Source organism: Esox lucius, chromosome 7 (assembly GCF_011004845.1).
Source record: "Esox lucius isolate fEsoLuc1 chromosome 7, fEsoLuc1.pri, whole genome shotgun sequence".
In the NCBI taxonomy this organism is placed as follows: Eukaryota; Metazoa; Chordata; class Actinopteri; order Esociformes; family Esocidae; genus Esox; species Esox lucius.
The window spans coordinates 26813388-26936275 of record NC_047575.1 but is presented as its reverse complement, the minus strand read 5'-3'; the positions used below and the strand labels follow the sequence as shown (position 1 = coordinate 26936275).

At 42.7% G+C, this 122888-nt stretch overlaps 7 protein-coding genes across 17 annotated transcripts in view; 6 read left to right on the top strand and 1 right to left on the bottom strand.

Annotated features, from left to right (window-relative positions):
• Window positions 1-1771: 1771 nt before the first annotated feature.
• Window positions 1772-28596, top strand: dact3a (dishevelled-binding antagonist of beta-catenin 3a). Of its 2 annotated transcripts, none has more exons than XM_029120814.2 (4): window positions 1772-2259; window positions 21318-21447; window positions 23406-23534; window positions 26155-28596. In XM_029120814.2, the coding sequence occupies exons 1-4, from the start codon at window positions 2011-2013 to the stop codon at window positions 27837-27839; spliced, it is 2193 nt and encodes a 730-aa protein (XP_028976647.2). In that variant the 5' UTR covers window positions 1772-2010; the 3' UTR covers window positions 27840-28596. The 2 variants fall into 2 exon arrangements, with proteins under 2 accessions (XP_028976647.2, XP_034148939.1); XM_034293048.1 differs by lacking the exon at window positions 1772-2259 and adding an exon at window positions 18415-18491.
• A 3126-nt stretch (window positions 28597-31722) lies between these two features.
• On the top strand, window positions 31723-33661 carry LOC117594764 (mucin-2-like). Its single transcript, XM_034293515.1, has 2 exons — window positions 31723-31756; window positions 32151-33661. Exons 1-2 carry the CDS (start codon window positions 31723-31725, stop codon window positions 33659-33661), a joined length of 1545 nt encoding a protein of 514 aa, XP_034149406.1.
• Window positions 33662-49748: 16087 nt separating this feature from the next.
• Window positions 49749-69913, top strand: LOC105011017 (DM1 protein kinase). Of its 5 annotated transcripts, none has more exons than XR_828053.4 (15): window positions 49749-50301; window positions 59127-59218; window positions 59307-59390; window positions 59700-59795; window positions 60025-60173; window positions 60419-60512; window positions 60610-60807; window positions 61024-61272; window positions 61466-61545; window positions 62843-62939; window positions 64374-64543; window positions 64880-64977; window positions 66130-66182; window positions 66716-66902; window positions 67247-67270. XR_828053.4 is itself a non-coding variant. In XM_010870746.5 (15 exons), the coding sequence occupies exons 1-15, from the start codon at window positions 50124-50126 to the stop codon at window positions 67346-67348; spliced, it is 1815 nt and encodes a 604-aa protein (XP_010869048.1). In that variant the 5' UTR covers window positions 49749-50123; the 3' UTR covers window positions 67349-69913. The 5 variants fall into 5 exon arrangements, 2 of the variants coding, with proteins under 2 accessions (XP_010869048.1, XP_010869049.1); XM_010870746.5 differs by having other exon boundaries at window positions 66828-66902; window positions 67247-69913; XR_002196898.3 differs by lacking the exon at window positions 66130-66182 and having other exon boundaries at window positions 66716-66812; window positions 67247-67321.
• A 1990-nt stretch (window positions 69914-71903) lies between these two features.
• On the top strand, window positions 71904-78196 carry LOC105011018 (sphingolipid delta(4)-desaturase/C4-monooxygenase DES2-like). 5 transcript variants are annotated; one of them, XM_010870751.4, is made up of 4 exons: window positions 71904-71920; window positions 72511-72621; window positions 73481-74223; window positions 77575-78196. In XM_010870751.4, the coding sequence occupies exons 2-4, from the start codon at window positions 72540-72542 to the stop codon at window positions 77716-77718; spliced, it is 969 nt and encodes a 322-aa protein (XP_010869053.1). In that variant the 5' UTR covers window positions 71904-71920; window positions 72511-72539; the 3' UTR covers window positions 77719-78196. The 5 variants fall into 5 exon arrangements, with proteins under 5 accessions (XP_010869053.1, XP_010869052.1, XP_010869051.1 ...); XM_010870750.4 differs by lacking the exon at window positions 71904-71920 and adding an exon at window positions 72170-72352; XM_010870749.4 differs by lacking the exon at window positions 71904-71920 and adding an exon at window positions 72170-72352 and having other exon boundaries at window positions 72508-72621.
• A 966-nt stretch (window positions 78197-79162) lies between these two features.
• zgc:171929 (uncharacterized protein LOC100124596 homolog) lies at window positions 79163-80856 on the bottom strand. The gene is made up of 4 exons (XM_013134420.3): window positions 80697-80856; window positions 80158-80417; window positions 79689-79878; window positions 79163-79611 (listed from the first exon to the last, which is right to left on the bottom strand). The coding sequence occupies exons 1-4, from the start codon at window positions 80806-80808 to the stop codon at window positions 79286-79288; spliced, it is 888 nt and encodes a 295-aa protein (XP_012989874.3). The 5' UTR covers window positions 80809-80856; the 3' UTR covers window positions 79163-79285.
• Window positions 80857-90654: 9798 nt separating this feature from the next.
• Window positions 90655-91962, top strand: snrpd2 (small nuclear ribonucleoprotein D2 polypeptide; the record flags this gene model as incomplete). The annotated part of the gene is given in 2 exon segments (NM_001303817.1): window positions 90655-90834; window positions 90975-91962. Coding segments are annotated over 2 exon segments (364 nt in total), but the record flags the coding sequence as incomplete, so codon positions are not given.
• A 1631-nt stretch (window positions 91963-93593) lies between these two features.
• LOC105011030 (vasodilator-stimulated phosphoprotein) overlaps window positions 93594-122888 on the top strand; it is a 30078-nt gene continuing 783 nt past the window's right edge. Inside the window, exons 1-13 of one of the 2 annotated variants that reach the window (XM_013134490.4) lie at window positions 93596-94038; window positions 107575-107746; window positions 109041-109221; window positions 109332-109398; window positions 113018-113321; window positions 113827-113939; window positions 115441-115489; window positions 115824-115854; window positions 116913-116955; window positions 117656-117757; window positions 119234-119306; window positions 119493-119550; window positions 119743-122888. The exon at window positions 119743-122888 is cut by the window's right edge and continues 783 nt beyond it. In XM_013134490.4, coding sequence (XP_012989944.3) covers window positions 94034-94038; window positions 107575-107746; window positions 109041-109221; window positions 109332-109398; window positions 113018-113321; window positions 113827-113939; window positions 115441-115489; window positions 115824-115854; window positions 116913-116955; window positions 117656-117757; window positions 119234-119306; window positions 119493-119550; window positions 119743-119780 — 1236 coding nt within the window. In that variant the 5' untranslated portion in view covers window positions 93596-94033 and the 3' untranslated portion in view covers window positions 119781-122888. Of the gene's footprint in view, window positions 94039-107574; window positions 107747-109040; window positions 109222-109331; window positions 109399-113017; window positions 113322-113826; window positions 113940-115440; window positions 115490-115823; window positions 115855-116912; window positions 116956-117655; window positions 117758-119233; window positions 119307-119492; window positions 119551-119742 lie in introns of both variants that reach the window. The other variant, XM_013134491.4, reaches the window with a different exon arrangement.

Sequence of the window (122888 nt, the reverse complement as noted above, 5' to 3'; positions counted from 1 at the left end):
AAACACAGTTGTGGTCAAATTCTGGTTGAGCAGCTAGTGTGATAAGAAGTAGAAGGGCTTGGCATAACGTGTTTAGGATGTCACATATCCTGATCTTGGACTCACCTTATCCAGATTTGGAGCTCCTGCAATAGGATAAGGCCATAACCATGTATTTGGCACCTAAATATTGAGGGGAGTACATTTAAATAGTACTCTATTTGAATATAATATAGGGATTAATTCACACTAAAGCAAAGCTATAATGGAATGACTTAGGAGTAACCCAAAAATACTACGAAGTAATTCAATTTAATTCTCTGCATCTCAGATTTTTGCAACAGAGGTCAAAACATACGGGTTTCAGCATAAAAAAAAAATGTGTGTGGGAAGTCTCCACAAATATCTTAAATCTGTCCCTCTAGTGTTTTTTTTGTCAGTTACCCACAAGAAAACATTTTATTTCGGGCTAAGAGGTTAGCTTAAGGGCAAAACAATTGGACAGCGTTAGAATTGAAGTTACTTTTAGATTTAGGCATTAACTTTTAGGTTTAGAGTTTTTGCCACCAGATGGCGCCTTCCCCTTGTTAGGCAATGAAATAGTTCCCAGTCAACAGGGTCTCCAGCAGCATTCTTCAGCGAGTTTACTAATTGCAATTCAACTTTTTAAAATTTTGTTTCAAGTATAAATTGCGTAAATAGTAAAACAAGGGAGACATGCGGTACTATACTACGCGATAGGTGAGCTACGCCGTTAATTTAGACCTAGAACGTCTTTTGGCATCTTTCATTGGAGCGAATTGCTTCCCAGGCACAGTGTGCCAACCCCTAATTACTGGTGTAAACTGTATTGTGCTGTGATGTACTGTAATGTACAATAAGAAAAACAAATTATACTGACTAAGCATCTGTGCTTCACCCTACTGAATTGTGCAGCTCTGTACTGCGTTATTGAAACTTGTTGAGCCTGGATGTCTATGATTCTGTCTGGTTGGGACTGGGCAAATGAGTAATTGTTTTGGGGTGGTCATCAGAATAATCCCCATCATTCCTTGCAGGTGTTTGTTTTTGCATACACATTTTGGTCATTCAGCAGTAACTATCCAACGCAACAGGCAGTGTATTCATCAACTAAGGTGGATAAATAACAACACATCATAGTAATTCCAAGAAAGAAAAAAAAAGAACTCTCAGTTACTCTAAAATGTTATTTAAGTGGTCTGGTTTATTCAGCGGGATTAGTAGCCGAATGCATGTGGCAAATGGGAACAAATGAATTATTCTAAATGGGAATTGTTCAGTTGGCTTTTCAATTCTATGTGTAATGGGATGTAGAATAAGCATTGTTATATCATGCTTCATTGAGCAAGTGCAGTTAAACTTTTTTCCACAATATATGGCTTTCAAATTAATGTGAATAGTCAGAAAATACTTCTGTTCATCTTTCATTCAGAACCAAAGATTGACCTAATTGTATTGCTAGGAAAACATTTTTAGACAGTTTAACATCTATATTTTACTCACTAGGTATCCATAGAAGGTGCATGGATTTTCCTTAAAGGCTGGTACAACTTGATCAAAATGGTTTTCTACCTTGGCGTTAACTTTTACGCAAATAATTCATGTTTGATTCATTGGAATGGCTGGTGAATGTGACAGTGTGCATTTGAATACAAAGGAGAACTCGTTGTCCAATCACATCTTGAAGACCAGAATTACTTATGAATATTAAACAATTTGGGTTCTTTGTAACCAATAGAACCTTAAAGACTGTGCATGCTAATGTACAATTGACAGCTGCGGAATTGGAATGCTGCTACAGAGTGTGCGAGTCGGGCGGCTTGGTTCGGTTATGCCTATGATGTCGCACAGCTGTATAGATTGCTGTCGCTGCTTTGCATTTAACATGGCTATCAAAATCAAATATTTCACTTACTTTAAAATGAACTGTATTTAGCCTTACTTTTGTACTAGTAGAAAGGAGCGGACAAAGGCTGAGAAAAGATCTAAGAGCAAAGAGCAAGAAGAAAAATGTATCGAACGTTTTCTTTCCCAATGACAGCGGAACGCAGTTGGAATAAGGAGCGCCTTGAAGCTAGTTTGGCCGGACTATGTGAGTTGGAGCTACTGAAACAAAGGCAGGAATGCCTGGTGCTCAGTGCCCTGTCCCTCGGAGACCTTGCCCCAGGTCGCCCGATTTGGAGCGACCTCCAGCCGTCCCGGCCCTCCCCTGACACGGCTAACTGTGCGCCTGACGACTTGTGTTACAGGCGCAAGCCGGTAAGAAGAGTTTGTAATATATTAGCCTACTTAAATATAATTCGTTGCATATAATTTATATTTTAAATTCAGGTTTGGACCTTTTCATTATTTTTTATGCACGTTAATGCATTGTTTCAGACTGGGATATAATATGCTTTTCATGATCTTAGAATTACGGTCGTAAATTATAGTGCCGAATAACGGTAGGCTACCATACAAAATTGTACCAAACAGACTAGTGTGCACAGAGCACGCGTGACCATGTAAGGCAAACTGGTTGAATTCGGTCCTTGTGGTTTTAATTCCACTGTCATGACGCTGTTTCGAAGTACCTTAAACATTCTGGAAATCCGAAATATATTAAAATTTTTTGGCTAAATGATGGCCCTGGAGTTAAAATATTTGTGCAGTCATTGCACATGGCCGTTCAGTGATCAAGCACAGCGCTTAAGCAAGTGTTGCCACAGTCTGTCGTCGTGGTTTAGGTATGTATTCCAACAACGTTGGCAACCAAACAAGTAAAGAAAACATGTGATTAAGCTTCAAGTATTTTTCTATAGGGATGAAATTGGCAGAGAACCTCCAAATGGCCTTTCAAATTTGCAACTGGCTCCTAAAATAAGAACCATATAATTTATGGTTGGTATGCCTATACTGAAAGCCCATATACTTGCCTCAGCAATGATCTTGCAGCATATAGGCAGAATAGCATATTTTCAAATGGGCTGTTTGAATTAAGCTGTTTCAGTGTAACATGTCAATATATTGTGATGTTGAATCTGTCTTTGAAACACATGGAGCTACAAAAAGTAATCAACCATGTTGTTTTCATTTCATTTAAACCTGCGTTCCACATTGAATTTGGGGTAAAACATATACCACATGATTATGCCATAGTTGCAACCAAAATCGACAAACCTGGATTTGAAAGAACTTCAGAAACAGGTCTATGCTGGGTCTGAATGCAGCTCACTGCTCTTCTAGCACAACTCTCCCTTCTGTCACCCCAATCCTGTCCAATAAAGCATAAAAATTACAGAACAATAAAAGTAAGATTAAGCCAGTGGTTCAGATGAAAACATCCAAGCATTAGAGTAATCTCCTTTTATTTATGGATATTACAATTTAATATTGCATTTCTAATGCATTACATATGACATTTTGAGGTTTTTATATTTCAAATAATTTTTTCATATGTAAACTGAAAAAGCATGCATGTTAAATATTGCATGACAAAGTCACAGACCTGTGGAGATCTTTACAGTTACTATGATAATCTTAATTGAATCTCAAACCGCATCATTTTCACATTTACTTTAGATGTAACTGCAATCTTTCATTGGGTTTTGCTACAGTACAGGTGAACCACACAGATATGGCGTTCCTGCCTCGATCACACTTACATTGAGTTCTTGGTTTTCTACTCACATTGAGTTCTTCTAAACCAGAAGTACGTTAATGTCTAATGGAAAGCTGTGTTTTCGGCATTGGCATTGCAGAGCTTTCTGTGTAATAAGAGTTGGATTTGTTGTTTATTCATTGATGGAAATGGTAACAACGTGTGACTGTTGACATTTTGCCGCACACATACCCAGATAATGCATGCACACAATTGTGTGCAGTGACGCTGTAGGTGTGATCAATGTGTTATTGGACTGTTTGTCAGATAACTCAGTGACAGACAGTCAAATAACACAATATTTGACTGGTTTGTTCCATTTAAATGTATTTTACATAGTGCTTGAAAGCATAGCAGTAAACATTTCCAATTCTACTTCTGACTGGGTGAGTAAAGGCTTAAATGTAATTGATCAATGTAACGATCAAATATTTGAATGCAGGCTTTAATGTTGCTTAATCTAAAGAGTATCCTTGTCATATTTCTAACCACCATCAGATGTAGTCTGAAAAACACCACGCATAAACTGCACCGAACCTCTAAAAAGAGGTCCCTTTAAATCATTAAAATTTGAGACTTCTCTTGCTCTTGCTCTTTCTTTTCCTCTGTCTCTGTTTCTCTGTCTCCCTCTCCTCTGTCACACTCTCCCTCTGTCTTTCTCTCTCTAGGCTTCTCGCTTTATTTCTTTGAATAACGTTTTCAATGTTAAGGGCTTTATTGGCATGGAAGACATTTGTTTGCCAATGTTAGTGGACAATAAGGAAAGTTTATGATAAAATTCAAACCAGAAATAAAATGTTATCTGTAAAATATTTTCAACTATGTAGTGTTGTAAAAATGTGCTCATTGTTACGAGTATGAATGACAAGGCATTAATATTGGTTATCTCCACAATGTGGATTGTGCTGTATTGCCCTTTTCTCATTGCAACATGTCACAAATCCTGCTGCTGTGATTGCACATTGTGGCATTTTCTTTAACAGATACGGGAGATTGCTTTCAAATGCTTCGTTGTTCTATATGATCTGAGTGAAGTATGTATCTCTAATGTAGTCATACATTTTAGCTGGAGGTTATGAAGTCACTCAACATTTCTATCTCATTTTCTGGTCAGTGTGCACACTGTTCTCTAGAGAGTGGGAAGTGTCTAGGGTGGCCTCTCGTTCTGTGGACAGTGTCCAGATTGTCTCCTCTAGAGAGTGAGGATTTTCTGTGGTGGCCTCTCGTTCTGTGGACAGTGTCCAGATTGTCTCCTCTAGAGAGTGAGGATTTTCTGTGGTGGCCTCTCGCGATCAGCTCACTGAATCTGTCTCTGACTCTTTTTTTTTTTACTGTGCGAAAACTCATTCATAGTTAAGTGCAATATTGATAGGCCTACTGTAGGGACGTGTCTCTTGGGTTGAGACAAAATGATCACCTTGCTTAATTGTTCTAATTATTTTTGGAATTGTGTTGTTATAATGTCATAATGGTGAATCGAAACCTCAAAGCATGTGATCTTTGAAAAACAATACCGTTTATGAACCAAGCTACACATTTTTTTCTTCCTAGTGTTTCTGTTTTCAAATGTTTTCCTACTTCGTTATAAATTCGTCAGTAGAAGCAGTTCACTGGAGGAGGGGGATGTATGGTTTTCATCAGGACTAACAGATCAATAGGGAATAAGGTTTTAATCATTTGACCTCCTCAGCACACAAGAGCTGTGTCACAAATTTGACTCTATTGCATGATTAGTACATTACTTGGTCTTAGACCAGAACCAAGTAACCACAGCACGGTGCGATCTGTGAAGCACAGGAATTACCCTTTGCAGAAAGTTTGCTAATGACCAAACCCCCCTTGCTTCATTCTTAACTAAACAGGGTTTGATTCTCCCTCAGTAGTAGGGTCAAGATACGACTGTGCCCAGGGCCAGGTGATTGGCGTATGCGTGTGAGAACCATGGATCCCAGCAAGGATAGTAAAACAAGCAAAGTCAGACCCCCCCCCACCTGACAGCGGTCAACAGCTGGGATATCATCAGCCATGCTCTGTTCCAAAGGTGTGTGTTTTCAAATGAGAGATTGGATTGGTGGACGACAGGTTGTGTGTGTAGTGTATTTGTGATCTAATCAGGGCTGGTAAATGTGATGTCACTGTAGCTATGTGGAGGAATGTGGAATTCAAGTTCCATTAGCCGGCTGTACTGTAAGCCCGACCCATTGTGGAGCCTTCTGCCGCTGTGTGGCCATGTGTCATTTGATCACCTCATATTGTTATCCTTGCACTCCCTATTTAATTGAGTGAGTGAGTGTGTGTGTGTGTGTGTGTGTGCATGCGTTTACTTAGCCTGTGTGTGTGTGCTTGTGTGTTTCACGCCTAGCTGTGTTGGGTAAACTCTGTGGAGTGTCAGGCGAGTGTGCACAGAGTCAGAGCGGGTGGTAAGTGACAGAAAGAAGGGGGTTGCCGTGCCTTCTCTCTTGTTGTGGGGTCTCACCGCAATGACACCCACCCACCCACCACCTCACGCCACTCCCTGGACACACAGTTCCTGTTTTAGGGACACCAGGTAACCTAGCAATTAGACGGTTACTAGACTGAATCCATGAGATGTCAAAGAGAAAAGTCTGTCGTTCTGTTCCTGAGCGAGGCACTAATTGCTCCCACGGCTGTAAATGAGAATTTTCTCTCAGTCAACTTACCAGTGATGTGCAGTTAGATGTTTTGTCCATCTCCCTAATGGTTTATTTAAGGTCGTAAGGTGATCTGATCCTGGATCTGGGGCTAATGACAACCATGACCTTATATCCAACCACAATCTCCAATGCTTTTGGCTTCTCTTCGACCACCCCCAGCTCGCCGCAGGCCGGGAACCAAACTCAGCTTCGGTGCTCCCGGCTGGGCTTCGCTGAGCAGAAGGCTGGCCAATCTCCCCTGCTGAGAGTTGGAGGATCCAGCAGGGGCATAATTAGCAGTGCTCAGTGCTGAGGGAAGCTGTTGGTGGTTGTTAGCGGCTAGCCGCGGCACAGGCTGTTAATAACTTATGGGAACAAAAGGTTTAATTGCACAGGAATCCTGCCTGAGGAGAAACATGGGAAGCCAGGGATGAAGAGTGTGTTGTTATATTGTAGCTATGTAGAATGTGATAGGGCTTGTATTAGATTGCACTGGATAGGAAGAGGACAGGTTTAGGAGCGCGAGAGGAGGAACAGGAGAGGGAGGGAGAGATGAGGGAGAGAGATGAGGAGCGGGAGGGACAGGAAAGGGAGAGAGGTGAGAGGGAGAGATAAGAAGAGGAATATGAGTGGGAGAGTATAAGGCTAGTAGAGGTCTTTTGGAGAATGATTGAGTGTTGCTCTAAGCACACACAGGAGACAGTGTACTGGGTTCCTTTTTTTTGCTTTCAATCTCTCTGTTTCTGAAAGGTGCCTATTGGACCTAGGCTTTCTGTAGGAGAAAATATACTCTAAAACACTGAATCAAAATGAATCATCAGGAAAAATCCATCATTTATTTAATGTGACCAACACTGCACAATCTAGCTCTAATACAAGAGAATCAAGGCTTTTTGATGACCTCCTAAATGAATCAAACAGGCTGAAGAAGAGTTACGAGCCCAGTGGATCTGGAGTGGAGTGTGCTCCCAGTCACTCTTTATCTTTCTTGTTTGCTCTCCGTCTCTATCAGCCTCTCGTTTTCTCTTTCAGTGTCTCTCTGTCTGTTTCAGTCTCTCTCCATCTCTATCGGTCTGTCTCTGTGTTCAAATGTTCTTTCCCCTCACCTTCCCTCTCTCTTTATTTCTCTCAATTATTTCTATCCCTCTCCATCCCACTTCTGAAGAACGCACCTCACTTTGTTGCCATGGCAACATCATCAGGTTCAGTTAACAATCTTTACGCTGCATTCTACATGGCACCCACTTGTCCAGGGTCCATTGGGTTCTTTTCAAAGTGGTCCAATGTATGAGGAATAGGGTACCATTTGGGATCCAGTTGATTTCATTTTGGGAGCTTTCAGTGGGCCCTCTAGGCCCCCCCTTGTCAGCAAACACAAACACACCACTGTGAGTTGACCTGTCAAAGAGAGGACCATGCACAAAGGCACCACGGCCTCCTGCTACTAACAGACAGTCCACTACTCAAACAGCACAAGACACTGCACTGCAGGGAGGTTCCATTTTGACTGGCTAGTTTTGTCTGTGTGTCTGTCTGTCTGTCTGTGTGTGTGTGTGTGTGTGTGTGTGTGTGTGTGTGTGTGTGTGTGTGTGTGTGTGTGTGTGTGTGTGAAAGAGTGTGGCTGTGCACACATACTACTTCACAATTCACGCATGAAACAGGGTATACAGTTAAGCACAATGTGACAGTGTCCCAAATGGCAGTCCTCGTCCTGTATGTGTAGTGCCTAACTGTTTAACTATTCTCTATGGTTATAGTACTGATTTGGCCCAATCTTCTCGAGAAATGTGGAAGGAATTCAAACATCACAAGCCTGATATATGATACTTGACATCCAGTTATGTACCACAAAACTCCATTTTTACTCTTTTGTGATTTCACAATTACATCTTTTGATCTGTATTTGAAAAGGAATTGTTGCAAAAGTAGCAAATTGACAGTTCTGTTCACATAACAGAGGTTGCCTTACGAGTGTGATATCTAAGTTAAGACTTCTAGCACCTACAAAGAGGAATATCAGGGACAATGTATTAACGACTATAGAAAACCATGGCAGTTTGCTAGAAAACTAGCTAGCTTTGGAAATCAAGCTTACATTCTCCAACATGTGGTTTGGAATATCAATTTGTATAGCCTATCCTGCCCATGGTAACTGTAACTGAGCAACCAAAGGCTATTTGTATACATGTCCTAGGCTTATGGTGCAGGACAGACAGATAGCGTCATAGGTTTAACCTAGTGGCTGTCAACGCTACACAACCAGACCAAAATAAACAATAGAACAAGAAAAGGAACCATGCAAGCCTAGTTCTGCCCACCCGTGATTAGAAGGGATGAATGTTGTCCTGACTGGATTTGATCTGGGGTTTCCTATGTGGCAGACAGTGTCTTTAACCATTATACAGCAGGTGTTGTTGCATGTGATTTGTGTGTAGAGATGTGGTGTCTTTTTAATTCTGCTTTGTTAAACCAATTAGTCGAAACTCCACGGTTCTCAAAACTAGTTCTTTACATTAGCTAACATCCAAACCAATAACAGGATAACTACACTACATTCAACATATTAAATTACAAAGAGATTACTGTAGATGGGTAGCTAATAGCTATAAGGTGCCTATAATGAAAACAATGACTCCAAAAACTCCATGTTTCATTTCTTTAGAAAACAATGACAGTTGAACAGCCAACCAATAATTTTTGTCGGTCCTGAACAAATCTTAATGCCTAATTTGTTTTGTCCGTGGCCAGGAAAGAACACCAGTCGCCTACATGGCAGTCCGTGACTCTAACCACTACGCTATAACAACACTCAGTCACTCACTCAGAGACATTCGCTCTTCTTGGCCAGCTTCACTTACACGGTCTCAGGAAGCACTCTATTTCATATAATATCTTTCCCAATACGCTTCATAATATATACAGCTCCGGGAAAATTAAGACCATTGCACATTTTTCTTTCCTTTCCAAAAAAGTCGAAAAGGAAGGTTTTGAGTGAGGAACAGGAGGGTTACAATTAAGAGACCACTGCAAATTGAACGCTTCTGTTCCTCACTCAAAACGTTCCTTTTGACATTTTTTGGAAAGGAAAGAAAAAGTTGCAGTGGTCTCTTAATTGTTACCAGGGCTGTATAGCATTGTTCTGTTTTTGTATGGTGGAAATCTTAAAGTTATCGCATTTAAAATAAGGAGCAGTTGCAAATTAATCAATAATAACATGAGATAAATATTCCTCAATCCTCAGCAACAAAGTTACATTTGACATTACATTTTAGTAATTATCTGACACTTATCCAGAGGAACTTATAGACATAATTTATTTTACACATTTTTGTACCTATAATACTATTTCCAGGCCATCCTACTATTTCCGTACTGTTATTTCATTGTAATTCCAGGAGATGTACACCTGACATATTACTTAAATGTAAATAAATACCAAATGCTGTAAGAATGGGTGCCTGTATATTCCGCTAATACTCTACTGAAACCCCAGTACCTTATCTACATGTAAATGGCCTGTGTGAAATAACAGGGTTGGGTAAACCTGGTCGGCGCCCCTAGGTTATGTGTCTTTATGATTCCCCCAAGTAGCCTAAACTGTGATGAAACCCATGTTCACCGCTACTGCACAAGCTTTTAAAAGATTGGATATTTTTTTTAACCAAATCTAGGCCTAAATCCACCATAATCCCAGTGACAGCCCCATGAGTGATTGACTCATATTTTATTTTGTCCTACAAAATTACACTCCTCAACATAGCTCACAGAACGATGTAGCCATTGCAGGTACAACTAAACACACACTAATTAGCCTGTACGGCTCTCACCATCAGATCCATATGACATCAGATAGATGTCAAGGGTAATCAAGGTGTCTGACCTCATTGCCTCTTTCAGGGGACCGGAGTTGTAGACATATTCAAAAGTTTTATTTCAGTCAGTCATTTCAGTATAACACATATGGGGTTATCCAATCATACTACAAGCCTGCCAGATATGCCCTGAACGAGGTGGCCCATGGCAGCCTACCCAAGGGAAACCGTCCTGGTGGTTGCCCTGAAGGTATCTCATCCAATTAGTCAGATTCACTGTTTTCTAGCGGCAACAGCTCCATGAAATAGGACCATTTACTTCCTGCCCCGTCTGTAACCACTGACAAATCCAGAAGTTAATGCCAAGACATTCATGTCGGTTTTCATTTTTCATGGGAACACAATCTGTCCCTTGAGTGTAACTGGGCCCAATTGGTGACAGAAGTCTCACAAATTAAGATGGACAAGGGCAGCTGAAGCATTACCAAAGCCAAGACACACCATATCCTTCTTCGGTGGGAGCAACTGTCAAAGATGTATGACAAAGGACATGGTCTAGAATGCTGTGCTTGAAAGCCTTCCCTTGTTCAAGCAGGAGCTCTTAAAAATTGGGGATGTAAAAACTGGTAAACAAGCACCAACATCATTCTTAGTAGGACAACTTGCTGGCTGTCATTATCAACACCTGGCAGGGTAAGTGCACTATGTTGATGGTCAAGTAGTGGTAGGGATCACTATGGTGGTGGTTTATGTGGTACTGTAGTGGTAGTAGTCTCTTTGGTAGAAGTCTCTATGGTAGTGGTTGTAGTCCTTGTGGTAGATGTCTATGGTTGTAGTCTCAGGGGTAGTGATCTATTTTTGTAGTCCTTGCGGTAGTGGTCTATGGTTATAGTCTCTGTGGTAATTGTCTATGGTTGTAGTCTCTGTAGTAGTGGTCTATGGGTGTAGTCTCTGTGGTAGTGGTCTATGGGTGTAGTCTCTGTGGTAGTGGTCTATGGTTGTAGTCTCTGTGGTGGTGGTCTATGGTTGTATCCTCTGTGGTAGTGATCTGTGGTTATAGTCTCTGTGGTAGTGGTCTTTGGTTGTAGTCTCTGTGGTAGTGGTCTTTGGTTGTGGTCTCTGTCTTAGTGGTCTATGGCAGTCATAGTAGTTTCTATGGTAGAGGTAGTGATCTATATGTGTTTGGTGGCCAGCGTTGGAGTTTCACAATGGCCACGACGGCCATAGTCGTCATTGCCCGTCACTTTGGCCATGTTGCCCCGAAAATCATTGTATGCCCTACGGCCACCTTGGCCTTTGTGCCCATGCTAACGTCAAAATCTTGCGGTCAGCAGTCGGTTTGTTTGTTAGTAGTTTACAACTGAGAACAGCCACAAGAACGGACCACATGCAGATAAGCAAGCCAGCTAGTTATCAATCAAGTTATAGCTGACTTAGTGCTTAACTGAATGAAACCTCTGTTTTGGAAGGTGCGTTCATGAGCAACTGGGAAGTGGAAAATTTCGACCTCCGAGTGGGAGTATACCGGAGCATAGACCTGAATGCTTTTTGAGAGCTCCAAGAAGTAACGTTAGGTTTGACATCACTAGACATTGCAGTGTTTGTGGTAAAAAGCAAAAATGACTTTCTTTATGCCCAAATAAGTCACTAAATTTGTTTATTGAGGTCATACATTAACACAGGTGATTGTGAAACTTTGCGGTTTACTTTTGTGTAACTGGGGTAATATTAGTCTTCTGGCTAGCTAGCCTTAACGTTACATAACTGTTTGTCATCATGTGCGTGCTCTCAACTAAAACCTCTGGAATGATACACAACGAAAAATTCCAGAATCTATAAAACATTTGAGGGAGGAGTAGAATTCAAGGATAACAACATTATAATTGAACTTTCTATGTGGAAAAAACATATCAGTTATAAGTTATTATTCAAAGTATGATATTAAAATATGTGCATAAAGTATGTTTTTATGTCATGCATGCTTTTTTCTTATCAGCAATTCAAGTTGTTTATTTGTAGTCTCTAAATCCCCCTATTTCACTCAATGGTCTTTGTGCCCTGGCATGTGGCCTTTGTGCCCTAAAACTTTTTGTGACACTGAAGGCCAAATGGCCTTGCCCCTAAAAGGACGAAATTCCAAGCCTGGTGACGGCACAATGGTCCTGAAGTAATGTAGGGGCTATGTGCCAGGCTGTTTCTGATCCTTTGCCCACCACATCTGCACTGTTATCGTATTTTGGATAAGGGTGTCAAAGTAATGTTTCCCTGGAGACTACATTCAATCCTAAATTAGGTCTGGAGCCCCTATTTGTCTGCCATATTTGCTGTCCAACCCTGATTTACACCCAGAGTCATTGGCTGAGCTATAGCAAAAGATCTTTGTCTAGCATATTTATTTCTTCTAACTCCCTCAACCACTTTGAGAGATAGGATTAGAGATAAAGAAAGAATGCAAGAGAGCGAAATAATTCCTTATATTTTGGGTGCAGCTAACGATTGCGAGATTTGTCTGATTTATGAGCAGAATGACAGATCAAATGGATCAGACAGCTATCACAAGACATCAAAACACACAGGAAGTTGACAGTTTCCAGGTCAATAATGTGAGCAGGAGCGTTTAGATGCTTGGAGTAGGGGTAGAATTGTCAAGGACAGTGTGAGACAGAGAGCTGTGTCTTTCCCTGCTATACGTTTATTAAATAACTCCCTGTGAATGTCTGGGTGAGAGAAATGGGAGAAAGTGGGATGTTGTTCATGTCTGCATTCTTGTCTGAGTGCATCTGTCCCATCCTTGTCAAGTTATCTGCCTCTCAGATCACTCCACAGTGTGTCACGCGAAGTAACTCCAGAGTAGCTCATAAATGAGTTAGTAATAGGGTAGAGACTAGGACGTCTAGATGACCAGGGGATAGTTTCACTCTAGTAGAGGTCCTAGTTAGATTTGCGTATTAAAAAATTTAGGGAGATGATGTGTTTAATGGCTTTTAAAGTTGGTTTAAATCATTCACAGTAAAGGAGTTGAAAATGTGGGGGAGGAACCCAAGGTGTAACTCCAAGCCATTGCTGTTTAACACGTTTTAGTGGTTCACATAATTAGTATCCATATGGTTTCCCCCGTACATGCTCTAGATGAAACAAATATACATATTGTATACACCCAAGATTTACTGAGTTACTGGCAAATCTTACTCCCAAACAGAATGTAAATGCAAACAGTTTGAGCTGTTGGCTGGGCTGCCTTCTAGTCCTGTCTTTGTTTTTTTTGTAAAATGAGCTCTTACTGCATCTCGAGACTAGCAATAGGCCAGGAAAACATTGGCCTTGAACCTTACCAGACTTCCTTAATGATATGAAAGACGTCATCCTATCAGTCTACATGCTATAAACATACAAACATGTAGGCATGCTTGGGCATGCATGCATGCGTGCGTGTGTGTGTGTGGAAATGAACTGGGCTAATGTCATGCATGCGTTGGATGAAAGGACCTGTGTCTGGGTTTAGGAGCCACTCATGTGAGACCACACCAGCTCAATGGCCACTTGTTTCCTTTACACACACACACATGTGTACACGTCCATTCATACGCACACACACACACCTCACATGCATACACATCCATTCATACGCACACGCACACACACACACACACACACACACACACACACCTCACAGCCACAGTGTGTAATCCCTGGGGTCAAATCGCTGCAACATGCGATTAACTATTCAAATGCAGGATTTGCACCAGCCAAATCCACTTCCATTCCAATTAATTTAGTTAGTATGGAGTGGTTGTCATAGGGACGTGTTGCTCAACGTTGGCCCAAACCAGGCAGGGTTGGCTGATAGCCTGGCGGTAGGTGCATCTGTCCAGTATCCCAAAGTTGTGTGACCCTGAATCCCGAAATGACCCTGATAACCATCTCGTTTTTGACTGACCCTCTTCACCCTTTCCCTCACCTTCTCCCCCATCCGCCACGTCCCCCTCCTCAACCCCCTCATCCTCCCCCTCCACTGACGGTTAAAGTTCCTGAAAGGACAAAGCCTGACTCAGTTGTTGGGGGGGGGGGGGGACAGCCGAGGGTGGTATGTTTACATTCCTTGTCACCCCAGCGCCCCCCACTTTCCCCCAGGGTTTGAGACTGGCCCTGACCTGAGTGACGGCCTGCTCCCTGTCACAATGGAGGGGGCCATTAGGGCCATTGGGAGGGGGTTTTAGTACCAAGGCAACGTTTTGTCAAGGTGATTGACAAACACAGACTGATGGGAAGATTACTACCTTGTGATGGTAAAACAAAATGCATTGTGTTTAGGGACTAGCATTGCTTGATTTTCTCCCTCTTTCATGCTGTTTTGATCTTTGTCCCTCTCTGTCTTGATAACGGTCAAATACAGTACATTGTCAAGGCAAACATAAAACAAGGATGGCTGAGTAAGCCCGAGTCATTTTGCCTTAACTGTCCAGTGAAGTACATTGTGCTGTAGTCAACAGGTCAGCATGTGTGTGCTTTCACTGCTCGGCACCTCTGCCTTTATATGGTTATTCTTTACAGGGTGACAAGCCATGATTCACACGGGTGGAGGGGGGGCAATTCATTATCAGCTGCACCGTGGATACCTTCCCCCTACCTTTCATTCGATATTTCAGTTCCATTTTTATTTTTATATCACAATTTAATACCCTGTATGTGGTCGGCAGATCATTTAAATGGGGTTGCAAGAAACACGCAGGGACAAACCAGGTTCATTTTATGGGGTTAAATGGTAGCCACTAAATGTGTGGAGGGCTGTAGTAAACAGTGCAGCTTCTGTTTTCCTAAAAACTCTTCTCTTTACATCAGAACTCTTTGGTTCACCTCAGAACCCTTGTTTCCCTTAGATCAGAGTAGGCAAGAACAGGCAAAAAAGAAACATTTCATCATGATCTTCCACAAACCATAATATTTCTACATGTTTAGGTTTCATCTGAATAGATGCCGGAATCCTATTGTATTTGTTATCGTTTGTTATTATTATTCTTCAGGTTTCACCATTTTATAATTTATGTGTATATTACAGTGAGATGGTATAGAATAGTAAATAACTCTTGTTTACACCATCCCATGTGATGCTATGTCAGTTAAGTGACATTTGGCACATGGAGGTATGCCTCCATAAAAGGAACACATTTCCCTCTCGGACCAATTATGTGCTTATAGCAACAAGGTTTTAACAATGGTATATTTTCCAGACGACAGCAAAAAAAAAACTGTCCACTACCAAACAATTAATTTACATTGTCTGGCACATAAATGCCCATAAATCAGGCATATATATTCGGATCTAAAAAATCTTGGAAGACAGAAACATAAATATTACATTTGTGTAAATATTCAGACCCCTCTAATACGTATTGTCAAGGGCTCTGAATTCTTTCTGAATGCATTGTATTTCCCTGAGCATTCATGCAAAATGTTTCCACTCTATCTCCTACGCCATTTGACAGGTAACAGCATGCACGGTCAGGAATATGTCAAGTTAAACTGTAAAGTGAACCACAGTTTGGCCCAGTGGAGGCCCATGTTGTTCGGCCTTCAGTCAAGCACATTGGATCATAGCAGCCCGATTGTTTTAATTATTGCTGAGTACAACTTCTAATATCCAAAACATGGGTACCTTCCTGCAACATATAAACTGGTGTGCAGTTCAGTTCAATGGTTCCAAGAGGAGTAGCAAGTTCAGAACATCATTATCATTTCGTTGTTTGATTGTGATGTTCTGGCAAGCAGGCTGAGAGAAGAAGCTAATTATGAGAGAGTGTCTAATTTCTCTCAATGTTGCCACAGTGGGCACAGTGCTGAAAACACGGGAATGCGGCTTGCTGCTTTTATTTACATTTTTAGTTGGTTTTTATCTTTCTTTTCTATTTTCTATTACATTTTTCTCCCCAATTCAGTGATATCCAATTTATAGTTAAGGCCCTGCTTTATCACAGCAACTCAGAGTGGACTCGGGACAGTAATTGTGGAGAAATGTCTTCAAAATGCGATCTGGTTCCAATCAGCACGATGGTTCTGGTTCTTATCACACTGCTCGCTCAACCAAAAAGTCTAGACCTGTATGAACACACTCCCTGGACGTCTACCTTGATTGAACTCACAGGCCTAAAAAAACACCCTTGTCTCCTCAGTCTTGCCAACACAGCAACATAGCAAATCATGTCACCAAGCGTGCTTTGAGAAACAAGTCATATCATACCATTTTACGTCTCCATAAGCTATTTTGTGAAATAAGGGGCTGTATTTCTGGAGTTTGAAAATTTATGAAATTTCCCAACATTAGCTAGCTTGTTTTTGTCAGCCCAGCCAGCCAGTCAGAACACCAAAGAGGGTTGCTGCAAAGCAGTGCAGCACATAAAAGTGGTGAAGAGGGTTAGAGATCCTGCTAACCAGTACAGCGCTGAAAATGTTCCTCCAAAAACTAGCTAGCTGCTTACAATGCACAGCTGATCAAAGAAGCTATTGCAGAGAAATAATGATTACTGGCTGTAGTACAGTATTTTGGGTCATTATGTGTACAATTGCATGAAACAAGCTAAGCAAGTTTTTGTCAGAACCGGTAAAGTTAGCTAGCTAAGCTATCTACATAGGTAAGTTATGTAAGTAACTGGCACATTTTAATAGTGGAGTTGGCATTGTCAGCATGACATTATGTATTCTTAGGATCACTGATTGAAAAACAATTATTGATGCGTTATTTTTTTAATTTGACTGAGTTGGCTGGTGGTCTTTGGCAAACTGTCAGCTTGTGGAACCGCCACCCGTAAACAAAGACATCTCAGTGATACTCCCAGATTCCTCCACTCTCCCCTCAGAATTAAATATGGAACATTATCCCTGCAACAATTCAATATTTGCCTTCTCAGCTAGAGGAACCACACCCAAAGTTAGAAGTCAGCTGTGGGTGTGTGTGTGTCTGTGTGTGTGCGTGTGTGTAATATTTGGCAGTGATTCAAATCTTGCTCCCACTACCCTCTTTAGACCAGTCCTTGAAATAGTGAGTAATTTCCAGAACTCTGAATTACTCTAGTTTACAGTACACCCCACTCCTAAACCAACAGGATGTTTGTAGATGTTATATTTGATACCAATACAACTGTTTACTGTTTAAATATAGGCATTCAAGTCAAATGAAATTGGCAGTTTACTGAGTATAGTATGGCAGCTTTAGATCTTGTCTGTGATCATAGTAAACATGAGGTAATCACATGAGGTATCAGCTGATTGTTGAGAGAAAAGTCTGTAATTTTCCCTTATTATATTCGTCCCCCTTTTATCTTGCTTCTCTCCATCTCTCTATATCTCTCTTACTCTGTCTCTATATGTGAAGTATTTACATATATGCATACGTATGTTTGCCAATATCTCTGTATCTCTCACTTTATAGTTCTCTATCTCTTTTTATCCCCTATCTCTCTTCATACATCTCTCTGCAGTTACAGGCATTTAAAAAAGGTAAATGGACACGTTGTAGATTGATCGATTTATTCTTCATGGGATGCTCTTTTTTCCCCTTTGTTTTTCACTATTCTACCTCTCTATCTCTGTCCTCCTTTCTGTTCTGCGCTTTAAATTAACTTTCTCTCGTTCTTTCTGTCTGAAATATATTCAGTCCTCCGGTTCTTCTGATGGGGCAATGCTGAGGTCTGTTGTTTTGACAGCTTGAACCTCTTCCAATGCTGATGCTGTTCGTGTGCTTGCATGCGGTATGTGTGTATGTGTGTGCAGTGTGTATGTGTGAATGTGTGTGTGGGTGTGTATGTGTGTATGTGTGTGTGTGTGTATGTGTGTATGTGTGTGCAGTGTGTATGTGTGTGCAGTGTGTATGTGTGTATGTGTGTATGTGTGTGCAGTGTGCGTGTATCTGTGTATCTCAGTGTGTATCTGCATAATGCGTTGGTGGAATGGAGTGTTATCATTCTACTGTTTTGTTAATAAGTGCTTGTGGTAATAGCTGTCTGCGAATGTGCACATTGTTTGTGATTCATCATTGACTCTGGCCCTGAGGTATGTGTGTGTCTGTTCATTTGGAAGGGGGCTAGTCATTTGACCGATACATAGGCCAGGCCTTGGCTAACACGTTCTTGAAATACCAGCCCTTTGTGTGTCCTAGTTGCCTCAGTTATCAGTGAAGGTTTGCAGCGCTTATATTCTGAGTTGTTTCAACCTCAATTATCAGTGAAGGCTAGCAGCACTGATATTGCGGATACTTTCAGCCTCAGTTATCAGTGAAGTCTTCAAGTGGTGATCTTCTGAGAGGTTTCATCTTTGGTTATTAGTGAAGGCTTGCAGTGGTCATATGCTCAGGTAGTCTCAGCTAACGGACATAGAGAGAGAGAGGCTAGTGAGGTATGGCTCCATGTCAGCGTTGCTGTCTGTATTCGTACAGGTCCATGCTAACACATACTTATAAAGTGGTTGAATCCTTAATGGCATAATGTTTTTGTATTTACAGTGATTTTGTGTGATGCTGTCGATGTGCAGAGTACCCGACCTTCTTGGAGTCTCTGGGAGGGGTGCTGGAAAGTGCTCCAACTGGGGACTCTATCGTTCTACTGGGGGACTTCAACGCCCACGTGGGCAACGACAGTGACACCTGGAGGGGTGTGATTGGGAGGAACGGCCCCCCTGATCTGAACCCGAGTGGTGTTCAGTTATTGGACTTCTGTGCTAGTCACAGTTTGTCCATAACGAACACCATGTTCAAGCATAAGGGTGTCCATCAGTGCACATGGCACCAGGACACCCTAGGCCGCAGGTCGATGATCGACTTTGTTGTCGTTTCATCTGACCTGCGGCCGTATGTCTTGGACACTCGGGTGAAGAGAGGGGCGGAGCTGTCAACTGATCACCACCTGGTGGTGAGCTGGATCCGATGGCGGGGGAGGAAGCTGGACAGACTCGGCAGGCCCAAGCGTACTGTAAGGGTCTGCTGGGAACGTCTGGCCGAGTCTCCTGTCAGAGAGATCTTTAACTCCCACCTCCGACAGAGCTTCGACTGGATCCCGAGGGAGGCTGGAGATATTGAGTCCGAGTGGACCATGTTCTCCACCGCCATTGTCGAAGCGGCCGTTCGGAGCTGTGGACGTAAGGTCTCCGGTGCCTGTCGAGGCGGCAATCCCCGAACCCGGTGGTGGACACCGGAAGTAAGGGATGCCGTCAAGCTGAAGAAGGAGTCCTATCAGGCCTGGTTGGCTTGTGGGACTCCTGAGGCAGCTGACGGGTACCGACAGGCCAAGCGGACTGCAGCCCGGGTGGTTGTGGAGGCAAAAACTCGGGCCTGGGAGGAGTTCGGTGAGGCCATGGAGAAGGACTATCGGCTGGCCTCGAAGAGATTCTGGCAAACCGTCCGGCGCTTCAGGAGAGGGAAACAGTGCCCTACCAACGCTGTTTACAGTAGAGGTGGCCAGCTGTTGACCTCAACTGGGGATGTCGTCGGGCGGTGGAAGGAGTACTTCGAGGATCTCCTCAATCCCGCCGTCACATCTTCCATTGAGGAAGCAGAGGATGAGGGCTCAGAGGTGGACTCGTCCATCACCCGGGCTGAAGTCACTGAGGTGGTCAAGAAACTCCTCGGTGGCAAGGCACCGGGGGTGGATGAGATCCGCCCTGAGTACCTCAAGTCTCTGGATGTTGTGGGGCTGTCTTGGTTGACACGCCTGTGCAACATCGCGTGGCGGTCGGGGACAGTGCCTTTGGGATGGCAGACCGGGGTGGTGGTCCCTCTTTTTAAGAAGGGGGACCGGAGGGTGTGTTCCAACTACAGGGGGATCACACTTCTCAGCCTCCCCGGGAAAGTCTATGCCAGGGTTCTGGAGAGGAGAATACGGCCGATAGTAGAACCTCGGATTCAGGAGGAACAGTGTGGTTTTCGTCCGGGCCGTGGAACACTGGACCAGCTCTATACCCTCTACGGGGTGTTGGAGGGTTCATGGGAGTTTGCCCAACCAATCCACATGTGTTTTGTGGATTTGGAGAAGGCATTCGACTGTGTCCCTCGCGGCATCCTGTGGAGAGTGCTTCGGGAATATGGGGTCCTGGGTCCTTTGCTAAGGGCTGTCAGGTCCCTGTACGACCGAAGCAGGAGCTTGGTCCGCATTGCCGGCAGTAAGTCAGACTTGTTCCCAGTGCATGTTGGACTCCGGCAGGGCTGCCCTTTGTCACCGGTTCTGTTCATAATTTTTATGGACAGAATTTCTAGACGCAGCCAGGGGCCGGAGGGTGTCAGGTTTGGGGACCACACGATTTCGTCTCTGCTCTTTGCGGATGATGTTGTCGTGTTGGCCTCTTCAAACCAGGACCTTCAGCATGCGCTGGGACGGTTTGCAGCCGAGTGTGAAGCGGTGGGGATGAGAATCAGTACCTCCAAATCTGAGGCCATGGTCCTCAGTCGGAAAAGGGTGGCTTGCTCACTTCAGGTTGGTGGAGAGTGCCTGCCTCAAGTGGAGGAGTTTAAGTATCTAGGGGTCTTGTTCACGAGTGAGGGAAGGATGGAACGGGAGATTGACAGACGGATCGGTGCAGCTTCTGCAGTAATGCGGTCGATGTATCGGTCTGTCGTGGTGAAGAAAGAGCTGAGCCGCAAGGCGAAGCTCTCGATTTACCGGTCAATCTACGTTACTACTCTCACCTATGGTCATGAGCTTTGGGTCATGACCGAAAGGACAAGATCCCGGATACAGGCGGCCGAAATGAGCTTTCTCCGCAGGGTGGCTGGGCGTTCCCTTAGAGATAGGGTGAGAAGCTCGGTCACCCGGGAGGAGCTCGGAGTAGAGCCGCTGCTCCTCCACATCGAGAGGGGTCAGCTGAGGTGGCTTGGGCATCTGTTTCGGATGCCTCCGGAACGCCTTCCAGGGAAGGTGTTCCGGTCCCGTCCCACCGGGAGGAGACCCCGGGGAAGACCTAGGACACGCTGGAGGGACTATGTCTCCCGGCTGGCCTGGGAACGCCTCGGTGTCCCCCCGGAAGAGCTGGAGGAAGTGTCTGGGGAGAGGGAAGTCTGGGCATCCCTGCTTAGACTGCTGCCCCCGCGACCCGGCCCCGGATGAAGCGGAAGAAGATGATGATGATGTCGATGTGTCCATCCACTTGCACAAGTCGTGTGTGTGTGTGTCTGTGCAAAATGATCAAATGAGAGTCTCTCACCTGGATTCTCTCACTCACTTTGTGTTCCAGAGTGGTCTACAGTGTACTCCGTGGGGTCTGATGGTATCTCTGGAGCAGCAGGTTGGGGAGCTGAAGGTGGATAAACAGACTAACGGAGTGGAGCCTCCTGGTGATGTGGTGGACAGTCGCCCCAGCTCAGGTAAAACACAACAAAAACTTGATCAAAATCATTCGTCATAATTCTGATGGACAAAACGTATACATTGGTGGTAGTATGACTGTTTGGAGTAAAAGAAAGCAGCGTTGTATTTCTCAAGCCCAGGACTCTTGACACACAGCACCTCGAAAACCGGTCACGATTTTCTTGGCTGAAACATCGACTCACTCAGTTATGTCATTATGCCGCATAATGACCAAATATAGTTTCTGATACTTTTCTATGAATCCTATGGAAACATGACTTGAGCTAGGACTTGAGTGGAGGACTTGATACTGGTAATTGTTCCATGCTCTATTTCCATCTAAGAACTTGACCATCTGAGGCTGAGAGTCATTAACCAGGCCCATTTAGTTTCCTCTCCTCTGAGGCTGACCTCATTATACGAGGTGGTTTTGTAGCTTGGCAGGAACAAAAGCAGGCGGACTTGTCAGCTTCATTTTAGAATGATTAACTTAAATTACCTGCTGGCGGACATATACTGTATAAGTGTTCTATATACTGTAGCTCTCTCACCCTAATTTCACCTCACTCAAACTTTATTGTACTACAGTATATTTCACACTAGCCTTCTTGAAGAGTTGGCCAAGTTTGTATGTCATATACAGTAGAGGGATTTGTTTGAGGCCTGTGTAGCTTGTGCACTTTGTGAATACGGTTCCAAAGCCCTCATTAAATTGATAAATACATTCAGTTTTCTGAGGAGCATTTTTGCAGAGAGCTGGTAATACTTGGCTTAAAGAGCCGTGAGCCGTCCAAAGAAAATGTAGTTTGGGCTCCCTAAAGATGACAGGGGTTTTGAATCCATAGCTTATGTCTGGCCAACAACCTTTAGTTTGAATTCATCCCCAAGGAAAGAGACGCCTGGTGGACGGGATTACCTAAAAGTATGCACAGAAGTCTTGCTTTGAAAAACCTTGACAGTTTCAAAAAAGAAATCTATAAAGGCATCAAATGCTTTGAGGAATGACTGAATGGCTAATTTGTTGTTGGCTTTCAACACATTCTATTCAAAAAAAGGCAAAATGAAAGACCACCAGACCCCTGCATTCCAGGCTAGGCTAGTAATGCTCTGATAGCAGTCTTCTCATAAATAAATGTTCTTCAGCTGTAGTCACATGAAGGAAATGCTGTGTAAGTCTTTTCAGAATGGTTTGCTTTTTGAGCACAAAGCTCTTTTGTCATTATTTTTGGGACCCACATTTTAATTTGAGGCAACAACAAAGGCTAGTTTTGCAGTGTTTAACCCAAAGTAGTCAAACAAACATTCTTTCTTACCTTTTATGTATTTGTATGACTTTTAAATATAGTAAAATAACCTTTTTAAAGGTATATATACTGGGTTTTTATATTTAGCAGATCCTTTTATGAAAGTAAAAGAGAAACAACAAAAAAAATTCTTTACTTGCTGGCAGAGAAAGACATCAATGAATGAATATTGAACACAAAAGCTAAAAACTCTCTACTAGACTAAAGACTTTACAATCCTATCTAGACCGAGAGAGGCCAATAAAATGCCAGATGGACTGACATATACGGCTGATAAAATTGAAGGTGGCAGTTTCTTTCTGTAAAAATCAGTTAGTGTTCCGGATCGTAGGAAAAGCAAGCAACACACACGACAACCACCCACAGGAAATACAGACTGTTTCCTTTCATACAAGCAGTCCCATGGGTCATTTGGCTGAAATCTCAGGGATATTTGCTCCTGTGTGGCTCACTTAGTAAATGCATGGAAGTAGCGAATTTGCGGATGTGTTGCCTCATTTCCCACAGAGATCAAAAATACAATTAAACAAAAAGTTAGCATTCACTGAACTGTGAGTAGCTTTTGATCAAATCGATTCATGCTGGGGCCGCTGATTGAAAGTAAGTGTACAATTTTACTGTATGTTTCCTTGAATAAAAGCATCTGCTAAATTGTAGACATGTTTTCGCAGGATTCTGTGAGCCGGGTGAAGTCCTGTCTCCTGTTGGCCTCTCGGATTTCTCTGGGTTTGGACAGCTCTCCCCAAGTGTTTCCCAAGACATCCGCATGGCCTTCCCTAATGACAGGCTCAAATCAGCCGGTGAGTGATCAAACGCACACGGCAGTGTGACATGCAAGTGCGCCTAGATACACATACAGTTGTGCTCATAAGTTTGCATACCCTGGCAGACATTGTGAAATTTTGGCATTGATTTTGAAAATATGACTATCCTTTTATTTAAGGATAGTGATCATATGAAGCCGTTTATTATCACATAGTTGTTTGGCTCCTTTTAAAATCATAATGATAACAGAAATCACCCAAATGGCCCTGATCAATGTTCAAATCGCCAGAATTTTTAACAGGGGTCAGTAAAATAATTTCTGTGTATGTGTTTTGCCTGCTCACTCATGTTTTCTTTAGAAATGGTACATATATTACCAATTCTCCAAGTGTATGTACACTTTTGAGCCCAATGCTAAACCCACATATGAGAATGCAGTGTAGTCAACGTAACTTGCACACATGTGGCCCACACACATATTCAAGGCTTTATTCAGTTCTTGCAGTCTATTTCAGTTATGTCATGCTTGTATCCAGTACATAGCAGTACCACTACTGTTGAGTACCTGATTTACCAGGTCATACTACGTGCCTATTAAATGCATCACATATTAGCCCACGTCGGTAGTGCAAGATGTCAACAAATATTGAAAGAACAATGCCAAGCTGGCACTGACTCAATAAGTGGGAACAAATAGCCCTGTCTCTATAGACTTCTAGACAGTGTAGTCAAAACAAAGACAAATCCATTCCTTTCTATCTAAAGCAAACTGAGGGACCAATAATGATAGAATACATTCTACTTGAGTTCCACCTCATGAAGGGCTAAGTCTTTAAAATGAAACACTTTTTTCATTTACCGTGCTTAATTCTGGCAGGAGCAGAGCTGGGGTTTCACTGTCACGGGGTGAAACACATTCAATATTTCGAATTTCAAAAAGGTCTAACATTTTTGTAGTAGCTAGTATCATACATGCATTCATGTTTGAGTGGTTGAATGGTCATGCATTCATGTTTGAATGAAGCATCGTTTGGTAGGCTATACCTGTAACTGATAATAGCATGCACAGGCTGACACAAAACCACTTGCAACTAGAAAATACAACCAAAAAAAAGAAATCATGTGGCCTAGACCTTGCTATTTAGAATAGCTGGATAATAAACAAAATATGATAAATCATGAAAGTTTAGGTAGAGGACAGTGAAAAAAATAGGAAGGAAAAACCTGTTAATTAGTTAGGCCTGCTTTCTATACTCTAGCACAAGGAATTATTGTTCGGCCAGCTATGTCAACAAATATCTAAATTAATGGAAAAGATAACAAACATGTCATTTTCCAAACAAGATGGTGTTCTACGCTAAAACATTGTTGTTGGTCACAAAGCCAGACATAAGACGTGGACATCATGGCACCACGAGGTTTGAAATATTGAACAAATGTCCATCTTGTTCCATGTCCATCTAAATCAGTGTCTGAAGCCCACCCGGCATCCTATTTCCTGCATAGCACACACAGCAATGAACAGGCGGCCGTTTTGGACAGGGCGTCGTGTGAGACATGGATACATGCCGGGTGTGCTGGTGGAGAGCTGTTGTGGTGGTGATGACAGTGGACTGACCTGTGGTGATTATGCAGGGGACCTGAGTATAGTCATGGGATTAGGACAAGCCTGCTCTGTGCAGACTCAGTTGGAGAGAGAAAAAAGAACCACTGTACCATGACACACACACACACACATACACACACACACACACACACATTCACTCTCTCTTAAAGATACACAGAACTAAAGTACTGTGTATAATATACATTTGTTGCTAATGCTAATACACCCCAAAAACCCTTTGACCAGCCCTGAACCAGGGTACGGTATACATTGGGGCTTGGCCTTGGCTGTGGCTAGCTGACGTTCCTTAAAGGAATGCCTCCTTTGGGATGCAGCAGTCTGAAGCAACACAGCCGACGTCTCCCCCACAGCATCGCACACCGTTTTTCCCGCACTACATTTCACCAGAGCCTTGTGAGTTTCCCCCGAGGGCCCCAGTCCAAAGGAGTGCTCCCCAAAGGGAATTCGGAGGCTTTTGGGACCCGGCAAGACTTCCGTTTGACTTACAGTACAGTGGAGACCTGATGGGCCACCTCTTGTTGTTTCAGCTGCTCATGTTATCTGGCTTGGAGGGATTCAGTATGTAATCGTGGCAGCACCTCAGAAAGCACCCGTTGTCTAAGTAGTGCGCTCATTTTCATCAGAGCCCTAGAGTCGCTGCTCAAGAGTAGGGAATAGGGTGGCTTTTGGAGCGCGGCCTGTGTTGTGTCTTTTACCACCGGACCACTAATTCACATGATTGGGTTGTTTATCCACTTCCCACAACATACTTATTCTCAAGGATGGGTTGTCAGCACTGTGGCACGGTGTTGTGAGTGCAGGTTTGGGTACATGACCGGTGGTTAGATTTTCTTCTATTTTCCATGTGACCTGGTCTCAAGTATTCCTCTGTGCTTTGGATACGCAAAGGTTGAATGGAATTGGCTTGTTTTTGAGATTACATGATCTCTCTGCAGCATTAGCTCTGGGGTCTCTATGCTGGCTTGTCTCTATGTGAAAGTCTGCCGCTGTCCACTGAACTGATATATACCTCAACGGTTGTTTTCCAGGGGAAGTCATTGGGCCAAGTCGGGATGGTCCACCAGACTCCGGGTCTCACACTACGGTCCCCCGCTCCGTCTTGGCTCCCTACCCCTCCCTGGAGGGCATTGCTGAGGGGGCAAGCGGGGACGAGGCCTGGCCCTGGGACCCCACAGAGGGGCCTAGAGGAGGTCTGGAGGTGAGGACTGAGGCGCCGGAAGGGGAGCCCACTGAGGACGACTACCGGCAGGCCCAGCGGGTGGAGACCTATATCCTGGGTCTGATCCAGCGGCGCGCCCTGCCACCTCGGCCCTGCAAGCCCCGCACCAGCCTGGGCCTACACGAGGCCCGCACCGCCATCACTGTGGTCCGCCAGAGCAGCCTCTGCCGCAAGGAGCCCCAGCCTCCACCAGCCTCCATCCCTGAGCACCAGCCCCACTACTACCACGCCCCGTCTCCCCCTGAGGGTCACACTCCCTCCTGGGCCTGCCACAGCCCGGACCAGGAACCTTACGCAGGCATGGCCCTGCTTCCAGAGGACCCCTCCCTCCACCACCACCAGCACGACCACCCCCACTACCCCCAGCACAGGGTCAGGCAGCCCCCCCTGGCTAACACCCGCTCCGCCTCCCTGGACTACCCCTGCAGTGGAGCTCCACCCCAGGACCCCAGCAGCAGCGAACCCGACTCTCCCCAGCACTTCCACCGCGGCTACCCCGCCCTTCCACCGCCCCGTTCGCCACCGTCTCCAGATGAGCAACTGGTCAACGCCCAATACATTCCGGCCCAACCCGTCCGGACTCCCACTGCCAGGCCCTCTGGGCACTCCCATTCCCACAGGACGTCCCCCGGGGGGCCCAAACCCAACAGGGACGCCTATTCCCCAGAGAGGGGCTCCCGGGAGCATTCAGCCTCACAGCAGCTGCAACACGCCAAGTCTAGGGCCGCCCCCAAGAAGTGTCGCTTCAGCGAGGAGAGGGAGAGAGAAAAGGAGCGGGAGAGAGAAAAGGAGCGGGAGAGAGAAAAGGAGAGGGAGAGGGAACGGGAACGGCCTGGAGGTTCCAAGAAGCCTGGAAGACGGGCCTGCAGGTCTCAGTCCGAGAACAGCCTCAATGGGCAGCGGGGCGTCCCTGAACGCAGGTACAACACAGTGGACCGGGACGGGGGTGGTTCCGGTTCAGGGAGCGGCCGCGGCGGCCAGTCCAAGGGGAAGAAACCCCCGCCGGGCGGGGCCGGCTACCGGCGCTGGCGTTCCACGCTGGAGCTCAGCCAGGACGAAGCTGAGCAGCCTCCGCCGGCTCCCGCCGCCGACCAGGGCCCCAGACGCAGCCGCAAACCTCGGCCGCCTCCCCAGTCCTACGCCTACGTCAACCCCCATCACCACTTCCACCACCCTCATCTAGAGTACCTGGACCGAGAGCGCTCGCCCCCGTGTCGTCCTGAAGAGGGCTACCCCCATCCAGGTCAGGGCGAGTCTGAGTCCAGTCTGAGCGAAGCCGACTCCCCGGCCTCCAGTTCGTTGTCCAGTGACTCAGACGAGAGTGGGGGCCTGGTGTGGCCCCAGCAGCTCCCCCCTCAGCTCGCGTCCCCCCCTGCTCCAGCAGGAGCTCCCCTGCAGCCCAAAGCCTTCATCAAGATCAAGGCCTCGCATGCGCTGAAGAAGAAGATCCTGCGCTTCCGCACAGGCTCCCTCAAAGTGATGACCACTGTGTAGACGTCAGAGCAGTGATGGATAGGACACTTCAGAGACGACACCATCTAACAGTCCATACGTATAAACGTGCATAGACTCTTGTGATTTCAGTGTAGCCTTTGCGGGCATCAGGTCAGCCAGCACCCCTCCTGAACAAGCACACTGAGCTAAACTTGAGCTCTGAACTCTGGTCCCAGATTGATGATCACTTCTGCTGATGACTTATCCCAGCCAAGAGGGGTGTGATACTAGACATCCTATGCTTGAGTGGGGGGCCTTGGGGTTGCTAAAGTGGAAATAGGATTGGCACTCACAAACGAAGCAACCCCACCCCCCTCCCCGAAAATATATTTCCTCCCCCTCCAAGAACGGTCCTCCCCCTCCCGACTGACGAGGACTGAGAGCGTGACCTGTAACCCCATGTCTGGTGAACGGTGACTCAGCATCAATGTTGTCTGTATCCTGGGTTCCATTCCCACTGCATTGCAGAAATGTCATGGTGTCGACTGATGAATACATGCCACTGCTTTAACTGCGTAGTGCAGTGGGGCTGCAGAAGCCGGCATCAGGGTCGGTCGTGTTAACTCTTATTACGTTGTTAGCTGATATCCAGGCACTGGGAGATCTGACAGCAGTCTGCAATGTGATATGGTACATGGCCCTTCTTCTGCACATGCCCACCTGTGAGTTGGAGTGGACACGCGTGTATTTATGAATGTAGTCTGTAAATAAATAAAAAAAAGTGCTGGGACCATGGAACATTTAGGGACCAAAATGGCTTTGTCTCTTGGTCAACAATTTTATTGAGGTGGAGAGAGAGAGAGAGAGAGTGAGTTGAGAGTGAGCGTGTGTGTGCGTGCACCTGTGCATGCATGTGTGTGTGTGTGTGTGTGTGTGTGTGTGTGTGTGTATATATTTGTCTCTCTAGGTCGTTAACCCTTTCAAACTATGGTTGTCTAATCAGTGTTATTTGTGTTGCATCTTGACACGCCTTTTCTACACATGAGACAGGTTCTGTCCAAAAACATTACCAGCCATCCAATCCTTGTTTCCTCTGTCTAAGTAAATGTAATATTCTGCTCCAGTTTGAAACTCATCTCCATCTCTTTCTCAAAGCAGAGCACTGTGGTGGGAAATGCAGGGTAATTTTGAACTCAGCCCCTGCGGTTTCATTTTATCTCCATGTGATAACTTGCAACTAAATTGAATACAGTTTCAAATGGGCCACATGTGGTTTCACTTGTCTGATGTAAAATAATCAGGTTATCAGTCGTCATTTTAGAGAGGCTGTCTTTCATCACATCATAGCTTCATCCTTGCTCTAAAATTATGATCTTTGACAGTGGCGTCGTTAGGCCTGGGCGTCCGTGGCTATAGCCCCGGATCTTTTATGAATAGCCCCGGATCTCAAATGGACCCTAAAAAGAAAATAGCCCCTGATCTATGAATCTGTAATTCCGATCACGCTTTATGGCAGTGTAGACGTTGCTGGCATTTTCCACATGTACATTCAAAACCCTGTACTTTCTGCCGCGGGAGGGGGGAGCTAACCCCCAATGTATTATGATCCTAGCGACGCCTCTGATCTTTGATCTCTTTTCTTCCCCTTGCTTAGCTCTTCTTTAAAAAATATTTTATTCCTTGCATCCACAGTCCTCAACTCCCTCTTAAAATACATTGAAAGAAAAGGTCCAAGGTTTGAAGACATACTTTTTAATGAGCTCTCTGGGTCAAAATGTGGTGTAGAAATGGGTAACGAGGTAATACTGGAGGTTGCTATTTCAGTACCAGCTAATAACTTTCACTGATTATGTGGGAGAACCAACTCCGGTAGGTTAGTGAAAGAAATAGATGAGGTGATGTGGAGGGCGGAGCTAGGGAGGAGCAGCAGAGAGAGTTGGGGAGGAGCAGCAGAGAGAGCAGGGGAGGAGCAGCAGAGAGAGCAGAGGAGGAGCAGAACAGAGAGCAGGGGAGGAGCAGCAGAGAGAGCAGAGGAGGAGCAGAACAGAGAGCAGGGGAGGAGCAGCGGAGAGAACAGAGGAGGAGCAGCGGAGAGAGCAGAGGAGGAGCAGCAGAGAGAGCATGGGAGGAGCAGCAGAGCAGGGCAGAAGAGCAGGGGAAGATCAGCAGAGAGAGCAGAGGAGGAGCAGCAGAGAGAGCCGAGGAGGAGCAGCAGAGAGCAGAGGAGGAGCAGCAGAACGAGCAGGGGAGAAGCAACATAAAGAGCAGAGGAGCATGTTTTCGGGCAGAGTTGGTATCTTGTCGTTGTCGTCATGCAGGTCCGGTCTGTCTGACCCACAGGCCCGAAGGCTGAGAGCACCAGGAGAGGAATTCTCTCTCACATAAACACTTAATCAGTTTCTCCCCCTGGAGAACTAACAGAATAATCAGCCCCAGATGGAGCTGAGCAACTTCCTAGGAACACCGGCATACACACACACAGTGCTGGTCACAAGCCCTGGCACATGTTCACACGCATAGACACACACACACACACTGCCAGAGGCACACACAGGTGTAGCCGCATATGTCGAGAGTGGGAAAGAAGAACAGGAAAGCTTAATCTGCTAATAATCTGAGGAGTCAGTTTATAGACACCCATTCTAAAACAGGCTCTCACAATCAACCTTGTTTCCATTGCCACATTCTGGTACACACACACACACACACACACACACACACACAACATGTCTTGGTGTCACTGCAGAACAGAGCACTATTGAGTTTAGGAACTAGGAGTGTGTGAGCCTGGGAGAAGAGTGAGAGCATGGGGTTTCTGGGATATTGGTCTGGTTCTGACATAATGACACTATTCCAGTGTGGGTCACCCTCCTGCTGGAAGACAAACACTGCCGGAGAGTTGAGAGGGAAGGGGAGGATGGATGGATGAGGAAAACAATATGGGTGATTGAGAGAAACTAGCTGAAACCACTGAGCCCCTCAGTGTAGGATCCTGCTGGAAAGAGAGAGATGGATGCGGGAGAGACAGAGTGAGAAAGAAAGAAACCTCTGTCGCCACTCCTTCCATTTAAACCATCTCACACTCGTTCACTCCCTCATCCTCTACCACTCCCTCTCTAGTCCTCCATCTGGATATAGTTAGAGAAGCATGCTCCCTCCAGGCCAGGAACCTGGGGTATTTCCTGAGAGCAGGCAGGGAGAGACAGGAGTTGGGGGGGGGGGGGGGGTACAGCCTGCACCGGGCCAGGGGAAGAAACCAAAACCCAGAAAGAGAAACAGACCGGGCCGGGGGGAGCCCGACTGAATAGAAGCCCAGGCAGCACCACATCTGGCTTTCATTTATTAGTGAGGGAGGGACAAAAGGATAGAGGAGAGATAAAAAAAGAGGGGGTGGTGAAAGAGAGAAAAAGGAAAGCGGGGGAAAGAAGTGAATGAGATATCTGGAGGAAAGGTGTGTTATTTTTGGCACTTGGTGTGATTTAGAGTGATTATCTCTGTTTTCTCTTTTTCCCTGTAGTTCTAGTCATTGTTTTCTTTATCTCCTCACTTGTTGATCTGGTTCTCAGAAGACTCTGGAGCAGCAGTCTGAACAGTCATTTTCACTCTATATTTCTCTCTGTTCTCCCTTTCCCAGCCCCACACCCCCCGACTCTGCACTGTGTAGACCTGTTGTACATACTGGACATGCACAGACACACACACACACACACACACACATATCTTCCTTTTCACATACTTAGACACATGCACACAAACATGTGCAATCACACCCACACATTCACACACATACTAACACACAAAAACACACCCTTTAATCCTCTATACATCATATCTGCCCTTTCCATATCATTCCCTACATAGCATAAAGGGGGCTCAGAGACCAGAGCTATGTGTGCTGTCAGACCAGGGTTCTGCATACCACAGTCTGGGAGCCAGGCCAGAAATGTTACAGGGAGAGGAGGGGGAGAGGGGTGCGGGTAGTGTGGGTGTCTGTCCTACCAAGAAACCCTACAGCCAGCCCATAAACCCAGACAGACAGGAGACAGACAGAGGGACAGACATGGGCAAATAGACAGACAGGGCTGATGAAGGACAGAGCCCCTCAGAGCAGCAGACACAGGGCACAGCATTATACATGGACCTGAGCTGAAACAAAACATCACACCACCCACCCCAACATCACACCATCCACCCCAACATCACACCACCCACCCCAAAACCACACCAACCACCCCAACACCACGCCACCCCCCCCAACACGACACCACCCTCCCCAACATCACACCACCCACCCCAACACCACCCTGCCCATCTCAACATCACGCCACCCAACACAACATCACACCACCCACCCCAAACCACACCATCCAGCCCAACACCACACTACCCAGCCCAACATCACACCACCCACCCCAAACCACACCATCCAGCCCAACACCACACTACCCAGCCCAACACCACACCAACCACCCCAACACCACACCATCCAGCCCAACACCACACCACCCACCCCAACACCACACCACCCACCCCAACACCACGCCACCCACCCCAACACCACACCAACCACCCCAACACCACCCTACCCACACCAACACCACACCAACCACCCCAACACCACGCCACCCACCCCAACACCACACCAACCCCCCCAACACCACCCTACCCACACCAACACCACATCAACCACCCCAACATCACCCTACCCACACCAACACCACGCCACCCCAACCCCACGCCACCCACCCCAACACCAGGCCACCCACCCCAACATCACACTAACCACCCCAACACCACCCAAACATCACGCCACCCACCCAAAACACCACCCTACTCCCCCCAACACCACCCTACCCTCCCCAACACCACACCACGCCACCTACCCCAAACCCACACCAGCCACCCCAACATCCTGCCACCCACACCAACACCACACCCACCCACCCCAACACCATGCCAACTACCCCAATACAACGACACCCACCCCAACACCACTCCACCCACCCCAACACCACAAAACCACATTACCCACCCCAACATCACGCCAACCACCCCAACACCACACCCACCCACCCCAACACCATGCCAACCACCCCAACACAACAACACCCACCCCAAAACCACCCTACCCACCCCAACACCCTGCCACCCATACAAAACACCAACCTTCCCACCACAACATCACCACACCTACCCACCCCAACACCATGCCAACCACCCCAACACAACGACACCAAACCCAACACCACCCTACCCACCCCAACACCCTGCCACCCACCCCAACACAACGACACCCAACCCAACACCATCCTACCCACCCCAACACCACCCTACCCACCCCAACACCCTGCCACCCACCCCAACACAACAACACCCAACGACACCCAACCCAACACCATCCTACCCACCCCAACACCACCCTACCCGCCCCAACACTACACCACCCACCCCAACACTACGCCACCCACCCCAACATCACACCAACCACCCCAAAACCACCCTACCCAACCCAACACCCTGCCACCCACCCAAAACACCAACTTTCCCACCCCAATATCACCACACCTACCCACCGCAACACCATGCCAACCACCCCAACACAACAACACCCAACCCAACACCATCCTACCCACCCTAACACCACCCTACCCACCCCAACACTACGCCACCCACCCCAACATCACACCAATCACCCCAAAACCACCCTACCCACCCCAACACCACCCTACCCACCCCAACACCATGCCACCCACCCCAACACCACACTACCCACCCCAACACCATGCCACCCACCCCAACACCACTCCACCCACCCCAACACCATGCCAGCCACCCCAACACCTCAAATCCAGTGTCTGGGCCTATCTGTCTCTTCACTCTGAGTCTTAATCCAGCCTGGACTACTGTCCTCACTCTCTCCTGCTCCTTAGGTTGCCTAATTTTTCAGTCTCCGTTGCCATGGTGTGCTTTTATATTTAGCCTACTTCTTGTGGAGTGGCCTGTGATTTCTACGAGGACTTAATGTTCAGACACGCTGTGGTCTGCAGCTGTTGCTCTCTCCACAGCCTTGGACGGCAGCTCTCACCCACTGTTTAGACTCCAGTGACAGCCCAGTTGATCAGTGTGGTCCACAGAGTAAACAGTGTTATTACAACGTCACGCCGGACTGACTGTGAATGTAGCGCTGTGAAAACCACATTCCCTGCCCACATTTTACAAGTTTCAAGTTAAAGAGAGACATTGTTGCATTATCAACATGCAATTATTCCATTTCTTACAGAACCACTCAGGCTTAATACATGAGATGACACTTGATTGCTGCTGCTCTTTTGATGTCAGATCCACCAAGTAAACATTAATTAAATTAAAACTGTTGTATTGCTACTCGCTCCCTTTTGAAATTACAGCAAATAACAGTCAGAGTTGTTTAGTTGGAGACAGACATCCGAGAGGTCTGTACTGTATTATATCTAGGACATGCTTGAACCTTTGGGACATAGCTTTTGTTGTTTCAACTACAAATCCTCCTGTCTTCTAAGTCAGTTGTTCCCAACCAGGGGTACTAGGACCCCTGGGGGTACTTGGCCTCTCCACAGGGGGTACTTGAAAACACTCATAACACCATAGACTTACTAGTGAAATTAACATGAGGGGGTACTTCAGGGGTACTGAAAGCAGTGCAAAAACATTTTGGGGGTACAGTAACTAAAAAAGGTTGGGAGACACTGTTCTAAGTAATACTGTAGATCAATCAATCAAATTTATTTATAAAGCCCTTTTTACAACAGCAGTTGTCACAAAGTGCTTTACAGAGACACCCGGCCTTAAACCCCAAGTAGCAAACAACAGTAGTGTTGGATTTCAGTGGCTAGGAAAAACTCCCTTAGAAGGCCGAATTTTAGGAAGAAACCTAGAGAGGACCCAGGCTCAGAGGGGTGACCAGTCCTCTTCTGGCTGTGCCGGGTGAGATATTAAGAGTCCAATTAGAATAATAAATACATTTCTCTGGTCTAAATCCAGAGTCTATTTGATTCTAGACTAGGTCAAAAGTATGACCAGGTGGACAAGGAAAGGGACAGCAACGGGCCCCCCAAACCAGGTACTCCGCAGGTGTGGACCAGGACCTCATCTCCTCCTAAAATTTAAAACTGGAGGAGACTGAGAAAAGTTAGAAAGTGCATTCCTCATATCCCCCAGCACAATAATATAGCAGCGTAACACCTTGGAACTGAGACGGGGGGGTCCGGCGACACTGTGGCCCTACCCGGGGGAGGCCCCGGACAGGGCCTGACAGGCAGGAAATCAATCCACCCACATTGCCAGGCATCAACCAAAGGGTCACCAACCAACCGCAACCCCCCTGAAAGAGGGCAGAGTATTGCCAGCAGCGTACAGCCCAATTGCACAAGTGCGCAACAGAGAGACAACAACAAGCCAGTGACTCTTCCCCCAAAAGGCATTGGAGGGAGGGCATCCCAGTGGTGACGAGAACCCACCTGGCAAGACAGCAAGGGTGGACAGTATCAAGCCTACTGGTTTAGAGCTTGCATTTCTAACCTTAATTGGCAGATCATTCCACAGTAGTGGAGCTCTATGAGAAAAAGCCCTGCCGCCAGCTGTTTGTTTAGAAATTCTAGGTACAATTAAAAGGCCTGCATCTTGCGATCGTAGGTTACGTGTAGGTATGTATGGCTGGATCATTTCAGCAAGGTAAGTAGGAGCAAGTCCATGTATTGATTTATAGGTTAAGAGTAAAACTTTAAAATCAGCCCTAACCCAAACAGGCAGCCAGTGTAAGGACACTAGGACAGGAGTAATGTGTTCAAATTTGTTCTAGTTAGGATTCTTGCAGCCGTGTGCAGCACTAATTGAAGTTTATTTATTAGTTTGTCTGGATAACCAGAGAGAAGAGCATTGCAGTAATCTAGTCTAGAAGTAACGAAAGCATGGATTAATTTTTCTGCATCTGTTTTTGATAGAAAGTTTCTAATTTTTGCAATGTTTCGAAGATGAAAATAAGCAACTCTTGAGACATATTTTATATGTTCTTCAAAGGAGAGGTCAGGGTCAAGGGTAACGCCATGGTTTTTTACAGTTTTTTGGGATACGACCATGCAGCCTTCGAGGTTCATAGTGACATCTGCTGACAACACTATTTGTTTCTTGGGTCCTAAAACGAGCATTTCTGTTTTCCTTGAGTTTAAGAGCAAGAAATTCTCTGTCATCCACTTCCTAATATCTGAAATGCATGCTTCCAAAGTAGCTAATTTAGGGGTTTCTCCATGCTTCATTGAAATATATAACTGTGTGTCATCAGCGTAACAGTGAAAGTTTACATTATGATTTCGGATAACATCGCCCAGAGGGAGCATATATAGTAGAAGAGCCCAAGGAAAAACAAAATACCATTTAATACACAATTGTATAGTATTATGCAGTAAATTGTGTTAGAATATTACCCAGGATGATATACATAACATACTTCAGTCAGACTGTACTAAGACTACAGAATTGAATACTATACTGTAGAAAAGTATAATACACACTGTATTGACACAAAAAAGTAATTTGCATAAGCCCCACCCATTTCCCTTCCACTCCCAACCTTGTGCCAGCCCACTGAAAAATTAATCCGGAACAATTTAATCAAGTTGCAAAAAAAAATAAAAAAAAATAAAAAAGGAATGGCTATTGTTCCCAGCCAAGGATAACCCTCTACTGGAGAAATCCACAATGAAGAGGGGTTAAAAAGATTATTGAAGCTTAAGACCAAAGTGCTGTCTAGATACTGTATAGTTCTTTGACAATATGTTAATCACCTTGGTCAAGTAGGTTTTCTTTAAGACGAAAGGCATTGTCAAAAACTATATACCAAGAACATTATAGTAAAGGAGTGGAGAGGGAGGAGGTGAAACTGTGTTGGAGGTGTTGGGTGAAGGTTGAGGAGTGGAGAGGGAGGGAGGAAACTGTGTTGGAGGTGTTGGGTGAAGGTTGGGGAGTGGAGAGGGAGGAGGGGAAACTGTGTTGGAGATGTTGGGGAAAGGTTCGGGAGTGGAGAGGGAGGAGGGGAAACTGTGTTGGAGGTATTGGGTGAAGGTTGGGGAGTGGAGAGGGAGGAGGGGAAACTGTTGGAGGTGTTGGGTGAAGGTTGGGGAGTGGAGAGGGAGGAGTGGAAACTGTGTTGGAGATATTGGGTGAAGGTTGGGGAGTGGAGAGGGAGGAGGGGAAACTGTGTTGGAGGTATTGGGTGAAGGTTGGGGAGGGGAGAGGGAGGAGGGGAAACTGTGTTGGAGGTATTGGGTGAAGGTTGGGGAGTGGAGAGGGAGGAGGGGAAACTGTGTTGGAGGTATTGGGTGAAGGTTGGGGAGTGGAGAGGGAGGAGTAGCATGTTGCGGTGCTGCCCCTTTGAGGTCTAGTAATATTAATGCACCCTGGAAACGATTTTAATTGACCCACTTTATAAACTGCTTTACTTTCCCTGACTGAGTGCTTCAACAGGGAATTGACCTTGACCCTGCAGGAGGTGCCGGAAAGCATGTCCCAGGAACCTATGGAGGAAGGCCTTGACCCAAACATTAAACAGGGCTTCCCGAAACTTGCCTGCTGCTGCCAGGAAACATGTTTTTAATTCAGAAACTGGAGTTGACTTTGTGTGTGACTTTCTTAAGTACATGCCCTACATGTCATTCTCCATATGACAAGAACACAAAATCATGCTGTGAAACAATGAGAGGGTGCATCTATTATCAGAGAAGCTGAGTTTCTTTTGGTTTTGTTTCACTGATCACTGATCGTTTCAGACAAACAAGATGCCAGACCTGTGTTTGATTATTAAGTAAGTTCTACTAATTTCATCTCTCTCTCTTTCTCTCAATATATATATATATGTATATGTGTGTGTGTGTGTGTGTGTGTGTATGTGTGTGCATGTGTGTGTGTATACAACCCCCTCTCCAAAAAAGTTGGGATGCTGCGTAAAATGTAAATGAACACAGAATGCAATGATGTGCAAATTATTTAAACCCTATATTCAGTATTGTTCTCAGTTTCAAACATTTAATATGTTGTCTTTGAAATGTTTTCATTTAAATACAGGAAAAAAAGAATTGCACATAATTGCATTCTGTTTTTATATGCATTGTACGCAGCCTCCCAACTCTTTTGGAAATGGGGTTGTATATATATTTGTTGTTGATGGAAGATTACAAATCAATGCAGAGTTTTACTCAATTTAGGTCATTTGGGATTGTGCCAAATCTTTCCATTTGATGGTGTTTGCCCTGCAAAAGAATCTGAAGGAAATGTACAAGCACAGTTGCAGAATATTCATGAGTTATGTTAATTTATTTATTTGTTGACTTTTTTGCGCAAGAGAGACATCTTTATTTGAACATCCCAAACAATAATATGCACACAAACACTTCCATATAATATGGCAACCAAAAGCTATCATTATAGTAATATTGCAATGTAGCCCTACACTTACTGTATGTAACATAATGTAATAACTGTTAAGTGTTTCTAAATTTATAGCCCAGTCAAATCAGACAAAAAAGGTTCCTGTTTTTGTGATGATATTTCCACTAAGTACAGTGATTAATTATCAGACACAGCTCAGATGTAAAAAAAATAAATAATACATTTTACAATTACAAAGACTGCATGAGGGCAGATTATCATCGAGGAACAATGACGGTGAAAAGCATTAAACTCTTTTGCCCAGCAGCAAATAAACTCACTGTCTGGCCTTGGCTGGCTACTGTACAAAAACATTTAACGTCTAGCATGCCATCACAGGTAGGGTTTCGTGTTTCAGAATTAGAAGAATTGTGTCTGGGAACAGAATGAATATTGGAAATAAAAACACTCCATTAACATTGTTATGGCTGGTTTGAGGAGATGTGTTGTAAATAGGTACTGTAGCTAATACACCTCCAGGTAGCTAATACCATTGTATTTCTGGTCTATGTACACACTTTCACAGGTTTTACAAGAGTCAAAGGCCATACCTAAGTTTGCAAAATACTAGGAACGTTTTATAAAACAATGGATATGTAGACATTCCGGTTGCCGGATTCCCATTATCATGAGGGAATATGCAGGAAATCCAGAATTTCCCAACCAGGATAAATAGACAACCAAGGAATTTTTTGATAGTTCCCAGAATATTGCACCCCTACCATTTCAATAATATTGTATGGCATTTCAAATATTTTAAAGTGAAACAATCATAAAACCCCATTAAATAATACAAAACAACATTTTAAAACATGCTATTTTAGACATCAATAGCTGTACAGCCCATAAAAAATGGCCCAACAATATAGCGTATCATAGCATTTTACTTTGACCAAACCATTTATGGGGACGATAACACTATAGATGAGGTGCAAGTCAATAGGCGAGTTGTCCGGGGGTAGTCAGAGAGAGGCTTGTGGGTGATGTCAGAGAGAGGTTTGTGGGTGATGTCAGAGTGAGGTTTGTGGGTGATGTCAGAGAGAGGTTTGTGGGTGATGTCAGAGAGAGGTTTGTGGGTGATGTCAGAGTGAGGTTTGTGGGTGATGTCAGAGAGAGGTTTGTGGGTGATGTCAGAGAGAGGTTTGAGGGTGATGTCAGAGAGAGCCAAGACAGTACTGAAAGGAGACTTCCACTTGAATGCCACACCCACATTACTCTTTGATCCAGACCACTCTGGTCTCCCCCATTCCAAAGAGGGTTGCCCCAGAGATGTGTCATCGCCTCATTCATTTTGTTTGGTGAGTGCGGGTCTAGCCGGAGTGTAACTCAGGCCTGCTCCAGTACCCTGACCCTGAGCAGACATTGTTTTGTCCCTCTGGGGCATCCCCTCTGTGGACAATAAGCAGGCCAGAACAATCCATCCAGGATCAAAAAATAATGAGGAGCCAGATGTTTCACTTTGTGTAGCATTTCTGGAAAGAGTTCTATAGGTTTATCACTGTTTGTGCTCTGCTCCTATTGGCTTGTTTCCTCAGGCTTGGGCGGGGCACATTCGCGTTGGGGTGAAGGGGGAGGAGTCAGACGGGCAACGTTGAGGGATTGAGCTGTAATGGAACTCTTTCTTCTTCTGCAACAGTGAGAGAGAGAGAGAGAGAGAGAGAGAGAGAGAGAGAGAGAGGGCGCGTGAGAGCGTGAGAGGCTTATAATGCTGTCTGGAAATGTAGAGTGAATGGAATGGTATGAAACAGTAAAACCACGTGTTTGAATTGTTTGACAGCCATACTTTGATTCTGTTCCATCCATTACTATCATCCCATTGTTTTTAAGATCCACCAGTAACCTTATGAAAATGTTGTGCTTTTGGGCAAATGATGCAGCTGGACAACATAAACGCACACCAACTGTATTGTAGTTGACAGGCAACTACACTGACATGACTATAACTACGTATCCACTGCTCTCAGGTCCACACGGACCTATACCTTTTTTAGTTCTAGTTCTAGCTTCGGTTCTTACCCCTGCGGCATCACCATGTCCTCCTGGTTGTCCCCTTCCTCCGCCTGGGGGAGGCTCCGCTCGTCGAAGGAGTCCTGCTCCTCATGCTGGGAGCAGTGCAGCTCGCCCATCTCCTCATCAGGCTGCACCACGATGGAGGGCAGCCGCCCCCTTGGATTCTCAGGGCCCTCTGCAAACGACTCAGACTCGGAATCTACAGCCGTTGGAGACAGAGGGCACGGGAAGATCTGGCAGAGAGAGACCAAGATGGAAAGGCAGGCAGGGAGACAGAGAGAGAGGTTGGTGGTTAAATAGGTTGGAGGAGAGAGAGGTTGGTGGTTAAATAGGTTGGAGGAGAGAGAGGTTGGTGGTTAAATAGGTTGGAGGAGAGAGAGGTTGGTGAAGACAAAGGTTGGTGAAGACAGAGGTTGGTGAAGACAGAGGTTGGAGGAGAGAGAGGTTGGTGAAGACAGAGGTTGGTGGTTAAATAGGTTGGAGGAGAGAGAGGTTGGTGAAGACAAAGGTTGGTGAAGACAGAGGTTGGTGGTTAAAGAGGTTGGAGGAGAGAGAGGTTGGTGAAGACAGAGGTTGGTGAAGACAGAGGTTGGAGGAGAGAGAGGTTGGTGAAGACAGAGGTTGGTGAAGACAGAGGTTGGAGGAGAGAGAGGTTGGTGAAGACAGAGGTTGGTGAAGACAGAGGTTGGTGGTTTAATAGGTTGGTGGAGAGAGAGGTTGGTAAAGACAGAGGTTGGTGGTTTAATAGGTTGGTGGAGAGAGAGGTTGGTGAAGACAGAGGTTGGTGGTTTAATAGGTTGGTGGAGAGAGAGGTTGGTGAAGACAGAGGTTGGTGGTTTAATAGGTTGGTGGAGAGAGAGGTTGGTGAAGACAGAGGTTGGTGAAGACAGAGGTTGGTGGTTTAATAGGTTGGTGGAGAGAGAGGTTGGTGAAGACAGAGGTTGGTGAAGACAGAGGTTGGTGGTTTAATAGGTTGGTGGAGAGAGAGGTTGGTGGTTTAATAGGTTGGTGGAGAGAGAGGTTGGTGAAGACAGAGGTTGGTGGTTTAATAGGTTGGTGGAGAGAGAGGTTGGTGGTTTAATAGGTTGGTGGAGAGAGAGGTTGGTGGTTTAATAGGTTGGTGAAGACAGAGGTTGGTGGTTTAATAGGTTGGTGGAGAGAGAGGTTGGTGAAGACAGAGGTTGGTGGTTTAATAGGTTGGTGGAGAGAGAGGTTGGTGGTTAAAGAGGTTGGTGGTTAAAGAGAGAGTGTTGTTTGTTTGTGTGTACCTGGTAGACTCTGCTCCCTCTTCTCTCACTTGGATCTGGGGAATCCACTTGTGCTGTCATTACATTCACACTGCAGACACACAACCCAGAGGCTGTTAAAGTGTAACTCTTTAATCCAGACTCAGTAAGTGAAATTCCTGACGATCCATCATATCAAAATGATAGTTTGAAGCCATACAGAGTTTGTTTGCATTTATATTGTTGAAAATAATGTCTGGGGTTTTGATAGGGTATAATAGTATAACTAAAGTCTTGAGGCATTTATATGTTATACTTCCTAGAGGAACAATCTTTTAGCTCTATGTTTGTATTTCAAATCAAACAATCACGTTAAAGTATTGCAATGCTGCAGGTATGAGGCAGGACACACCCAGGGAGAACAGAGGACTTTAAATAACCAAACTAAGAAGTAACATAAACAGAAACTACACACAAAAACAGAAACAAGGCTAAAATGGAATGAGAACCAAATAATGACTGACAAGATCTAGAAGGGAAGAAGGAACTTGAGGAACACAGCTGATGGCAATAATAACCAGGGAAATGAGGGAGGGAGGCCATTCGATTCCACTGCCTGGGCATGACAACAATAGATCCTAAGCTTTCAATCTAGGGTATTCCAAGGGCTTTCATATTGGTTTAACCAATATGTTTTAGTCAGATGTGTTATGTCGCTTCATTTATGCAAGAATAGGAAGGCTGGCGAGACGTACTGAGCCAAAATAAAAACTAAATGTCTCAGTGTTAAACTCCATGACAGCAGGAAATCTTCTGAGTAGGAAAATGAAACTCAGCCAAAGCCCCAAGGAGTCCATAACCCTTCACCTTGAGTCCACCATGTCCTAAAGCCAAAACTGGGCTATCTGTCACTTTAGAAAAGGACAAAGTTTAAAAAGACATCCATGGACTCATGCTACTCGACCACTCAGCTGCACAGTTCTCAAAGATCACCAGCCTCATAGAGCAGATTAAGATGGGCAGGTAAAGGTGAGCTGGCCAACCTCTCTGAGAAATGTCTACTCCTTGAGGCCCATTCGAGGTTACTGAGTTGACATTGACTAAATAATAAGTTATTTAATAAGGGTTGGGTATTTGTTGTATCTGACTGTATCTGAAATGATATGGGAGAGGAAGTCTCTCTTCTTCCTTGTTAGCTAATCCCTCACAGTAAGACCATAATGAGGTAATAGGCTTGCATGCTCAGTGACTCCTCAACCCTCAGGGAGATGGGGGTGATGATGCATAGATGGACAGAAAACAAGGGCATGAGGTCCAACAACATAATGTTTGTTCCCTTCGTAGTGCTAATCTCAGGATGTGCTTAACACCGGGCAGACCCCAAAAATGGGCAACAGAAGATCTGCCTGCAGAGGGCCAATTCTGTTTTGGAGTAAAGGAAGGAAGTCAAGTGAACTGAATTGACAGAATGAACTGGTCTTCATTGAAGATTATTAGTGCTTTTGACACAGTGAATTATATTTACATTTTTATTTTGGAAGAACTGAATTGAAAAGGAATTAAACCCCAGGTAAAACTTCAGGCTCCTGAGATAAAAAAACTACCTACAAACTTTCTGCTCTCAATTATTTAGCATATTCTTTAGTACTTTAATACCCAATCTCATTTCATTACTACATTTTGTCACACTCCAACAATCCTTAGCATTCATATAGTAGAATGACAGTTAACACTGGGCTGCCAATGCCAAGTTGCATGTTCCTTCTCATTGGTGTGCTATGCAGTATCTATGGATTTGGTGTCGAGCAGTGACTGTAAATTCTGGTGTGTTTCCCCTAGGCACAGATTTATGATCAGCCTCTTCATAATCCTACCTCAATAACATGTGAGGAAAATGGATAACCGACAGCGAACCGGGAGCACCTGGATGACATAATATCACCCTACTCTGGGTCTTACCTGTAGGGAGGGGGTAACCGGGTGACCATTTCAATGGAAAGTCCTGGCGGCGGCTGAGTTCAAAAGAAAGCCTGAATCTTCAATTGATGTTACTCGAAAGCAGAACCCGATTCCGCTGCTGGTTTTTGTCTTTTGTTTCTATTTCTATCTCCTGTCCGGTTCTCTCACTTCTCCCTCTGCTCTCGGTCTCTCTCACACTGACGCACGCACACAGTGCATTCGTACAATCTCATATGATCCCAAGCAGCTTTACTGACTCCCCCGGCTTAGCATCACTTTCAATTAAAAAAGAGCCAGTGACATCATGGGGACTGTATCACTGCACGGGGCTGGCTGCAGATCAGCCACGGGGGGGGAGTGACCACACGCTGCCAGACAGAGAGTGCAGGGAATTATTCATTAGTTCAACACTGCGTTCTCAAAAGATTTAAAGAAAACAGGCTTCCAAATTGTCTGGTTTGCTTCTGCTTGAGTCCTAGTGTATACGACCCTGCTAATAAGGCAGCCTCTCTTCATATTTCCCATCATGCAATTCCCAGAGGGCCTCCTCTAAATAGCTCTTTCTAAAATATCACTCAATTCCTTATGGTCCAGAGTAGCGCACTATAAAGGGCCTATGGGGTCATTGCAGCGCTAGCTTATGACTCCACTGTTGTTCACCGAAACCCTGTTGTTAAAACCCACAACAATGCTAGTCATGAGTGACTGTGGACATCGGCAGTGACAGCTTACTAGGTTTAATGCCTCAGGTCATCATACTGAGGCAACTGCCTGGAACTGGAAGGAGCCCCTTGTTTTGAATGGCAGTGAGCTGTGAGGAGCAGACAAGGGTCCAAATCATATTCAAAATGTTTTTAATGCTTTTGCTTTGGCTGGAGCTTGTCTGATGCCAGGTGGACAAGGTTAGCGTTGGAGGGACTGTCCCATTGGTTACATACAGGACAGCTGACCTCAATCATGTGCAGATAAAGCATTTGATAGATTTTAAGTAATGTTCTTGTTGCAGAACGTAATGATGAGTTGCAGGTATGGAATGGACACATGTCTGGAGGGTGAACACAGATGTACTCTTGTATATCCCCGGATCAGTGCAGAGAATAAGCTGCTGTAAGACCGAACACGGTCTCAGACACATTCTGAGCCAGTTTAAGACACACCTACTGATATGTTGTTGGTTGAGGGAAATTTACTCCAAATACTGGCCTAGGGTCAGATTAGCATTTCCCCATTAAAGTTAGGATGACAGGATGCTAATCTTAGATCTCTCTGCACCAACGGAAACTTCACCTCAGCTAAAATAATTATTTCCATGGAATAACGCCTACAAACTGGGTTCTTTATATTGATCATTGGTTTTGTTATTGTTAGGGCATTTCACTTCTGGTCAACAGGCTGCCATTGCTCTGCCCGATTCAAATCATAAAGTATTCTTGCTTTAGACCACTTGGGGTCACTATTACATGACTGAATTGTTTAACATGTCAGAGTATACAGTATGTAACACGGTTAGAAGTGTTAGAGGCACACCAGTGTACAGTATGTAACACGGTTAGAAATGTTAGAGGCACACCAGTGTACAGTATGTAACACGGTTAGAAGTGTTAGAGGCACACCAGTGTACAGTATGTAACACGGTTAGAAGTGTTAGAGGCACACCAATGTACAGTATGTAACACGGTTAGAAATTTTAGAGGCACACCAGTGTACAGTATGTAACACGGTTAGAAATGTTAGAGGCATACCAGTGTACAGTATGTTACATGGTTAGAAATGTTAGAGGCACACCAGTGTACAGTATGTAACACGGTTAGAAGTGTTAGAGGCACACCAGTGTACAGTATGTAACACGGTTAGAAATGTTAGAGGCACACCAATGTACAGTATGTAACACGGTTAGAAATGTTAGAGGCACACCAGTGTACAGTATGTAACACGGTTAGAAATGTTAGAGGCACACCAGTGTACAGTATGTAACACGGTTAGAAATGTTAGAGGCACACCAGTGTACAGTATGTAACACGGTTAGAAATGTTAGAGGCACACCAGTTTACAGTATGTAACACGGTTAGAAATGTTAGAGGCACACCAGTGTACAGTATGTAACACAGTTAGAAATGTTAGAGGCACACCAGTGTACAGTATGTAACACGGTTAGAAGTGTTAGAGGCACACCAGTGTACAGTATGTAACACGGTTAGAAATGTTAGAGGCACACCAGTGTACAGTATGTAACACGGTTAGAAATGTTAGAGGCACACCAGTGTACAGTATGTAACACGGTTAGAAATGTTAGAGGCACACCAGTGTACAGTATGTAACACGGTTAGAAATGTTAGAGGCACACCAGTGTACAGTATGTAACACGGTTAGAAATGTTAGAGGCACACCAGTGTACAGTATGTAACACGGTTAGAAATGTTAGAGGCACACCAGTGTACAGTATGTAACACGGTTAGAAATGTTAGAGGCACACCAGTGTACAGTATGTAACACGGTTAGAAATGTTAGAGGCACACCAGTGCCGCCCCCCGACAGGGCTACATCTGACAGAACAGCAGACACCAGTTATCGTAGCTTGACATGATGTTTGTGTTTGGCGCTGTGACATCAAAGGGATACATTTCTGCAGTTAAGTACATCAGATCAAGATGTACCCTATTTCTTCAATTGTATTCTGTGTCTAAACAGCAGTGCTTTCTGCTGTTAAAATATAGGCTCCAGTAGTTGCTCTGTTACTGTGAAGGATGCGTCTGAAATAGCATCCTATGTCCCTTCATGGTAAACCGGCCCTGGTTAAAAGTAGTGCCCTATATATGTGGGCCACATCTGATAATGACTCAGGATCTCCACTGTCCCAGCCATATACTGGACTGGGACTTTGTGGGTCGTGTGTTCGTGTATTAAGGCTTATCTGTGAGATCTCAGAGACAACTAACTCCTCATTGGCCCAAGGGGCAGTCTGTCTGTCTGTCTGTCTGTGATCTGTATGCCAACCATTTAGGGATAAATGCTAAAACTGATCTTACATCAGCAATCAAAGTCAGCTTCTTTTGACTCTTGCTTTTTTATTCAGTAGGACAGATTTAGACAATGTAGGTTAATAATTACATTGACATAATACTTAAGCTTATAAAGGTTGTATAAGGTCATAACAATGCTATCATAACAATGACATACATGAGTTTTGAGGCATCTATAAATGGATGTTATGCGTTAAGAAAGTTAATTAATGTGTCATAACTGTGACATCACCTGAACAACGTCAAATGGGATATAATTGTCTTTATTGGATATAACATAAACCTGTACTTTATATAGGTGGACATAGTGCCTCAGGATGGGATACACTATAAAGGGAATTTTCACCAAAAACACTATCCTTTATAACAGCCCACAACATGATGGACTCAAAAATTGCATTGTTTCAGTACACAAACATGCAAACATTGAGATGACTCAGTGTGGTCTTTGAAACATTCAGCCACTCCCTGCTAAATTACATTGTACTTCCTTTAAAGTCACACCCCTTTGGTCATTTATAACACATATGAATTCCATATACCATGACACTGTATTTACTTTATAATCAAACAGCTTTGGTCATGAGCCATTAAAGTGCTATATATCATGACGCAATACTTCCTGTGGCAGATCTTTGGCCATTTATACATTATAATGTGGATCTCCAAAGAATTCACCCCTCTTGGACTTTTCCACGTATGAATGTGTTACAATGATATTACAATGGTGTTACAACGTTGTTACAACAGTGTTACAACAGTGTTACAACATTGTTACAAATGAACATGGATTTAAATAGGAGTTTGTACCACTGTTCAGCACAAATAAGTCCTTAATGTAAATTCCCCTAAATGAATTATAAATATAAAACAGAATATAACTGATTAGGTAAGTATTCACCTCCTTTGAAATAACACATCTGAATGAGTTGTGGTGCAACTGTCTGTCTGTAGATGTCACATAATGAGTTAAATGTTGTTAGTTCAAGTTAAATGTGGAACATCATTTGGTTAGTGCTATTAACTAGAAGAAACTACATCTTGAATATGAAGAAACATTTCAAGCAAATAAAGAACAACGTTCTTCAAAAGCACCAATCGGGTTGAATTTAAAAGCAATAAAAAAAATGTCATGCAATAAATGTTTTAAATGTTTTGTTTTTAAATGTAGCCAGAAACTTGATCAGAAGTAGTAGTAATCAGAGTATTAACCCAACTCCAACCACTGAATCTTTTGAGAATATAGGTATAGAGCAGTGTTTCTCAACCCTGCTCCTGGAGGCACCCTGCCCGGCATGTTTTAGGTCAAATAGTTAGCTAGAATATTACATAAATTGGTAAACAATTTAGACTAGGCAAATAAAACCAAAACTTAACATGAACTGTTAATAAGTTTAGCAATTTTTGCTAAAAATCTATGGAAAGCTGGCAACCTACACATTTCTCACCTTGACCTTCTTCTTCGGGTATGCATCAATTTTATTTTTTCTGATCTACACAGATCTGGTCAAACTACTGAGTAGGCAACAATCAGAGGCAGCTTTTTTATGACGTCATCATGTAGACCTCTCACAAAGTATTTTACATTATATTTAAACTTCAAAATACAAAACACTAAAGTATTTTGATACAAAATATGAATATATTTTCATCAACCCTATCAAATACATATTACAAAATACAATTTTGGATCTAGTGTATCCCCTTGTAAAATACTAGTGATAACTATTAAAGAAGGGAATGCAGAAAGGGGACATTAGACAGGGATTGGGCCGGACCGGGGATAAGCTGACCCAGTGTTCTGTGTCCTGGCATGTCCTGGAGCGCCACTCCTTTAGGAAAACATTCCAGGGACACTGCCCGCTCCACACTGCAACGCTGTTCTGATGTAGGCTGCCATATGTAAAAACACAGACAAGAAGAGGAAGCAATATGCTACTCACATGTCACACACACACACACACACATACACAGGAATACACACATGCTCAGGTGCTGACATGAATCACTGACACAGACACGAAACACACTGTCTGTGATATGCATTCTACACTCCTGGCTTACCTCCGTGTACAGCACACAATCACGTGCACAGTTTGAAAAGGCATTGCAGTCGTAAACAGAAGCGTGCATCAGTTATCATTCAGTAAGATGTGCAATGAAATGAAGACAAATAGATATCAGAATCAAAGGAAGACACAGGAAGAGGGAGGGAGAAATAGTGGTGTATTTATAAACAGAGGAAAAGAGGAAGGGGCAGTTCACTGGAGAAGTCCAAACCGAGAAGCTGGGACGAGAGAGGGAGAGAGAGAGTGGACGGAGGAAGCCGAGCTTACAGACCCACAATGTTCAACTGAAACCAGGGGAGAACAGAAGGACAGACAGAGAATTAATGGACAAACACAGTCAGTGGAGGATTTTCAAAGCCAGTGAGCTGGACAGGAGACATGGACAACCACTGTTCCCCTGAAAAGAGTGAGTGAAGGAGGGAGAGAAAAGGAGAGGGAGGAGGGCTGTAAAGACAGATTGAGAAAGACAGAGGTGAGATGGAGGGGTCTGCAAAAGGTTGAGGGAGTCAAATAGCTTGTGGACTGTGGACAAAGTCTTGACTGTCACAAGATTTGAGGAAACTATAAAGTATCTTCCTTCAGTTAAGAGTAATGCGGGCTATGCTTTTGGACACAGAACTCTAGAAAAGGGAGATAGAATTTGCATTGGTTAAAAAACCCTTTGTTCTCACAGTAACAGTCCTCCATGTATTGTGATATTGCCGACACTGAGGAGAGAGTGAACGAAAAAGAGAGGGAGAGAAAGAGTGAGAGAGACGCACCAAAAATGGTCTGGAGTCAGACTCTGAGTAACTGGAAGATACCATAGAACTACTAAGAGAAGAATAAGACTGGTCGAAAGACAGAGACAGACAGGTCAAAAGATAGAGACAGTCAGACAGACAAAACGACAGGTCGAAAGACAGAGACAGACAGATCAAAAGAGAGAGACAGTCAGACAGACAAAACGACAGGTCGAAAGACAGAGATAGACAGAGACAGTCAGAGACAGACAGACATGTTGAAAGACAGACAGACAGGCAGACAGACAGGTTGAAAGACAGAGACAAACATAGACCGACAGAGACAGTCAGAGACAGATAGACATGTAGAAAGACACAGGCAGACAGGCAGACAGACAGGTTGAAAGACAGAGACAAACATAGACTGACAGAGACAGTCAGAGACAGACAGACATGTAGAAAGACCCAGACTTTCAGAGACAGACAGACCAGGCAGACACAAACAGAAACGTAGACAGACACCAACAGGTAGAGAGATTCAGACAGACAAGTAGACAGACAGAAAGAAAGTGACACAGAAAATGAGAACGAGAGAGGAGCAAACAGTAAGAGACAGTCATAAAAACACATTTCACCTGTTATAGGCACACCATTATTCACAGATGACAGGGTAGTAACAAGAGGTACAGGAGTGGTGAGGAGTGACAAAAACAGGGAGGAAGAGAGAGAGAGGGGGGCACTGTAAACTACAGGAAGCCCAGTGTATCAAACACAGGGGAGTGGATAGAAGAGCTCCAGTCCAGAAGCAGCTTCCAGACTGTAGTCTTCATGGACTTGAGGGAGTTACAGCATCACTGAACCCACGCCAGGCCCTCCACTGATGGACAACATGTCAGCGGACCCTGGGCCTCATGATACAGACCTAATGCTGTTGGAACTGCAGGCCCCAGGGCCGGTGGGACTGCAGACACTGTTGGACCTGCTAGTGGGGGTGTACCAAGAGTTCTGCTCCTCACCCCTGGCCAGGGAGAAGTACGTCTCAGGCTTCCTCCAATGGGGTTAGTGCTTTTCTCACTTTGCTTTTCTCACTTTGCGTTACTCTCTCTCTCTCTCTCTCTCTATCTGTGTGTGTGTGATTTTGTGTGTGACTCAATTACAGTATAACCTGAAAAATTGCCAGATTGTTTTTTCCCACTAGGGAAAATATGATTTCCAGCGTAGATATTCAGTTTAGGGAAAGAAGTCCAACTGGGCAGTGTGAGAACTGGGGTTGCTTTTAGAGTTATGCATTACCGGTGAAGTACATGGTTAAGTGTTGGGACTTCAAGGTTAAGTTTAGGTGTAAGAGTTAGGTTATTGTGGTTAGGGATTGGGTAAGAGTTAGGGTAATGGTTAAGATTACATTTAGGGCTAGGGAATAGGGACCATGGATTTCCTTATCTCAAATACCCATAAGGATAGACATTTTATTATTATTTTCCATGAACATATTAAATAGTGATGGATGGGGTGGGTGTAACCCAACAACTGTATGGTGTGGGCGTGTACCGGTTAGTAAAAATATTAATTGCTGATTGGCAAGCTCATCTTTTTTCTGAGACCACTCATTGGATATCTAGTACTCCTCAGGAGCTTGACATTCAGTAATACTCAATGGCATTTTTAAACAGTCTGTGAAGTTTGAGTTTGGATTTTGTCTTTTTTCAATAATATTTGCTTTAACCACAAATAGTCTGATAACATTAACTTTTAAAGGGTACATTTCCACTAGTAGTTACTTTAAGTACACCTAAAGAATTTGGAAGAAACTACTGAAACTTGCATTGATGGAAATAAAAGATAGAGAACCACTTTTCGTCCCTTTCTTTTGACCCCATGCTTTCACAACATCCTTACAATTTCAACTCCTATTTGTAAATACAGTTATTTTAGGGCCATTTTAAAAGTGCCCTTTAAAGAACCCCCATTTAAAGGTTCCGCAAAGAAAGTTTGAAGTACCTCTTAAAATTCTCCCAGGGTTTAAATTTGAAGTACCACTGCAGATCCTCCAGGAAGCGTTTCTCTTCACAGTGTACGATTCAGTCCGGTCTTCCTTGCGATGTATATGGACATGTTCGTATGAGACATAGCAACCCAGTGACACACACCACCCAGTACAGTACGACAAGCTGCTCCTGTCCCTTTATGGGTAAAACTTCTCCATGTAGCACCTGACACAATGGGTGTACATGGGGAAAAAAGATCTCTGGACTGTGCTTTACAGGTCAATGACACACACAGACACACAGACACACACACACACACATACACATACACACACACACACACACCCTCAGTGCATGCTATGATGACCCCATTACTGCTTCATAGCTCATAAGGCTCTCAGTGCAGGGAGGATGTGTGTGGATGGAATACAGATAAAGGGCTCCCAGGAAGCTTTATGGGTTGGCTAAATGACTTCATACATATTCATTATATTTATAGATGATATATTTGGTTGTCTTATCAAATACAATTTGACATACATGCTATTTTCAATTCATTTGGAGTGGGGGAGGTGTAGCTGGATTTTCATCTTGACGTTAAACTTCTTTACAGTGAACAAACTTGGATTACGAAGGGTGATGTCCCTTTAATGTACTCCACTACGACTGGCTCTAAGGTTATAGAGGGCATTCAGGCCTGGCTTGTGGTGAGTGCATGTGTCGTGTTCCCCAGAGGAACAGACTGAGTCCTGCTGTCTCCTGAGGGAAGGAGACTAGCAGGCCCTTACAGTAGAAAGATAGCAGGACCAACACAAGTTTGTGTAATCCAACCCTCCTCTATTAACCATCTGCCCTTGTGTGTCCATGGGATATTTTAGCTGGTGTCAGGCTGTTAAGCCTACCAGCAGTCACTCACACACACACACACACACACACACACACAGTTCATAATACCCTACACAACACACTGCAATAGAAAATCACAGGGCTATTGGCTGACTGACTGACAACTACTAACACAGAACGGTTTTACTGGGAACATTGGCTTCTCTGGACAGAATCTTCATATCCTCCAGTTCTGTCTCCATCTTACTCTATATCAAACAGTCTACAAAGACAACTAATATTTAGTCAACAAGGTCACACATACAGTTGATAAGTACTCACATTTTGCTGCCATGACATCTTATCCACATTAAATTAAACTGAAAAACTAAATATATTGATTTTGCATGATGTATTGACAATTCATGATTTCACACGCAGGAGCTAGCACTTCATTTGGAACAATCAATTGGAATATTAACTCTTAGGGTCACCTACTATACAGTGGGGAGAACAAGTATTTGATACACTGCCAATTTTGCAGGTTTTCCCACTTACAACGCATATAGAAGTCTTTCATATTTATCATAGGTACTCTTCAACTGTGAGTGACGGAATCTAAAACAAAAATCCAGAAAATCACATTGTATGATTTTTAAGTAATTAATAAGTATTTGATACATCAGAAAAGCAGAACTTAATATTTGTTACAGAAACCTTTGTTTGCAGTTACAGAGATCATACGTTTCCTGTAGTTCTTGACCAGGTTTGCACACACTGCTGCAGGGATTTTGGCCCACTCCTCCATACAGACCATCTCCAGATCCTTCAGGTTTTGGGGCTGTCGCTGGGCAATACGAACTTTCAGCTCCCTCCAAAGATTTTCTATTGGGTTCATGTCTAGAGACTGGCTAGGCCACTCCAGGACCTTGAGATGCTTCTTACGGAGCCACTCCTTAGTTGCCCTGGCTGTGTGTTTCAAGTCGTTGTCATGCTGGAAGACCCAGCCACGACCCATCTTCAATGCTCTTACTGAGGGAAGGAGGTTGTTGGCCAAGATCTCACAATACATGGCCCAATCCATCCTCCCCTCAATATGGTGAAGTCGTCCTGTCCCCTTTGCAGAAAAGCATCCCCAAAGAATGATGTTTCCACCTCCATGCTTTACAGTTGGGATGGTGTTCTTGGGGTTGTACTCATCCTTCTTCTTCCTCCAAACACGGCGAGTGGAGTTTAGACCAAAAAGCTCATTTTGACTCATCAGACCACATGACCTTCCATTTTAATAATTGTGCCAACAGTTTTCACTATTTAATATGTTCATGCCTTCTCACCAAGCTGCTTGCCTATTGTTCTGTTGCCCCTCCCTGCCTTGTGAAGGTCTACAAATTTATCTCTGATGTCTTTACACAGCTCTCTGGTCTTGGCCATTGTGGAGAAGTTGGAGTCTGTTTGATTGAGTGTGTGGACAGGTGTCTTTTATACAGGTAACAAGTTCAAACAGGTGCAGTTAATACAGGTAATGAGTGGAGAACAGGAGGGCTTCTTAAAGAAAAACTAACAGGTCTGTGAGAGCCGGAATTCTTGCTGGTTGGTAGGTGATCAAATACTTTTGTCATGCAATAAAATGCAAATAAAATGTGATTTTCTGTATTTTTGTTTTAGATTCCGTCTCTCACAGTTGAAGTGTACCTATCATAAAACAGACCTCTATATGCTTTGTAAGTAGGAAAACCTGCAAAATTGGCAGTGTATCTAAGACTTGTTCTCCCCACTGTATCTAATGTTGGTGTAATTTCTCAAAATATTGTTTTGTCACAAAATTATATCTATATATAAAATAAGAAATGTGTGTGGGGTAGCAACATTCCTGGAACTTACAATACAATACCTGCTCTTTCTAGAAATGATGGTCAGATTCCTGACTTCTCTCCTATGTGTCTCCAGATTCTGCAAATTCTCCAACAGGGTAACCAGGAAATAGACTGAAAGTTCCCAGAAATGTAATCAGTTAATCACAATAGTAATTTCAGATGTGAACAGTTTAGTCCTTTAGTAAAGGCTCTTATCCAGAGCAAGTTACAGTCATTGCTTCATTAGATAGCTACTCTAGGTGACCAAATAACTTAAATGTTAAACAATGGATATGTAACATTTCACAATAGAACTCTGTGAATATCTTATCTGACAGATTTGAATTGAATTGGTTATTCGTATTTCAAAAGTTTTTCAAAATATACAATTAGGGACTCTTTGGGTCCACACGCTTCAACTTGTGTTCAGTGTTAGCTTGCCTTGGGGCAACAACTGCCACGGTAACAGAAGTTCCTATTTTGGTCACAGCATGTGTCCGGTCTTGATCGGGGACGAGTGGAAAGTATCAGATGTGGAACTTTGACCAGTGATGCAGCATGTTAGTGGGCTTAGAGTAGGCTCAGAGGCTAAGACACAGTCAGCAATTATTAAACAGTCATCACAAAGTCAATAAGACCCCATTCAATGGCTGACAATGTGAAATTCCATTTGGAACTTGCTATGACGTCATCCTTGAATGGGCTAAAAACAAATAACCAAATACTTTCTATACACAAGGGAATAGACAAATTACAAATACAGTGAGAAACATATAGATTTGTTTAGTGAAAGAGTGAGCTGTTACCAGACTGATTTGTGAAGCTTAAGGGGCTTATGCAATTCATTCTCATCCATGAGAGCAGCGAACTGAAATTAAGTGCAGGTTTTAAGAGTGACCAGAGCGAGATATCCACCAGAGCAAATGTTAATATTGGAATAGCAGATGCTAAGGAGAGAGCTAAGCTAATGCAGAGGAGTGATCTGCCTGAAAGTGAATACGTTATTAAGTCTGCATATGTCACAGTGATGTGTGATAAAGTGTTGCAGGTAACAAAGAATGGCAGTGTGGTCAGTTGAATGTCATTTGCTGAGGGGCTTGTTAGCTGTAAGTCTTCTAGCAGGAAGCCTACAGGTTACATCGCCATAGCCAAGGATTATCAAGAGGATCATTCTAACAAGCATGCGTGAATTATGCGTTGTTACAGAACAAGTAGACAATTCTGGAATTAACTTTAGACTGAAGATGGGTGATATATGGATGTTGAATGACAGTAAGATGTCCAGCCATATATTAATGTGTAGGTGTCGAAAAACTCAGTCTTATTCAGTTGAGGATGTTTTGGGGGGGCTGGCAGATTGGGCCTGGAAGAGCATGGATTTTAAATTCATATTGTAGATGTGCAAATGTCTTAGGTCAAGCCTCTCTGCCGGCTGCCTGGAGGAGCGCTGCATTTTTAAGAGCAGTTAAATTAGAACATTGCTGTAGTTTCAATAAATTGGAATTACATGGAAGTCTGATTGGGTTGTTCAAATAGCGTCTTCATGTATAGCTTTATAGTCAGATCATTAGTAGAACAATGTGTTGTGAAGTTGAGCTCTCCTCTGTTTGACAGAAATGGATAAGACTTAGAAAAGTGAGGTAAATTTGTCTCAGTTAGTGCATGGCGCTTGCAAAGCTAGAGTTGTGGGTTCCTTTCCCACAGGGGACCAGTACAAAAAATGTTGCATTACTGAATGTCAGTCTGGATGAGAGCATCTGCTAAATGACTAAAATATAATTATTGTGATAATAGTGATGTAAATGTGCACAATATCCATTTCCAAGAGTCAATCACAAATATGAAACATTATTTAGAGACATTTGAAGAAACCCGTTCCATATACTACAGTAAGCCAACGTGTTCTAGATCTAGCCTACATAGTTTGTGAGAATTATTCAGTATGAGGTTGGACAGGTTTTGCATGCAAATCCAAAGGAAGTGCATAAGCATTTCAGTTTACAGTGCCCAACATTAGCATACAAAAGGTTAATGTCCTAAAGCCATCTTCTGAGAAACAGGCAATGATGGTCATAGTACACAGATCTCCACACAGGGATGAACTTTCTAAATGCACTGCGAGTGCTATGAAACACATTTTTCTTTGTTTCATCACCCAGCACTATGGAAAGCACTTTCCGAATAGAACCTAGCCATTGCAAATTATGCACCATAACCATTCAGTTGTAAATGGGCAACATCCTCATTTTAGGAGGAGCTCCAAATCTGCCCAGCTTCAAGTAAAACATTTAGATACCAATGCCTCCGCATCATGTGACTGCTTCATTTACAAGAGTTACAAAACTTAAGGAAATACTTGGTTTTACTCTGGGAAAAGACAAATGCCTAAACTGTGGAGGAGGGTAAAGTCTGCCCAGATTCCAGCAGCATTCTACTGAATGCCCATGCCTTTTGTAAATCACAACAATGCTTTTGGGGCTACATGGAATATGCCTCTGCCATTGCAGTTGATGCTACATGGGCTGTTTGCAAGCATAGCACGCCAGTAGGCGGGACAGACATGTCGTTTTGATGCAAATTTCTGTTCCGTTCTAACAAACCACAATACACATGTAAAAATGACTTTTTTCGCATTCTTGGATTTCTGCTTCCATATGCTCTATTTTATGCCCTGAGGTTAGTTGAGACCAACCAACAGTCAGTTGAGACCAAAGGCCAGTTCACACCAAGTAACAGTCAGTTGAGACTAAATGTCAGTTCAAACCATCCAACAGCCAGTTGAGACTAAATGTCAGTTCAAACCATCTAACAGTCAGTTGAGACTAAATGTCAGTTCAAACCATCTAACAGTCAGTTGAGACTAAATGTCAGTTAAAACCAACTAACAGTCAATTAAGGCCAACAGTCATTTGATACCAAGAGTCAACTGAGTCAAACGTAAGACCATTTTTGCCTTTGTTGTTCAACTAAAGATATGCATACTGTAGATTGCCATAATTTGTAAAGTCAGGTTGCTGGCATCATCTCCATCATGTATGGGTTCATTATGAATCAGTGATTATAAGTAACATGAATCAGACCACCTTCACAATTGATTCTTCATTGTTTAATTAATGAAAAGTCTGAACATTGCTTTGTGTGTTTATAATATTATGTAAAATGCATATCTGCATGAATATAGCTTTTATGTCTTATTCTAGTCGAATTCTGTGTTTTGCCTTATTTGACCTTTCAGAGCAGAGACTGCATCTAACAACAGGGAAAACAAATTAATTGTGGCACCAGGTTTGCGGATGCAGCAGCCTGGTTTCTCATGGATGAATCACGTAACATGTCTTATGGAATGACCACATGTCAGCAAACACAGAGATAGTCTCAAATATTCAAGCTGAGAGAGTCCTTCGTCCTTTGGATGACATTGGTATTTTACATGATTATTACTCCACAAATCAGTGTTATATGCTATGTTGTTCCTAATGGAAGAGTTTACACATGCCCTAAAAGTAATGGACATGTTATGGAAGCTGGAAAAGGTCATCTAACCCATCTATCCCCCTGATGTAGACCATGTCATGTCATCCTCTAGTTGTATCTTCAACTCCTTCTGAATCATTAAACACCCCCCCCCCCCCCCCCCCCCCCCGTGTGTCTCTGTCTCTGGAGGAAAGACATTTCCATTTATGAGGTGGTCTGGTTGGCAGGGTTAGACCAGTAAAGGTCCGGGGTAAACAACACGGGCAGGCAGGCAGAGAAGCGAACCCCCCCCCACGCCATACCTTCCACCGGGCCCTGTTCTCTGTCAACCAGTCGGGCGTGTGTGTGTGACCGTGTGTGGGTGTGTGTGACCGTGTGTGGGTGTGTGTGACCGTGTGTGGGTTTGTGTGTGTGTGACCGTGTGTGGGTTTGTGTGTGTGTGACCGTGTGTGGGTGTGTGTGACCGTGTGTGGGTTTGTGTGTGTGTGACCGTGTGTGGGGTTGTGTGTGTGACCGTGTGTGTCTGTGTGTGTTTTACTGTGTGTGGGTGTGTGTGTGGGTGTGTGCAGGGGGATACATCTGGGCAGGATGGGTGGAAGTGTGGAAAAATTATTTATGTCCCAGCATCCTCTTCTGTAGAGATGGTGTTAATCCTGACCTCTCATCCAATATGAACACAGTCTCTGACCCTCGTCGAGTTTCCCCCTAGGTACAATCCTAACCCATGAACTATTAGTGAGAAAGATGCTAAACTGATTGAGTTTGTCTTGCACAATTTAACCTAAGCAATATCCTCACATTTGCAAGCCACACCTGTCACTGCTTGCAAGCTAACTAGGATTTGAACCCAGGTCTGGTGTGTTCATGATGTTAGGCCATTCGTAAGGAAAGGATGTTTACCCTCATGCAGTTACTAACCTATGAATGAATGTAGTGAATGTAGTATGTCCCAGAATGAGGCATTATAGAGCCCTGAGACCACTGCGACCTTTTGCTGTTAATTACTGGTGGGTTTCAGATACCCAGAGGGTTGCGAAAAATAAATAGGTCACAATCACAGAATGCACATTATTGGGATCCACCTGCTTTTGTGTATTCTAAAGCTTTGATGTCCAGAGATTCTACGTCCTCAAAATGATTGTTCACATTGTTGATATTGGTCATGATGAAAATCCTGGGCAGATTCCTTAGATTTATAATAGGGCCCATTTAGGACCCAGGGAAGGAAGTCATTGGACTGCAGAATTCTGTTTCTAAAAGATGCCTTAAAGACCGAGTGGCTCTAGAAGCTTCTCTCCCTCTCTTTCTTCCTCAATCTCTCATTCTCTCTCTTTCCTGCTCTCTCTTCCTCTGTCTCTCATACACTCCCTTTTTCCCTCTCTCTCCCCACTAAAACAGTTTACAGTGTTGCCTTGGTCTCACTCACATTCCTCCCCACACAAGAAGGGGTTGGAGGAGAAAAAAATGAAAATGAAAGGGCTGGAAAACTTGCCTTAAAAAAGTATTAAGTTGTGGTGGCTATTCTTAGACGGGCTCTTACACTATGTCAGACAACCAGGTTCTTAAAGGAGAACTTGCTGGTAACAATGTCTTTTTTTTAACAATGTGTGTGTTGTTAAAAACACTGTGGCCCTAGATAAATATATTGTGTAAACGTCTGTGTATACAATACATTTTCCATCCAAAACTTGAGCCTTGTTGTGGTAACATGGATTCAGCCCTCTATGCTCTCTCCTCCAATCACAGCGGAGCCCCTGGTGAGGCAGGTGAAGAAGACGCGAATCAAGAGGGATGACTTCCACATCTTGAAGGTGATTGGTCGAGGGACCTTCAGTGAGGTGAGAGAACACAGCTGAAAGTCTAGGTTCACGCTGCACAATAGTTTCTTGTTTCTGTGGTGACAGGCATGTGTTGCTGCAATTATAGGTGGCCGTGGCGAGGATGCGTAGCACACAGCAGGTGTACGCCATGAAGATAATGAATAAGTGGGACATGCTGAAGAGAGGAGAGGTAACCACAAACAGACACGCTGGGCACAAATCGGTTGAACCAAAGTCTTTTCCACGTCACGTTTAACAAAAAACTATTAATGGGATTTTGTTGAATCTTTACAGAAAGCTAATTGGATTGACAGCATATAACCTTAATAAAATAGTTTGTTCTTGATTTCATATCTGTTGACAAATTGATCAAATTTAAAGCAAAAACAGATGCTCTATTAACATTAATTCTTCTGTTGCCTCTCACTTAAATATGATTTAGTAGTTGAGCAACATCCGTGTGTGTGTTGTGTATTTCCTCTGTGTCTGTCTCCTGCAGACAGCTTGTTACCAGGAGGAGAGGGAGGTTCTGCTGAAGGGCGACCGACGATGGATCACAGAGCTGCACTACGCTTTCCAAGACGACAATTACCTGGTGGGGATTAGTGAAAAACTGTCAATACCATGGTCAATACTAGACGTAGTGACAATTTGTCAACACCATTGTCACACTGGCCTTCCCATTAAACACTGAAGTCGTTTCAATCATTTCCTTAGTTTCCCTCCCTCTGAATATACATGGGCAAATGAAATAATCAATTTCTCTCTGTATTCTTTTTTTTCACTGCCAACTTTCATGATCTGTTTGTCTCTCTGTCTGTCAGTACCTGGTGATGGATTATTATGTTGGTGGTGACCTTTTGACCCTGCTCAGTAAATTCGGCGACCGTTTCCCTGAGGACATGGCCCAGTTCTACTTGGCTGAGATGGTCATGGCCATTGACTCTATCCATAGGATGGGCTATGTGCACAGGTTAGTGAGGCAGCTACCTGACAATACCCAGCAAAACGTGCATGCAATGCTCCTACAATGTCCCCTTAACAAAAATTACTCTCTTTTTGAGAGTGGACCATACTGCATCTGACTGTAAAATAGTGGGCCCTGCATCAGAGGTTCTGAGTGCAGGGTTTGGAGGAACACTAGCTATGAAATCCCGATAGACAGACTTTGGAACAGGGAGAATAATGTTAAGATTATCTTCACTGTACACTCTGCAGAGACATCAAACCTGACAACATCCTGCTGACATCAGAGGGCCACGTCAGACTGGGGGATTTTGGTTCCTGTCTAAGGGTCCAAGAGGATGGCATGGTGAGGGTCCCCAAATGGTCAAAAAAACACTTTCAATCCACTGATTGAACATTAATGCTGTGGAATGTATGTCTCACATTTGACTGTGTATTGGCAGGTCCATTCCTCCCTCGCAGTGGGCACTCCTGACTACTTGTCCCCAGAGATCCTACGTGCGGTGGAGGGAGGGGGGGGTTATGGCCCCGAGTGTGACTGGTGGGCCCTGGGGATCTGTGCCTATGAGATGCTACAGGGAACCACACCTTTCTATGCAGAGACCATCTCTGAGACCTATGCCAAGATCCTGAACTTCCAGGTATGGTGACTAACGCAGACACAAGTCTGGTGAAACGTACACCTAGTATTCTATCAAAGGGCAAAAAAAGAGCTATTGCGATATTTTTTACAGTTGTTAAATCTCCACAACTATGTAGAGTTTAGTGGTCATTTTGTTATGGAGAAATGTATGGCTGATTAAACTGATCAGTGCTGGTCAATCAGAGTAGCAGTAGCAACCATTATGTCCTTTCAGGAGCACTTTGAGTTCCCGTCATCTGGCCCTGAGGTTTCAGACGAAGCGCGTTCCCTCATCATGGGTTTGATCTGTGAGAGGGAGGATCGAATGGGGGCAGGGGGCTCTGGAGACTTCAGGGGCCACCCCTTCTTCTGTGGACTAGACTGGGGCTCTCTGAATGAACTTCCAGCACCTTTCCAACCTGAAGTCTCCAACGCCACTGATACGTCAAACTTTGACGTGTTAGACGACTGCCTCAGTGAAATGGTATTATTCTGAAATGGCCATAAACAACACACAATCTACAGTATATTCAATCTGAGTGTAATGGTGTCTAATGTAGAACCTTGAGTGGCTCCCACAAAATATGACATGGATCCTGAAACGCAAGTAAAGTTGGTGATGCTGATATACAGCATACCTGAAATGAATATAAACCACAAAGTATTTTGTCCTGCAGGAAACACTGAGTGATGTTTTGGACAGGGCGCCTATTGGAGTTCACCTGGCTTTTGTTGGCTACTCCTACACAGCGACAAGGTCACATTGTATTATATATACACTCACCTAAAAGATTATTAGGAACACCTGTTAAATTTCTCATTAATGCAATTATCTAATCAACCAATCACATGGCAGTTGCTTCAATGCATTTAGGGGTGTGGTCCTGGTCAAGACAATCTCCTGAACTCCAAACTGAATGTCAGAATGGGAAAGAAAGGTGATTTAAGCAATTTTGAGCGTGGCATGGTTGTTGGTGCCAGACGGGCCGGTCTGAGTATTTCACAATTTGCTCAGTTACTGGGATTTTCACGCACAAACATTTCTAGGGTTTACAAAGAATGGTGTGAAAAGGGAAAAACATCCAGTATGCGGCAGCCCTGTGGGGGCGAAAATGCCTTGTTGATGCTAAAGGTCAGAGGAGAATGGGCCGACTGATTCAAGCTGATAGAAGAGCAACTTTGACTGAAATAAGCACTCGTTACAAGCAAGGTATGTAGCAAAGCATTTGTGAAGCTACAACACGCACAACCTTGAGGTGGATGGGCTACAACAGCAGAAAACCCCACCAGGTACCGCTCATCTCCACTACAAATAGGAAAAAGAGGCTACAATTTGCACAAGCTCACCAAAATTGGACAGTTGAAGACTGAAAGAATGTTGCCTGGTCTGATGACTCTCGATTTCTGTTGAGACATTCAGATGGCAGAGTCAGAATTTGGCGTAAACAGAATGAGAACATGGATCCATCATGCCTTGTTACCACTGTGCAGGCTGGTGGTGGTGGTGTAATGGTGTGGGGGATGTTTTCTTGGCACACTTTAGGCCCCTTAGTGCCAATTGGGCATCGTTTAAATGCCACGGCCTACCTGAGCATTGTTTCTGACCATGTCCATCCCTTTATGACCACCATGTACCCATCCTCTGATGGCTACTTCCAGCAGGATAATGCACCATGTCACAAAGCTCGAATCACAATGAGTTCACTGTACTGACATGGCCCCCACAGTCACCAGATCTCAACCCAATAGAGCATCTTTGGGATGTGGTGGAATGGGAGCTTCGTGCCCTGGATGTGCATTCCACAAATCTCCATCAACTGCAAGATGCTATCCTATCAATGTGGGCCAACATTTCTAAAGAATGCTTTCAGCACCTTGTTGGATCAATGCCACGTAGAATTAAGGCAGTTCTGAAGGCGAAAGGGGGTCAAACACAGTATTAGTATGGTATTCCTAATAATCCTTTAGGTGAGTGTAGTCTTAGTATGAAAATAACCAAATTTAATGAGATGTCATTTGAAAACAATTTAAATGTATTTATTTCTCTCTCACAGACAGACGGGTGCCTTGGATCGCAGTCGTGACATCATGATGGAAATTGACCACCAGAGACACCAAGGGTTGCCAAACCTAAACTTCCAGGACAAGCTGGTTGGTATAAATATGTACACGAAAAACTAGCATTGGGATTTAAGACTAATTTTAGAATTCTGATCGATTGGCTAGCATTGATAATTTGAGTGGTAGCCAATGTTAAATTCATAATTGTAAATTGTAACTCCTATTCTTTAAACATAGGGCTGCAAAGATAATGGTATTGTTAAGTTATTTTAACTTCCTTCAATAATAAATTTTTTAGGTATTTATAAATACATTTTGTATTTCGTTTTCCATATTGCCCATGGGTTTGTAATCGTTACACTAAATGGTTGCCAAGAAAATTACCTAATTAATGAAAAATTCTGCTAAACAGAAAACATAATTCTCTTCAAGCAAGACTTTTTCCCAAAAATGCATTGAGTTTGGCACCTAAACATTTATAAGACATTGAAATTAGTATAAAATAATATAAGCCTTCGAATTTGAACACCATAATATTAAACACAAAAGATAGTCAATGTGTTTTGTAACACTGTTTTATTTGATAAGAATATTTTAAAAGGTAAACTGGTTAGACTAGTAGAGTATAATTTGGCACAGCCTTTCTTTTCAGCAATTCAGTTAGCTTTACTCCAATGGAGGTGATTAACCTCCCTTCTGGGGCATTAGCAGAGCAGCTGGGGTGCAGTGGCCATGGGACGCTAATATGGGAGTCCTAGTCTAGCTAGCTTGCTGGCTAGTTGTTTACATGTATTTGTCCTGTTTCCACTGGCACTTTGAATTAGGGCTTAACTAAGGAATGCTAGTCTGTTCATACTGTCAGTTACAACATATACAAGCAGTACTGCCGTAATCATACATTAAACAAATTATCACTATAGATGAATCCTTTGTTTAATTTTTGCTCTACATAATTACATTTTATGAGAACCCTCTGCCCTGGAATTCTAGCAGCTAGCTCTGTTAGGTAGCGATGATTCTAACAGTTTTGCTAGTTGGTTAATGAGCTCTTATTTCCCATCTTATTACTCATAACCTTTGCTAAATGGTGACTTGTTCTGTATTAGCTTTACAATCTGTTATTAACTGTTAACTGCAGCTGTTTATTGTGAAATAATCTGTTACCACACATGCATTGTTTTAAGAAAATAAACTTTCCTGCACAAACTTGAAAATGATACATTTCTGTTCTATACAACACTACACATATATTTATCATTGTTAATGTAGAAATCGATATCTAACCTTATCTCACAGATTTTAGTCAGCTGCGATCGATCATTTAGTACTTTCTTAGCAAACATATTGATTTTGCGTGCCTGCTGAGGTAGAGGCATCTTGAATACGTTTCGTGGAAGTCATCTGAGAATCAGACATGCAAGAGATGCTAACGGCTGCTGGATTATGTTATTATGTCACGGCCATGCTATGTTTACCGTTACCATATCAATGTAGCTGACACTGAGGGGGGATGTGGCCTTTCAGAGTCAGATGTGGCAGCTTAGAGATGCCCTTACAACACCTGAAAACCAGCCTACCCTGCTTGAGCTGCCCCCCATAGCCTTGGAGCAGGGTACCGCAGCATCAACGAACACCGAGACAGAGGAAGAAGAGGAGGCCGATAAGAGTTCAGGACATGATGAGGACCTGCACAGGTTAGATTCACCCCTGAGTATGCTCAGACAAACAGACACAGGTTAGATTCACCCATGAGTATGCTCAGACAAACAGACACAGGCAGATATGGGGTATATGCTTTTATCTTAGTTAGTTATTATTGGTCTCTTCCTAAAAGTTGATTTCCCTCGTCTTTCTTCTTCTTACTTAACAGACTCTGCAGACAAATGGCTAGATATGGTATCTAGTAGCTTATAAATTATATATACAGGTAGCTTAAACATTGGTGTTATTGTCAATTTAGAGTCAGTGTTCAGAGTCAGAATATCAGATTCCTTGGATTCAAAGCTGACCCTCGTCAATCATCTATGTAGACGGTTACAGGAGGCAGAGATGAGGAACGGAGAGCTGGAGAAAGAGATGGAGAAACTGAGGAAGGAGATCCAGGGACTGAAGTCCCCCAAAGAGACAGGCAAGAGACCCTGCATTCATCCCTCCACAGCTGCTTCTCCAGAAATCCTCACACCTGAACCATTGCATGTTATGTCATCCTTCCTCGGGTATCTTATCCATCCATTTGATAGATCATTTAGAGGCCAGTTCAGTAAGTGAAGGTCTTGATCGTGCACATAATGGAAAATGATTCAAACCACTGTGCAACAGAACCCCCCCCCCCCCCCCGCCCCAATGATTTGTTTATTGGACAACTTCAGCTTTTCATTCCTTGTTTTTGTCCATACTATTACATTCAATGCCTAAAAACCCCTGTGTAGCAACATTACATCCACCTACAGGCATCTAAACACACTATAGCACCTCTTCACAGGCAAGTGTCTAACAACAACACAAATGTAAGATGTTAGGAATTCCAGACCATATTGTGAAAAGGAGTGTTGCATAGCAGGAGCACCGACCAGCATCTGCTTATATTGGCGCCCCTGGCCAGAAGAGAACGATAAATATCCCCTCTAAGAATAGGCCTGGTATGTAGCCGTTGGCCCTCTTTGGCTATAAATCAATATAGCGTAATGAGCCTTTTAAAGATGTACTGTTGCAGGTTCTCCCTCCTATTTGGGAGAGTTCTTAATGGATGGATATTGTTGCTTCTTTAGGACTCCAAATCCCATAATGCACCAAAGAACAGGCTTGGTTGACAAGCCGATGAACAGGCCTAGCTAGCTAGTTTACAGAGAAAACAACATTGTTAATGATAAACATCTATGCAATAAATGTGTCCTGTATCTTTAAGGTTTTCCAGAAAACAGGCAATGCAACTCACCCTTTCCAATCACAAATGTTTTATACTTTTCTTTTGCTCACTTCCACACACCCATTAATGCAATCACTCCTGCTGAAATGTATGTTGTTCCTGTTTAGTTCTTGACATGAATTGAACTGACAGATGGCTCGCCAGCTGTCCACTTACCCAAAACACCTACACAGTTCTCAGTCTTGTTTAGTAGGTAAACGTTGCAGAACATGAAAAGTCATGAATCGAGCTCAACCCCAATTCTGGGAGATAGCCAACAATAACTGTTCTACACAATTTATTTATATCTGAAAATTCCTGTAACGTTCCCTGCTCTCTGGGCTGGTCTAACGTATCTCTCTTCTCCAATCACAGAACTGTGTGTTTGCCCAACGTCTCTTTCTCTGCCTGCCCACTGTCTGGACAATGTAAGCTTCACTTTCTGTCTTTCTCTCTTTTTCTGAGATGATCAAAGGCTTTCTGTAGGGCATACAAACAACCTGTTTGGCTGTCTGCTCGTCAGTTTGAAAACTCACTTCAGCAACTAACATAAGCCTTATTTGGAGTACAAACACAGAATGTGTGTATGTTTTCTAAGGGATATAGAGGTTGGGGGTCTCATTCAAACTCACCACCAACCCTAAATGCTCCTGCAGTGTGTTCACTTTATCTGGAGGTTCCTCTGTAGTTGGTTTACTTCCTGGTCTACACCTGTGCTGGACTGCAACTATAGTTGGTTGTAGGCATGTGAATGTTGTAGAGGATAACGTTACTATCCAAATAAAGTGAAACATATTGAGTACTTTTTTTTGCACACGTCACAGCAAGGTACAGCATGCCACACTTGCCTGGTGAAAACCATATGACTGTGTCGACATGAAATAACAACTGTCTTCATTATCCCAAGGGGAAATTACATTACTTTGTGTCTGCCTTTCTCTCGTCACGGATGTTGATCCAGGCAAGTGCGGCATGACGTGCTGTGCTGTGCTGTGACTCAAACAAAAAAAGACTGCATCTGTACCCTGGCCTCCAACAACCCTGTTCAGTTCCTGACTGTGAGTGTGTTTCAGGGGAAGAGAGCTCCCCCTGCCTGTCACTATCCGCTGGTGATCCCCCTCCACCGCCATCTGCTGCTGTTCCACAGGGTAGGATGGGAAATTAGGATTTGGTCCCAAATAACACTAGATATCCTATTTAGTGCACTTTTGAACACTGAGGCCCATAGGGAATGTATGAATAGGATGCCATTTGGGAGACAGGCAGTGGTTGAAACATTATTAGAGATAATGAACTTGCTCTCTCTGTCTCTCTCCCCATGTTGCCTCCTACAATGTGTCCACCTCATTTTCTCCACCTCTCTCTAACCCCTTGTCCCTCCATGTACTCTCTCTCTCCTCACTTTCTCTTCTCACTTTCTCTCCTCTCATCCTTTCACCGTTGTCTTCTGTCCTCTCTCTCTATCCCTCTTTTCTCTCTGTTCATCCCACAGGTGCGCTGGCCACAGGAGAGGACTGAGTCCTACCTATTGGTGTGTGCAGAGGGGGGGGAGCTCCAAGCCTGGAACAGACATGGCTGTGCTGAGATCTCCTGAACCCCGATACACAGCACCCCGCTCTCCTTGGGTTAGCTATCTCCCCACGTTAGGCTGAAGGGGGGGTATCAAGCTATGTAACCCTGATGCACTACAGCTGCTCCAATCCCCCCAAACACCCCTAGGCTAAAAGGACAGGAGCACCACAGGGTGAAGAAGGCTGCGGGTGACGTTTTTAAGTCTCTCTGAATGTGAGAATTTATGAGCCAGTATGGTGGACTGGTGTGCTAAAGCCCATGCTATACTTGGTCTACTTTTCCCCGTACGTAGAATTAAGAGCAGAGTGGGTGTGACCGGGGTAACTGGGGCCTTGGAGCTGTGAGGAAGCCAAGGACAGTCCATGATGGGAAGGTACAGAACCTTTAAATGGACAACTGTCCTTGAACTAACAATGCCTGTTGCCATGTGTGGGTCGAAATGCAGTACTTCCATCTCTGAGGAGAGAGCTCATGTGTCTCTGAAAAACAGATACCACAGGAGAAAGACATTGCCGGTTTGAGTGACAGACAGAAGGGCCAATCAGTCCCCTTCATCAGCGTGCACACTCCAGCCCATCTGGACATGTTTGGTGCATATTGCCCAATGTTAACGGCGTACAGATGTCCTGTCTTCACTATTTAACAGCACCATGTAGTGGTTATACACAGTGTGACTTGTAATTTGTGTCTATGCATCTAAGAGTGAGCAGTGTTGAGTGTAAAAGGTATCCATTGTACTAGAAGGCTCTGATTTAAAGGCATGCTTTAGATGGGCCTGTTTGGAATACACAGATCACAGCTAGAGTACAACTATTGGACAGGCAAGGTAGCGCATGTGTGTCTGTTCAATAATGTTTTCTGTGACTGTAAGGTTATACTTAACTCTGGTCCAGCGCTTTACTTGTGGTTTGCTGACACGGATCCTTTCTCGGACTAGATAGTAGGAAGGCACTGTCAGCAAGTCGCACATAATGCCTTGGACCAGAGCTAATATAAAGAATGTAGACAAAAAAATGCATGTTCAGGGTGCTATGGGACACAGGGAAGGCAACAAAATGAATTAAAGTTTGCTATTATGATTAAAATCATACAGCCAAGTATTATTTGTAAACCGTGTGCTGTGGTGGCTCTACTGTAGATCATCCTTTCAAAATGCATTGTAGCCTCTTGTTTCGGAAGCCATGTTAAATTATGCAGGCCTATTGGGAGTTTGTCAGAGAATGGTACAGTCTTTCAGTGAGAGAATTCCTGTATATTACAAAATATGCAATGTATTGCCTGGAATACTTTGAATGTGCATGTTGAGAGACCATGACTGTCACTCCCTGGGTACTAAAAAAAGTTAAACAGAAATATTTTACTTAATTTGCTTTAAACCTTATAATACACACTGATGTTTTCTATTATAGGCTGAAGATGTTAACCAATTCTACATTTTCTTAATGATGTTGTCAAGTATTTTGTTATTAATAAATCAAAATCACTGAACACATTTCCATCTAAAGTTTTAAAGGAAGTAAAGTAATTGCAGTGGAAAGCAATTGTAGAAAGTTTTGATCCTTGCGAACATGGCAATTTGTTTGATGCTACATGATACAATTTCTGTGTCAGTAGAATTCATTTTGTGAAAAATGGTAGTTGATATGCCTTCATGCACACAAAAGAAAATATTAAACCATCATATACAAATAACCCATATGGAGAAAGAAACATTTGAAATAAATATTTTTGAATACAATAAGATTCCTGCAAGATATAAAATTAAACTGAGGAATAAAAACAACTCTGAATAAATCTTGATATGTATTTTAATGTGTGACATACCCCACAATGACAAAGTAAAAACCCATTTAGAAATGTGTGCCAATTTTGGGGGGGGATTTGTCTAATGTATATACCTATTCAGAACCTTTATTCAGTACTTTGTAAAACAGAATCAAGTCTTCTTTGGTATGTCTTTACAATTAGTGAGTTAGAGAATTTACTTTGCAGGTTAGGAAAACTAAGTTGGCAGCTTACGAGAACTTGAGAATGAGGTTAAGGTTTAGGCTCGGCTAAAATTATACATGTAATTACAAAGTACCCACCAAGTGTGTTATTTTTTTAATCTAACATACATGTGTTCTATTTATATTTACAAATATTTTAATGCTGTGAAACAGGGCACGCCTGTTTCACCTAAGCCTCATTTGATTGCTCTGTTTAAATAAAGGTTTAGCAAATAATAAAGAAAATTTGCCCGATTTATCTTTCTCTATAAAAAAATAAGCTCATAGTGCCCCTATGTGGTCAAAAAAATATTAAACATGGTAAAAGATGCATCCTAATTTCAAACTGAATTAATACACCTACACTAGGTGTATTAATACACCTCCTAGTTTTAAATATTAATCGTGCCATCCTGTTTTTGAGTGCATTGTGAAAGTATTTAGACCCCTTCACTTTTTCCACATTTTGTTACATCACAGCCTTATTTGAAAATGGATTTAGCTGGTTATTTCTCATCAATCTAAACACAATACCACATAATGAAAAAGCCTGATGTTTGCGAATTATATATATATACAGCTCCGGAAAAAATGAAGAGTCCACTGCACCTTTTTCTTTCCTTTCCAAAAAAGTCGAAAAGGAAGGTTTTGAGTGAGGAACAGGTTAAAATTAAGAGACCGTTGAAAATTGAACGCTTCTGTTCCTCACTCAAAACTTTCCTTTTCAACTTTTTTGGAAAGGAAAGAAAAAGGCGCAGTGGTCTCTTAATTCTTTCCGGAGTTGTATATGGTTGTGCAGTGACCTTCCCCATCCAACCTGGTTGTTCTTGAGAGGATCTGCAAAAAATAATTGGATCTGCAAAAAATAACTCTACAGTTGTAGAGTCATACCCAAGAATACTTTTTTGAGTACATTCTAAAAAACCTGCATTTGTTGGTCATTATGGGGTATAGTTTGTAGATTGATGTGGTTGTAACATAAAATGTGGAAAAAGTGAGTAAGTCCAAATGCACTGAGGAGGAAGACATTATGTAGTTTACATCTTAACAATCCATTTAGTGTGCATTAAGTCATATTTGACACATTTGTGAAAATGTATATAATGTTCTAATTTGCAGAAACCTGCATGTAATTAATTTGTAAAAGCATTTATGTATTAATTCCTAATGGTTATATTAACTAATGTTGACCCCAGGCTTTTGCACACAGCACTAGTGATGGGCATTCCAAATCACTTAAGTGAACTGAATTATTCTGTACAATTCTTCGAAAAGATTTGGATCATTTGAATCACTGATTAATTGAAATAATCTTTTTGTCCAAGCTCTTAATTCCTTATCTTTATCATTGTGGGACTGTTGTTTTCTATAATAGCACTCTTTTTAATGACTCACAAAAATAGTAATGTTACCAAATTTATCTTGTTTATTTTTGCAGTAGTCCACCATGAACAACAGCAATAAAAAAAGTTAGAGTTCACTGTGCATGTTTGGTTTCTGTAGTTAAGGAGCATGCACATCTTCGGCTGCAGTGAAAAAAACTGTGCTATTATATCCTAACATTCATGTTTTCTGGAGCAACTCTGGTTCTTACTTCAGGAAAACCACTTGTCTCAGAATTGTAAAGTTGTAGTTGTGGATGCTTAAATGCAAGACATGTAAAAATGTTCAATAACTTAAAATGTTAGCTTGGCCTATGTATCATACATGTTAAACCTGAAGAGGACATAGAGGTCTTCATGGATACATCCGAAATCCGATTATTTCAGAAGCTGCACGGCTCTGGAGTGCAGTTCATACAATCATTCTAAACTACTATAAGACATCCCACATGCACGGTTATAGACCTACATTTGTGCACAGACCATATAATGGATGAGCTTAAACACCCTACTGCATTTAACAAATAAATTAGCCTGAAGCACAACATTTTGCGGAAGACAAGATAGCACATTTTGCAGAATGATGCGTGGTGCGTTCTTACAACAGTCTACTTGTCTATGCTTTAAATTATTGATATATATACATATATATATTTTTTTTTTTAAAGCAACATAGGCTAAACTATGTATTTGACCATACAAACTATAATAAAAGCATGTAAAAATTAAACGTTAACTGTCAGATCCCGAGGGTGATTTGGATAGGAAGTTCAGGGATACAGGTCGGCTCGGGTAGGCTACATTTCTAATCCGATACAGACCTCTAAGATGAGGCTAATATATTGGCTTCCACAATTATTTATGAAATTATAGTTATTCAGTGGATTGTGACATCTGAAAAGTGTTAAGCATTGGTGATGAAAGAGTTTCCATTCCAACTTCACAGCGGCCTAAAGCTTTGTGATTCTCTTGTGCAAAAGTGATTCACTTTTAGGACAAATCTCCCAGAGAAGATTGAGTACACCCAGTTCACTTTCACAAAAAGAATGAATCGTTCATGATTCTCACATCACCACACCGCACATATTAGCCTGGAACAACAACCAATTGAAGTTAGAATACAGTCTACGGCTTTATCTCACCCCTCCCAGCCTAGATCACAACGCCCTATAAACTGCTAGTTATTTAAAATGTGAACATACTTACCACAGCCCCTATTAGCATGTGTGTTTCTCAAATGTAGGCTACCTATACTATACTACGTTGTGTCTATGAGACCAGTTTGAATTGTGTTATTTAAGTCTTCTCAATATGAGCTCTGATTATCAAATGTGCGCTGGTCTATACTAAGCTAGCAAGTCAACACTTTCTGGACTTTAGGCATTAGTTCCAACTGGCACCACACCTAACTACTAATTGATCAAATTTTTAATAAAAATGAGAGGATTCCACGAAGACCTCCCGAAGGTTGGACCTACCGTGATTGCGAACACTTACTTTTTCAGTTTCCCAATGGAATTAATGCCTTAACAGCTTTTGAAGTGGAAAACCTTTCCGAAATTACCAGTGAAAATAGCGTTCCCCCGTGTTTCCCTGTAAACCGTAAAAGTTATATTGATGAAGAGGGTGATGGCAAAAGAAGTGTGTTCGAAAAAGGTGTTGATACATAATCAGAAACGGTTGTGAAAGGTCGCCCACTTAATTGGGTGTGCCGCAGGTTTAGTCTACCTAACCTGTTTCTATAGTGTGCTTTTCATTAACAAGCAACTTGTCTTTCCTTTTCTGCCGCCCTCTTGTACCTGGCGGACCAGTAGTTAGTAGTTAGTCCTACCGCGAGGAAAAGATGGGGAACACGGTTACAAGGGATGACTTCGAGTGGGTCTATACGGAGCAACCTCATTGTAGTCGGAGAAAGCAAATTCTAGGTAAGCAGCCTATTCTCTGACTTCTGTATAAACCCTGCACGTACTAAATCTTGTTGAATGGGATAAACCATTGCTCTACTTCTGGAACGTCTTGCAGGTGTTTCCCTAAAAGCGTAATACAGTTGACAGTATGTAACAATATAGATGACCCAGTACAGTTCTGTGCTCAAGTCATGGGCACCTGAAAGTCGAACTAAAGCCATGTTAAGTGGTTAGTTAGTGTTTTAAAGGCGCCATTCTCGTGCAGTAATTATGTTGATCCTTCCTTTTGATCGCAGTAACAAATGAGAGCTTTTTTATTTGCATAATTTGTCTTTATGGCACATGCCAGTTGTACTCATGCTATTAGCACACATTTATTTCCTATATTGAGTTTCCATAGTTATGCAAGTTTGTCTTCTGGCAAATGTGAAATCTGGGCCTCGAGGGCTCTGTTTTCCAGTGTGTCTTGAGGTTACTGGAAATAGGGTCTATATAAATATTCAAGATGATATGAAACTATTAAAAAGTAATTACTCTTTCAATCTGCCACTCCAGTATTAATACTTTCCCTCAGATAGTTACAAAAACCTACTGCATTATATTAAGACAAGATAGAGTAAGATCATACTCAATTGGTCAAATTTGTTTTATTTTAGTCATTCTACCAGACACTCTAACCCTAACCCATCACAGCTTACATTTGCAATTAGTGGTAAGTGCTTTACTCAAGGTTATAATGATTGATTTGAATCTTTGTTGTGTTTGGGGTATTAGACAGTGGGTGACTGATCCTACATTAAGGACTAGTCCATCAGCCACTGTGAATGTCTTTCCCATTCTCACTGTCATCCCCTTCTCCTTTCCTCCCTCTCCACAGCCAAGCACCCGGAGATCAAGTCCCTGATGGGGCCTGACCCCCAACTCAAGTGGGTGGTGACTGCCATGGTCTTGACCCAGGTGCTCTGCTGCTACCTGGTTCGCGACCTTAGCTGGAAATGGATTGTCTTCTGGGCCTACATGTTCGGTGGCTGCATCAACCACTCCCTCACACTCGCCATCCATGACATTTCTCACAATGTGGCCTTTGGCAACAAGCTCGCTAAGCAGAACCGCTACTTTGGCATCTTTGCCAACCTGCCTATTGGCGTGCCCTACTCTGTCAGTTTCAAGAAGTACCACGTGGATCACCACCGGTATCTGGGTGGCCACGGACTTGATGTCGATGTGCCGACCTGTCTGGAAGCACGTCTGTTCAGCTCCCCTGCCCGCAAAGTCCTGTGGCTCATCCTTCAGCCCCTATTCTACGCACTGCGCCCCCTGATGGTTAACCCCAAGCCAGTCGGAAAGCTTGAGATATTGAATTTAACCGTGCAGCTTGCCTTCAACTCTGCCATAGTTTACCTCTGGGGTCTGAAGCCTCTGGTCTACCTGATTGCTGGATCACTGTTGTGTATGGGACTGCATCCGATCTCAGGCCACTTTATTGCCGAACACTACATGTACCTGAGTGGGATTGAGACATACTCATACTATGGGCCACTTAATTACATCACGTTTAACGTGGGCTACCACATGGAGCACCACGACTTCCCCAGCATCCCCGGCAGCCGACTCCCTCAGGTACTTTTTAACACAGAGTAAACCAGACTGACTGTGGGGTGTAGGGGAGGTAATGGGAACCAGACTGACTGTGGGGTGTAGGGGAGGTAATGGGAACCAGACTGACTGTGGGGTGTAGGGGAGGTAATGGGAACCAGACTGACTGTGGGGTGTAGGGGAGGTAATGGGAACCAGACTGACTGTGGGGTGTAGGGGAGGTAATGGGAACCAGACTGACTGTGGGGTGTAGGGGAGGTAATGGGAACCAGACTGACTGTGGGGTGTAGGGGAGGTAATGGGAACCAGACTGACTGTGGGGTGTAGGGGAGGTAATGGGAACCAGACTGACTGTGGGGTGTAGGGGAGGTAATGGGAACCAGACTGACTGTGGGGTGTAGGGGAGGTAATGGGAACCCGACTGACTATATTTTGTTTAAATACTAGAAAGAATATGAAGGTAATTTGTATTTTATTCAAAATACCAGCAAAAAAGTTTGGTGGGGTCAGTAATGGCTTCTTTATCTCTGTAATATAAACGGCCATGTAAATGTCCGATATAACCACACAGTCGTGGTAAAACAGCATTTATAAAGAGCGCACAATAGGCTAGATGGCTTTGGTGCTTTATGGGAGAAATCACAATACAGTGAAAGGAACTAGCTTCATTGTTATATTAGCTGTTGAGAGAGGGAGTGTCCAGCAGCCAGCGACACACTGTTTATGGTTGCTTCGAGCAACCGTGTTGTCACTTGTCATGAAAGCTTCTTACCAGGAAACGTCCAAGGGCTAGTTCAGCCAAATAAAAAAAAAGTTCATGTTTTATTATTACCTAGTAGATTATGGAGGACAGGGTGGGCAGTCCCACCATAATCGCTAACAGTACTAATAAGTTAAACCAAGCCATGGAGCCCCACAATCTATCAGAGACTTAGAGATTGTGTCTGAAATGAAATGTAATGTAGGCTAGGTTGTGGTACTCCTTGATTATAAAATCCTTCTGAAACAAATTATTATTTTAGAGTGAATCTTTAAGCATAATAAACAAATGAAACATTATTTATTTAGTAGTTTGGGTGAGCTGTTTAAGGTGAATTTGCACAGAAAAACACTACTATACCATAGCAGTTATGGAACAAGGACAATCCCATGAACCCTCTAGATAAGAGTTTCAGTCCTCATTCAGAAAGAGTTTACAGGAATGCCGCAGGTCCAGCCCTATGGCAGTTTCACCCGCTGTCCAAACCTTTCTTTGTCTTCACCTTGTTTGTGGTTCATATGGATATTCCTACTGTGTACCTGTCAGACAGGCTGTCCCGCTATTTGACAGAACAGAGAAAGGCAAAGGCAAACGTAGAAACACTAGAAAGATGGTGTGACTGTGACGTAAGCCGCTTATGAAAGAGACTGAAGGAAAGAAGGAGATCTGGTTGGTCAAGTTCTATCTTGGCTCCATGACAGTAATTTGACTTCCTATCTGACGTTTCAGTTTGAGAGTCATACATTCCAGTCGTTTACGTGATGTCAAAATAAGGGGAGTTTTACAAACGTGTGACCAGCGACTAGATAACCAATTAAATGATCAAAGCCTATGAAGAACTTTCCAACCGTCAGTTAGCCTATGTTTTTTCTGTCTCTGGCCCTCTGCTTTCGATTCTGTAACCAATCAGATGGTTCTTTTCACATTCCCTGACCAACAACCACAGTTTAGTTGATATTTTCCCAGACCATAAGGAGTTACTAGAGCACGAAGAGGCAAGTCAAACTGACATTCAATGCCTTGGAAATTTACTTTTATCCCTAATCGGTGCTGTTGAAGAAACACATTCTGGATTTACTTTGAATGTTTCTACATCTTCATGGTGTAGTTTTTGTTGTGGAATTGTACCAACCAACTGAGGAACCTCCCAAAAACAGGGAAAATCATGTGGAGCACCTTAATTGGACACAGGGGGATTTAACTTAGTGACTTATAAAGACAATCGGTTGCACTACAGCTTATTTAGCTTATAAGTATTCAACGGGGTTGAATACTTATGCATTACAGTATTTTCTAAAGAAAAAACTATATCCCCAGGCTGAGACCTTTGTCTCTCTTAAAGTTGAGCCCTGTAATACAGCAAGAATTAAAAAACAGACAAATTCTTTAAGAAAAGCAGTTACAGTGAACAATAAAAAGGTAATTTCAATTGCATTAAGGGCACCGGAATATATAGCCTGAGGTTACTCTGCAAGACATTCCATGTGGCAGGTGAAGTAAAAAGCAGATTTATTTAACCCTGATTAAGCCTCCGGTACCTCTGAGAATAGCCAGTCTTGAGTGTGTTTGTTGACTGCAGGTTTTCCAGTTTATTTTGAAGTACAATAATATGAAAGTATCTGCCTTACAGCCTTACATACAAACATTAACCAATGTCTGGCACTTCTGAAATTCAGGGAGTCCCAGCCAACTGAAGTGACATGATGCGTGAGAAACTTTGCACCAGCTGTTTTAAACCAACACCACTCGATAGACTGCATGATGAGGTTTCAGAGCTGACACTGATGCATGCATATAGCACATCAACCTAGTCAAGCACTGACACGTGGCCTGTACTATTTAATTTGCTATACCGAGATAATAGACGTTACATTTTTGTGCGAAAAATCCACTTTTGAGCTTCTTTATCGAATAAACAAAAGGAAACCAAGGAATGTGTAGGTAAGAACATGTAAAGGGTAGTAATTATGAGATCAACATATAGGATAGCACATTTAGATTTACTTGCATTTAGCACCAGCCTAAGGTCTATTACGGATCTCTGTAGTAGTTGTAAATCACACTGCAGGTGAGCAAATGCTTTTGCAAGAGAGCGCGAGCAGCAGCCTACAGAAAATTCATTTGTGACAGAGTCACAGATATTGAAATACGCTGTTAATAAAACATTGTATCATTCGGAGGTCATTCGGAAATCATGTGCGATTTTTCCAGCAAACTGAATAATCAAAATATGTTTTCCATTGGAGTGCCTATGGCAATGCTGTGCAGTAGTGGCCACTGCTCGTTCTCTAGTATTTGTAAATAATTGCTTTTTGAGCAATTATCATGGATCAATTCTCTGGAAGGGTCTTGAGCGCCTGTTTTAGCACCACTGGTTCGAAATACAGGAGTTCAAGAATGCATCTTTCATTAGAGAGGAGAGGATTGTTCATCTGTTTTTACATTCTTGTTTTGGCTGCTACGAGACAAAGAAAACTGTTATTAGCTGAAAGTAAAATATGTATTTGTGAATGATATGCTACTAATAAGATGTGTTGATTATCATCCTCAGTGTTATGCTATTTACTCTCACCTCTTAACTTTACTCTCATTCCCCTTATCTGTCTTCTGTCCAGGTAAAGAAGATGGCTCCTGAGTTCTATGATGATCTACCCCAGCATGACTCATGGACACGGGTGCTCTGGGACTTTGTGTTTTGTGATTCATTGGGACCTTACTCCAGAGTTAAACGCACATTCCCATTGGCTAAACAGGATTAGAGTAAAAGCTCAGTTACAACAATTACCTTCCACAGGTGTCTCTGAATAACCAGCTGCCTTAGTTTATCTAGCTAGTATTTGCAGTGTGTGTGTGCGTGTGTGTGTGTGTGTGTGTTTGGGAAGGGTTGGGGGTGGGTGGGTGAAGATACCACCACAGTTTCTGGACAAGGGCACTTCTTTGGGAAGCTACTATGAGTCAAACTATGACTGAATGAGTTCCAGAATTCTTAATCTGTGACTCGGAAACTATTCGCTAGTGTAATAGCTGCCAGAGATGTAGTATTCCAGTTCAAGCGCACACCTAAGACTTTCTTGAAATATGCTGCATGGAGGAGCGGTCCAAGATCCAAATTTCAAGGCTCATCGTTGTTATCCACTCCAGTGGAGGCTTCGCAAATATTGTACTACTCAGTAATACGTTTTATGTTTGAGAAATGATTGTGTTGAAATGAAAATATATTTGAGCCCAAAATATGACTCATTGTTTGTGTTGTTTATTTTTAGAGGCATTCTGAAGGCGTGCCGTTGTAGTTGAAGAACATTTTGTGACACGTCTCTGTAGTCCATTACAGCAGTGTCACTGACATTACTTTTGACCAGAATATACCTTTCTAGTTGGCTCTGTTTTAGGGCTGTGTTCAGAGTGGTGACAGTTGAAAGTAGCAGATACACACTGTAACGTTGCAACCTTCTGAACAGAGCACAGGGAACAGTGCTCATCATCTAATCAAATGGAATTAGAGTCAGAATGCCTTCACAATACAAATCTTGAGAGATTTGTTGGCATTTTAGGGTAAAACATATCTTAAAAAACATTATTATGAAATGTAAAACATGTCATGGAAATAGACAACATGCAAAGAAAGAAATCCATGTTAATAGAACAAGGGGGATATTATTTTGAAGTTGAAGGATGGATGATAAAGACAAGAGGGATTTGTGTGGTTGCCAGAAGAACAGCTCATGTCCCAGTGGCAGCGTTTAATTAAACAGACAGCCCAATTCTAATATTGTTTTTATTAATAGGCCTGATCAGATCTAAAAAATGTCTAATCTGACAGGCTAAAAGACCAATTCATGAAAAAGTATTATGTTTAAACATATCCCTCTTGTCGTTTTCATCCTTGAGTCATCACACCACCGAACATTGGCCAAGGCTGACAAAATATAGCCCAGTTGTCCGCGTACTGTGAGGCGTGGAACAACAAAAGAATTTAAGACAGAAACAGAGTAGTTCTAACATTTTCTGAGCATGTTCAAAAAGAATGTCTTATCATCCAGCACATTCAGTTGAAATGAAGTGACAAATATTATTCCTCACATACCTATCATGCCAACCCTTTGCAATTTGCACCCTTCTGGGTCTGAAGGGACAACAAAAGCATGATCTTTCCAGTAAGGTTCCATTGATTATGGTGGGCACCAAACCAGGTCAGTGCAATACAACTTAGGTCATCAAGGAGATAGAAATTGCTCCTAGATCAGGGTTAGGCAAGTGTTTCGGCTCGAGGGCCACGTGCACATTTTCTTAAGGGCCAGTAGAATCGCAGTTATTTGAACACATAAATCAACCCACATAGAACCCAGCCGCGGGACGCATCAGAAACGCACCCAGTTTGTGCTCAGAAGACACGCCGTTCGCGGCCTCGTGTGCCTGGCGTCGGTAGTAACGGCGCAGGGCGGGGCTCGCCGGGTGGCACTGGCGCACGTGGAGGAAGTACTCGTCCGGCCGGTTGGACGTGAAGCCGCAGTCCTCGCACACGAAGATCTTGGAGCGGCGCTGGCGGTAGGCATACTGCTGGGTGACCCCGTGGATCTTCCTCAGGTGGGACTCCAGGGAGCAGCGCTGGGTGAAGGCTTTGTCACACAGCTCACAGCGATATGGCCGGATACCTAGGAGGGTGGAGGGCGGTTAAGGAGGGCATGCGTGACGATGGCGGGGGGGCGCTGCGTGTTTTCCCAGGGCTCACCTGTGTGCGTGCGCATGTGCCTCTTGAGGTCAAAGGTGTCGTTGAAGCCCTTGCCGCAGTATCGGCAGGGGTGGCGCTTCACCATGCTGTGGCACTTGAGGTGGCGCGTCAACATGCGCTGCAGGGGGAACACCTTATGACACACCGAGCATAGGAAGTCGACTGTGCTGCTGGGGACACGGGGGCGGGGCTGAGGGAGAGAAGGGACGAGGAGGTTGTGACGCAGACAAAGTTTAAATGTACAGTGAACGCCTTTGCAAGGGACTCCTGGGCACATCCAAACGCGGTTAACCATGATAACCCTGAAACACTTTCAAAGCATATCACAGACATTTCCCTGGCTTCTGGTTAGTGACAAACCAGACTGGAAGGAGAGCACCTTTCGATAGTTTATGTGATGTGTGTTTCACACCAAACAGTAGACACTTCACACAGACATGTAGTTCATGGAAATTTACCAGACATTTACCTTGGCTCGCGAGACCAGTTCCAATGTAGCATGGTTGTAGAAGTGACTCTGGCCCATGGTCCTGGACAGGAGGTTGGACCAGCCATAGCCCCCATCTGGCCCTATCCCTGGTCTTTCCCCTATAACTGGTACTGGAACGTTAATGCATCCAGATCCAAGTCCTGCTCCTGAAGAGGGGTTAACTGGTTCAAACACAGCCACAGGTTGAGGGGTATCTGGGCAGGTGACTGTTGTAGACTGCACCTCTGCGTTCTCGCCAACTAAAAAGGTAAGAAAAGAACATGCATAGGTATACATTAGAAATAGCAATTCAGATAAAATGCTAACATGTCTGTCCATTATTATTAATTGCTCTGAAGGAATCTTGAGAGAAAATAATAGATAATCTAATAAACATGGTAAGAACCACAAGGCTCTAAGAATATATTTGTAATTTATACATCTACTTTCTCCATTTTGGTTGCATCAAAACAAAGATCTGGTAACAATAAATATGCTAGTCTACTAGAACAATTGTAATAAACAGGTCCAGGACTGACCTGTTGGGTTGTCCTCCTTCCAGTCCATCTGCTCTGGCTCTCTCCACCTCCATCCTCCACATGCCCCCTGTTTCTTCTTCTTCTTCTTGTTCAGGAGGAACGACCGTGGCATTCTCTGTCTCAATGTCTCTGGATGAATGCTCTGTTATCTGACTGCTATCCGAATGCTGCTGCGTCCCGTCACTTGGATTCTGTGTTCAACTACAAGACCAGGTATCACCTTACTAACCCCCCCACCCCCCTTCTCCCTCCCCTGCTCACCTGTGGCCCTCCAATCACAACTCTTACGACACCAACCTCAAATGCAGGTTAGCTCTAAAAAAAAAAATCACTGCACTCCTTTCCATAACACTCTGATGATTGGGTGGACTGGGTGGGACCCGTTTTTTTCCACTGGTGTGCACCTGCAATGGCTGTGCACATGCAGCTCTTTTAACTGGTCCCCCAGTGGTTTTGCATGTCAGGCAGTGAGAATCAGGCCTCCACATTCAAGTGGACCCCGCCATGCAAATGTGGGCCGGGTTGTGACTGGACAGAGGACACGGTTGGACTAACAGGAGCATACACAGAAGACCTGTGGTCTGAACTGATAGTAAAATCTGTCTTTTCTTCCCTGCTTCAGTTTTCTGGCGGATTTTGGTCTCTCAGAAAACACAAACAATGGCCATTCAAATGCAATAGAAAGGACTAATTCCGCTAATGTTTGCCCTCCTTTGACTGCTCGGTTTGGTGGCTGCTCTTGTGAGTGTTCCTTCCCCAGTCATGGTTGTTTAGTTCTAGAGTGATTCTGCTCCTGGAAACAGACAACTGAAAGTGGCAGTTGGATGCACAGAAATTAATGCATTCAAACCTCCATTCAAGCTGCCGTTCAAAGCACTGGATAAAAGCTGTCATTGGAATGACACAATTTAAGTTAGTTGTACTTATAACAGATATGCCAAAATCTCCCACTATTCTACCGCATGTCTCCCTCAATCAATACTTGCGAACACTTCAGGAGAATAGAGATGAGGATTTGTGGCACAAATAGTTGGTCCTCCCATTTGTTTTTCACCTATTTCACTGATAAAGAATGTCTTCATACAAAAAGGACAATACACAACTGATAGATATTGAGCATGAAAGTAATTAAATTAAGCTTGACACAATGTATGAGAGTACTAACTATCTCTGTATGGAAGACACTAGGTAGGAAATGTGATGTACCATTACTGATGGGTACCAAACACCCTGTCCATACCAGCTGTTAGGAACTGTGTATGTGACTGTCATAGGAGTCTCTGAATAGACACTTGGGTCATAGGTTGGAATAAGCCATACAAGGGTATTTTGTAGGATAAACAATTTCTTATATTAGTCTGTGTAATGGTTGGCTATGAACACTGATCACCTCCTATGTGTCCTGGTATAAATGACTGTGTTTAAGTTGTAAGCATTTGGGGAGAACAAGGAAAGAACTATGGAAGGTTATCATCATAAACCTCATGCTGAATAAAGGCTCTCCCCTGACTTCCGGTTGCATTTATTTTGTTTATGGATCACAAATGGACAGAATCTAACAGTTATGGTGCTGTGACCCGGATAGATGGATTTGCACTCTGAATGGTGAGTCAAACCACTCTAAAAGAACAAGTCAGTTAAATCAGCATGAGTATCCAGATTAACACATCTGGAACAAGAAACATGTGGTAAGGACATGCAAGACTTGCGTTGAGACTGAAAGATGTGTACTTAGTTTTAGTCCAGAGACTCCACAGAAGAAGATAAATCTTCGTTAAGTCATCTATACTTGAACACAGACATAACCTGTTTGTCAACAGGCTTTGGGTTTATTTGCAGTCTTGGTTGGACAAACCAGATCCATATGTTCCTAGAAATATGTATTATTTTTCTGAAGTCCTACTAAATCTTCTGAAATAATATTATGTAATGGAACATGAAGCTTTAGGCTGTGTTGCAAAGTTATTATTGCGTAAAGAGACAGGCAGGAATAGTCAGAGAGACTGACAGTACATTACAGGACGCTACAGAACACAAACGCAGTTTGGCTAATTTCACTGAATTCTGAATGGCAAATACATTTGCAGCAGACGGCCACAAAAAGCAAACATGCAAATGCCATAGAGGTCAACAGAAAAACATTACAACACAACAGCAAGGCAATCTTCACAAACCTTTTCAATCCTATAGTCACTGACTGAGCTAATAAAAACATTGTAAGCCCTGCAATCCTAACTGTAAGGTAAAGTTAATAGGACAAATATATTGCAGGTACATTGGTATACAAGCATTCACAGATCACAGGTCTGAGGCGTTCCCAAAACATGACATCATACAGGAATAATACAGTGGATATAAAAAGTCTACACACCCCTGTTAAAATGCCAGGTTCTTGTGATGTAAAAGAATGAGACAAAAATCAACCTGTCAGAACTTTTTCCACTTTTAATGTGACCTATAACGTGAACAATTCAATTGTAAAACAAACTGAAATCTTTTAGGGGGAAAAATAAAAAAAAGTGTGCACACCCTTAAACTAATACTTTGTTGAAGCACCTTTTGATTTTATTACAGCACTCTTTTTGGGTAGGAGTCTATTACCATGGCACATCTTGATGTGGCAGTATTTGCCCACTCTTCTTTGCAAAAGCACTCCAAATCTGTCAGATTGCGAGGACATCTCCTGTGCACAGCACTCTTCAGATCACCACACAGATGTTCAATCGGATTCAGGTCTGGGCTCTGGCTGGGCCATTCCAAAACGTCAATATTCTTCTGGTGAAGCCATGCTTTTGTGGATTTGGATGTGTGCTTTGGGTCGTTATCGTGCTGAAAGGTGAACTTCATCTTCAGCTTTCTAACGGACGCCTGAAGGTTTTGTGACAAAATTGGCTGGTGTTTGGGACTGTTCATAATTCCCTCCTCCCTGACTAAGGCCCCAGATCCAGCTGAAGAAAAACAGCCCCAAAGCATGATGCTGCCAACACCATGCTTCACTGTGGGTATGGTGTTCTTTGGGTGATGTGCAGTGTTGTTTATGCGCCAAACATACCTTTTGGAATTATGGCCAAAAAGTTCAACCTTGGTTTCATCAGACCATAACACACAGGTGTCAAACCGGTTCCACGGAGGGCCGAGTGTCTGCAGGTTTTAGCTCTCACCTTGTACCTGATTGATTAATTAGTTCACTAATTGGTTAATTTCTACCCCCACCTGGTTGTTCAGGTCTGACCTGGGAACCAATTTAAAGGAAAACCCAAAGACCTGCAGACACATGGCCCTCCGTGGAACCGGTTTGACACCCCTGCCATAACACATTTTCCCAAGTGCTTTTGGGAGTCTTGATGTTGGTTTTTGCAAACTTCAGCCAGGCTTGGATGTTTTTCTTTGTAAGAAAAGGCTTCCGTCTTGCCACCCTACCCCAAAGCCCATTCATATGAAGAATCCGGGAGATTGTTGTCACATGTTGCACACATCCAGTACTTGCCAGAAATTCCTGCAGTTCCTTTAATGTTGTAGGCCTCTTGGAAGTCTCCCTGACAAGTTTACCTCTAGTCTTTTCATAAATTTTGGAGGGTTGTCCAGTTCTTGGTAATGTCTCTGTTGTGCCATATTTTCTCCACTTGATGATGACTGTCTTCACTGTGTTCCATGCTTTGGAAATTATTTGGTACCCTTCTCCTGACTGATATCTTTCAACAATGAGATCCCTCTGATGCTTTGGAAACTCTCTGCGGACCATGGCTTTCGCTCTGAGATGCAACTAAGAAAATGTCAGGAATATCCTACTAGAACAGCTGAACTTTATTTGTGATTAATCAGAGTCACTTTAAATGATGGCAGGTGTGTAATGACTTCTATTTAATGAGTTTGAATGTGATTGGTTAATTCTGAACACAGCCACATCCCCAGTTATAAGAGGGTGTGCACACTTATGCAACCAGGTTATTGTAAGGTTTTTATTTTTAGTTTTTTCTCCCTCGAAGATTTCAGTTTGTTTTTCAATTGAATTGTTCACATTATAGGTCACATTAAAAGCAAAAAAAGTTCTGACATGATTTATCTTGGTCTCATTATTTTACATCACAAAAACCTGGCATTTTTACAGGGCTGTGTAGAATTTTCATATCCACTGCATGTGTGAAAAAACATTATTCTAAATACATTGTCTTTTCTACAGGTTCCTTTAGATGTGCTGACTGACATCAATACACTTGATTGGACAATTCTGAAAATGGTTAACATTGATGGATTCTTTTCAAATCAAATTTTTAACAATAGTATTTGTTTGTTTTCTTGAACAATAGTATTTATTCTATTTTCATTCAGAGAGCCAACTGACTGTCGACTGTACTGTGTCCTGATGTCCTCTGGAGCTGCGCTGTAACTGTATGCAAATGAGTGCTACAGCATGGAAATCAATGAGAGAGTGAAGAGAGAGAAAGAGACAGAGGGAAAGAGAGTAGAAACTGGAAATACCCATTAATAGAATGCATTATCTGATTCAGAGAAAAACATTGACAGTTGCTGCAATAGTATTACACGTGCATGTCATTATTTTAAAATACAAAAATAACTCTGGGAAATAGATTTCTTTTAACTAAGACATATTTCCAAATTATTTTTAAAAAGTAGAGAGGTCAAAAGATGTATCCCTGTTTCCGGTGCTCAAGCTGCCTCCCCTTCCAATAGCCTTTTCGAAAATGCTCCGCAAGACAGGGGAACGCATAGGGAGGGACCTTACATGATTCCTCCAAACTGAATGTTTCCAGAGAGAACTGTCTCAAGTGAGTGTAAAAAAAATATTGGCATCTGTTTTGGAACAGGTGTTTATGGTCAGATGACATGAAAAAATACCTCTTTGGCCATGCACACCAGTTATGGGTTTGCTATCGCGAACCTGGCTAATTTCCACTAGTACTGTTTCTGAAGGAGAACGAATCTATGGTTCAGTTTTCTTTAAAAATCAGTTACAAATGTAGGATAATATTTCCCCAAAAAACTAAGAAAATAATAGGAGCATGTGAGCATTTTTATTTTGTTAATGGCTAATCACACGTCACGCCAAATATGGAGTTGATTTTAAATTATTTGGATATTTATTATGTTATTAATGGATTACTGTCTCTTGTTCTAGATAATTGTTTCAGGGGAAAGAAAGATAATTTTCCAATGTGGAAAAATTATTTACAGCCCCTGGAGAATTGGTAATATACAGTGGGAAGAACAAGTATTTGATACATCAGAAAAGCATAACTTAATATACAGAAACCTTAGTTTGCAATTACAGAGATCATATGTACGTTTCCTGTAGATCTTGATCAGGTTTGCACACACTGCAGCAGGGATTTAGGCCCACTCCTCAATACAGACCTTCTGCAGATCTTTCAGGTTTCGCGGCTATCGCTGGGCAATACGGACTTTCAGCTCCCTCCAAAGATTTTCTATTGGGTTCAGGTCTGGAGACTGGCTAGGCCACTCCAGAAACTTGAGATGCTTCTTACGGAGCCACTCAGACCCAGCCACAACCCATCTTCAATGCTCTTACTGAGGGAAGGAGGTTATTGGCAAAGATCTTGCGATACATGGCCCCATCCATCCTCCCCTCAATACGGTGCAGTCGTCCTGTCCCCTTTGCAGAAAAGCATCCCCAAAGAATGATGTTTCAACCTCCATGCTTCACAGTTGGGATGGTGTTCTTGGGGTTGTACTCCTTCCTCCAAACACGGCGAGTGGAGTTTAGACCGGAAAGCTCTATTTATGTCTTATCAGACCACATGACCTTCTCCCATTCCTCCTCTGGATCATCCAGATGGTCATTGGCAAACTTCAGATGGGCCTGGACATGTGCTGGCTTGAGCAGTGGGACCTTGCGTGCGCTGCAGGATTTTAATCCATGACGGCGTAGTGTGTTACTAATGGTTTTCTTTGAGACTGTGGTCCCAGCTCTCTTCAGGTCATTGACCAGGTCCTGCCGTGTAGTTCTGGGCTGATCCCTCACCTTCCTAGTGATCATTGATGCCCCACGAGGTGAGATCTTGCATGGAGCCCCAGACCGAGGGAGACTGACCGTCATCTTGAACTTCTTCCATTTTCTAATAATTGCACCAACAGTTGTTGCCTTCTCACCAAGCTGCTTGCCTATTGTCCTGTAGCCCATCCCAGCCTTGTGCAGGTCTACAATTTTATCCCTGATGTCCTTACACAGCTCTCTAGTCTTGGCCATTGTGGAGAGGTTGGAGTCTGTTTGATTGAGTGTGTGGACAGGTGTCTTTTATACAGGTAACGAGTTCAAACAGGTGCAGTTAATAAGGTAATGAGTGGAGAACAGGAGGGCTTCTTAAAGAAAAACTAACAGGCATGTGAGAGCAGGAATTCTTACTGGTTGTTAGGTAATCAAATACTTATGTCATGCAATAAAATGCAAATTGATTTAAATGATTTAAAAATGTGATTTTCTGGATTTTTGTTTTAGATTCCGTCTCTCACAGTTGAAGTGTACCTATGATAAAAATGACAGACCTCTACATGCTTTGTAAGTAGGAAAACCTGCATAATCCGCAGTGTATCAATTACTTGTTCTCCCCACTGTATTTGTAAAGAAAACATGAGTGAGCGGGTAAAACACGTGTCTTTTATTTCTTATGGGATTCACATTCAACTGTAGGTCATAACAGAATGGCACAATCATAAAACAAAAATTATCTGACCCCGGTTCAAAAGTCTGTATACCCTAAGTTCTTAATACTGTGTATTGCCCCCTTTAGCATTAATAACAGCATGCAGTCTTTTGTTATAGTTGTATATGAGGCCCCAAATTCTTGCAGGTGGTATAGCTGCCAATTCATCTTGGCAAAATACCTCCAGGCCATGCAAAGTATTTGGTCATCATATATGAACCGCGTGTTTGAGATCTCCCCAGTGTGGCTCGATGATGGTCAGGAGACTGTGATGGCCACTCCAGAACCTTCATCTTTTTCTGCTATAACCACTGGAGGGTCAACTTGGCCTTGTGCTTAGGGTCATTGTTGGGCTGGAAAGTCCAAGAGCGTCTCATACGCAGCTTTCGTGAAGAAGAATGCAAATTGTCTGCCAGTACTTACTGAAAACATCCTGCATTCATCTTGCCATAAATTTTCACAATATTTCCCGTGCCTTTAGAGCTTACACACCCGCTAAACATCAGTGAGCCACCACCATGCTTCACAGTGGGGATGGTATTCTGTTCACTATAGGCCTTGTTGACCCGTCTCAAAACATAACGCTTATGGTTGTGACCATAAAGCTCTATTTTGGTCTCGTCACTCTAAATTACAGGGTGCCAGAGGCGTGTCAAGGTGTTGTTGGGCATTTTGTAACCAGGCTTTTTTGTGGCATTGGCGCAGTAAAGGGTTCTTTCTGGCAACTCGACCATGCAGCTCATTTTTGTTCAATTATTGTTGTATTGTGGTCCATGAATCAATCACACCGTCATATTCCAAGGCAGCCTGTATTTCTCCTGAGGTTACCTGTGGGCATTTATTTTCCCCAACAATTCTTCTGGCAGTTTTGTCTGAAATCCTTCTTGGTCTACCTGACCTTAGCTTGGTATCAAGAGATCCCTGAATTTTCCACTTCATAAAAAGTTATTGAACAGTACTGACTGGCATTTGCAAGGCTTTGGTTAACTTTTTATATCATTTTCCATCTTTATAAAGTTCCATTACCTTGTTACGCAGGTCTTTTGACAGTTCTTTTCTGCTCCCCATGGCTCAGTATCTAGCCTGCTCAGTGCATCCACGTGAGAGCTAACAAATTTTGACTTGTATGTGCCACCTTGTGTGTCTGTAAGGCCAAACGTTCAAGGGTATATAAACTTTTGATCAGGGCCATTTGGGTGATTTCTGTTATCATAATGTTTTAAATAGGAGCCAAACAACAACATGATAAGAAATGGTTTCATATGATCACTCTCTTTAAATAAAAGACAATTTTTTTGCATGATCAGTCATATTTTCAAAATTCCAAAATGTCACAATTTCTACCGGGGAATACAAACTTATGAACACAACTGTATGGAGGCATTATCCAAGATTTCACCCAGCATATTCTATATTTATATATAAAATGTAAGAACATTTATTTATCATTATCTTCGCTAGGAGAAAGTGTTGGGGGGATAGAAACAGGCAGCAATAATTCAGACCCATCTTTTGGCTTTTCTAAATACTCAAATAGCATCTCTTTCTGTGAGAAACTATATTATTATGAATATATATTATTGTATTAAGGAATTGTATGATTATAAATATATCTTATTGTAAGTATAGAATTTCCCAATGGTATTGCATATTGAGCCAACAATTATGGAGCTGACTATATAATATACTAGGTCTTACTTGCATGGTCAAAGATGCAAGTTGGCCAATCTGAACATGACAGAAAGAGAGGGCTTATTTGACTGTTAAATCTCTGTGTTTGTAGTGTGAGCCACACCCTTAGCTAATTATTTTAGTCAATGGTTTCCCAATCCTGGTCATGGGGGCCCAAAGGGTTGCACGTTTTTGTTTTTGCCCTAGCACTCACACACCTGTTTCAATTGTTGCCCCACCACTTACACACGTGATTGACGTAATCAACCTATCATCAAGTCTTTCATTTGAATCAGGTTTGTGAGTGCTAGGACAAAATCAAAAACTCGCAACCCTTGGAGTCCCCAGGACCCGCAAACGGTGTGTGTGCGCTTTAAGCACTGTTCAAAAATGATGTGCCATCTAATGATCGGTTTTGTTGTTATTAAATTTAAGAAAATCTCATACATCAGTTAGTTGGTTATAAAGACTATCTCCAGATGATTAGTCACAGACAGTAACATGCATGGAGTGCCACGAGGTTGCTAGATTCAATCCCTGATATGCTAAGGTGAAGAAAAAAATAAGAGGTAACCATAATTGCACCAGTAAGTTGCTCTGATTAAGAGAGTCTGTTAAATGACTACAATTTTAAAAAATTGTACAACGCTAAACTTTGGTTAAAAAAGAATGACTGCAAATAAAGGCATGGCAGACCTGTCTAAGTAATATTGAGAGCGATTCCATACAATACCGTGTGTGATTCCTATAAGCACACAGATTACCGCACGTTTAAAGAACTTTTCTACATGTAAGAAGAGCAGTGCCAAATAAGGGCTGTGAGTAGAATGTATGCATTTGCTTAACTCCTTTACAGTAGATGGCGCTACAGTTTGTCCATTGTTAGAACAAAGGTCTAGGAGCCCGTTCTTTCACCCGGAAGTAGTAGGGATTTTTCGCGCAACGTTTTCAGTCCGAAAGATATATTCCTTCTCATTCGTAATAACAACAACAATCAAGAACATGTAAGTTCAGCTTGATTTCTTTCATAAACTAAATGCGTTTGTTTTGAATTGTGCTATAGAATTTGGATGTACTGATGAGATACTCAAATAATCTTGGCTCTAAATCATTCTATTGCTACTCTTAGATAGGAAGCTACATTTAGCTTGCTAGCTAGCTAACGAGGCTCGAATGCTTGAATAGCTAAACGTAATTATGGTAGCATGTTAGCCAAACGTGGCTGTTGCTTTGAGGTATATGTTTTAGCTTTCTGTGTTGTGTAAGTTTCCTTTTACAACCTCTTACACAACGAGTGTATGTATAGATGTGTCTTACTAGCATTTCGGTGATGTTCTATCACTTGGTGTTTAACGGCTATGTCGCAAGCTAACTAAATTAATGTAATCTCCACCCGGCAGAAGACTACTGGTAACCCTTCAGAGCATGCTTCCTCTACGTCTTTGTCTTTCCTTTCATTTTTCCAAGACAATGTGCTTCCAGTTACATCTGCATTACTTGTTTTTTTTTGGAATATTGTCTGGGTATCTGTAAGAACTCAGTGACAACTGATAGTTGTAAAGGGCTTGTTTGTGATTGATTGATGACATGCAATTTGGTCTTTATAGGAGTCTGCTGAATAAACCCAAGTCTGAGATGACTCCAGAGGAGTTGCAGAAACGAGAGGAGGAAGAGTTCAACACCGGGCCCCTGTCTGTTCTCACCCAATCTGTTAAAAGCAACACACAAGTCCTCATTAACTGCCGCAACAACAAGAAACTACTAGGAAGAGTCAAAGCCTTCGACAGGTAATTAACTTAATAACTTCAGTGATTAGAAATACTTGCTATTTATAGCTGCTTAAATAACTTTTCCGTCACCTTCTAAGTCATGAACTAACCAGATTTCAATTAACATGTAATTTCATTTTGTCTTGTTCCCTTTTTAGACACTGCAACATGGTGTTAGAGAATGTCAAGGAGATGTGGACAGAGGTCCCAAAGAGTGGCAAGGGTAAAAAGAAGTCCAAGCCAGTAAACAAAGACCGATACATCTCCAAGATGTTTCTGAGAGGGGACTCTGTCATTGTCGTGTTGAGGAATCCTCTTATCACTGGAACTGGGGGGAAGTAGACAATACATCTTGCTAAAAGTCTGTGCCACTGTTGCAAAGCAATTTGCAATGTGGATTTTTTTTTGTTGATTTTTTTTAATGTATTGGACAAATTCCAGTAGTCCCTCCCTGTTTTGGTCAGTTTCCTTCTGTTTTATATCAACAACAATGCCTGTGTTTGTCAGCAAGCGACATTGTGGACTGTTCATCTTCCTATTTAGAATAAGCAGTCACCAGTCATGACATTTAGATCTAAAACCATTGAACATGCTACAATGTTGTGGAACATTTGGATAGAAATATAATGTCTGACATCTAAAATCAGGAATTATGTTCGGTTAATTTAGGAACTTTTCTATAGAAAATGTTTCACAAAACATGACCGGGGGTATGTTTTGGCATGCCATTGGACTGATATGGATTCCTCATTCTCATCCAAGGCTAATTTCTGTAGGTTTTGAAATTATTTTGAATGATCAGCAAAGGGGATGTCTACAAAATCTGAATTTGTTGCTTCCAATGTGTTAAGGGCTGAGGAATGTGTTTTGATGTAACTTTTCATGACCATATGTGGAAAAACAAAATCATCAGGTCCCCTTTTGAACATGCCCTTTCTATTTGTGTAAAGTTATATTTCTTTATTATGCCAATACCCAAAACACGGAATGGATACACATGAATGTTGTCTAATCTTGTCATAGATGTCTTTAAGACATTTTGTACTCCAATTGGATATAGGTCTGTTTATTTTTTGAGATGGTGGTACAATTCCTACACGGAATGTAATCTTTTTGTTTGGTATTTTAATAAACTTTTTTTCTCTATTTGTGCCATGTAATGTAGCTGAATACTGCAAAGCGGGTAGGTTGTTGTTGAAATGTTTAGTTATTTGCTAAAACCGTTCTGGTGCAGGAGGCTTTGATTGTTGTCCTTAATGACATAGTAAGAGCTGAAGTACAGCGTTTATTCAATAGGATCTATGCTATATGATATGCCAGTGCCCTCTAGTGGCAGGTGTGAGTGGTTCACTGAGGATTTGGGGTTTCCTACTGTTGATAGTTTTGGTGAACTATATGGCAAAAACACCCCAAAACAACACTAACATTCATAGCTGTTAGTCACCTGATTTTAACCAAGTTTTAATAGTCATATGCATAGAGTACACAAGTCCAACTGGACAAGGAAAAACCATACACTTGTAAGTGCCTACTCAATGCTAAAAGTCATTAAAATGTATGGTAATAGCAGCAATGATAAGTATATGAGCAGGATATAGTATCCTTGGTAATGGAAGTGTGTACATTATTTACGGTGAGTGAGGGCAGTTGTGTGGCCAGTGGATCGGAGTCGTAGGTGGTCAGGTACTCAGCAATCTGATGGGCAGTGAGTAGAAACTGAGCTTGCCTGTACAACACTATGCTCTGGTACAGTTCCTGTTTGAGAGATCATGTTCACTTTCTGCCTTAAGTATGGGCCATATTATTTGTCCTTTATTGCCACAGGCCACATGTGTCAACATTAGAAATATGGATTTTGTATTTCCTGTTTTAAAAAAATATATAAGCATCAATAACTCTATTTGAAGCAAACAGGAAGTATAACTTGATCTGAAGTTGTCTGAGAAAGGATATGAAAGCCTCAAATTTCAACAGTTTAACCACTGTTAGTGCAATAGATTTGACACTGCTCTAGAGCATACAGCATTTCCACCAGCACCTTCAGGATTTCACATTCTGCTATGAGGATTTCCAAAATCATTGATGAGCCTATACATTTCAGAACTAATGCTTCAATGTGATTGCACCCACGTACAATTATAGCTACTATGTATAACTATGCCTAAGGATTTTCATACAGTATTCTACACTTTATGTACTCCAAAGTTGAGAACCTTTTGAAGGAAGAATTCACTAATACAGTTATTTAATGCCTGTCGCCAGCTAAACGTAGTCCCAATGTTTCAAATTGCTATATTCGTTATATTCCAACAGACCAGACATTGGACAAATTGGTAAGGGCTGTTCAATTTAAAGTCAATTCTACAGGGCCGAACTTCTGTGCCCCGTTTCCCAACTTCGCCTAATAAAAATATGCTTTTGTGAAACCGGGCCATGGTTTTCATATATCATATCGTGTTTAATACAGGAATGAAACCTGGGACAACAGACGATTTTTTTTTTCATGTTCATGTCCAGTGAGTGTAAACCAGTTGGATAACTTTTAAAAACCCTTAATTGAACAGCCCAGTTTAGGGCAAATTCACGTATATTGGCTCAACTGAACGTAGGCTCGACGTTTACGCATATACAGATAAACACAAATTAAGTTGCTACGTGAAATTAAACCTATCACCCTAATTTAAACCATAGAGCCTTCGTTTAAAGGATCTCCGCTTCTGTTTCAGATACAAATCTTCTAGTCGAGCCTGCAACGTAGATTAGCTGGCAAGTCTAGTAGAGCGTTTTCACCGGGGAGGGATGATTTCACAAGCTTGCCATCGGTCTATTAACAGTTGTTGTATAAAGCTATTTTTACATCTGCAGTTGCCACAAAGTGCTATTTATCCACAGATACCAAGCTTGAATCGCAAGGAGCAAGCAACACAGATGTGGAAAGCGCCGTGTCTATGAAAACTCCCTACCTTACACTACCCCATTTTTAGTCATCCATTGACCCTCCTCCCCTTGAACCAGGAAACTGTCGTGGTGTGCCGCCAGGCCGCCGTCTATTTTGCCCATTCGTGAATAGCCCGATTGGGGTGACTAGACTGATACATGCGTGTATCATCAACATTTTACCATCATTATATCTTATGTCTTCGATTTTTCTACACCGGCTTTTTACCCGAAACCAATTATTAAGCTTGGGAGAGAAGATTTACAGTCTCGCCAAACAATGAGGTAAGGCCGTGGAAAATTCTGATTTAATTATCTCGTGTTTTAGATATGCTATAACAATGTCGTATTTTAATGTTGTAGTTAATTGCTATAGTCATTATTTATTGAAAGCAACACATTTTAACATAATGGTAGATAGACGTGTCATGTATTTTCTTTCAAAAGGAAAATGTAACACAAAAGAGGCAACGAACATGATTTATGATTTAGATTGCGTGCACTAATGGGCACAGCGTTTTGAAAATAGTGCGAACCTTATACTACCGGTTTTAATATAATTGTTATTTGATTAAACATGACCATATTCTGATTTATCGGTTGTATTTAGAGTTTTCTTTTTACTGTAGCCAGTTAATTAGATTGGCCTGTATCTCAGTTCATTCTGATGGCTATAACATAACTGCTGTGCACGAAGAAAATAATGCAGTGTCACATTTCCTCCAGGAGAGTAGATTCCCTTTAGATATGGCCCAATTGAAAACTTCTGCATATTGATGCTTATTTTAAACAATTCTGATTCAAGGCAACTCGCTGTGGCAGTTTGGTAACTGAACTTCTTGAAGTTGTTGACAATGACAAGACGTTCTGGCCTCGATGACAGGATATCTAGATTGGTTAAACAGATAAGGTGCGCTATTAAAGCCAGAACTTACTCTGTGCAATTGAATAACGAAAGCCCAGATTTCTTCCAAGGAAAATTCCGGAATGAACCAATTTGCACTACAGTCTTTTAATATCATTTATCTGATTATCTTATCCAGAGCGATTTACAATGGGGTGCATACGTTGCGGACCAGTGTAAAACGTATTGACAATCAGAATCAAACCAACAACAATTGTTCAATCAACTGAGATCTAAGGGAATTCCCAGCCTCCTTATAACCCCGAGGCTTGTTTCCTAAAATATAAATGGAAATGATGTGTGTGTGTGTGTGTGTGTGTGTGTGTTTCACGTCTGGTTGTGCTTGGGTGTGCGCGCCCATGCACTCGTGCCATAGCAATTTCTAAGCCTGTCCACATAAGGTAAGACTTCAGAAGTCAGGTCATCCTTTGGTGTTTTATTATCCCAGTAGCACTGGTGTGAGCAGGGAACCTCTCAGCCTGCTATAGAGGATGACTGCAGTAGCCTAATCCCTGAGGTATCAGTGGAGAAGGCCTAAAGCGCCCCACCAGAGTGGGATTCAGATTCCATTAAAACTCATCCTTAATTACATTACGTCATGTGGAGACTGCTGTCATAAGTCCCAGGAAATGCTGCCAGTAAATTAAACTCAATCTGATTGATTGGTGGATGGTTGGGTGTGTGAATGGATGTGTATTTCATGGGATGAGTCTCAGTATCACGAAATTAAATTAAAATGTGTCTATATGTTGAGTGAAGGCTTAATAGAACGTGTTTAGTTTGGATGTTGGGTGAAAAAAATCATAATGTTTTTGCCCTATAGAAAGTTTTGGTACAGACTACACTAACTTGTCCAATGTTTAATTAACTTAGTAGGCTAGTTTATTAGTTTTAAAGTTAATGTTAGATGGCTTACTAGTATTTTATCAAACTGGAAAATTGGAATCCATGATTAGATTTTCTCTACATCACCAATAGAATAAATAAATAGTAGTAATAGCCAATTTGTATCAAAATCACCTTAAATTAATTTAATTCAACTTAGTTTTGGTACTAATTATTGATTTGGCAATAATATTAAATACATTTTCGCTTGCCTGTGATATTTATCCTTGATTGCAGAAAACAGTTTTTGTTTTATAATTTTCAAGGAAAAAGAAATTAATTTGTTACTTTGTTTTCTGATTAATACATTCTGCATTGGGGCTTTAAAATGCAGGGAATTCATATTAAATTCTGTTGAATTGTCTGGTTAGGACATTTAGGCCATTTAGACATGATGGCCAATCAAAATTTGTTGACTAGCCAGGTTCAAAATGAAGATTTTGCAAGTCATTGAGAACAACATGCTAAATTGAAAAGATCTTAAGATGATGGTAAAACTACCTCTTTATTCATCCACCTAGCAAAAAAAATCTGTCTGGGTGGGAGAAATCCTGATCTGATATTGGGGCTTATAAGACCAATAGGATGGTTTGTATGGTTGAAGGGTGTGTGCTTCAGGATGTGATGCTCCGGAATGGATACAAGTAGTGCCGGAATACTATAAGGAGAATACAATATACAATATAATACAATATACTAGTTCTCCATTATAATTTCATAATATAAAGCACCTACCTTTAGTCAGCTCAGAACAAAACCAAAAATAAAGGAGCTGGGCCACCAAGATTATCTGTATAGGATGGGAGAAGCTGGGAGAACCATAAGCCAGGAGATGTATGAGTAAAGAGCAAGGATTGGAGAGTAGAAGATGTTCTTGGATCAGGCATAGTAGGAAGGGGTGTGGTTTAGACCATTGGAAGCCTGTTGTAGTGGCATGACCCTTCACAACCAATGCTGAATTCTGCTGCAGTTCAGCATTTTTAGTTTTTCTCATTATTTATGTTGTTCTGCCAAGGCAGACATTGAATTTGGTTGCTCCAGTGTTGATCTACATATTGTAAGCACAGTGCCTTGATGTTGTTGGTGACATTTCAAAGAGATTGCACGCTCTGAGAGGACATACTCTAACCTTAACAATAACTTCTGCTTAACCCTAACCTCAACTCTTACTGTGTTTTAAAGTTAATCTTCAATTGAAGGACTTCAGAGTTCTGGTATGAGCGCCACAGTCAGCATTTTATGGTGGCGCTTTAGGGGCAGTTTAATTTCGGTCTTTGGGGCAGATATGTCTCCAGAACAAGATTCATGACGTAAATGGACAACCTGCAGTTAAGACTAGGCTTAAACTTTGTCACGAAAACAGTATCTATACGTCAGTATTATGAAATCATGGTTACTGAAAATGGATCTGCAGAGAGGGAAGCAACCTTAACGGAAGTTAATAGGGGAGTACAAAGGGTGAACGGATGTGACTGCGAAGTAGGGTTGCACGATATTAGAAATAACTGACATTGCGATATTTTGTTTTTCTGCGATATATATTGCGATATGAAAAAACAGAGGATGTTTTCAGAAAGAGCTTTGGCTAATCAATCTGACAGTCTGTATCCTTCATTCTTCCCCAGCCCCATCCTCTACAATTACAATTTATGAAACCTATGAACATTTTTATATTTCAGAACAGGTTGCTAGGTAATAATATGTTACAGTAATAGTATAGCAACAGTAGTAAAATAGAATGCACAATTGGGCATAACTTAGCAACTGCAAGATGCAGTCTGTGGCCAAAGCACTGGAATCTGGTCCACTTGTTCAGGTGCAGCCTTCACCATGTTCGCGGCACCATGTTCACTACTCTCATCTAGGCCCCAATCAGCTAAAGCTTCTTTCATCCCTGTTGCGATGTTCTCACTTGTATGATCCTCTGGTAAAAATTCAGTTTGCAAACAGCGACTTTTCAGGTGGAAGTCCTCATTAATATAGTGTAAGGTCAGACTTATGTAGGGCTCCTTTGATCAAACAAATTGGTTGTGTTGCCTTGTATTGTGGTAACAATTGCAAGGCACTCTCGACAAAGTAACTGTTTTTGGTCAACATCATCCTGTCTGTAGCCGAAATATCTCCATGTAATTGACGATTCATTTCTTTTTGCAACCAAATTCTCAATTTTGTCCTTTTCTGCCTGTTCCTGGCTCATCATTTCATCACACGCGAGCAGAGCCTGCATGTCAACCTTGTGCAGCACCAAACTCCATGTTTAAAATAATAATTATTATAATTAACTGTGTATCCAATAACCCATAAATCAGAGTAAATTACCTTATATCAGACAGATATAATCCTGGTTTTCCATTAGAAAAAAATATATGTATCGTAGACTGATATATGTTTACCTTACTAAATTGTTCTGCGATGTGACTATTGCGGATGCGTACATCGCAGTGTCGATGCTGAAACGATATATTGTGCAGCCCTCCTGTGAAGGACATTGTATTATAGTCAACCATCACTTCATGACTTGTCACTTTACCGTTCAACAAAGGCTTTGTAAACGTGACCGAAATGGGTGTGTGGCCAGTGGATAGATGGAAGGGGAAGGATGAGGAAGGCAAGGCTGGTTGTGACACACGTTTATCACTTCTACATGCAGAGTCTTCCGCTATGTGGCTGTCTGGTCTTCACTGTGGTTAATAAAGCACATATAACACCCCTCTAATACCACTCCGTGTTTTGGGTGTTTGTGGCTGGAACCAGCTTAGTTGTCTCCATTGATGATGCAAGTACTGACAATAGCAGCAGGATACATTCTGAAGTGAACAGAAACATGTTTGGTTAGACACAACCAAAAGCCTCTAAACTCACTGGACATCATGCAAAAAAGTCCCGAAACATACAGCGACTGAAACTTCAGTGCAGGCCCAGCAGATCTTCACTAGGGAAGATACTCAGCGTCCGGTGACACATTGGTCACACATTTCGGGGTATTATTGCATGCAAAGGATATGCAACAAAGTAGACTGAACAAAAATATAAACACAACATGTGAAGGGTTGGTCTCGTTTCATGAACTGCAATGAAAGATCCTAGAGATATTCCATATTGCACAAAAAGCTTATTTCTTTTGTTAACATCTTAATTTCTTTTCATATTTGGGTGGACATACCCAATTACATTTTAAAGTGCTGGTATATAGAGACAAAATAAGAAAAATAAAACTATCCAAATACTTCTGAGTTCATTAAGTCATTTAGCTGATGCATTTATGCAGAGTTACTTGTAGTAGAGTGAATGCATTTTTATACTTTGGAAGCGTCATATATTTACAAAACCTCGCTGCAACTCCAAAACCGAACCTTACCCCCTGACCTTAATTGTAACCTTAACGACAGAAGTGACATTTACCCTAAACCTGAAAATAGCACTTTCCTCTTGGGAATCGGTCAAATGTCCCCACAAATAAAAAAACATTCTGGGTGGAGCATTTTTCTGGTCCCCATCAGGATAGTAAGACATGAAAACACATGACAATAATTGACATTTCTCTGTAATTTATGTATGAGAGGCTTGCCTTAGCTAAGTAAAAAAAAGTAGGCCTACATATATTTGTAACTGTGACTTCTTTCTATACTTCCTAATGTTATATTTACCTCTAGAGTGTGTCTCTGGTTTTTATGTTCTTCTAGAATAAGTCTTTAAATAGGTACTGTATGTAGCAGGGTGAGAAGATTTGATGACACACATTTTATAAAAAGCCCATCATGTTCGAGGTGTGAAGCATGTTTGAAAGGCGAGCTGTATGAGTTGATATTTTTGAACTGTAGGTAGGGATATTCTTTTGCATCCGTATGCATTTATTTGTCTGAGTGAAGCCCAGGCTGCAGTCATTGTTGACCAAAGGTGTTGTATTTACTGTTTATAATAAGCCTGGACCTGGCTAGAGTGAGTCAGGTTGTGAGTCAGGCTAATGAAATGCCTGCTCTGGTTCCTCTTTTTTTAGCTTAAATACGCAGTATTTGCTTCATGTTCTTGTCTCCTCACTCCATCTGCACTGATCAGAAAATACTGCCTAAGAATTGTCACTAGGTTTACACCGATAAGAAGATTCTTGACCAATAGCTACCAATAGCTGATATTCATACAACACAATACAGATGTTTTGTCGGTTCTGTACCAAGGGCATACATTTAAAAGCAAATGTAGCTTCTGAGTAGAGAAAAAACAACAATAGGACAGATTAATTGAGGAAAATGTACATTATAAGAACTACTTGAGGATATTAGATGTGTGAAATTATCGACCATATTTGAAAAAATTGGCAGATACAGATTATTGTAATTGCCTTTTATTGTACAATACCAATTGCTGGTTGATATATCTGTGTATTCTTAATTGTCACACTGACCCCCTGTGATTACCTTTGGATGGGAGTTAGCTGTGGGCAAAGATAAGGGTCACACAGAGAGCATTCATTATAAGAGCTCATGCTAAATAACCCTCTTTGTTTAATAACATTTTACAAAGCTGGAGAGTGAAATGTCCCCTATAAGTGATGATCTCGGATCAGATCTAGGACCTATCCATAAAGATGCTGTGTGGAGATGGTGCTATCATTTCAGCCAGCAGTTGTACTGTACAAGAGATGCTCATAAGCTAAAACAGGTCTACTTTTTTTGCTTGACAAATCATCTGAGTGTGGATTGCACAACCCATTTCTTGTTGATGTGATATGCCAAAAATGTGTCCTGTTTTAGCTTGTAATACATTATGAATCCAAACAATGTCTCCCTGCACACTAATGTTAATTCAGTGTATTTGATGGCATTCAAGCCACTAGTGAATAGGAAGTTGCAGCGTTGCTCTTAACCAGGAAGAGGAAGTGGCATTAACACTGAATTATCATGTCATCACTTTGTCTTCACTACAGCATCGCACGTCACATCTGTGTGTTACTTGTCTGTTGTTGTCTGTGTGGGAGAGATCCTGGTTTCACTATATGTGGGGACCAAATGTCCTGGCAAAACCAGACCACTCAGTCCCCACAACAGTTTCTAGCCAGTCCCCACAGGGAAAAAGGCTGTTTCCGGCTTAGGAGTTAGGTTCAGGGTAAAAGTTACCATTGGGGTTAGTTCAATAACTGGGCTTTGATTTGGGTTTAAGGAAATTAAGGTTAGGATGAGGTTTAGGAGATGGGAATTAGGAATCGTCCCCACAACAACAGTAGTGTCTGTGTGTGTCTGTGTGTGTGTGTGTGTGTGTGTGTACTTCCTGTCCCGGCCTAGACATAAACACTGAAAGAAAAGCATGTGAAAGTGATAAGATTATAGCTTCTTTCGCGGTAGCTGTTCTCCATGTAGCATAATTGGCCTTGGAAATGTCTGGCACAGAGTGCTAAATCTTTCAATACTCTGAGATCTAGTCAACACACAGTAGTTGATTCAGGCTCTCCAGTTTAGCATTAGAGAACAATACGTCGCAAGAACTCAAAGCCTTAGACACACGCTGATGTTTTAAATGTGTTCAAGAACCTTTCGTGGCTCAGTTGTTTTCATTCCATTATGTTTGTTTGTGCATCCTGCTTCACTTTTTGTATGTAACTGGCCTTTGTGTGTGTGTCACCTGAATGTCTGCATTGCAGAATAGTACACAGGCACCACACAGGCTCCGTCAACAAACCCAACCCCTGATACGCACAACTAGAAACAAACGGCCATTAAGGTGACTGAGAGTGGGAGTGATGAAGTGAAAAGTGCTGGAAGGTGAGCGAGGTATGCTGAGGTGTTGACTGTGAAACAGCGTAGAGACAGACGGATGTGGGGGGGGTGGGGGGGGGTTAGAAAGCAGTTGATAGTAATAGAAACAGATGGTGGGATTGTCCTAGAGGCAAAGGAGTTGGTGAAGAGGGAAAATGGGGTGAGTAGAGGCGCACGTGCTAAATTGCACTGCAGCATCAGAAACCGCTAGTCCTTACCCATTAATGTCTGACTGCTGTTATAGCATACCACTGTGTTGTTTTTCAGGTAACCGTTGAGGTGATATTGTGATTTCCATTTTTTTTTTTTTATGTATAAAGAAGTTGGGTTGATGAATTGTTTTTGATCGTGCACTCATATCCCGGCCAGATGATGTTGTGTAGTAGATGGTAGAATTACTGTCTGCCTAACTGAGGAAGGAGGATTGAAATTCATAAATATACATGAAACATGGAATGCATGTATATTTGACGTGTATCAAATATAGTGTTGAAATTCAACACTACTGTTGTTTGCTCCTTGGGGTTTAAGGCCAGGTGTTTTGTAAAAGCACTTTGTGACATCTGTTGATGTAAAAAGGGCTTTATAAATACATTTGATATCTTACAGCATAATTGAGAAATAATAAATAGTTGGCTTATTTGTTATTTTGGCATTTTCTAGTCGTCTTTAAGACTTTACAATGTTCCATCTTAGGTGCTGCAATGCAACAAAGCATTTTTTAAATTAAGCCTTACAGCTTGTTCTGTATTTTGATCATGATCTTCGGCTCCCCCCCCCCCATGTATTATATGCACATAATACAGGCATATTAAAGTTCTGGAGTAGGATCTTTTGTACTTTTATAATTGACCATGACTGCATATGAATTTGTCTTTGTTCTGTTCCGAGACCAGAAACGAAACCAGGTATAGAGCCCCGAGTCTGCTGGCTGTGCTTGTGTGGTTTCCTGCACTGTGCAGATACCAGGCAAGCCAAAACCAAACCAGCCCATATTAGGAAGCAGTTTTTGAAAGCAGGAAGAGCAGTACTCAGATTCCTCTGGGCAGGAAGCTGGAGATGATTTTAAGTCTCACACCACCAACACTTCGCCGAAGAGGAGGAAACAGCTGAGACTTTCTCACACATTGTCTGTCTTGTCACACTTTTGACCTTGTGTAGTTGAATTAGACTAAGAGAATCCAAAATGGCACCCACTTCAGACAGCCAATGAGTTTCTGTACCATGTCTTTAAAAGTGAAGAGGGACAGGTCGACCATGCTGTTGTCAGTTGTGCCAGAAGTTGCCACCTCAACAACACTGCAAAAAGACAATAGTATCTCCTGTGCACATGATTTTACCGCTGCTTGTTATGACTGCTCATGTGTTGTAGTAACTGTTTCTTTTCTTTCTTTGTCTGGTACTCATCTCCCTTCCCTTCAGTTGTTTATGTGATTACTTAGTACTGGTCATGCATTTCATTGAACAAGTGTGCCAAATAAGCAGAAGTGACCATATCTCTTTTCTGTAAAACATTACTCTGTTACACCAAATGTATCTACTTTAGCTGTCCGGAAGTTTTTATTGTTCTTGCTGCCATAAAGCAACAAGGATAGCAGCAAACTCACATAACTAATAGAAATAGTCTTGTTGTTACTTCCCCTTTGGGGAATTACAGTTTTTTTCACAACTGCTAACACACCTTTCCTGAATATGTACTAGATTTTGTCAAAAATTTAAACACACTCGTCGAAACACAGCAAATTAACCTATCACCAGACTCACTCAAAATTAAACATTGCCCCCAAAAGTCACACAAAAGGATAAAATACAATGGCACTACTGAGAGAAAAGTGTTATATTCTAGAAAAGACTAGAGGGAAAAGTGTCATGGTCTAGAGAAGACTAGAGGGAAAAGTGTCATGATCTAGGGAAGACTAGAGGGAAAAGTGTCATGGTCTAGGGAAGACTAGAGTGAAAAGTGTTATAGTCTAGGGAAGACTAGAGTGAAAAGTGTTATAGTCAAAAAAAAAAATTTCAATTTTGCCTCAGCATCCTGTATCATAGCTGGGCCAGAGAGATTCACTTGTCAGGATATATTTTCGGTCTGTATTCGCGTTGCACAATATTGACAACATTTAATATTGCGATATCGATTATGAATATTGCGATATCAATATTCATTTTAATATTCTTATACCTATTTAAAACATAAAAGTTATGGGAAGACCCATCAAAATAGATTAATCACATATGAAAACAATAGGTTTTCTCACAACACGAGGGTTTATTTCCACAGTCATATTGGACATAAAGACCATGTCTACAGAACAGGACATATTGTACTCATGGTACAGCATAACTGCCAACCCTGTCCAACTTTTTAGAGTACCAAAATGCGCGTGGCAAATTGGGGTTCGGATCTGCTTTTTGCGCTTGCCGTGGCCTTCATTGTACATCTAATACATCCCACTTGTACATACATTATACTTAATACGTACACACTTTCTGCCCTCTATTATTTGCACTTATGTTTATATGCTAACTGCATTTCATTGTACTGTACTTGTACGTTCAACGACAAAATTAGAATTTAATCTCAAATTTTTCTTAGGATATGCCCCCAAGTTTAGTCTCTACTGTAGAAGAACGGTTCTTAACTCTCAAACAAGGCCAGTCAAAGGTATTGGCTTTTTGGACACGGTACTTAATACTAAAAGCAAAGTCATTTTGAAAACATATAAACAAATTATTGCTTGGACACTGACTGCAAACTAGCTACACCAAGTTTTGTAGGCTACCGCAAAGGGAATCTGAGCGCTGTTCGCTGGAATAGACTGCCAAGATGTTTATATTAATTTTGGATTATACTTTTGTAACGCTGTGACGAGAATCAAAAGTCCAGTTACAGTCTATCACTTAACTTTTGGCCACTAACGTTTCCTCTCATATCTCCGTTGTTTCATTGTCTCCCTGAGCCACACCCATCTTTCTTTTCTGTCCTTTTCTTTCGCTCTTCTGACTCGCTTCGCTTTCTCTCTCTCTTTCTTTCCTTTTTTCTTTCACCCCTCTCATTTTGCTGTCTCCATCCCACTCACACGCTCTCGAAGTGTGGACACACGTCTCGTGGGATGTTCCATAGAGTCTTGCGTGTAGTGGACCCGTGTATTCACACTTGCCAATGAAACATGATCATTCTATAGCAATTTCAAGCTGGCTGTAAATCAACCTCACAGCCAATGAACGCATCTCTCCACAAAATAAACGGAATATCGCATTCTTTCTGCGACATTTTCGATTTTGTTATTGCACAACGTGATATTGAGATAACGGTATTGAGTCAATATATCGTGCACCCCTAGTCTGTATACCTTGAAAAATGCCTGTCTTTAAATATTCTTCTTGACTAGATTTCTCTAAAAGTATAGTTGTTTTCAACAACCATGTTTACAATGGCTTGTTCTTGGCCTAAAAAATCATGCATTGTCTTCCTCTGTAAACTTTCCCCCTTTAATTCTACAAAAATAAATGTATTTTATATTTAGTGAGTACAAGTTCATGTTATTTTTCTGTTCTGTCTTGTGTGTGTGTGTGGTAATGCATGCAGAGTTTAGATTTTTTTTGGGGGATAAGTTGGGATAATTGATGCCAAAGTGATACAGCTCAAGTTTGGCTGTACTCTCAGTCCAGCTTTCCTCATTGTCTCACCATGTCAGGGGAGGCGCTGGGGGGTGGCTTGTGGTCGCTCAAGCAACCCCAAGAATTGGCAAAGCAACCCCAGAAAGTTGTAAGCATAAATGTTTTCCCTTTCTATTGGCAATTTTTGTCTTTGCCATTTTTTGCAGATAAATAGCAGCACAATATTGTGAAGCAACCGCTCATAAAAGCGAGTAACTAGACAAACGCATCCCCACCCCCCATCCCGGGAAGAAAAATTATGAGCACCTGCATTGTTTTGTTAAGCAGTCCCATAGCAACCCCAGTCAATAAGTGCTGGCACCGCCCCTGCACCATGTTCAAGAAAATGGTCAAGTACAGTGTCACGAATGTCATAAGGCCACCACCTATTAGGGATGTCACGATACCCTTAATTTATACCAGAAATGTTGTAGTCAATACCAATAGCAGTGAAATTCCATGATTCTCGATACCCAATTCGATACCACATAAAAAAAAATAAAAAATAAATCTCATGTACTTTAACATACATTCCTTTAATAGAAACATTTGAACATTACAAAAAAACAACAGTGGCATGTAGCCTCTGGTTGATACTGTGACAGGAACATTTGAGATTTCAGTTCTCGGCTGAATAACTGTAAGAAAACAGCAGAGGCTACACGTACACACACCCCTACTCAGAGTGGAAACAGTAGTTTAAATTTACTGACACGGTGACTGACCATTAGACCAGAAATATTTATTTAAAACGCAAATGTCATGTTTTGATGACAGATGACAGACTGAATGGTAAGGACGGTAGCCTACTATTACGAGCTATGGTTACATTACGTTAGCCTTAACATGCTAGCCTTTAGTGTTTATTGCAAACGTCGTATGGAACATAGTTGGATAGGCTACACAGCAATGCCAGCTGTCTCAAACAAAAATAATGGTAACGTGTATTTTAGGATAAGAATATAACAAGGATAACACTTGGGATGCGTTGTTAATGTAACATGAATTGAAACTAACGCACCTTGAATTATTTAAATTAACCTGGATGTTTTGTCTTTGAGGTGCATTGCAAGTTGGAAGGGTTTCCTTTAGTATCGAATGTTCGAAGGCATCGTTTGCATATTGGTTTTTGCGAATGTATTACTTGCTGACCATCCGCCTCGAACGCAAAATACTTCCATACACGACTCTTACTGGTTTTCTTTTTAACGATTCGAGGTGGAGCTGCAGCTGCACTTGTCGCCATCTTTCACGTGTTGGATCCCCGGTACCTATGTTACTGTACAAAAACGACTACCACCTATCATTCTTCCTCTTCCTCTCTACCTCTGCTGTTGTCATCAGTTGTTCCAAAACAGCAATGAGCTTACTTGTGCCCCTTTAATTCATGCCAACATCCTGATTGCTTGTTGACTTGTGGACATCATTGACCCACCACCAAACTGGTCATGCTGGATGATGTTGCAGGCAGCATAATATTCCTACACGGAGTCTCCAGACTCTCTCATGCCTGTCACATGCTCAGTGTGAACCTGCTCTCGTCTGTGAAGAGAACGGGGCGCCAATGGCGGACCTGCCAAATCTGGTGTTCTCTGGCGAATGCCAATCTAGCTGCGCATTGCTGGGTTGTGAGCCCAGGTCCCTCTAGAGCAGAGGAGTCAAACCGGTTCCACGGAGGGCCGAGTGTCTGCAGGTATTCGCTCTCACCTTGTACTTGATTGATTAATTAGGTCACTAATTGGTTAGTTTCTACCCTCATCTGGTTGTTTAGGTCTGAACTGGGAACCAATTTATAGGAAAAACCAAAAACCTGCAGCCACTTGGCCCTCTGTGGAATCGGTTTGACACCCCTGCTCTAGAGGATGTCGGGCCCTCATGCCACCCTCATGGAGTCTGTTTCTGACAGTTTGGTCAGAAACATGCACACCAGTGCTCCTCCTGTTCCTCCTCACACAAAGGAGCAGATACCGGTCCTGCTGCAGGGTTGATGCGTTTCTTCGGCCCTGTCCAGCTCTCCTTGGTAACGGACCGTCTCCTGGTATCTCCTCCATGCTCTTGAGACACAGCAAACCTTTTTGCGATGGCACATATGGATGTGCCATCCTGAAGGAGCTGGAGGTACCGCCTCATGCTACCAGTATTGAGAAGGACACTAGCAAAATACAAAACTAGAGAAGAAACAATCAGGAAAGATAAAGAGAGAGCAATTGTCTGTGGCCACCTGTTGTCAATTTGATGTGCACCAAAACCGTTGACGTTGATTCGCAGTCTTATGCTTATGCTTCCTAACTGGACAGATTAATCTCCCTGAAGTTTAATTGAGTTGGTGTTATACTGTGATGATTACGTTTTCCCTTGAGCAGTGTACATTAGTCAAACAATTTCTATAGATTACAGTAATCTCCCCAGCAGAAAGTGGGTTCTGATGCCTTCTTCCTCTCTGAAGAACAGCACTATTTGAGATAAAGCTGTCATAAAGGGAAAGGTTGGCTACTTTGAAGAATCTAAAATATAAAATGTATTTTGATTTGTTGAACACTTTTTGACTCCGTTGTAGAAATTAAGAAATACATAGGTGTGTGTGTTTGTGTGTTTAATATGAAGATGTCTCTCTGTCTGTCTCAGTGAGTCCAGTATCTGCCAGGCCCGGGCCACAGTCATGCTATACGATGATGCCAACAAGCGCTGGGTGCCGGCCGGCGTTGGGGGTCAAGCCTTCAGCAGGGTCCAGATCTACCACAACCCGGTGGCCAACACCTTCCGAGTGGTGGGACGGAAGATGCAGGCCGACCAGCAGGTAACCAGTCTCCACACAGACACGCTCACACACATAGGAACTGCTGGGAGGTCTCCACAGAGGGCCTGCTGAAGGCTGGACAGGATGTGGTCTAGGGGCAGGTTTGTTAGTTGCACCATTTCATTTCAAGATGCTGGTGAAAAGAGGTTCTGTGTGTTAAGGAGCAGTGAGAAGAGTGACTGAGCTGCGGAAGTCATCAGTCTGAAAGTGATTCACAAAGTTGTCCACAGAGAGGGAAGGAAGAGGAGGTGGAGTAGTTTCCTTAGGTTAGATCAGTGTTTCTCAGCCCTGGGCGCCCCCCCCCCCCCCGCCCTGCATGTTTTAGATCTCTCCCTGCTCTGTCACACCTGAGTCAAATGATCAGCTCATTATCAAGTCCTTCATGAGCTGCATCATGTATGTTAGGGCAGGGAGAGATCTAAAACATGCAGGGCAGGGGGTTGAGAAACACTGGGTTAGAGGAAGAAGCGTGACATTTGGTGTAATAGAAAGTGATCTTTCTATAGGGAGGAAAAGAAGAATATAAAACAATGTCATGTAAAGCCATCTTCCTGTTTATCTCTGCTCTCTCTTTCTCACTTCTGTTTCTTTGTGAAAGTACCTCAGCTTTCATGCTAACACCTTCCTTTCACACTGGGGTATTGCTACAATAGAAGAGTTCGCCTCACTGGCACTAGCTTACACAGGCCTAAAGGTTATGCTAGTTTATCTTAACTTGTCCTCGCATGTCATTTCTAAAAGCTATGTTGCTTTTGAAAGGGCAGTAGAGGGTCAATAGTAGACCCATGTTAAGTGACTAAAAGCAGGAAATTGGAAATGTTTTGCTTTCAATGGACAGTGAAGTCTGTGTATATCACAACCTCCAAGACCTCCCAAAGATTCAAGAGCAGTAGTTTCTCATGTTAGGGCAAATCTGTCAGGCAGTAATGCCTCAGAAATATGGCTTTTGTAACGCATGGATAGGCGTTAAGGACTATGATATGGAGATTCATTTTGCAGTGGTATAGTCTGAGATTTGTTGTGTGAGACCATGTCAAGTTAAATGTAAAATGATTGAGGAGGTATATAGCTACCTATCCTCCCAAACTGATGCTGAGCTGTTCATCCTCTATTTAGCTTTTTTGAATGCAGGGAGGTATCTGAAGAATATTCTGGGGAGGTTACAGCTTTCTCTCTGATTTCAGGAGGCAAAAGTTTCTTCTAGTTACAGATCTCTGTCACAAGCACACATTTTTCATCATTCAGTGAACAGTAAAAAAACGAAATCATTCATTGCCTCTTACTTCACTACCAGGTGGTGATCAACTGTCCAATCGTCAAGGGGCTGAAGTACAACCAGGCCACGCCCAACTTCCACCAGTGGCGGGACTCCCGGCAGGTGTGGGGTCTGAACTTCGGCAGCAAGGAGGATGCTGCCCTCTTTGCCAATGGCATGATGCATGCCCTGGAGGTTCTGAGTGCGGTCGCCGACTCTGGTACAAACCTCCATTATTATCACTCTCCCAGGTTTGGGACACTTCGGTATATGGTGGAGGAAAGTGGGGATGGGACTGTTTTGGGATTCACCGTCTTTTTCTCTCTTCAGGCTACTCCTCTCTCCCCCGCCCACCTCAGAATGGACCCTCCCCAGAAGAGCTGGAGCAGCAGAGAAGGTACCATTTACATCGTATTGTTTTCTTCTGTTGTCACGTTAACAGTTCTTAGAGGTGCAGTCCGGTCACGTGATCATCCGTCGGAAATCGCTTTCCAGCTGAACAGCCCCAGCATGCAAACAGTTGTTGGTTTTAGAGTGGCAACCGATTCTAGCCTATTAAAACAGTGACAGCAGTGAATCCCCCCCATGACTGGCTGCACACCTGAACCTGATTAGGATCGGGGGGGGGGGGGGGGGTAACTGGGGCACAGTGAGGTAAATGTATTAATGGTGTAATTTTTGAGGAGCTTTTCAATGCGGTGATCATGTGACCAGATTGCTATGTGTACCTTTGAATACGGTGTATGAATGTAAAGCTGTTGTTTTATGTTATCTGCAGCAAGGATGGCTTAATATTCCCATTTTGTGATTAGGTGCATATGTTGGTTTGTTCTGTGTCAGCAGAAGGAAGTTGTCGTACTGCAGTTGTTGTTGTTTTTATTGTTATAGTTGTACAGCTGAGGGACGCCTGGCATTGCGTGTATCTGAGTCAAATTTACTACATATGTATGTTGTAGTTATTAAGCCAGAGCTTAATTTGCCACTATAACAGAATGTTATAGCCCAAAAAGGGTCTGCAGTCAGTCAAAGTTAATAAAAAAATTGTATACAAATACATGCTATTACACCAACAGCTAATAGCCCACACTTAGGCTATAGCTGAGTCATCCATGCTCTGGCACGACTCCGGGACTGTAACGTTATATATTCATTGTTTGTTTTCTAAAAGCGCATGTTGACAGTTGTTATAAAAGCCTACAGATGTTATAAAAGTATAATAATACATTTTTCATTCATGGCCAGAATATATTTATAATTTGAGACAGTGCTTTGTTGGCCTTGAGTATATATTCAGCAAAGTAATGAGGCTCAAAACATAACATAAAAAGTTTATGCCCTGACAAAAGCCAATCAGTTTTCCTTTTTTCATTCTTGCATAGATTGCTAGCTCATTAACAGTTAAACATTATAATCGTATTTGCATTTAACAGATTTCCCAGGATGGGGATATTAACTACTTGACAATCCCCACATTTGTACATTCTTATGCTCAAATTAGAATTATTTTTGTTTTGCTTTTGCTTACATTCACACAAGCGATTAACTTTTTTGCAATTGGTTACACTTTTCTCTCCTGTAATTATATTACTGTAGTTTCATTTTGTATATTGTATTTACTTCAGTACATTCTATATGGTAAAGAAGTGCCATTCTTGTTCTATAAAATAGTGTTGGTTTATGTAAAAAACCTACCTGTTAGTGTCTTTTAGGTGATAGTGTTATGTGTAACAAAGTGTTTTTGTTGGGTTGAATTTGTTGATTATTTTTGAGACGTGTATTTAGTGTTTTTTTTTTGTTTTGTTGTTATTTTGGATATGAGTTTAACTGTTGTGCCAAGGTGCCTGGTGGTGTGAACATTTCTGAAAAAGTGAACTGTAACCAAAGAACTTGCTTTCCCAGTCGTGTCAGCAACTGTATGCACAGCTAGGTTAACGCAGTGAATAACCAGTGGCCCCGCCCATGCTGATGTCTCCCACCAATCCACACCGCTGCCTACACACTGACACATCTCCTCTCCTGGCCTGATGTCAGCTCTACTGCGACAGTGCAGCTAATGTGTTTTGACTATTTCATTGGTAGAATAAAGGGATTTTAGTACACTGTAAAGAATATACAGAAGTAAATGACCATTGTGTGGTAGCTTGACAACCGTAACTGAATTATTCTGCTGCTCAAACATCCATGAGCTTGACGTCGGGTTTGGGTAGCTAGGGAAGGGGTGTGGTCGGGAGGTATAGAATTCAGCCCGGGGTTTTGATTGTTGGGCTGTCTAGTCCTAAATATAGATTGAGAGTAATATTTGGTTTTGAGTCCGGTAGTGTGGTGAAGTCCAACAAATATTAACCAATATGGAGGGAGGATTTCAGGTTAGGAGTGACCTGAATGTGGACAGCCCCTTGTCCGTTGTATCCTGGTTCACAGGCTTGTTTTTAGTTAGTCCTATACCCAAAGAAAGGACACTGTCTGTAGTATCCTGGTTCACAGGCTTGTTTTTAGTTAGTGTTCTTTATTTGGGTACAGGACTGTCTGTGGAATTGCACATTGGTTCTTTTACTATAGAGAACCACTGTAACATTAATACAAACCAGTAAGCAGAGCAACTGCACTTGTTTAATTGCCAGAATGTATTTTGAAGTACGTTCCTCTGAAAAGGTTCCTTTAACAGGATTTTCTGCCCTTGCCCGGTCTTGGTGTGTGCAAGACTGTTTTAAATGACAAGAACTGAATTATAAGTGGATTATTAATGGATAAAATAAACATATTACCTGCTGTGTATGAGGCAATTTAGGCTGTAAATTTTTTATCTCTAAATTATCAACCCAAAAATACAAAACAAACATCTTTCAGCCTTTGGCTCTTAATAGCTGGCTAGAAGGTGCCAGGCTGAATTGGAAATTAGAGCAAGACCTTGTTTTTGTCATTCAAATGAGCTAATGGCTGGATAGAAGCTTGTAGCAGTCATCAGGAGGCAACCTGCCAGAGATGCAAATCACATTATAGGTAGCAAACTCTGCTCACATACTGGTTATGGGACTGTAGCTTTGGTACAGGGAAAGTGGGGGGGAAAAACAAGTGACTAAATGACTCAAACCTTTTCCCCCTCTGTTATTCTAAGGAATATTGTCATTGTGTTGCTGAATGTTTTTTCAAAGATCCTTAAGTCTACAAATGCAATTTGAAATGTATGTTTCTTTAATGTTTGGATTTAGTCTTATCAAGTGAACTTGTGTGTCCTCGCATTTGGGCTGATATCTATAATCTCTGAACTGTTCCTTTTTAATTGCTACTGTAGTTTTGTATTTTCTTCTTAAAAATATGTGTAGTCCATATTGGCCCATGACTAAATGTATTTCCTCATTCATTGGAACTAGATGAGTTCAATTGGTTAAATGCAGGTTGATGCATGTATGTATTTTAACACCTATGATGATCATTCACCATTAAATGCAGCAAAGCTTTTAGCAGTTATGCTATTACTGCTCCTGTAATAATATATTCAGCTTTAATGAAACTTTTTAAAACTTCCCAGGGTAGCCTGTTCTCTACCAGCTGGTGAGACATTGTCCACAGACAACCAAATAAACCGAATAAACAGGTACACAGATTATAATCTGCACATGTGCAGATGCTTACGCCAACCCCCCGATGATATGGTCTACCAAAGATCCTGCAACAGTTCACAGTTGAATCTGCAGCCACAGACTTGAATTTGGAGCAGACTTATCAACGGTTGTCTAAATAAGCATGCTAGGACTGTTAATCACACTTAATGCAGACGTCATTGCCTCGGGGACCTAGTCAGTTATGTTGGTAGACCATGGCAACACCAAGGTAGTGGGTTTATACAATACTGTCTTCTTGAGGACCACACTGGGTACCTGGGTGACATGGTGTGTAGATTGATAACATGCCCTCATAGTCTATCATTTGGTTGTGTGCCCACATGCGTGCACATATGTTTTGGCGTGCCTGTGTCTGTGCACATGAACTGATAGGAATACCACTCTCCCTGACAGACTGGAGATGCAGAGGCACGAGCAGCAGGAGCGGGAGCGCCAGGAGCGGGAGAGACAGGCGGCTGCTGTCCCAGCTGCCGCCCCGCCTGCCCCGCCCTCAGCCCCTGGCGGCCCTCCGCCTCCCCCAGGCCCACCTCCACCCCCAGGACCAGCACCCGCCGGCCCCCCGCCCCCACCAGGCCCACCGCCGCCCCCCGGGTCTGGGGCTCCACCTGCCCCACCCCTGCCTAGTGGAGGGGGAGGAGGCGATGGTGGGGGTCTAGCTGCTGCTCTGGCTGGAGCCAAGCTACGCAAAGCGGCCAAGGTGAGAGCAGTGTCATGGCAGGGAATGGAGCAGTCGTGTCTATTGTATGAAATTATCTCATAGTACCTGGAGAAGTGTTTCATGTCCAGAGAACCTCATTGTGATATAGAACAGGGCTCCTGGGGAGCTTCTTTTTTGTCCTGGGCTGGCTCTTTTTTGTATTTTTTTCTCCAAAGCCATTTGTAACAAACCTGATTCATTGTTTCATCAAGCTAATTATTAGAATCAGTTACATTTGGCTAAATTTGGGTTAGAGAAAATCTAGACCTAGTCAGATGCTGCTCCACACCCATTGGCCAGCGCTGCTATGAAACAAATCTCTGAATGGTGGAGTCGGCCCAGCTAAACAAAACACTACCTTGAATGTGCCACTTTTACACCATATTCCATTGTTGATGTGAGTCATTAGTTAGTTTAACATGTCTTACCTTTGTGTAGGTTGACATGCTTTCCATCTTTCACAGCATTTCCGTATAAGTAAATGAATGACCTTCTCTCTCTGTAGGAGGAGAGTGGTGCGGCGGCACCTCCTCCATCGGGGGGAGGAGGTGGTGGTGGTGGTGGTGGAGGAGGAGGTGGAAATCTGATGGGGGAGATGAGTGCCATCTTGGCCCGACGGTGAGACCCTCCCCCAGTCTGCCTTCCATGTAGGGCTGGACAAGTTTGTTGAGGAGTTTAAACAGTGCTTTCAGAAAGTATTTTGACCCAATTTGAGACCCTTTGCCATTACACTCCAAATTGAACTGAGATGCAGCCTGTCCTTTGATCATCATTGAAATGTCTCTTGAACTTGATTGGAATCCAGGTGTGACAAATTCAATTGTTTGTGTATGATTTGTAAAGGCACACGCCTGTCTATAATATCCAACACTTCACAGTGAACGTCAGAGCAACAACAAATCCGTGAAGTCCAAGGAACTCTCCATAGGCCTCTGAGATAGAATTGTGTCAAAGTGTAGACCTAGGGAAGGTCACGCTGAAAGTGTTGAAGCATTGAAAGTTCTCAGCAGCGCTGTAGGATCCATTAATTTTGGAACCCCAAAGAGATGTTCTAGAGCCGGTCTGGACAAACCAAGTGACTGAGCAAGAAGAACCTTGGTCTGGGAGGTGGCCAATAATTTTTGGGCAAGGTAACGGAGCTTCCGACTTTCTCTGTAGAAATGGGAAAGCCTGTCAAAAGGAAAACCCATATGACATGCTGAGTGAAGGACTGATGAGACCATCTGATGACACCAAAACTTAACTATTTGGCCTGATTGACAAGCACGCTGTCTGGTGAAAACAAGGTATCGCTCATCTGGCTATTGTCATCCCTACATTGAAGCATGGTGGTGGGAGCATCATGCTACGGGGATGCTTCTCAGTAACATGGACTGGGAAAATGGTCAGGATAAAGATGTGTAGATTGATGGCAAAACAAACATTTGAATCAATTATAAATTCAGTCTATAACATGATGTGGAGAAAGTGAATACTTTCTGTGCCTGTTCGGTTTCAGAATACTTTCCGAAGGCACTGTATGTCCACTGTTTATGCATAGTGGATGTGTATGTAACCTTTTCTGTAAAATTGTTAAAAACGTATTGGCAATGAGATACTGCAATACATTTTATAGTAATCCATTTGACAGTACAAAAACATTACTGTAATCAAATTTAGTGATAAGGCACCATGGGTATGATACATGGTCAATATACCATGGCTAAGAGCTCCTCACTGCATTGTGGAGAAACTTCTATTTCGCATCTATGGAATAATTTATTTCACAATTGTATAACACAGGCCTGTATAAATACCAATGAATTTGAATTTGGATGTGGTTTAGCACATGAATGCATATTAATCAGCCATGGATAATTATATTTCCCAAACACTATCAAGATGTAACATATGCAAATACATTCAGTGTGGCGTCAAAGTGGTGAGAGACTTGGCCGTGTCTTCGTTGTGTGAGACTTGACCGTGTCTTCGTTGTGTGAGACTTGACCGTGTCTTCGTTGTGTGAGACTTGACCGTGTCTTCGTTGTGTGAGACTTGACCGTGTCTTCATTGTGTGAGACTTGACCGTGTCTTCATTGTGTGAGACTTGACCATGTCTTCGTTGTTTGTGCGTGTGCAGGAAGAAAATGGCAGACAATCCAGGTGCAAAGAAGGAGGAGCCCAACAACGTGAGTCTCAAATATTAATGTAGAGAATCCTCCTCTCATAAATCCTTGAAGGGATATGTTTGGATGTTGGCAAACAGGACCTTCACCTACATTGGGAAAATCTGATTAATTTGTAGTGAATATTTTTATCTCTTTGCAGTTTAAAACTAGGGCAAGTGCTAACTAGCTTTAGGGTAACGGTTGGCGGTCTATGGTATCCATGAGCTAATCTGAGCCTGGCAAAGTAAATAAAGGGGGTCTTTGCCAAAATCTGAATGATCCGTTTAAAAATGTGTGTTATATTTGCAAGGGGAAAGGGATGGAACAGTCTAATTTTGGTTCTTTGTGCTTTTAGGAAGACTCCTCAAAGTCCTCAGGCCAAGCTGGTGAGTAGAGCTGCTGACGTTTAGTCTTTTTGGATTTGTCTTTGCATTGCGGGCTGTTCCAGAAAGCAGGATCAACAACGTATACCTCTGACTGGCCCCAAAAGTCTGAAATAACATACACTGAACAAAATTAGAAACACAACACATTTGTTTTTGCCCCTATTTATCATGAGCTGAACTCAAAGATCTAAGACTTACTCTATGTACACAAAAGGCCTATTTCTCTCAAATATTGTTCACAAATCTGTCTGAATCTGTGTTAGTGAGCACGTTTCCTGTGCCAAGATAATCCATCCACCTCACAGGTGTGGCATATCAAGACGCTGATTAGACAGCATGATTATTGCACAGGTGTGCCTTAGGCTGGCCACAACAAAAGGCTTTGGCTTATATGACTGCGTGTTCCAGGTCCTGCCAGTATCCAGCAACTTCGCACAGCCATTGAAGAACAGTGGATCAACATTCCACAATCAACAACCTGATCAACTCTATGCGAAGATGTGTTGCACTTCGTGAGGCAAATGGTGGTCACATCAGTTACTGACTGGTTTTCGGACCCCCCGGACCCCTCCAATACAGTGAAACTGCACATTTCAGAGTGGCCTTTTATTGTGGCCAGCCTAAGGCACACCTGTGCAATAACCATGCTGTCTTATCAGCATCTTGATGTGCCACTCCTGTGAGGTGGATGGATTTTCTCGGCAAAGTAGAAGTGCTCACTAACACATATTTAGACACTTTTGTGAACAATATTTGAGAGAAATAGGCCTTTTGTGTAAATAGAGAAAGTCTTAGATCTTTGGGTTCAGCTCATGATATATGGGGGCAGAAACAAATGTGTTGTGTTTCAAATTTTGGGAAAAAAAATCAAGGGATGTGTTTGACAGCTTATCAGTTAGAGATCCTGCTTTTGGGAACACCCCACTGATCATAACTCTACTTGTCTTGAGCTATGAAGCACAAATTGGCCTTATATCTTGTATTGAAGTGTTATCTACATTTTATGTAGCTACATATTTCTGTATTTGATCATTTTCATGATGTCTTTGCCATGACAGACTCTACCAGGAGGCCATGGGAGAAATCAGCCACAATGCCAAGGTAGGAGACTCACCATGGATGTCAGCATTGTATACACCATACCTGAGGTTCAGGAAGTTGCAGTCACATCCCCTGCTGCCCACATCTCTAATGTTTTAGTTTTACTATTTCCCTCTGCAGAGCCCCTTATCTCTGGTTCCCCTCATGTCTAATGTTTTAGTTTTACTATTTCCCCCTGCAGAGCCCCTTATCTCTGGTTCCCCACATCTCTAATGTTTTAGTTTTACTATTTCCCCCTGCAGAGCCCCTTATCTCTGGTTTCCCTCATGTCTAATGTTTTAGTTTTACTATTTCCCCCTGCAGAGCCCCTTATCTCTGGTTCCCCTCATGTCTAATGTTTTAGTTTTACTATTTCCCCCTGCAGAGCCCCTTATCTCTGGTTCCCCACATCTCTAATGTTTTAGTTTTACTATTTCCCCCTGCAGAGCCCCTTATCTCTGGTTCCCCTCATGTCTAATGTTTTAGTTTTACTATTTCCCCCTGCAGAGCCCCTTATCTCTGGTTCCCCTCATGTCTAATGTTTTAGTTTTACTATTTCCCCCTGCAGAGCCCCTTATCTCTGGTTCCCCTCATGTCTAATGTTTTTGGTTTATTATTTCCCCTCGTGGATCTCCTCATCTCTCATCATCCCATCTCTCTGGCATCACTAACGAAAGAGCTTGTTTTGTGTTTGAGAGAGAATATTGCATGTCTCAATCAGGACTAACTCCAACAAGACCCAGTTGCAAGAGAGCAGCCCCACCACCACCTCCCCTGCCCTTCCTCCGGCCCCCCCTTCTCCACCCTCTGCCCGGGTGTCCAGGTATAAATCCCACCCTGTGGTCTGATCCCTGGGCCGCTATGCAAGACTCCAAGTCTCTGCAGCTTCTCAGCCAGTCCAGGTATAGGGGTGAAGTTGCCTCTAGAGTTCAGATGCAGATTTGGGGTCAGTTTTACTTTTCCACTACTAATGGCCAATGTTTGAATCTGAGAGGGGAAGCTGATCCTAGATCTGGACCTCAGTGCAACTTCACCCTGGAATGTCCCGCTAGCTGCCAGCAGCACTCTGCCGCCCGTGCGCTTTTGTGCCAAGCAACTGAGCAAGACACAAGACTGTGTTCCCCTTTGAACTTTGCCCTGGCACTAACATGTCTTAATGTATCCACAGATGGCTGAATGGTTCGATTGTTTTAATGCTAAGGCAAACAAAATAATTTGCACTCTTGAGTCCTTCAAGGCCTGGCCGTGTGTTTGATGCTCTCTGTATGTCTTTTCGGTATTGCTAGGATTAAAAAAAAAGTATCATAGCAAAACTAAGAGAGAGTCCCAATCTAGATTTCTGCTGCAGCTTTGCACACTGAGCCCATCTTCGCTATGATCTTTTCTAAGTGTTTCTGCTAGCGTTTCTCCTTCTAATAACAGGCCCTAGTCTAGGGCCCAGCCCAGAAATAACTAACCTTCTAACCAGTCTAGGGAAAGACAAATCAGAGGGCAAAGTTAGGGGACTGCCTTGCTCTGAGACTACTTATCTTTATTTTCTCTGACAGCCCCTCAGATTAGGAAATAAACTTGTTTAACTAAATACCAGAGTGACAAAGTAAAATCTGGTGTAGTGCTTGATTTGAACAAACCCATTACAGCTGGATGAATGTAGCCAAGTTAATCTATGGAAATGGTTTAAACTTCCAATATAAAAAAAAAAAACCTTATTGATTCAGACCATTGAAAATACCTTAGTTTCAATGTAGGGGATCTGCCATCACTCATTAGCCTGCAGCTTTGTGTGGCACTTCTGCTGTTACCACGGTGACAAGATGGTTGAACTGCAGCTCCTGTCTAGATTTGCATATGTTGCTATTCCAGTGCACCAACCCACCACTTTTGTCCAAACTGAGCATCTATATTCTTTGTATCATTCGATCTTCTGTCCGTCTCTGCCCGTCCCAGTCCAGATCACTGATTCTTTATTCTTCTTGTATCTCTCTCTCCCTCTGTGTCCCCTTATTTTCCTTCTCTCTTTCTCTCACCTCCCATTACTTTCCTCCTCTCTGTGTGTCCCCCGTCGTCCTCTCTGTGTGTCCCCCGTCATCCTCTCTGTGTGTCCCCCGTCGTCCTCTCTGTGTGTCCCCCGTCGTCCTCTCTGTGTGTCCCCCGTCGTCCTCTCTGTGTGTCCCCCGTCGTCCTCTCTGTGTGTCCCCCGTCGTCCTCTCTGTGTGTCCCCCGTCGTATCCTCTCTGTGTGCCCCCCCCCCCCCATTGTCCTCTCTGTCTGCCTGTCTGTCTGCCTGTCTGTCTCTCAGAGTGAAAGCGGTGAACAGCACCATAGACAGCACCGGGAATGAAGAGACAACAGAGATGGAGAGAATCAAACAAGTGAGCTCCCCCATTGACCTATGTGTTGTTTTTGAAGGATAAGTGGCATCTAGTGTGGACAACACAACGGTCATTACTCCCATACAGGCAGAAATTCATTGTCCGATAATTCTATTAAGGTTAACTGAGGGGTTCTTGTTTTGGAAGTGATGCTGACAGTGATGTTTATATGATTTGTCTGTTTAGGACATTCTCGAGGAAGTGAGAAAGGAGCTCCATAAAGTGAAAGATGAAATTATCGGAGGTGACTACTAGCTGCATCCGCACTCTGATGCTCAGAAACATCGTGCACCCGTTATTTAGAAATACCTCTAATGGTTTTAATATTAGTGGCAATTCTTATCTTATTACCAATCATACATTATGACAACTTGATAGAACAAGGTCTGAGTGATCCGGGCCCTCTTTTTCACGAATTCCTCCCGTGTTCTTTCAGCATTCATCCAGGAGCTGCAGAGAAGAGGCCCGGTTTAGTGTTTTTCTCCATACTGGCATCTGGCAGAAGATGGGAGATATGAGCATATGGAGTGTTGGATGGCCCGTATCTTTCCTGCCCTGTCTCAATTTTTCAATCTTATCGATTCCATTCAGTACATACATGTGTACACACACACACACACACACACACACACTCTCTGTACATTTAGCACACACTTTAATGTGTGCTATATGCCATTATTCTTCTTGTTTGTCTTTCTCATGGTTCCTAGAGCTCTGTTTTATCCCCATCCTGCCCTGGCATCCATGACTACGTCACTCTCTCCCCACTGTGCAAGTCACCTCCCACATCTTACCAATGTCTGGCCTTACGCTTCACTTATTCAGAGAATTCAGGGAATACCATTTCAAACACAACTCATTTCAAACGGTTTAGTACATTTCAAAGCGTCACGCCAACTGTGGAGAAACGTTTGCTGCGGCTGAAGACTGTTTTTTTTGTATATTTTTGTAACAAGCTGTAGTTGTTAGCCACAGTGAGGCGCTGTGAATCAGGAAGATCAGATCTGAGGACTCTTCTTTTTATGTGGTCTCTGTGCTACCCAGGAGCAACCAGGGCATAGGGAACTCCAAATCCCAGCTCACAACAATAAGGGAGATATCCTAGTTAAATATCTGTCCATCCCTAACAGAAGTAGGGTGATGTTGCCCCAGGATGTACCCTAACGTAGCAGGGAGACGCCTGAGCAGTTCCAACATCCAGTTTTCAGAAGGAAACAAGCTAGGTTGATGATGCCCACAGTCCTCTAAAACCAGATGTTTCCTTTTTCTGGGGACTCTGCAGAGGGTGCAGTGATACTGATTTGTTTTACACCTTTACCACAAAGGATATAGGTCAGGATTGGAGAGAGAAAGCTTGTCCTAGATTTGTACCTGTTCTTATACCGTATAAGCAATCAGGGTTGCCATACCCCCTCAGCTCTTGCTACACCTCATATCTGATTTATTTTACCTCAGGGATTCGCAGAAGCATATCAAATAGTACACTGTGGCTTATATCTACTAAGCATCTTAGATTAGGAAAGCTAGTATCAATTCAGCCTTTTAAAATAATAGTGAATTATATGGAAAGCTCCATACTCCTGAGATGATTTGTGGATATGAGCCCAGGTGTTTTTCCAGTCAACATGCCCACTTTTCCTTAGCATGGAACCCGGCAGGCCGCCTATGGATAAGAAAGGGGCCCATTTTGAAATGATCCCCTCTGCCCTACAACCTCTGCGTTCTTAATTCACTGATGAAGATGTGATGGAATTGTATTGGTGGAAGCAATATGAAAAATACCATTGCGGTCATAGCCCAGTTGTAGCCATTACCATGTTAATCATGTCCTATTTGATGAATTGTTTTAAATGAGTCGGTGCCCCAGGTGGGTGGAGTTTGCACATTTTAGAACATTCCACTGTTTCAATGTAGTACAATGCCTGAAGTAAGAAACCATTGTTTAAGTCAAAGTGGTATACTCAGGCTTGAATGGGGAAATCCAAATGTGTTTCTTTGAGAGTGCTTTTTGTTTCTCCTATAAAATGACATACAAATAGCCTTTGGAATATGTTTAGTTTCAGGGCAATGTTTTATTTAAATTGTTTATTCATCAGAAACATCTGCAGCATTTTCCTCTTCACAAGTCACGACTGACTGCCAAACCACTGGTCCTTACCTAGGCTATCAATATTACCGGAACCTATTTTATATTTGAGATCCAATTAAGATAATCCATTACACCTAGACATTTTGCCTGTTTGACTGAAATGGTTCTCACATAACTTTTCATTAGCTAGTTTATTGTAGCTGCTAGCTAGGCACCTTGACCTCTGTTTTGTCGTTCACAGTTCATTAATATGTATGAGCTGCCTGCGTCAGTCTCAGCGGTAGAACCATGAATTTCCTCTAATAGGAAAGGAATAACTTCAAAATACGGGTAAATCTCTTCACACCTGGGGCACCCAACAGATCCAACTGTAGCAATTGTACAGTATGGTACTACAAGACAAATACAAATAAACCATACTTTTTTTCTTTTTAAACCATGGTTGAAAACAATCGGTCTGAAATGATTAACAACTAGCTTTTCTCATACATCAACATGGTAAAATGTGCCACAATGTTAAGAGGTTGGCCAGCTGAAGCAGATAATTACATCTAAGAACAAAAAATCCTTATCTGCCCATAAGTCATTTATGTAGTTCCAACACTTTCTCACTAAAGCATCCTTTATCCTGACTATATAAGCTGTGTCTGGATAGCTATGTCAGGGTAATTGGCTCACACTGTAAAATGCCTAGATCCTGAAGTGTGTTCACCACTTGGGGGCATGTGTTTGAATGTTAATTTTAACTTTGCCATGTGGACTGACAAATGCAGTCATCATTAAGATTGTTGTCATAAGCCTGTTCTTTGATAAGGAGAATAGGGTTATGTCCCTAATAAACAGGGCCTAGTCTACTATGGGCACAGTCACCAGATGGAGCCCTTGCTACAATCAATTAATGCATATGGGACTTGAACAAGCAGTTGGATGGTTTACTATCTCTAATGTTCCAGTTTGCCTGTAGAATAAAGGTGATTTAATCAGGGGCAAATTAAGTTGTATACTGTTTAAAGTGGGTTGATTTACTTGACTGTTTGCTCTGCCCCGACATCATGGCTCTCTGTCCTTGATTGGCCGGTTGAGGAAAGCTAGCAGCTAGCCATTTCAGACCAATTGATTAGGTGAATGTTAAAGAATTGCCCCAAAATGTCCCTCACAGAAAATGTAATTGACAGCCAAGGAACCAAAAAGTGGTTCTGAATAGAACTCATGGTGGTGCCCTCAGAAATGTTCAATAGCCATCCAGGAGGGGCAATGAAAGAGCCAATCATTAATGCCTAATTAGGATTGCCCTCCAAAAAAATGCCCTCCCTTATGCCGCTAAAGTATTGTGCTGGCTAATGAGATGACAAAACAGCCCTGGTGTAAAACATTGACTAACGCAGCGATTCCAGGCAGTGTACCGAAGGTGCTAACATTCCTTTAAAATATACACAGAAAAACCAAAGCCTAACGCCATCCTATCCATTCAGATCTTCCCAAGGTTGATTTGG

Coding starts and splice junctions, on each gene's coding strand:
- dact3a (XM_029120814.2), top strand. CDS start 2,011: ATGTATCGAACGTTTTCTTTCCCAATGACAGCGGAACGCAGTTGGAAT. Junction 2,260..21,317: donor TGTGTTACAGGCGCAAGCCG/GTAAGAAGAGTT, acceptor TTTGTGTTCCAG/AGTGGTCTACAGTGTACTCC. Junction 21,448..23,405: donor GGACAGTCGCCCCAGCTCAG/GTAAAACACAAC, acceptor ATGTTTTCGCAG/GATTCTGTGAGCCGGGTGAA.
- LOC117594764 (XM_034293515.1), top strand. CDS start 31,723: ATGTTACAGGGAGAGGAGGGGGAGAGGGGTGCGG. Junction 31,757..32,150: donor GGAGGGGGAGAGGGGTGCGG/GTAGTGTGGGTG, acceptor CACACCATCCAG/CCCAACACCACACTACCCAG.
- zgc:171929 (XM_013134420.3), bottom strand. CDS start 80,808: ATGCCACGGTCGTTCCTCCTGAACAAGAAGAAGAAGAAGAAACAGGGG. Junction 80,418..80,696: donor GAAGGAGGACAACCCAACAG/GTCAGTCCTGGA, acceptor TTACCTTTTTAG/TTGGCGAGAACGCAGAGGTG. Junction 79,879..80,157: donor AACTGGTCTCGCGAGCCAAG/GTAAATGTCTGG, acceptor TCTCTCCCTCAG/CCCCGCCCCCGTGTCCCCAG.
- LOC105011017 (XM_010870746.5), top strand. CDS start 50,124: ATGGACAACATGTCAGCGGACCCTGGGCCTCATGATACAGACCTAATG. Junction 50,302..59,126: donor CTCAGGCTTCCTCCAATGGG/GTTAGTGCTTTT, acceptor CTCCAATCACAG/CGGAGCCCCTGGTGAGGCAG. Junction 64,544..64,879: donor CATGATGAGGACCTGCACAG/GTTAGATTCACC, acceptor TCATCTATGTAG/ACGGTTACAGGAGGCAGAGA.
- LOC105011018 (XM_010870751.4), top strand. CDS start 72,540: ATGGGGAACACGGTTACAAGGGATGACTTCGAGTGGGTCTATACGGAG. Junction 72,622..73,480: donor TCGGAGAAAGCAAATTCTAG/GTAAGCAGCCTA, acceptor CCCTCTCCACAG/CCAAGCACCCGGAGATCAAG. Junction 74,224..77,574: donor CCGGCAGCCGACTCCCTCAG/GTACTTTTTAAC, acceptor TCTTCTGTCCAG/GTAAAGAAGATGGCTCCTGA.